The following is a 130648-nucleotide window of genomic DNA, read 5'->3' as shown; positions in this document are numbered from 1 at the left end:
TGCAGATTGAGAAAAATATGCATAATTAGAAGTTGTCAAAATAAATTCATTGCTCTTTGACAGACCCATGCTCGAAATGCTTGGTTGAATAGTCTGTATAGAACTGGAAATACTTGGCATGGGAACTTTTGTAATTTTCTCTTCGTTTATACATTTAGTACCAATGCTGTCTCCCCCCTCATGAAAGTTCTCCATTAAAAAACTTCTAGCGTACTTTGACGCTTCGAGTATTGATGCCATTATAGGATTCAGATTGCCTCCTATTTCAGGTATCAGCGTGGGATATACTTCAGCAGAAGGATCGCGAATCTGCACATTTTCCACTCCCACGTAGCTGTTTGTAGAATTGAGAGAGCTAAAACGTTCAAATCCTGAATACCCATCCATCCTTGCTGCACTTGTTTGTATGATTCAACGAATTCTGTTTTTTTAATTCTGAATAGGCTTTTCACTGGAAGTTGGCTAGAAAGGTCAGAATGAGCAGGTATCTAAAATATACTTACCAATTTATAGACAGGTTAAGTGACTACGCTTGACGAGACTAAGCCAAAAATGAAGTGAGTATTGCCAACAAAAATTTATTTTTGACAAGTTAATTTGGTACAAGATTCATTAAATCTATTCGACAGTCCTTCGCAAACAGACCAATACCAATCAGCGAAATAAAAAAAGGTTTCACGTACTGAATGTATACAAAAAAATTGATAATACTGCAAGAGAGGGATGTTTTTAGCGTAGCTCGCAATCACGATCAAAAATATTGATCTGTGAAAAAGCGCATGTTTTTGGTATTATTTGTGCTACAACATAAACTATTCAACTATTGAATACGATAAATTCAAAAAAAGAATCTCTCACATATATAGAAAATTCAAAGGTCTAATAGTGCACACTCAATTCCTGTTAAAGCATATTTTTCGTTGTGATAAATCTGAAAAACACCTACGAGTTTGGTCTGGGAATCTCTCATTAAACTAAATGGAGAATACAATAAAGTTAGCATTGGGAAGCGCAAAATCGGATTTGATGCAGTATAGAGATGACGTGTCAGTTAAGTGTTATATAACGCAAATGAGAATTAATAGATTTATCATATTACTAAAAGAGCGATTCTAAGGTTTCATTTCCGGAAAGTTATTGGGCATCCTTGTTGTTGCGAATGATTATATTGAAATACCTTCTAACTTTTACGGTCGGTCACAATTCATAGTTTAATTCCTTCTATATCAATTCGACCAGAGTATAAGTTTTTTCTGCTAGTTTGGTCTGGATAGCACCTCCGATTCCATATGCTTGGACAAAAAAGCACACTGGGTGTTGAGTTGTTCCTGCTTCGGCGACGAGAGGAGCGTCGCCTGTTGTTCAAAAATACAGAATTTTTATATTTTTCTGGGATGAAAAAGGGGATGAAAAACCAGGAATATACCCGTTGTGTTGATATTCAAGGGAATTATTTCTGGACGGCCGGTGGTAAACCGTCAGAAGCGATAGAACTAGATGAAGCTGTCGAGCTCGGATCCACTTAAATTATACAGAGCATGTTATTCGTTTATGCTTGAATTTTGTCGCTATTTGAAATTTTTTTAAAGACGTACAATCCACTATAGGCAAATTTAAGGCTTTTTTAATTCTAGCCGCCGAATTTTTTGCTAGATCAACAGGTGTATCCCCATAGACATCCGGCTCATGCATGTTTGCGCCTACAGATAACAAATATCTTCAGATGTATGAGGCAGAGTTGAAGAGCATATACTCTGTTTTCGCGACATACTCTACAACATCACTATATCCCCCCTTGACGGCCCAATGAAGTGCTGCACGAGCTCAACGCCGGATTTCAATTCAGCAAACGATAAGTTGTTTTTGGTGCCAAGAAATGCCCAAACCGGACACAATAAGAATATGTTAAATGAGTTCAGTTGTAGGACTGCATCGTTCTAGTTAACACACCTGTTCGATGATTTATTTTGTGTTTTTCATTAACATCGACTCCAATACTTATCAATGTTTTGACGTCGTAGAGCCTACCGTTGTAGGCAGCTTCGCGTATGTCCTGCATAGCTGTGTAAAAAAGTAAAATGCTGGCCAACTGGAAAAAAAAACTTGCTAAATTTTTGAGAAATCTTGTACAGATTCACGGCGTAATATATTTTACGACCGACGATCGAGATCCTTGCGTTACAGCCATAGATGTGACATACAAATGTTAATGCGCATTCCTCTTTCTAGGAGGCGAGCAGTCGCATGGGTATCTTCGCACAGCAGAATATGTGTTCGTGAGCAGAGGACTGCCGCACCAGACGGTTTTTGAGGATCAAACCGTCTCAGAGGAGCAAAAGACTTGTCAATTGGCGGATTTTGGGCAATTTGTGTTATAGGGGCATTTTTTGCAGTTCTTGGGGTTAGAGGCTGCCTCGTATACAGCTTTAGAAAGTTTTTGCGTTATACGGGTTATCGCGTTGGCTACTTCAGGGATCGAGTTTTGATCCGGTACGTGCCTTAACGTTCTCAACTGATACCTCGAAGAAATGTATTCAATCGTGACAGAAGTCGGCAAAACTTTGTCGTGGCTTACGTAATAGGAGTAACACAGCAAGTTCGCCAGAAGCAACAGCTGACCCTGCTCAGGAGGAGAACTTTCGCTGTATTTGATAAATTGTCTGATGCTTCCATCGTTATAAATACGTTGGAAGTAGCCGTTAAATTGGACTGGTGACGAGTTTTCTAGGTTTATATCCAGTTTCCAGGGCTCATTAACGCGAACTAGTTCAACGTCGCCTTCAGCTTCATAGAGCGTGTCTATAATGTACATGCCGCTTTCGTAAATATGTGGGTCTTCCGTTGGGTCCACGCTGTGACGGGTCCAGCAGTCGTTGAAAATTTTACGAAGTTTGTTGACAGAGCTGAGGCAGTTTTGGTCAACCTCGCCGGAAATGAAGGCAGTGTAGACGTTAGAAACAGCTTCTTGAAAAATTGAAAGCTGCATTGTCCTGTAGGGTAGGCTGATGACAAACTGGTGATAGAACTGCAATGGACACCGCAGAAAGACTTGAAGCTGATGTAGATTGGCGATGATGTCTGAGTCTGGTTTTCTACTGACCGCGAAATTTCCGCCTCCAAATATTTTGCTTGCACATTCTGCCCCCGTCCATCCTGCGACGTTTTGCTCGCTATCGTCTTCGACGCCTTTTTCCACGGTTCTGAAGGCCTGAATTGTGCTTGGAATTCCCAGCGCTTCGGGAATGAACCTGGATTGTCGCAGCGGTCGGCCGTGATGAGCGGATACCCTGTGATGCGTGAATATGACGCCCCGTTTGGCACGAGTCATACCCGTATAAAAGACCCTGCGCATTTGCTCCACATGGCTCTTGTTTGTCACGAGTAGATCCGCGGACTGACGAGCCAGCTCTTGCAATTCATGATATTTTAAAGTGCCAGGATAGCGATCATCACTGCAATGCAAAAAGATGACGTAGTCGTATTCGTGGCTCTTGCAACCCCAAACTGTTCCAACGGATATCGGTCCGACGCTTTTTCCAGCGCTTTCCTGGTCGCCATGCTTGGCCGCGCAGTATTGAAGGCATTGCTTTTTGATGATCGGCCAGATGTACGCCGGCCTCGTATCCTTGAGCTTAAACTCATAATCTTCAATTACCGAAATGAAATTGGCGATGTTCTCGCTCTGCTTTTCTTCCACAATGGAACCTGGATTTTTATAGGCAGCCAAAATTTTTGTCTCCTTCAGAATTTGCCAGACAAGCTGTCTGAGTGTGTACGTGCCCAATTTGGACTCCAAGACGCATAGCAGCTTGAAAAGTTTCTTCGCCCTTCTCTTCGGCGCCTCGGTCGCCAAAGAGTCATCTTCGCACTTCAGATACTCTTCAACGACGACCCTGAGGGGATTCTGCGTTTTTTGGTGAATCTCCATGACTTTCGCGAGAGCGCTTCCAGAGATGCTAAACGCTCCAGAACTGAGCAGGTCGTACAAGGGCGCAGAGCTTAGATTGGGCTCTAACAGGACTTCGAGGATGTTCATCAAAAACCTGATTTCCCTGTAATCTGCCAAAGGCACTTGAACGGGCATGCCCACCGTGTGCAAAAATTTGGTGACTCGTATCGCTTCAGAACGGAAACGAGTGATGACGGCAACGGTGGGCAAGCCAACGTCCGATGTGCTTTCAGAGTTACTTTCAGTTGACAAGAGCGCCCGAATCAGTTCGGCGACGTTTTGGTATTCTTCGACGTCCGTTTCATAAGCGAAGCTCCAGGCAGAAAGAGAGGAGTTGAATGGCGCATATTTGTGGCGAAAAGCGGAATCGTGAGGATAATGTACAAGACTTTTCATATGTTTGGAAATTCCAAGCCTCTGCTCCAAGCGGCCAGAATTTCTAGAAATCAAATTTCGAGACATATCTATAAGACCTTGATTTTGTCTGTAGTTGTCCGTAAGAACCAAAGTTTCTGCATCAGGAAACACCAAGGCTATTTTTTCAAAAACGTCCCGCGGTGCGCCAGCCCATTCCATAATAGCTTGATCGTCATCCCCAAAAAAGGTAAAGCACCTGGTCATGAGGCTCTCTGGATAAAACGCCAGAGACTCCAAAAGCGTATATTCAGGACGATTCCAATCTTCGAGTTGATCGACTACAATACACCTAAATCTATCCAGAAAATGCGCTCTGACGGTGCTCTTTTCCAATAAATCTATGGCCATAGGAATTCTGTCAGCTACGGAGGCGACCCTGTGCCTTTCTTTCAAAAGAACGAAAGACCGGTAGGCCTCGCAGAGCTCGGCATGAGACGCCAAATATTCGCTATATGACTCTTGCTCCAGTCTGTGTTTCTTGCTCGGAGAGATTTCGGCGGCATTTTCTTCACCAAGCGACTTCGGCTGCAGGGCCCTCACTTTTTCCAAATAGTCGTCCGGAGTTATTCGCAGCGACTGGAGCCTGTTGAAGAAGTCCAGCAAATCTAGGTAAGTCAAGCCATTTCGCCTGCGGGGATCGTACTTAAACAGGCTCAGTTCGCTCTGATTTTGTTCAAGAAAATTGGCCAGTTGTGTCTCGTTAAGCCATTGGTACGAAGCACTCTCAGCCGGCCGACAATGATCAAACACAAATCCAGAAAATGAAGATGCCGATAAAATGACGGGAAAATCTGTCATAATATCAGCGTTTACGTCGACCGTATGCTGAATAAATTGTGCGTTCTTATCTGAATGACAAAGGACCAGAATCTCGGAGGGTCGAAAGGTTAAAAATTTCATGGCATAAATGACCCTGCCAGCTGCAGCTAAAGTTTTTCCAGTTCCAGGACCACCTATGGCGATCGCCTGAGCTGTTTTATGACTCGCAATTCTCCTCTGTGCATAGCCCAACGAATCAATAAAAGAGACCGTCCTGCCTGCTTCGGTGGTTGACTAGTCGCAGCAACTCATGTTCCGATGAGTGTTTGAATGGAGAACGTCGGAAACAAAGCAAGAAAGTTAATCAAACCTTGCGCTTCGATCATACTGTACTTTATGATTCAATGTCCCCCTCAAACGCCTCGCTATTCATAATCTCGGGCTGTGAAAAGATGTCAGTCCAAATCTTTTTACCACGAGCAAATACATTCAAACGACTGCTGCGCAAGTGTGAGAAACTTTCGCCTCAAAAATATGCGTTTTCCATTCATGCGAGATCCACCATGCCAACTCAATACCAACGAACCAGACACACGAAAGACGTACTGCCGTAGTGCCAAATGCACAGGAAAAAATGCGGGATTTCGAACCGCGATTCACAGCAAAACGCCAAACGTCCTCGATGACAACCCTCCTAGAACGTGCTAGCATGTCTATAGGAGTCCTTTAACTAATCAAGAAAGACATGATAAAATAAACTATAACAAAAATTAGGTCTGCCCACCTGAACACAAAATTGCTTTTATAAATGCGTGTACGATATTTTTCATAGCCTAAAATATGGCAAGAGAGCTCTGTATGTTGGCCCCCTTCAGAAACACCGCCTTATAGTAAATAAAATATACAAGTGTACATACGCCCGCATCGGACCCATTTCGACCTATTATGAACAATGCCAGCTACCCACCGTCTCGGCCGCCTTCGAATCAAACTATTTCATCCAATAGCATTGCATGCAGCACCTTCATCTGTTAATGAATATTCTATGTGCGGCAATTTGTCCACTTCAACTTTACATTATGTAAATGCATCCTTCAATCAAATCAAAAGTGTCAAATGGCCTGAACCCTAAGACCAGGTTTCTCACCACACCAAGTTTATTGGTTTAAGACTACAGCCTCTTTGTTTGCCTTGGTACACTACTTTTTGAACAATGAAAGACTAGGCAATCGCCCGTTTTATCTCATAGGGCCAATTCAAGACTCCACTTTAAGCGTGAAGCGTGTGCAAAAAGTGAATTTTACTCAATTCGAAGGCCTGACAAAAGTATGACAAAAAATAAGTAGTAAAGAGGTGACGGTGATATGCAAAGAAACGCGAAATTTTTGGAGCTATCTTCAGCTAGTTAAAACTAGCCCTTTCTGGCGCTCTATTTATTTGGTGTTGACCGAAATAATGTAATTTGCTTTATCTTTTATTACACGTATATTGTATCGTATTGAACTTTTTGAATGACACAAGCACCGAGCTAAGTGAGGTCGTTTGGCAGACATACCTCAAACTTTTGTATTACTTTTTGTATGTTGTAATTCATTTTTCAATAGTCAGTAAAATTTATCTATTTATACGAAGACGTGTAGGAGGGCTAAATACAATGATACAACAAAAGTCATATTTTTGTCACAGCGACTGAACAATGGGATTGAATGAACAGAAAAGTTTCAAATCTGTATTAGTTTTTTCCGTTAAAATATTTTTGTATCGTTTTTAATTATTATACTTATCAATGTCAGTTGGTTACAAGCGTATGGCCCTCTTTCACTATCTAGTCTCTTACATAACGTTGCTAACTTTTTTTCAGAGATACAGAATAGCCCAGTTTGCCAGAACTTAACGCCACTGAGGAAACCTGTAAATCCTTGTAGTTCTCCTATTGCATTTTATTCTGGGGACGAATTCAATTCGAAAACGCAAAAATTTTCATTCAAACCGCCCTCTCGAAATTCTATTTGGTCTATCTATGAATGGGCTGGCTATGAGTTCTGTCTCAAGAAGAATTGTCTTAACGAAAAGACGTGTTACGAATTGAAAAAAAAATATAAACAAGTGAAAAATTTACCCCCGGATGTAGATTACAACGCCATTCATTCGGTCATCTCTTTAAGCCCGGATTTATTCGATGAAATGTTGAGCCAGTTCAGATCTTTCTTAGAAGAAACGCAGATTGTTCCTCCTGCGAGGACAGAATCCTTATTTAGCTATTTGGAAAGGGTTCAGAAATATAACGATAAATTAGAAAAACCTCGCATAAAAATGTAAAGTCTTCATATCAAAGCGGTTAATTTGTTTGTTATACTACAATCTTTAAACGATGGAATTATTGACTACCATAGTGCAGCATACGCGCCAGTCAATCCGAAAATTAGAGGTCCGCCTGCCGTGAACAGCCGAGTACCAGAAGGGCTGTATTCGTGTGTATATATGGCTTGTGGGATGTCAAATCCAGAAAAGTATCTTTCATAAAACATATCTCGTTTCAAATACGCTTTTGTCCCTTGGAGAAATAGTGGTGTAGGCTGCTGCTCCCTTGTTTTTTCAAAGCACATTTTTCGGAGATCATAAAAGTAAAGTTTTCCTATTCCTGTTCCTATTGTTACGCGGTTTTGATTTGATGAGAGTGAACGTATTCCCCAGTCACTCCCCATCGAATTCAGATTTAATACCAATTTGTTGCTCGACGGATCTATCATTTGAATGCCTGATTGAGAGCCGATCAAAATGCAGTTGGTTTCAAAATTCCATTCTAGACAAACTAGTTCTTGAGTTTCTGGTAGAAATGATGTTGACAGACAATGAAGTCTAGGTGCATCCCAAATTTTCATAGTTGCATCGGCGCTCAGAGTGGCCAGTTTGCACCTCGTAAGATTAGTTTTGACTTTACGGACTTTTCGACTATGAGCTTTAATAGAATGGCTTGGAGTTAAAATCGAGAGAGATGGAGAATCGGCCGAAATGTTCGAGGTGTTCCACATGCATAGACCTTTGTCCCTAGATACAGATACGATGTCATTCTCGCTGAGCCAACAACAGTCAAACGTCCAGTCTTTGTGGCCCTAAATATAGAAAAAATTAGGATTTTTCATGATCAAATTGATCATCACTCTGTATGTAACGTACTGTCAGTAGAGCCCTTGGTTTCATATCTGGAATAGAGAAAATGGCCAGTTCCGATGGATTTTGTGCCCCGGTTGCTAAAAGTAATCGCTTTTTGTAAATCTCGTGTTCTTTAGTAGAGGAGAATGTTTTTTACCGTTTTATACGTACCTAAATAATTATTCATAGGACTGGCGGTGATCGAATGAATACCGCAGTTATCGAGTGGCATTTCTGAGATGCCCGATGGAAGCTTGATCTCCCTGGAAGTTATTAAAGGCTCGCTCAAATCCCAGATTATCAACTGAAAGGCGTAAGTTGTCAGCAAAAAAACCGATTACACGTTTCTGTATTAATGTTTTTACTTACCTTGTTGTCCTTTCCTCCAGTAATGATAGTATCCTCGTCGATCCAATGGCTTGTAAATATCTTGTCCAGCGAAGAAAGCATATTCTCTGGAATAGGTTTTTCTTTGAGGTGGTGAATTTTCGAAAGGAGAATCGAGCGCACTACTTCGTCTTGTATTTTTTTGTATCTTCTCCCTATCCTAGATTTTTTTAAACTTCTACATGCATTGAAGTTTTTTTGTATTTTTGCAAGGTGCAAACACAAGGGTGAGAAACAGGCGACGTAGTCGACAAACCTCGCATAGAATTTCCTACAGCTCATACCCATGGAATTCCCCCACGGCCATTGCATGCATCAAAGATGTATACATGTTGAATTCAAGTTTCGATGTACCCGACTTAAGATTTATGGGCATTGAGTTGTTCATTGAATTAACAGATGAAAAACTGATATCTTTGAGAAGAATTAAAAGATTAGTTCCTTAATTCGGAGAGGTTTATTATTAAAAGATCAAATCCAGTATTCCCCCTGATTAGTCGTAATATCCATTCAATGAGTACACACTAATTGCATGCACGCAAGTACTAGATCGAGTGTTACGCGCACCAAATTCATTGTAGCCTGATTTATTGTTAAAGTAATAATTATTTACAATTAATACAATGATTGTGCAAAAGATGTCCAGATTTGTAGGACTGGGTCTTTTTAATACAAAAATCCCTCTGCGTATTCTGATTAACTTTCCTAGGTGTTTGGTGTATATCAAAGCATAGGGTAAATGCAATCAGAATCGACGTGTCCTCTAGATGAGAATCAACACCTAGCTGAATCCATTTTATATACGTTAGCCTCGCCAAAAGAAATTGTCGAAAATGAGAAAGAGCAGTTTTAAATTGTGTATTGTTTAATCTAACGAATAGATCTATATTCTCTAGTGAAAAAAATGAGTAGCCCATATGTAGGTTGTAATCTTGAACTGATTGTTTAGGTTTACTAGTGAACACAGACCCTAAATCTAGGCTTCTAAGTTTACAAAAAAGTACACAAACCAGCTCATTCTTAGATATAAATAACACAATTTTACATCCAATTATCTATATTCGAACAAGGTAAAATAAAATATCGCTTAAGGTAACAGAACAAATTACTCATACAACCAATGTGAATAATATATTTAAAAAAAAATTGAACTTCAACCATTTTTGTTGTACTTGAAAATGTGGGGTACTGTAACTACAAAGGATTCACATGGCAGCTCTAGAGATTATATATTCATACCTGGTGTAAACAATCCTACCTTCCATATTTTCACCTCATCGTTTTAGCTTTACTGATTAAAGGGTTTTTTACTTCATTGATGGATTTACCTTAATACTAATAGTTATTTAGACGAAATTAGTGATGATAGCTACGATGATTTTTACTCCGATGTGGGCTATGAACCTTCTCATCTTAGCAACAACTACAATCAAAAATTTTATGACACCAGTTTGAACACTAAGAAAAAATCAACCCCGAAAACAAATCCTCCTGCTCCAGCTAAAACAGCTGCAAGTACGAAGAGTTCTGAATCCGGAAAAAGCAAATCTAGGAAATCAGCATCACGTCATAATACTGCTACATGCGCTAGCTCTGCCAAAAATGAACCAATTTCAGATCAAATGAGGAAGAAATGGGACAGAGAAGCTGAGGGGGCTGACTACGAATCAACACAAGAGTTGTTTTCAGGTCTAAACATAGAAACAAAAACTGTTAGTTCATCGCTAAATGGACATAATTTTGAGAGCTTCAAGCCGTCATCCGAAGACGATTTTATAGATTTGGCGAAATATTTGTTAGACCATCTTACTGTTTACAAGGTACGGGAACGAGCGTATTTGTCTATTGATATAGGATAGCTGGTAGGGAAAGAGGAGATATGTAGCTATTATTCGTATGCTGACACATTTATCCAGTCTTCCTACCATTACAGAGCCTTTGTTAAAAGTCTTCTAGATGGGCTAGTTTCGAATATGGTGTATAACGATTCTGTGGAGGTCCTAAAAGATTTGTCTCACAAAGTTTCTGAAAAAAGATCGAAACTTGAAGCCCAAGGACAAGAATTTACGCAGAAGCCTATTGACTCATTAAACAGGATAGATGATGATGACTCTTTTATTTGAAAATGGCCGCAGCCCCACCATTTGACTTTTACTGCAACAGCACTTAGCATTCGTAAAGCATAAGCACCCTTGATTCTTTGAAAGAAGTAATGAATCATTCTGCTGATTTTGATGCAGATATATTATTGATAAATCGAATCTACCAACATTGAAATTTCTCTCTCCTTGCAATGCTGAAAAAAACTGAAATCAAGCTAAACCTTTTTATAACAATTTGTAAGCTTTACAAAACATTTTCAAAAGATAGGCTTTTTCATATGAAAATAACAAACTTTTGGCACAAGCTTCGGATATTGTTTATATTATTTTCAGTATACTCTTCGTTACTGTCAGTCGAAATCACTTCAACAGAGTTCGCTACGCATACGTTGACTTTACAATAAATGCTAAACTTGAGGACGACATTTTGTGTTATCAAAAACATTTTCTAAAGAACAAATTGTAAATGCGTTTGCGCAGCACGGTCAAGATAGGTTGAAACCTCGTTTAAGTTTGTGTATAACAAGCACAGACCAGATGCAGTTGTACATTGGTCCGTATTTTAAAAGGTCGAATCGAGCGTGTTCAGATGGACTTTAGCTGATCGTGCTGATATCGAAAGAATACCTTAAATGCTGGCTTGATAATGTGCCCAGTTAACGACTTTTGGGCCGTTATTGTAGAAGGTTAATTTCCCGACAGATAAACGACCTTGTTTATCTATTTTCTTTTTTACACGTTGAATTCGACGGTTTCCAAATTTGACGATTGCCTATTGACGATGTTTGTCTGTATGTCACTCTGTACCTTAGAAGCTGAGGAAATAGGTGTTCTTCAACAAGCGCTACAAATTCAAAAATGCGCCAGCTGTCGAAAACAGCATTGGAACCTAGAAAGGCCAAATCCTTCAGAGGTAGGTTATTCAATTCGAAATAGCTGACTTCCACAAACTCGCTGTAGGTCGATTATCTCTTTTTTCCGCCTCTTGAATTTCCTCTGCAGTCATCTCTACAAATGTGTTTTCTGAACTGTTGTATTTGTACGCAACTTTTCCTAAGTCCCCAGAAAATCTATTTTTAGTAACTTCTAAATATCTATAAAATTTACCATGCTGAATCATGATAACATTGTCTGCTTCTTGAGTCGCCTTCGCGGAGCCGAACACGCTGTTGGTAGACAGGGCATGTCCGGAGTCTTCTTTCCTTGGATGGATAATCAAGGAAATATGGACGTTTTTTGACGTTGAAAAATTGCGTAGTTTAGATATTGCAAAGTCCAATTGTTCAAACTTGTCAAATCCTCTTCCTGTTACCATTGGCGTCATGAATTGTAGGTTATCGATGACCACGTGTTCTACGTCATAGACATATAATGCATACTCCATAGCATCTAGGACTTGATCCAGTTCTGTCGAGCCGTGAAATCTCATGAAATAGATAGGAAGTTCTTGAAATTTGTCTGCAATCAATTCAAATTCTTGGATGTTTTTTTCTAGACTTTTTTTTGCAAATTGGTTTAAAAGTTTTTTAGCAAGTCGGACGTTATGGAGCTCAAAGGACCCCCATAATGTTGGTATCCCTTGCATAACATAGTCCAGGGATAATTGTGCTAAGAGCGTTGTTTTGCCTATCCCGGTTGGCCCTGAAAAAATAGTCAGCTCGCCTTTACGATGCCCTTTTAGAAGTTTGCTGAGATTTGGAAAACTTGTCGATTTAATTCCAGCTACCTGGTCTGGGTTTGCGATCTCTCTGTAAACCTGTTCTCGGAGCTCAGAGAATGACACGATTTCTTTATGAGGGAGTGGTTTCGCCTGACTTAGCAAAATTTTAAGGTCTAATCCTTGTCGAAGTGCGTCGTTTGCATCTTTGGGACCATCTTTTAACCCGAGTCGGGTTTGTACAATCGAACAGCGTTCAACGCCTAGTTTTTTGGCACATTTTTGTGCGCCTTGTTGTCCAACGACGTCGTCGTCCATCCATATCCAAATCTTCTCAAAGCGCTCCAGTTGTTCTAATAGCTCAATCGGAAGGCAGTTTGCGCCAGCTGGTAAGGAGATGGCTGGTAGGCCAGTTGCTTGGTACACAGCCATCGCATCGAACTCACCTTCTGTGATAATAATGCTTTTGGCATCCTCGGGAACAAGATGCATTCCGAACCAACCCCATCGTCCACCGGCTGGTTCGAGGCGCTGTAGAGACTTTTCCGTAATGCTTCTGATTTTTACGCGATGAAAAACTTCTTTTCCGGCGGCATTGTACTCGATCCATGGGAATGTGATGCATATGTGATCTTCTGTTCTATCTGACAACGTATTTGCTTCGTCAGGGTCCTTTAGAGATTTGTATGTCCTCAGCACGCAAGAACCTATTTTGTAAGCCTGGTAGACCCTCGCATCAAGCTTTCTGACGTTCTTTAGATAGTCGATCGCCTGAGGAAGTTTTTCGAGATTCGATATATACTTGGCGAGTTTATCTTGATCTAATGTCTTAGGTTGGTTACTCATCAAATTTAGTTGGGGATGCTGGTTGGTCGCAGTCAGCTTGTGACCATGATTTTTGCTGTGGGAAATAGAATAAGGATCACCGAGCCTTTTTTGAAAGTCAAACCTAGAAAAAAGAGTGGTTCATATAATTAGTTTTAACACAAGTCGGTAAGGGGAAAATAGACAGAGAGCGCATTGTAGCAGTGCGATAAAAAAAATTCGATTCAGTCTTTCACGCCGCACCGCGTTGAGCGGCAATTGGTCTCAGTAAATTGAGACAATCGAGACTTATCCGCATGACGGTAGACTTGCGACGTGCAAGATACGGCATGGATGTTTTGCACTGATTGTTTCCTGCCTATACGAACATAACAAATGCTATTTTAGCCTACCATGAACCTTGGGCATCACATCTAAAGCAAAAATATCTCCCGTTGTCCGTGTAAATATACAGCTTCCATAAATTTGTTGGCTTTGATTTTGTGTCGTGGCAGAATGGGCACTCCTTGAGCATTATTTGGTTTTTTTCATTTCGCTTAAAAACAAGGTTTTTGCGCATTAGATATGAAGTTATAACAGATTGTTCGATGCGATAATAGCTAGAAACGAAGGTTGTATCCTGATTTGTTGTGTCTCTGTCATTTAGACTGCTTTTTTTTTTTGAGAATGGTAGGTTTTTACGGTCCAAAGATAGGGGTTCGAGTTGCTTTGGATTGTCATCAGATTGAAAAACGGGCACTTCGCTCAAAGTCGATACCTGTTCGTCAGAAGCGCAAGCTGACAACGTAGAAAAATATCGACATGGCCAAGCAAAACATCTGAAGTGTTCTGGACTGTTCAGCAAATTTGAATATTTGGAAACAAAGCTGTAAGCTTGTAGCGAACGACCATCGCTAATTTTCTTGATCCAGCGTTGTAGATTTATCTCTGACTTCGCACGAATCCTTTTTAGTAAAATCGGGTAACCTGCAGAGAGCATTCTAAGCTCCTTAATGAGGATGAATAAATTTGCAAAAAAAAAAACATAATAATTCTCCGCTGGTCGAATGCATTTAGTATGCGAGGTTTGTGACTAGACCCTTTGATCTTAGACCTTTCCGTTATTTGAAACTCTGGTGTAAGGAAATCTTCAGCTCTAGGGTTCGAAAATTTTCCGTACACCTAAATGAATTAGCACGGTGTAATCATGGCCGGCCAGAATGTTTGTTTTTAGCATAGCAAGAACCATTCCCCGCAACGCTGAGAACGCGGATTTTGTTCTTCGTGCTAATAGATATTACTTTTTACTCTTTGTTACATTTTCAAGGTAATTCTAATTACCTGCAAGAACAATCAAAACGAACCAATTATCTTCTTCACGAAGCTATTGACGACGGATCGACTACTAGCTGTTTAACCTGGACACCCAAATATCTTGGCGACTGCGCGCCTCCGGAAATGACTTAGATTTTCTGTTGCAAAGACGAAGTTTACCTTAGATTACCTACAGTTCGCCCTGTTAAATAACTAAGAGCTAACCCCAAAACCAGAGCCGCCAGTTCTATGGTGCTGCGGAGTGTCAGCTTAAACGATGTTGTTTAAATCTGAACTATTTGGTATGTAAGAAGTTATTTACAAAAATGGTCATCTTTTGGCACTCTGGACTCTCTGGCATAAACTTATTCCAAATCCTGAATACACCAAGGCACCAAATGGTTGCACTGCTAAACGTATCATTTGACTCTCGTTTTGGCGCAAAAATTGTGACCTCTGAACCAGTGTTTTTTATTTACTTTTGCTGAAAACTGCTTTGAACTGATAACAGATTCTGATTTCACAAATTCATTTGATTATTATTTTCAAACGATTGCAATCAGAGTGTTATAGAGTAACGCTTTTAAAATCTCTGATCAAGCCGTATCAACTGGCATATCTTCAGCTGGCTTTCTAAAATTTTCAGATCTTCTTTGCTCTGCAGCAAAAGCAGTTATCTTATAAAAAACCACCTATACTGCTTGTAGAAAGATGGTCGGCTACAGATTAAATTTAACTATTGATTGATATGGTTTCCGTCAATTTTTTGCTATTACGCTGCTTTAGTCGAGTTGAATGAAGCCATTGCCTATTCACAATGTCAATCAGCTGATTAGATCAATCGAATGCCAAGACATCATGTTTTAATCTTTCAAAACTGTCAAAATATTTTCCAGATAGTGCTCGCTTCATTCACTCATCTTGACAAATCTCCGCGTAGAAGAATTAATACAAAACACTTTAGAAGTTTCACAGATATGAGCATTTTGTTGGTGAAGCAAATTTCACACTCCTTAAAAAAAGCGCCCCACAGAACCTCTTTTGAGCTATCTTTACCTAATTATTGAAGGATATGTATTGGTATCAATAAACGCAATTTCCCGTTAAATAATGGACAAAAGATGACCAAACTTTGATTGGTTTTCTCATATGTAAAAAAGTACATCAACTGCTGTGACTTCAATATGCTGTTCTAGGACTCGAACAGACATTATACGAGCAACATATTTTCTGTTTATTCTGTTTCGCTTGCCTATTTTATTTATATAGAAGTTCTATTCCTAAAGCGTTTTGGTATTAGGAAAAAGGGTAAAATTAATTTACTTTCCATTTGCGTAGTGTTGCTAGTTTTTTTCAACCCTACCTTTTCTGTGGCTGAGGTATATTTTACTGAATTTCGAGCGAGCTTGTATATAGGAAGTAACAGGAAATGCAACTGACAAAACGATGATGACTGCAAAAGTGACCCATTCAAAATTATAAGTTGTGTCGTCCGAAGCTTCATTTGGGCGGTATATGCGGAACTTTCCAAAATTTGGAGTATTGGAATAAACGAAAATTTCTGTTGGATCAGACTCTGTATGATAGCTAACTATGGCAGATGCTGCATTATATAACTTGGATTTGGTAGGGACAACTGTAGTGACATGTGTGAAATTTTGCCCAGGTTCTAGTTTATCTACTATAATCTCGGAGAACCTGATATTGGTGAAGTTGTTACTCTTCCAAAATGAGTCTAATATCTTGATGTTATAGGCCGTACTGATTCGGCCGCAGATAGAGTTAGTTACATATTGATGATTTGTTTAGAACGAAAAATTGACAGTTAGATAGCATTGCCAAAAGCCCTTGCTCTTCAGGTACACCTTTTTCATCATACCTATTTCCTGTATTGTATATTTGTGTAGTAACAAACATGTTCTTGTGGACAATGTTAGGGCCATGTATGAATCTTCCGACGACTAGGAAGGGCTCGCCGTCAGATACAGCAAAAGGAAGTGAACACAAGGTGATTATGAATAGAGTCGCTAGAAAAATCGGCCACCTCATGTTTTCGCGCCTTTGGATAGAGAGTATTGAAAGACCTGTATGTAAGAAGTGTGGTAATGAAGGATAAGTGCTTATGGCGAAAGACTTAGATATTCAAGAAGGTTTCACCTTCTTGATGAACCTAGGCTAAAAATCGAAATCTTAGCCTTGGCAATATAAGTACAAATTACACGAACACTCAAGAAAAGAAGTTCAGGTGAATAGACAAATGTGGTTTTTTGAATTAATCCAAACCTTCACAAAAAAATTCAAAATATTTAATTTTGAATCAGTTATTAATCTTCAAGAAGATTGTGTCATTTGTGTTTTCGCGCTGCTGATTTTGTGTAGAAGACGTGCATTTGTACCATGCCGAATACCAAACGTTACATAGTTTTGTCAATCCATAAGTGTTTGTGCTCTTGTCAGCTAATTGAACAAAATTTGTGGATATGTGTGACAAGATCACATTTTATATATATTTAATGTCTGTTGTAGACGCAAAATTTTCTCTTATGTTCTCTTTCCTTTGGAAGGACAATTTTTTCAGCCGGAGCTTGCGATATTATCATTCGCTGTCCGTATATTCCCAATCTTAGGCTCCGATCCCTTTTGTACATGCTGATAGTTCGAAAGAGAACTACTACAGCACAAAATGTATTCTTTCAAATTAAGTTTTTTTGTTTAGTACAAGTAATTTTTGCCTACAGTAGTCCTTATGTATATCAAAAATCTACAAAACATATACACATATACATTATTGACAATGAAACAATATTTTCAAAAAATTAGTAGTTAAGAAACAAACTGTGATTTTTTTGTTATTTGTAGAAAGAGTTATAGCAGATCTAGAAATTTTGGCATTATACTACTTACCCGTTCTTAAAAAATACGTATTGTATGGATAAGTCTTTTTTTATCCTGTGCTAAAGTACTTGAATAAGGTCCGCAGTCAAATACCTTTTGGTGTCATCGCTTAGTGAATGGCCTTTATTTAAAAATGCATAGATGGGCCTCTTACATAGGATTACTATTGTTGTAGTCTTAATAGTCTTTAGTCTCATTTGCTGATGTAATATATATTTTCAAGTGGTTTCAAAACACCTAAATCCTTTTATGTCTGGTAAATTTTTTTATTGTTGCGATACCACTCTAAAATATTGAAATTGTTCAGAAGACGTCAATGTTATCTATTTTTGCTGAATATTGATGGACAGTCTAAATTCGAGCAAATCTGAATTGATTCCGATAAACTCTGAACGTGACTATCGTAACTCTGGCTCAACAAAATGGACTTCCGCATTTAAAACAGAGGATTTGCCATCGAATAAACGTACTACACGACCAAGAGCGTACTCTCAAGATACCAGTATAGGGATTAATCGTCTTCTTGATAGATTGAGTACTCATTATCCTCTTGTAGCGAAAGTATGTGTTGGTGTGACTGCCGTTCTTGTGCGGAGCCAGGAATATTTCGCAAATGGTTATATTCCTGACAAGCATATTTATATGATGGCAAAGACTACCAGTTTGGCTATTTCTTTTGTATTCGCCTGTTTTAAACGTACTTTACTAACAGTTTTTACTTTTTTCAGTTAACGCCACTCCTCCCGGGAGGAAATCCTATTGATAGGACTAATAACCTAATAATCCGGAAAATCTCGTCTGCTTCAGAGTATGTTTCCGTCACTTTATCACGGTTTATTGTCGGGTTTGATGTGCGCAAAAATTATAAATTACATAGTATGTTTTTTTGATAAACGTTTATGAACCAAATTTCGTTTTACATATTATGTGCATATCTATTTATATCACGCAGAGAACTCATGCAAAAAAAGAACTGGTTTGGCATTCGAGTTGTTACAAACAGAGCGACGCTATGTCAAGCTCATTGGGGCGATATTGACGGTTATCGTCGAGCCGTTAAAAAAACGGAGTTCAGATCCAGAACCTCTAATGGTGCTACAGGACATAAAATCTATATTTGGTGACTTGGACATCATTTTTGGAATCAATTCTGAATTCCTTCGTACGCTTGAACCTAAAATAACAAATTGGGACCCTTTCAGCACAGTTTTAGGTGACATTTTTGTTTCACCTATTTTTGACCTTTTCAGGGTTTATGCCGACTATTTAAAATCTTATCAAAACAGCAACAATTACCTTAAAAACCTTATAAAGACCAATACCAGGTTATCGAAGTTTCTCTTACAAGCCGAGAAAAACCCTGCTTGTGAAATGCAGGATCTGATGATGCTGATGCTTCTTCCTATTCAAAGGGTACCTCGGTATTTGCTCTACGTTTCCCAAATTCTTAAGTATACTTGGCCTACGCACGTCGACTATGATAATTTATGCAAGGCAAAAAAAAATTTAGAAGACATGAATAAGTTTTTGAACGAAAAAATGAGCCAGAACCAGAATGTCCGGCGCCTCGTTGATATTCAGATCAACCTATCTGGTATAGAGAAGCCTAGCATTGCGATCGAAAGTCGCGTATTTATAACTGAAATATTACTCAGCGAGGTTGAGTCAAACGTCGACTATAATATTTATCTATTTAACGATTCCGTACTTATCACCATCGCAGAAGATAAAGAATACAGATTGCAGCAGTTTTGTAGCATTGATACATGCGATATTTTTATTAGGATGAAGGAAGAAAAGACGATTACCTTGATTACCCAAACCCTAATTTACCTTCTAAAAGGCGAAGATTTGGTAAAACTAGAGGAGTTCTTTAAACTGTTTGTAGAAACTAAAGGAAAATTTAAGAAGCAGATTGAATCTCGTCACCGAATTCATAAACCTTTTAATATTCATGCTTCGAGTGTCAAGCTCAAAGTGCCTGGCCGATTTCAGAAGATGTTTTCAGTCGGTAGTAGCGCTAAATTACCACGAAGCACTCGGTCATCTCGACTTTCAAAAATAGAAAAAGGTAATGGTTATAGCCAGGAAAAGTATCGATCGAAGTCGCCCTTTATCTGATAGGAACAGTCCACGGCGTGTCAGTGACTCATAAACTAAAAGGATTGAAAACGTCTTGTAGGTGGCTGGGCGCGAGGCTGGGGTAATTCGATTAAGGTGTATATGTATATATAATATTATTAGTATAAAAGAGACGAATGTGATCCTTCAAAAAGGGGCCGGACGAAATGCGTAATGCCCATGTACACATTTTTATTGTATACAAGGTAGGAGTTGACGAGGGTTTGGAGATTTGTAGAACTGTGTATACGTGCATTTTATTAATCATCTTTGGAAGTATCTTTTACAGGTATGATTACCAATTCGGTGAGGATGCCCTTGACAAACTCTAACATGGTATTGAGATCTTGTATTGGGGACTTTTGTGTAACCGCACTTAGCATAGACATGACGACTACGTCGAGTTCTTTAAGAACATAAATGTGTAGCTTTTTTTGTTTTTGTAGCGTGGTTTCGTGTAGGAACAGCTGGACTGAATGCAGTCTAGATTGGCTTGGGAAATAAAAGAAGAAGTCGTTGATTATATGGCCAATGCGCTCCAGAGGTGGTGACATCTGGGTTAAATCTTCTAAAGACTTTGCAAGCATAACGTCTTTTTTTATTTGTGCTAAGCGTTTTTTTATGACAGAGCAAAGTCGTTGTCCATAATGACACAATTGCTTCCAAGATTGGTTTTCGGTCGTATTTTTGGTCGATTCCTCGTTGAGTACAGCATCCTTGGCCCCATCTAAGTATTCCATGAATACGGTAGCCCACTTTGGGAAGTCTGCTACTATTTCGTCATTGGTGAGGTAATCCGAGCTATTTATGGCAGTTAGCTCTACAGTTGGTTTTCCTACGGTATTTTGCGAATCAGATTCAGTTTCTTTTAATGAGGCCTTTTGTGCATCGATTTGCTCTTTGTATCGTTTTCTAAGGTAGATTCTGATTTTATAAGGATCCGCGGCTACAGCGACAAGCTCGTCGTTTGTTAGTGGATTGGCGTCTAAAAGCAAGGTGTCAATAGGGCATATCCCTATTCCACAAGGTAGATCAGTTAATTTGTTGTGTGAGAGGTCGACCACGTTCAGATTAACTAAGTTAGATATGGATTCAGATAGTTGGGTTAGTTTGTTGAAGCTGAAGTTGACGTTTGTGAGTTTTCTTAGCTGATAAAACTCCTCTGGCAAAGATTCGAGTGAGCTGCCGGTCATATCGATGTGAATCAGCGAGGTGCACATGCCTATCTCAACCGGGAGTTTACATATAGGGTTGTAGCTTAGCTTCAGAATTTCAAGAGATTTTAGGCTGCCAATTTGTGGTGGAATACTTTGGAGCCCGTTATTATCTAAACTCAGCACGACTAGAGAGGTGAGACTCTCTATCTCTGGAGGAAGTGCTCGAATACAGTTTCCGTTGAGATAAATTGAATTCAGGTTGGTCAGTTTGCCTATACTGGCCCCAATTTCAGTAATCCCATTGCTGGAAATAAGTAATTCTCTGAGCGATTCGCGGAGCGTTGTCAACGAATTGGGCCAATCGTTGATATAATTGAAACTGATATCAAGATAGGTCCAGCGCGGTTTTTCTAGCGCGATCGCTGGTATGTCTTTTAGGTTGCATCCTGTCAAGTCTAGCTCTGTGGAGTGCTTTGAGTTAGCAGCAGAGATTCTAGATTTAACTTGCTTCTCGTCAGCCTTTTCAGGTTTTAGTTTGATTTTATTATCCCCCGGAACAATGCGACATGTAACCTTTCCTTGGGCGTAGTCGTTCCTTCCTGGACGAGAAGACAAATCTAATGTCAAAATAGAACTGTCCATACTTGGCTTGGACGGAAAGATACAGTAACCAGTGCACACTTCTCTGTTATCGTAGATATCCCAGACTGTGATGGATATGTTCACACGTTTTGTGCCTTTTTGAAGTCTTTCGATCAAAAAGTTGCAGAAACAAGAGTTGGCAGAGAGAAACAAAGTGTTGATTTTTTTTATACGCGTATGTATTGTTTTTAGGCAACACCTTCTCTCATTCTTCGCTTCGAATCAGAAAATTATCTCAAGACACGTACACGTCTAACGTTTCATTCCACATGCAATAGCCAGATTCCTTTTTTTTTACAGAGGTTTTTTCGGTTGTCAATCCTCCAGACAAAATGACAAGCGTGCCTAAGTACCCTAATAATATACACAGCGTAAGAGATTAGTAAAGCGCATCAGTTCTTTTCAGCAAGTCACTGGTCAAATAGCGGCCTTTTTGTCTAGTCCTTTCCGCACCCTCAGTACTGAATTGATAGAGGTTGTATCCTTCGCATACTTCGGGATTAAATGTCAGAGATTTCATATAGCGACACATGGATCGAGAATTAAAGTTTAAGCATACTTGTGATCTTTAGGGTCCTCATAGAAGCCTGTATACGAGCGCGTACAAAAAGAGAATATTTTTTAAAGCAGATAATCCATTATAGCTGAACAAATTCTAAAATTCACTGTTCTATTTTAAAGTACATTCATTTTGATTTCTCATAAAATATAGAAATTTTTGAATAAGACGTAAAGTTGCAATATTTTTTCCTTCTATGCACGTATGCGTAGCGCATGTATCGCGAATACAGATGCACATGCTCATTTTCAGGTTGAATGTGTTGGACCCCTTTTTTTCCTTTTTGTCGTTAGACAATGCGTGCTACAGGCGTATCCTTTTTGACGACAGTTGAGCCCCTGCTGGCAAACCCTGATCCTGGTGACTGCAGGGTTATGATATCCTCGGGTTCTTTGCATGGTTCATTGCAAACAGGACACGCTTTTGCAGATTTCAAAAATTCATCCTGGCACAGATAGCACAACGCATGTCCGCACGCCTTCAGCAAAACGACTTTAGAGATACTCGAAAGGTTCTTATAGCAAGTTGGGCAAATGTACTGGCTCACATCGGTATCAGCAACCTCTTCTCCTTTTGTTCCCGAAACCGTAAACTTGATATTAATTAGCTGACGAATGGTTAGCTCATGCCCGTTTGGACAGTGGGTTTTCAATTGTGGTTTCGGACTTGAGATCTTTGCACGCTTGGCGCTCGGTGCTTCAGTCGGAAGCCAAAAAGGTGTGGTAACATTTTTATCTCCTCGATGCTCTCTAATTTCATTTTCGGTATCACCGATACTTGGAGACAGCAGCGACTCTTGCTTTGTAAAAGAATCGATCTTCTTTTGCTGCTCTTTCATCAAGTCTTCTTCTAGTTGCTTTTTCAGCACTTTGATGTGCTGTTTCCACTGACTGACATTTTTTTTGTATTCCTCGGTTTCAGCCAAGAGCGATTCGTAAATGCAGTCCCTACAAAATATGTGGCCTCTGAGACTAACTAAATGAGAAACATATCTCTGAAAAAAAGCATACAGCACAAGAGATATTACCATGACACCGGGTTTTTAAATTGACTCATGCAAATGTTGCATTTTCCAAAACATTGCTGAGAGTCCCTTCCAAGACGAACGGACTGTGTTCCGTAACTAGAAAATGATTTTCGTTCATGTGCTGTGATGATAGTAGAACAGCTACTCTTAGACATGCGTTCCTAACTAAAGAAATGAGGAAAAATAACTCTTTTTAAGTCTTATCGAACTTCAGTCGCTTTAGCCCTTTCTTGTAGGGTTGATTTACTTTTTTTTGCTCTGATTATCCAAAAGACTTGTGTCTGCATCTAGTACATACGCGTAGAATGGAGATGGCACGACGCATGTGACAGAGGCCTCTTTATCTTCAGCTTTTTCTGTTCTTCACTCACTCATTTTTGGCAATTCGGCGTACAATAATGTCTGCAATGCCTGAGTCGAACCACAGGCTTAAATTATTTATTGCTTTTAAGTCTGTAAAGCGCTCACGAAAAATAAAGCTCAGTTATTGTGATTACCGTATTAGGTCAATTGACCCTGAATAAGATCGAAGAGGTCAATACGTTTCCCATGAAACTATACGGCCGGCAAACCGCACTATCATTTTTAGACTAGGAGATTTAAAACCTTTCTAAGTCTCTAATGGCAATGCGAATTCGTTTTGTACAGAACAGATTTGCAGACACTACTAGTAACTGGGAACTGTACTAGATGATGACACCTGATTCGCAATTTCTCAGAGAAGTCTGTCAGAGCATGAGCCACTTCGAAAGGTAAATTCGCCCGCTTCGTTCATGGCATCAATTAGAGTTTTGTCACATGACCAGTTTTTGCCACTGTCAATGCTTTGGCCGAATCACGTGCTCGGTGTTGACATCAGGATGTTTGAGTGTTCGAAGCGGGGTTTGCAGAGGAGTTCCCTTACATTAGGGACTGACCTTCACCAAACGAACAGTAATTCAAAAATCTCCTTGCCGCAGTATTTTGCGCCCGCGTTCCTCCATCACATTTATACACAAAAGCATCATTAACCAAAAACTTAACGGTTGCACAAAAAGGATCAAACCGGTCATCGAAAGACGATGCAGAAACACGTATGACCTTGAACTGGGTGATACCATTGCAGAGGCTGTGTGCGTTTAGGCGCATAGTTCTTTTAGAATGTTGAAATTAAGGGATTGCCATGCTCTCTCCATCCGCTAATAAAAAAATTGTTTTTGCAGCTTTTGCAATTAGTTGTCTCTGATTAAGCGTTACTGATAGTTCTTTTTTTTCAGGCTTTTAGCTATGTTGAATGGGTTAAGAGCTGTCCGTAAAAAGAGTTCACATTTATTAGAAAGGCTCCGAGAACGGCCGTATGGCTCATTTTCTCGAGTGTCTTTTTCGCCTCGCTCGAATGTGACCCTTTCACCTCTGTTGGGATTCGGGTCGCGCAGAGAGAGTGTGTCTATTTTTTCGAGGAATGGGCATTCCTATGCGACCAAGACCTCTTCGAGACCTGCAAGCGAAACCTTTTTAAGTGGGGCTAATACTTCATACATCGAAGAAATGTACGTGGCTTGGCATACAAAACCTAGTAGCGTTGATCCTTCATGGGTGAGGTTCTTTGAAAGTCTGGAAAAGGGCGTGGCGTTTGATGAGGCGATTAGTGGAGTGAGTTTTACACAAGCTACCTCTACCTCTGATCAGCGGCAGCCGGTTGGACAATTTCTGGCGACGACCGATCGTCAGTCATTTGAAAAACAGATGAAAGTGCAGCTTTTGATCAGAGCGTATCAGATGCGTGGGCACGAGATCGCAAATATTGATCCTCTGCAACTAGAAGAACGCAGACGGCCCTCAGAACTGGACCTCGCAACCTATGGATTTACCGAGGCGGATCTGGACGAGATGTTTATAGCGAGCACATTCAACATCCAGTCAGGCTATAAGGCACAAACAAGAGAGAGAAAGTTAAGGGACATTGTGAAAACGCTCGAGGAGAGCTACTGCAGGACTATCGGGATAGAATATATGCATATGAACGATCGCAATCAGGTGGATTGGATAAGGGAGCGAGTAGAATTGGAGAGGCCGCAGGAATTTACGAAGGCGGAGAGATTGATCATTTTGGACAGACTAATTTGGGCCACGAATTTCGAGCAGTTTTTGGCAAAAAAGTTCAGTACAGCTAAAAGGTATATTTTTGGGACGAGGACGTATTTTTTTTTTTTTTTGACGTCATTGTTTTTAGGAAAAACATTTCGGTCAAATGAGCTTTATAGCGTTTGGTGTCAAGGCCTTTGTGTTATAACTTAGACTGAATGGGAAGACATGATATGTACGATTGGTTACTAACAGTAAAGAGCTGATTCAGATTCGGACTGGAAGGAGGGGAGTCGCTCATTCCGGGGCTCAAGGCGCTTATTGATGCCAGCAGTGAGTATGGCGTGAACAACGTTGTGATCGGAATGGCGCACCGAGGGCGACTGAACGTGCTGGGGAATGTCGTGTTGAAGCCTTTTGCTCATATCTTCCATGAGTTCGAGCACGGCGTGAATGTTCCGGATGAGGATACCGAGCAATGGGGTGCATCTGGTGACGTCAAGTATCACCTGGGAACGAACTTGGATCGCAAGTTGCGGTCCGGGAAGATGGTAGGTGCAAATCTGTTTTTAGTTTTTTTTTTTTTTTTCTCGGTGATGATGACAAAAATTTGGTCCGTGTTACTGAGCGTGCATTCATGCTGAAGCAACATACATATTGTTTGAGACTGAATTCCGAGAAAGGGGTTAAGCGTGTTTGTGTGTGTGAAGAGGCGTTTGCTTTTAGAATTGCTGATTTTTTTTTTTAAGGTGCACATTTCGGTTTTGTCGAACCCGTCCCATTTGGAGGCGGTGAATCCGGTAGTGGAAGGGAAGACGCGCGCGAAGCAGTACTACAATGGAGACAGCAGTGGGTCGACGGTGATGCCCATTCAGATTCACGGAGATGCGTCATTTGTGGGTCAGGGTGTCGTGTATGAGACGATTAATGCGTCTCGATTGAAGGATTATACGACTGGTGGGACGGTTCATGTGGTGATAAACAACCAGATTGGGTTTACGACGGTGCCGCAGAAGTCGCGGGGTGGGATGTATTGTACGATGCCGGTGATGATGACGGGGACGCCGGTGTTTCACGTGAATGCGAATGATCCAGAGGCGGTGGTGAGAGTGATGAATCTGGCGGCGCAGTTCCGAGCCGAGTTCCACATGGACGTGTGCGTGGACTTGGTGTGTTATCGTCGTTTTGGGCACAACGAAATGGACGATCCGGCGTTCACGCAGCCGGCGATGTACAAGAAGATAAGATCGACTAAGACGGCGTTGGAGATTTACAAGAACGAGCTGATATCAAAGGGGATTATTGAGCAGAGTGAATACGACAGCATGAACCAAGCTTGCATAGAAATGCTGAACAAGGGGTTTGAACAGAGCAAAAATTATGTGGTACGAGCATCTGATTGGTTGGAATCGCGTTGGCATGGATTCAAAGGACCGGTACAAAGAGCTCGAATCAAGCCGACGTCGTTAAATATGGACACGCTGCAAACGATTGGTGCTGCGTTGACCCGCGTACCAGACGGGTTCACGCTTCACCGAAATCTAGGGCGTATGATGGAAGCGCGGAAGACGATGTTTAAGACTGGAAAGGGAATCGATTGGGCGACTGCTGAGGCATTGGCATTTGGCTCCTTGTTATTGGAGGGTAACCATGTTCGTTTGGCTGGCCAAGACATCGAGCGAGGCACTTTTTCTCAAAGACATGCCGTTTTGGTCGATCAAGAAACTAGCAAGGTTTACATTCCGCTGAACAATATCCCGAACGCCAATCAGCAGATTCACCTCGTGAATTCGTTCCTTTCCGAATTTGCCTGCCTTGGGTTCGAGCTTGGGTATTCATTGGAATCGCCCAATGCCTTGGTTTGCTGGGAAGGTCAATTCGGCGATTTTGCGAACGGCGCGCAGGTGATTATTGACCAGTTTATATCCTGTGGTGAGCACAAATGGTACCGCCAGACGGGGCTTACTCTCTTGCTACCTCATGGCTACGAAGGACAGGGTCCCGAACACAGCAGTGCTCGTGTAGAGCGGTTCCTGCAGCTTGCCGACACCAATTCCGAGGTGATCGTTGCAAACCAGGATCTTCTTCAGCGCTCCAACTGGGCCGTAGTCAACTGCAGCACTCCCGCAAACTACTTCCACGTGCTGCGCCGACAAATTCATCGCGAGTACCGCAAGCCGCTGATAATCGCGACTCCCAAGAGTCTTCTTCGTCACCCGCTCTGCAAAAGTAACCTGAGTGATTTTGACAGTGAGAACCAAAGTAGCTTCCAACCGGTCATTGGAGAAATCAGTCCAGATTTGTTGCCCGATGAACAGATTCGCCGCCTCATTTTCTGCACCGGTAAAGTTTTCTGGGATCTCTATCAAGAGCGCCATAATAAAGGCATTAAGGACATCGCTATCGTCCGTATCGAACAGCTCGCTCCGTTTCCCTTTCGAAATGTCGTTTCCCAGATTCAGAAGTACCCTAATGCAAGCATCGTCTGGGCTCAAGAAGAGCACAAAAATATGGGCGCCTGGAACTACATCTATTTTTACTTTTTGACTTGTATCCGAGAGGCCCGAAACACGAACGAGGCCCCTGTGTACGTGGGCCGTGGAACCTCCGCATCACCCGCAACAGGTTCTCCGCAGCTTCACAAACTGCAATACGAAAAACTCGTTCGTGATGCGTTTAACTAAACACATATGTAATACTCGCCCTTTTTTTTTGTCCTATATTTTGACAGCACCGTCCTATATAAAGCATGCATTATAGGAAAGACGGTACATTTTTTTTCTTTTTTTTTTTTTTTTTTTTTACAATGCTGAGTAGATGTTTTTTTCAGGCCAGAAGCATTTTTGAACGATTTCTTCAGGCACTGAAATGTTTTTTTTCGTATAGGCTCTATAAAATCGCTTGCTCAGGTAGTGGTGGTATTCTTCTTCCGAGGCTAATCTGACGCTTTCCGAGCTTTGATATTGTTTCGAACCATCGTATTTAGTTACGTCGGATAGGTTGAAGGGGCGATATGCTAGATATTTGACCGACACCGCGTTGTCTAGCAAGAGCAGTTTTAATAGTTCCATGACTACAGACGGCCTGAAAAGTTGAAGTTTTTCAATAACTCTTTCTTCATCGATACCTGGTGACTTGATGACGAACATGGCGACGGTGGCCTTGAGTAGATGCAAAAAGTCGTTGTCTGGAGAGCTGCAGTCAAATGCGGTCCAAGGATTGAGTGGAGTGACTGCTTGACATTCGTTGTCGGTTGGCTGGACGGTCCAGCGAGTCAAATGCGAGGCGGTGACCCATGCTTCGGAGAAGGGTCCCAGGACACGCTGGACGAAGTGAAAGCTCTCCAAACGGCAGAGTGCGGTATGGATTTTTTGAGTCATAGAAAACGGCCACAAAAACCAATTTTCTTGGTCTTTCGTTGTAGAATCGGAATGCAGAGTTTGGGCGGTTTTTTTTGATGAGGCCAGTTGCCATTCCAAGTGGTAGATGTCAATAGAATCTTGTTTAGATTGCTCGACCAGTTGCCAGATAGTGTGGTAAAACTTCGAGTCAAGGTCAGTGTCGAAAGCGTAATAACACAAAAAGGTGTTCCAGAGTGTAGGATTCAATAGCGAGGCGTCGACGGGTGAGCGCTGGTCGTCTGCGTCAATTTCCGTGTATTCGGATGGGCCGACCGGGGGTTCTTCTTTGTGCCGTTCGAAGTGCGAATTGCATGCACTTAAAGTCTGCGAAGACGCGTTGCTCGATAAGTGGTCCGAAGCATTGGTGTCGGCGCCCGAAAAAAGGAGGTTTTGGTGTTTGAAGCATTTGGGGTAAGAAGTGAGAGAGTAATCCACTTTGGACGGATCGTATCGGTTGTATATGTCATGCTCTCGCCACCAAAAATAGTTCACGGCAACGTCGTCCGCTCCGCTTTCTGAGCTAAAGATTTGGTCTCTTGCAGCGGAAGATTCTTGTGGATAGTTGCCGCGACTCGAATTGTGGTCGTTGGCGTTGTAACGAGCCGAAATTTTTTTAGAATTGCTGTTCAATTTTTGCCTTGAATTTCGTACTGGTTCCAAAACTAGACTCTGTTCTTCTGTGCATTCCAAAATGGAAGCAACATGTCCGCCGGGGCTAAACGGGTCGAACATCACTTTCCAGTTCTTCAACAGCAGCGGGTCGTCGACTGGTCGCGCCTCTGATCGATCATCGCCGCACTCGTCTGTTTCGGGCCTCTTCCGGGCGTCTGAGGTTAATTCGCTGTGCTCTTTTGGCTTGAGGCACGAGCTCGGTCCTAGTCTTTCTTGAGCAATTTTTTTCTTGTGGGCCTGAGATGTTTTCGCCAAATTCACCAAGTATTCGCCCTCTTTTAAATTCTGCATCAAGTGTTGTGCTACTCGAAACTTCCGCGTACCCAACGACTTGGTCATTGTGAGCACGTGGCCCCGACGCAGCGCGATGAAGCAATTCACGGCCTCTTCGTGCGAAAAGGCCTTGGAAATCAATTGAATCACTGTCTTCGGATCGGCGCCTCTAGCCTCCAGTATCAGCGCCATCTTGATATAGTCTGCGAGGACCATATCGTATTCCGCATCTTGCATCCAAGAAGACGCTGTGGGAGGGAGACACGATGCCGAATCGCACAAATAATTGAAAAAATAACAGCATGATAGCGTTTTCTCCTCTGCAATTGTACCCGCTTTAGCGGGGACAGCCTGATCGTGCCTCAGACCGTCACTCAGCCGTGCTTTGTCTCGAATTTTTTCTTCTTCTTTCAACGGAGAGTACGTGGAAAAAAAATCGTCGTCCCCATCCTCAGGCGAGGTCTGACTGTCGACCGTCGACGCCAGTGTCCCAAGCTCCGATAACATGAAGCTGTGCGCCCCCTTCAGGCTCAGGTCATAGCTGACGTAGTAATTCTTCTGAATGTACTCTATAGACGCCGGCAGCCTGAATGTCGAGGTTGTGTCAGATTGACCCTCGTCTTGCTTTTTCTCGCTGTTTTCTTCCTTTTCTTCTAAATCTCTAATCGCCTGCGCAATCAAATTCGACAACTGATACAAATTCGCTTTGTCTGATACAATCTGACGCATCCGCTTCTCCAACAACTCCACCGAGCGGTTCGCATACCCAGCCAGCACCTCTTTGTCAATTCCGTCCCACAGCTTGTTTACATCGTCCAAATAGCACCGATTCTGGGCCTTCTTTTCAATAAACTGACGCAAAAATAACGCATTCTGCAATTGCGTCCAACGTCCCGACCGCTTCGTGGCCAATTGGTACGCCTCTTCGTCTTCTTCGTAATTGCCATTCATCCCGTCTTCGTCGTCCGTCTGCTCCTCAAGCTTCTGCTCCTCAAGCGCGAGCTGGTCCGCCCTGCGCCTAGCGTGCACATTCGCATGCCTAGACGGCAGCTTGATACAGATCGGCCTCAACGACTTGTCGGTGACCGCCGAAGCCACCTCGCCTTTTCGCGCCTTCCCGTCGCCGTGAGCACTCCTCTTGTACGTCCCTCGGCTCCCATCGCCAATAAGCGCCGCGATCTCCGGGCGCTGCCGCTTTCCATTCTTTCTGTTCTTGTACCTCTTGTAAAACCGGAGCACATTCTCCGGCGCCAATTGCAGGTCCTTCGCCAGCTTCAACATCGTCGGCGTCGGGTCCTCGCACGAATCCAGATCAGCTTCAGTCCGAACACTTTCCCATGCCTCCCTCAGAGTTTGCACGCACCCTTTCCTCGAGCTCACTCCTGACCACATGCTCTCTACCAGGCAAAACTTAGGCAAACCAGGTACCTTGGGAAACGCTCGAACTAGCAACGGCTCCTCTCGAACCTCCGAGACGCTCTCAGCCTCCGTTCGAGCGGCCATCTCTTGAATTTTTTTCCTCGACGCACATTCCAACACGTTCCAGTAAGTCTGTAACTCTTGCTGGTCATCCATCTGAAAAATCTGACACCTTTCACCCTCCGCAGAAGAAGAGTACCAAATCAGACCTACGGGATTCAGACTGAGCATAGACACCTGCGGCAGCTCGGGCTCCTCGATGTTCGCGAACTCTCGCTCATCCATCACAGGACGCTTCCAGACCGTGATCTTGGGCGAAACCAAGTTCAATGAACGCAAAATAGTGATTATTTTATTCAATCGACGTCGATAATGACTGCGCTTAAGTATCATCTTCTGACTTACTACATCTAAATCCCTAATAAGGGCGCCACTTTTGACGGCCGCCCCAATTCCAGGTACAATTTTCAAAACGCCAATTGCCTTGCAAAATATGTGGGCGGGCATATCTAAAAAAACAGACTCTAAGTTGAATTCAGGACCCTGATACCACTTCTCTTTCGCGAGTCCAAGAACGTCGTCGCTCTGGTCAGCTGTGTTCGCAAATTTGCTCTCACCTCGAAAAATTAATTTCTGCCACGCCTTGTCATTTGGCTGCTTCGTATCCATGACAGAATTCAAAAAAAGCTTCACCTCCTGCGGGTTATCTCCCTGGTGGCCAAGAGCCACTCCCGACCCCGGGATGTCCCCCATAACCAGTCCAACTGAACTATCTGCATCGACCTCCCCGGCGCTCCTAGCTGTATCTTTTGGCTTCGCAGAACGGTTTTCAAAAAAATACAAACACAGCCAAGTGTGCAAAGTCCTGGCTCTCCGCATCAGTGCCTTTTCTAAGCCCAGTTGAATGGCGACATGAACACCCGTCATGTCAAGCCCTGTTTCAGAGACGGTCTCCACTTCATTAGTGGCCTGTTCTTTCGGCTCTCCGCTATTCTTGTTGTCAACGCAAGGTGGGGCGCTCGACACCCGCATCTGGCTATCGCTCAAATGCTCAACGGAATCTAACTGTATCACCGGATCGTTCTTTGATGGTGGATGCGATGTCGGCCTAGAAATCAAGCTTTTCACAGGCATGTCACATAGCATAGATTGCCATTCGCTATCTGTTGTACCGTTCTTCACTAATACAGTCACTTTTTTTAGTACTCCAGCGTTGTACACGTTTGTTACCAGTAATTTCCCTAGACCACTTTCCACTATGTCCTGAATAATTTTCCTTACAGTTTTATGGTCAATAGAGTGCTCGGACTCGGAGCAGCCGTGTAGCTCGTTTTCAGAATCCTGTAGCAATTTTCGGACATTTGAGACCACAAGCAGCTTGAACTTTTCCAAACTGCTCAAAATAACACTTTTTCGACTATTGTACTGAACAGTGTACACTTTATTGCTATGCTTGCGCCGAGGGTTGCTGGGAAACACGTCCGATGTGTCTGTTGTATCATCAGCAGGTGCCTTCAAAGTGGGTTGTGAACAATCGAACTTTGGATCGCAATCTGCCGTTGTTGAGATATCTTCCGGACCTGACTGTACATAGTTCGCACTCTTAAGAATAAAAGACATATTTTTGCCACTATTGACATTACAGGCCAACGCCTTAACTAGTTTCCTAATATGAACTAATCCCTCAATCTTCTTGGTGATCATTCTGCGACTGAGGGCGTACGGCCTCAAATCAGACTGAATAACGCCCACAGACCCTGCTCCATCAATAATCCGCCATAGCTGATAATCCACTGGAAATTCCATTACCAATCGATGCGTGGGAACATTCGTTGAATACTTCGAGTGACTTTCGATCTCTTTCTGAGAGCTGGGATATTTTATGAGCTTCACGCATTTGAATATCTGATCTTTACCGTTCACGCCCGGTATTTTGGCAGAGAACACAGATACGAGTCCTTGATCTTCTAACATTTTTCTGACGACGCACCAGATTGCGTTGAGCTTCTGAGAACTCGATATTCCTGCTGATACACGTTTTAAATCGACTTCACGCAGCACACAATTTCTAGCTGATGCAAGAAGTGTACAAACGCGCATAGCGATGTCGCTGTACAAATATACTGTCTCTTGCTCTTCTTCTCTCTGCTGCTCTTCTTGTCCAAAGTCTTCCACTTGCTTTAGTGACAAATAACCTTCAAATCGAGGTAAGAGAACAATATTTGTCCGAGTGGAGGGTCCGTTGGATCGCTTGCAAAATATGCTTCGCCGTACAATTAAACGATAATTCTCAAGCTTTTTTAAGTGGTGAAAAACTGTCTTACTGTTCGTGCTGAGCTTGGTGGCAAGGTCTACTTGTACAACTCCAAGCCGTTTAGAGGCACCGACCGCTTCCAGTATCGCATAGGAGACCGATCCCAGAGAAATATCTGGGTCTAAGATTCCTAACGCACTAAATCTGGCGTACTCACTTGCTACAACACGAAGATGTCCGCATTCGGCACTTCCAAAGGACTGCGCATCTTCGAGCATTAAAGGTAGCTCGTCATCGGGAATTTCTCTTCGATGTGCATCCCGGAGTCCAATTCCTTCACTGTTGTTTTTGTAAAGAGTTAAACACCCCATTCGCTGATCCATGACATATAATGCTCTATTATCGAGCTAACTCTCAATAATTTGATAAAAAACGTACCCAGCAGGTGACGCAGTCAGCTTGGCGCCCTTCTTTGAATAAAAAAAGAACAGACGCTGTCGAGGATTCGTACTTGCATGGGCGCGTTTTCGAATTTCTTTCCAAATCCATAATCGGGTATATTTATCCAGCTCTTTTTTTAGGTCAGATGAGACAGACGCCCAAACCTCGTCCAGTGAACAGCCTTGAGAGGATCCAAGACAATGTTGAACTAAGTTAGCCGCTAGCTAGTTAAAGTCCTATAGAAGAGAGATGAGAAAAAAAGGAACAATACAGAAACACTTGCATAATATAGAAAAGGAAAATCACACAAAGGTCTTACATAAATCGAAGGTTTTTAGGTGTTGAAAGCAGTGTTTGCTATGCTGCATTTGATTTTTTTACTGGATTGACTGGATAATTGAAGGATGCCGCACCTGCTGCTCCAGATAAAGCAATGTTGTCGATACACGACTGCCATAGAATATCCATTATGAGGGAGATAGAAACATTGAAGACATGACTAGGGGAAAATGTAAGTGTTACGCGATCTAAACGCAACTCACTTGTATAGTCTTTTGGTAGATCTTTGCTTTTTTGCAAAAGCTTCTTGGTTCTAAGAATTTAGAGATTCGTGCGTACTTCTTCTTATAGAGTTATACCACGAAAGCGTCTCTCCTTTACCTCGAAGTGCTATTGAGAAGAGGAAGTGGCGCGGCGCCGGGTTATACCTAAGGATGATGCGGATAAGTGAAAAATGTGCAAGAACCCGCTTGATTATTCGTTGTATAGCGTTGCTATGGCTTTTATTATGCGAACACAAGACAAAAATTTTTCCTAGTTGGCAAGCATTTTCTAGCGCTGACAGAGATACGTCTGGCATCAACAAGGATGGGAAGATAAAATGTACGTCGGCGGTGCGGTCAGCTGTCTGTATGTATATACGTATATCAAAAAAGAGAACTGTACAAAACCTTTACAAGATGGCGTGAAACAGAACGGATGTCCCTGTGTTTCGTAAAAAAACTGACATGTGAAATTATGTGCTTTTTTTTTCAGTCATTCTTGGCAATTTGATTCCGACCAAACGAGTCGGGTCATTCGTGCATATTTCCTATACTTGTGTTGGTTTTTGGTCTAGTGGCTTTAAGAACAATTCCGATCTTAGCGGGATGTCGAACGAGTTTTTGCTTCCGGATTTTGAAGAAATGTCTCTTCGTGTTCGAAAAGGCAGAATTGAGGTAGGTTTTTTATTTTTTGGTTAACGGTAACCTGAGCAGGAAAAAAAAGAAAATCATTGACGAGAGGACATCGTTAGAGAGAGACTGTGATGTTGGCCAGCTGAGTGATAGAAGTTTAATAGCCATTGGAGGTTTTACCAACTGGGCTTTACTTTTATGCTCTGGACGTTAACATTTTCTCTCTTTTCTGCCAAAATTTTCATTTTTTGAAAATATTATCTTCTTTGCTTTTTGTAGATCCTGGACCAGCGCGCGCTTCCGCTGGAAGAAAAATGGCTTCCCGTCCAGAATCTCGACGAGATGTATCACTATATTAAAGTCTTGGCAGTTCGCGGTGCGCCAATGATTGGTTGTGCCGCAGCTTTATCCCTGGCTCAGTGGAGATGTCAAAATCCCTATGCAGATTTGGACACTGCCGTTGCCCGTATGCGAACGGCCCGTCCCACGGCCGTTAACCTCATGTATTGTTGCGATTATATCACTCAACAATGCAAAGCTTCCAACAACTATAGCGCAGCGCACATTACTCAGCTAGCCTTTGATTTGATCAAGCGGGAGCAACAAATGTGTCTTTCTATGGCTCGTCATGGCGCCTCCTTGGTTCTCGACGGAGAGAACATCCTCACTCATTGCAATACAGGGTCACTGGCAACTATTGGAATGGGCACGGCATTAGGCGTCATACGCCAAGCCCATCGAATGGGGAAAAAAATTCATGTTTACGTGGACGAGACTCGGCCATTACTCCAGGGAGGGCGCCTCACTTCTTATGAACTCTCCAAAGAGAACATACCTTACACTGTTATCTGCGACAATATGGCTGCACATTTGATGAGTCAGGAGAAGATCCAGAGAGTATTCGTAGGAGCCGATCGAATCGCAATGAACGGTGACTTCGCTAACAAAATTGGTACCTATTCGCTGGCCATCGTTTCCAAATACCATCAGGTACCTTTTCACACAGTGTCCCCTGTTTCCACAATCGACTTCGACTGTAATTCCGGACGTGATATTTGCATAGAAGAACGTGACATGAACGAAGTGCTGGGAGCCTTTGGAACGAAGTGGACACCCCATGGAGCCCTCGGCTATAACCCAGCGTTTGATGTAACACCCATAGGGCTTGTAACAAGCATGGTGCTGGACTCTGGCGTTTTCACGAGAGAAGAAATTCAAGAAGGAAGGCTATGGGATTTGAAAAAACCCGCTCACGTAGATGAGCGCACCAAAATTTAATTTCTTTTTAAAAAAAAAAAGGGTTCAGGCGGCACAGATTTTTCTGGCAAAATAAAAAAAAAAAGACAAGAGGGGACTGCCTTTTTTGTCAACCTTTGCTGGACAGAAAACCGGGGTGTTCAATCAATTTCTTTTATTTCTAAATTCAAAGGCGAGAGATTATTGCTGGGACGTAAAAATCTCCCCACACGTTGGTCTGCTATTAGGTGCTGCGCTTAGAGAGTAATTAGCTAAAATAGCACATAGAGCCTATCGGTAATGCCTCGCGAAATCATTACTCTTCAAACTGGGCAATGCGGTAACCAAAGTAAGCATAAGTACATCATCCAAACGGTTTCTGTTTTCCCGAAGTTTTGTCTCGTTGTCAGAGGGAGGCGACCAAAATTCTTCCTCGTAACGTAGCACCTATTGTTCACAACCCTTAAATGCCCTTACCTTACCTGCTAATTCCGACTGGCAACTTTAAAGTTGGCTACGAGTTTTGGAAAAGGCTCTGCTTGGAACATGGAATCGACTCTTCTGGAAGGCCAGAAGAATTTGCGATGGAAACTGCTGGTGACCGGAAAGACGTGTTTTTTTATCAGGTTTGTCGAATTAACTATTTAATTTCTTTGTGTGTTTGAATACAAGAACTTAGCCTGGCGTTTGTTTCGTCCCCAATGTTATAGGCAGATGACGACCACTATATTCCCAGAGCGGTTTTACTTGATCTCGAGCCGAAGGTAGGTGTCTTCTTTTCCATTCACTCTTGAAAGTACAGAGGGTGCACGCGTCAGAACAGAAGCTTGATTTTCTGACACATATGTTCCACCTTTGTTTGTCGTTCGATAGGTCATTGACAGTATCAAAAACGGTGCCTACCGTAATCTGTACAATCCAGAGAATGTATTTATGCCCGGATCGGGTGGTGGCGCGGGCAACAACTGGGCATATGGCTATGCACACGCCGAGAAACATTACGATGACATTTTCGACTTGTTAGATCGTGAAGCTGATAACAGTGACTCCCTTGAGGGGTTCGTGCTTTGTCACAGCATCGCCGGTGGGACAGGGTCTGGTCTTGGGTCTTATATCCTCGAGCGCCTCAATGACCGTTATCCCAAAAAGCTGATTCAAACCTATAGTGTTTTCCCAAATTCCCAAGAAAGTAGTGACGTTGTTGTGCAGCCCTACAACTCTATCCTGACGTTGAAGCGTTTGATTTTGAATGTGGATTGCACAGTCGTTCTAGACAACACGGCCTTAAATCGCATTGCTGATTATTCTCTTCACTTACCCAATCCTACGCTTGCGGACACGAATTCTTTGGTTTCAACAGTGATGGCGGCATCCACTTCCACCTTGCGCTATCCTGGGTATATGAACAACGATTTAGTTGGCCTGATGGCCAGTTTGATTCCCACCCCTCGTTGTCACTTTCTCATAACTGGGTACACTCCTTTGACCATACTAGACTCTCAGCAGATACCGCAGGGCGTGATCAAGAAGACGAGCGTGATGGACGTCATGGCGCGTTTACTGCAGCCCAAAAATATGATGGTCAGCTGTCCCACTAATCGAGGAGCATATATTTCTATTCTAAACATTATTCAGGGAAACGTGGATCCCACACAAGTATATAAAAGCTTGCAACGTATCAGACAAAAACGGTTGATCAACTTTATATCTTGGGGTCCAGCTGGGATTCAGGTTGTCCTTTCTAAGAAATCACCATACATTCGTACTGGATATAGAGTTTCTGGTCTGATGTTAGCCAACCACACATCAATGCACGCGCTGATGCAACGATCAGTCGATCAATTCAACAAGCTCTACAAAGTGGGCGCCTTTATTGAAAATTACCGGACGAAAGGGTCGATTTTTTCTGAAAGTCTGGAAGAATTTGACGATTCAAAAGAAATCACGTTGTCTCTGATTGACGAATACAAGGCAAGTCAATCTCCAGACTATATCAACTATAGAGGATTGCATGAGCAAAAATAACTCAAATTCGAGAAAATGTAGCAAAGCGGATTTTTAAACCAATCAAAAGTAATTCTTGGTTCTGCATTTCTCTATATTTATTGCCCGTAGTTCTTTTGACTCTTCGATACTTGGAGTTCGTTCAATCCTCCTCTTCCGTCCTATTTTAAGATAGGGTAAATATCGATGTGCAGGCAGGTTCTATTGCCGCTCAGCCTTCCTCTATTTACAGCATCTCTGAGTTGACTGGCGTCAGTGGTAAGCAAATGTTATAGAAATGCTTATCCTGCCAAATTTTCCCGGTTTTCCACCTGCAATATCCCTTCAATATGATGTTTTCTGGATCCTCAGCCCCGATGTAGTGCGGGTCTAATATCAGATACAGGACATCTGCCTTTTCGCTATGATTTTGAGCATTCACTCTGTTAACAGCGATCCCCAATAAAGTGTACGCAAGAACGCCTCCTCCTATCATGATCGGGCTACCCCTCATACGAAAGTGATTCGATATCTCTTCAGTGTATTTTCCAACCTCTTTTCCCGAAGAAGCGTGGAGTATTTTGCATGTGGTGTTCCAATGAGTGGACAGACACATGCTAACTTCTACGGCACCTATCCACTTGTTAGATCCGACGAAAGAAGGCGGTTTGTCTCCCATTTGTACCAGCATTCGTTGAATTTCAGCGTGAGTCGGAACAGGCTTGATAGAAAGATTTTGCTTGGTAATCCAGGAAACCAGCGTTTGCATAGACCGGTACGCACATCCCCATCCACTATCTGATATGCGATCTTGCATGTAATGATAGTATTCATAGGATCCTTTGACTAAAAATAAATCGAAGTCTTTATTAGGAAGGTTTAGCAACAGATGGATGTCGCAGAGATGTCCTTGCTCTTTTGAAAGGTTAGCTTCTGCGCACATAACTAAAAATGTTTTAAACGAACTGCCAGTAAACACAATTTCGTGACACTGTTCAAGTGTTTTCAAAACTGGGTCTAATCCTAGTGCTGTTTTGTATTTATTTCTTAGTTGTTCTGTTTTTTGAACATTTGAAGACGGGTAAAGCAGAGTTACCAAATCTGGATATCCGGCTCTGTTGAGAAAGTCAGGGGCAACATGGCAAGAGCGATAAAATCGGGCATTCCATCTTCCGTTATCATCTTGTGCTAGTAGTTTGAGCTGGATAGACAAACTCAAACGAAGATTTTTTATATGTGTATCAACTGCATTCTGAAGACTTGACAGAGAGCATTTGTCAGTTTTCAAGACGTATGTCAAAACAGAACTATTCATCAAAACCATATAAATATTAGTGTTTTGTCTGTTTTCAGTATCAGCTGATTTGTTTTTGATCAGCAACTCCTCGTATCTGAAAGACAGGACTTCTTTTTTATGAGATCTATCTTGCATCAACTCTAGCCAAATGACTGGCGGTATTCCTTTCTGGACGTCAAATATGGTTTTTTTACCATTTGATTTAACCGCAGCTTTTTTATTGACACTCTTTGAGCTGTTAGAGCAAGCTTTCCTAATCAACATTTCCAACGTAGTTTGCTTCGTTTCTTGCGAAATGACACGAGCCCATTTTGAATTTTTGACTAAAAAACAAGAGCTTAAATTTAGATTGTCGTCCATCCACCGATTCACATTGCGTTCAAGCTCATCCGTCCATCGCTGATCGTATTCCTTATTTATGCAAGTAATACTCGGGAAAATCTCAGTATAGAAGATGACGTGGGATTCAATCAAAAGTCTACCCATTTCAGTGCCCTCTGCAAATTCAAAAGAAATCTGGTTGTTTTTGTAAAGAAACCTCATGTCACTCAATTCACTCGACATACTACCTCGATCCAGAGGCTGATAGAAAAGTAAAGTGAGAGTGTCGTAGCAAGCTTTGTACTCGGCCAGCGCCTGATTGCTGGTACTAGAGAAAAAGCACCCTACTCTGCTCAGATTATTTATCAAATATACGCCTTCAAGCTTCGGTAAATAGATTCGTCAATTCAAATTTAGGCTCAGCGTAACAAATTTCAATGCGTACATACCGGATATTCTGCACGTAGTACAAAAAAGCACAAGCCATCTCTCCACCCGCGTAAAATACCTGTCAAGGTGCTGATCCCTTTCTTGCTCGTACGTTTTAGTTGTTCTCCTAGTTCTGACTTTATGCTAGAAGTGCAAACTACCCTAGGCAAGGGGCACTCCTCAGGCATTTGAAACGAATAACTGCACCTGAGAACGAGAAATGCGTTAATTTATATATTGTGTAGACAAGAAACAGCGCTTTCTTTAATTTAAAAGGGACGCTGAAGTGCGGTCTTTAATCAAAAGATTCCCAAATAGAACACAGAAAGTATGAGTGAATTTTATTAAATGATAAATTCAAAAGCCATCATGGTAACATAGTAGACATTTCCTAAAGGAGCAGACGAAAGGAAATATGTGTTATGTATCAGGTTCCGGCCCATGTTCTTGAGCAAAAAACTACCCCTAACAGGCGCGACATTTGCGTCGTAAAAAAGTTCTCTAACAGAATGTATGATACAAATTAATGTACGATATAAATTAGCAAGTATTTAAATTTTTGTAGTACGTCGTACTCCAATCTGATATCCTCCTTCAAGTTATTTTGCAGCTAATTCTAGCATTTTTATTTTAGACTTTCTGACATAATAGGATTTTTTATGATTTAAAAAATTTTCTAAAAATTCTGAGACTTCGATTTGTCCATTCAAAAAACGGTCTGCCACATTCTCCGCCTCTTTTTCTTCTTCAACCGCCGATGTTTCGAGAATTTTTATCAATGCCTTGTATGAGTGCATAGCTTCCACCCTCCCTTTTCTTTCAATAAGTCCTTCGAGTTTTTTTTTATTTTGATCAAACTCCTGATCCAGTTGGACGATCTTCTGACTCAATATTTTGAGGGCTTCTTCCATATTGATATTTGTCTCTTGAACTTTCAAATTAGAGAGTTTGAGTTTTCTGAGATACTCTTCAAACTCTTTCACGTATTCTAATGAATTTACAAATGCATCAAACTTGGAACTATCATTTACGAGCAGCTCTAATTCTTGAATGGACATTCCCTCTAAATTGGTATTTGCAGTATTTAAAACTGATGCAAAGGTATCTCCATTGTTTAAAAGCCTTGAAAGCGTTTGATCAGGCGTTAAAGGAGAGACTGAACAGTCTGAGGAATCTATGAAGATTGACGCCACTTCATTTTCTGTGAGATTATCCAGATTAGCCCAAGGAGTATTAGAAACAGAAGACCAAACTGGTGAGAGTGGAGTTGGAGGAAACGCTTTAAAATAGAAAGAGACTTCAACAACTATTTTCCCTAAGTCATTACCATCACGCCAATTATCCAGTTCTTTGTGAATTGATGGATGGATCTTGAAGGTGTGTGAATCCACATATTCGTGCCGTTCATTGAAGAGCATGAGGATCGGAGCTACAATGGAGTGTGTAGATCGCAAATCTATCGAAATGACAAGTCTACGTTCGGCTTTTTCAGTGATGGTAGATGGAACATTGGTAGCAACTTGGAAAATGTGATTTTTAACATGTAGGACCAATTTAAACTGCTTTTGTAATGAACATATAAAGGGAATCCAACTGCCATGTAAAAAAGATGAAATATTAGAATTTTGATAAAATTATTACAGCTCTAAAGTAGTTTTTTAGTACGCGAAAGGATTGCGAATTGTATTTTTTCTTTAACATACTCTTTAGGCCATGAGGAGGTAAGCTGAGACTGCGTGACACTTACCATAGAGACCGCTACTCTGAAATTTTTAAAAGTTTTTTTTTTATTTTTATCTACATTCATACATTGAAACCTCTAGGTTCGCTGATAAATGAAAGTACTTCGGCTAATCAGTAGGGAAGGTCATATATTTATTTTGGACGAAAAAATCGCATCCTATAGCCGTTTTATCAGTTCTGCACTCAGTTCTAAAGGTACGTGGAATTGCCATGCATTCTTCCTCACAATGGCTATTTTTATATTATAGAAAAAAAGTCATTATATCAATACCGTGTACTCAAATATTGTGGTTTAATGTGAAAGTTGATATCCTGATACGCTACAGTGTGTGACCCTTTCATACATTTGAATGCTGTGTAGGTTTTGTCGAGGGTGAATCTAGGAAAATCACTTTAATGTGTATTTCGACAGAGACTTTAGAAAAGTGTATTCAGTACTTTTATTATAAGGAAAGATGGGAGGGGTCTTTATGTGATGTACCAGAGTTTCAGTTCAATATTGAAAGTAGCCTTGATCTGCTGGCTGCAGCCTCTTTTTTAGGTGCTTGAGCGTGACGAAGCGAGTTATTTTTTTCGCTTCCTATCTTCAGTTAGTACAATTGGCAATACCCGATATAATGGCATTCAGGGATACGAACTAGCGGGCTGAGATTGGCAAATATCCTGTGCACAGAAGACTAGAGTTTAATGTACATATTGCTGATAAAAACAGACATGCATCGAGAGATTATGCCGGAAAGCCTGAATAGATTTTTTTGTCATTTTTGGACCAAGGGTCTTGCAGTTTGACTTCGTCATGTCATGGTTCTCATATAAAAAGATAAAGTTAAAGGCCCATATAAGTCCTTCATTTTTAGGTAATATTACAGAAGGTTTTAAGCTGCAGCTGAGATCTAAATTGTTTAGGTACATATATTAGCCTATTTGAAAGTGTTTGTGTAGCTCAGCTGCTTTTACTGTCATTTAGGTCTTTCTAAACCCTCTCCGTCTCACCCTACCTTTTGAGGGAAATACAGAAAGGTGTCTAGTCTGTTTTCCGGGCTCTAAGTCATGAGATTTATCTTGTACCTTCTTTTTTTCTTTTTTGATAGTGCTCTGTAATAATTTTGATGCTTCTTCAATCAGATGGATTCCCGAAGTTTCTGGCATACTTTTAGGATGGAAAAAGCTCAGAATACTCGAATGTACTGGTACTGTTTTGGGTGATCTTGTTCCACTACTACAAATTCCTATTTCTATAAAAGCCCTTATTTGGTCTCCTAAGGAGGGTGGGATCGTTAGAGGGAATTTGGCACATATGGGCTACGATTATATGGCAATACATGTTTTGGGGATTTGGAATGCTGCTATCCCTAGTAAGAGGTTCGCCTCATCACTAGACTGTAGTGCCATTAAGGAGGGTGCTGTGATACAGTTTCGTATACATAGGTATGTTTCTGCACGTTGATATTATTTTGAATTGAAGTGCTATAATAACCTCTTTCAGACTTCAGATTGTGAATAATCTATTATCCATTGAAGGAACGTTACAAGGTGAAAACGTAGGTATTGTGAATGAAAACGATGAAGTTTACATACCTAAACTTTATCAAGCTTGCGATATCGATGCACTACCGTCCGTCAAAAATGAAAAACGAAAAAGAGGTGATGCTTTAAAAATGGATATTGGACTAGCAGATGACCTCCTTTCGGTTCCTCTTGACTCAAGTGTTAAGAAAAAAAAGAAAAAGACCAGCGAAGTTTCAAAAACGAAAAACCTTAGCAAGGTAAAGTGAAGCAAAAAAGCGTTAAAAAAAGAGTTTTGATATTATAAATTCAAACACACTATTCAAATGTATATCGAAATAATGTTTATAATTTAGTTCAATTCGTTCAATTTATCTTCCAAGTTGTTAGTGCGTAGTACTAAACCACTAGACCAACTGTCTCTATCTGCCTTACCTTTTATAATTTTACAGCATGGTATTGTTGTTTGAAAAGCTAAATACACTTTTTTTGTCTACTTAATGCCACCAAGACTACTTCAACGAATAACAAATAAGGTTTCATTCTGTGTAGCACGCTATCTGTCTACATTCATAAAGGGACTGCCACATTTTAGGATTAGAACACTAAATGCCAGTTTTTGATATTCCTCCAGAAAAGGCTAAACACGATTCTAAACTTCTGAGGTTTGTTTGAATGGTAGATGTTTTGCATCATTGGCACAAAATTTACCATACCAATTTACTTTTTGCTCTCGTAAAACTACCTTCAAGACAAATTGTCAGGGCAAGAAAGTGATGTTGTCTCATTGACTGGTTCCATTAGGCTTGAACAAAGCACTATCAGTTGTTATTCTCATAAGCCTTTTATGGTATATTCAAAATTTACTTCCAACTTTCAGAAATGGTTTTGAGCTGTAATAACCAAGCTTTAGTTCTACGCTCTCCAAGTTTTTGACAGTCACTCGAATAAAAGGTTGGAGTGCATAAGCAGAAAACTGTAAGAGGAAAATGCAAACAAAATAACACAAGGCATAGCATGTCATCGTGAAACCGATCGTTTATACATTGACTATTCACAATTAATGGTTATATTAGTTGGGTACTTTGATGAAACGAGGTCCTTCCGGTATTGATGATATTAATTAATTCTTCTAAATTTCAGTCAGTTTTCAATGGATTTTCTTCATTATATTCCGTATCTATATGAGAACTAAAGCCATAAATTGAAAAGTTTTAACCATTTGATTTTGTGTAGTTCCGGAACGTACTAGGTATATTCTGTTTTTTAATATTGTCGCAACAAGTCTGTTTTATCTGTTCATCGTTAAGTAGAGCTCCTAGAAAATGCTGCTTCGTATCGCTACTCATCACAATAAAACGTCATCTCTTAAACCCTCTAATCAAAGAGCTGTATGTCGGGCCCCAATAACACAAATAGTTATTTGTAGTAATTACCTCGGATTTTATGATCAAACTGATCGCCTTATGACTGATCAATATTTTAAAACATTAAGAATACAATCAGGCATTCGAGGAATTATGCTACTGGGAAGGATGTGCGTTTTGGTTCAGACGCAAGGACTTTGATGCTTCAGGGCGTCCAAAAACTATCCGATGCAGTCGCTGTGACTTTAGGGCCGAAGGTATGTGAGCCGGTTTCTATTTTTTTCAATTCTCGTCCTCTTGACTATTAGCCGACAGGCCAAAACAAAATCCATCTTGAGTGATCTTGTATATTTTTTTCTGTTCTTTATTTGTACTAATCGTGTACCGAATTGCCTTTGCATTGTACAATGGTCGCAACGTTATCAATTTTATCAGGGTCGTAATGTGGTGTTAGATCAATCTTACGGGCCTCCAAAAATCACCAAGGACGGTGTGACTGTGGCGAAGCACATTGAATTTAGTAACCGTTATGTCAATTTGGGCGCGAGTCTGGTCAGAAGTGTTGCGTCGAGGACAAACGACACTGCCGGAGACGGGACGACTACTGCAACTGTGTTGACTCGAGCCATGTTCGAAGAAGGCTGTAAGGCTGTGGCGTCTGGCTGTAATCCGATGGATATTCGACGCGGTATGCTTCGTGCTACCGACCTCGTAGTTGATCAATTACGCAAGATGACCAAGGCCATCGACAGCAAAGAGGAAATAGAGCAAGTTGCTACTATATCTGCCAACAGCGATGAAGAGATCGGTGCTTTACTTGCGGATGCAATGACGCGTGTTGGAAAAGAAGGCGTTATTACTGTTCAAGATGGAAAGGGTATTGAAAACGAAATTGAAATTGTTGAGGGGATGCGCATTGATCAGGGATTCCTGTCTCATCACTTCATTACTGATAAGAGAACTCAGAAGGTTGAGATGGAAGACGTCCATGTTCTCCTGACCGATTCGAAGATTAATAATATTCAGTCAATACTTCCTCTTTTGGAGCAAATTGCAGCTTCTCGCAAGCGTCTTCTTATTATTTCTAGTGATGGTATGGATAGTGAGGTTTTGACCACATTAGCTATTAACCGTATGCGCGGATTGCAGGTTGCTGCTGTGCGCGCGCCGAGCTTTGGGGATACCCGCAAAGCTATTCTGGAGGACATTGCTATTCTCACAGGTGGTGTTCTCGTCAGCGAGGAAATGGGATCGCACTTGGAAGAGGTAGGCATACAACAGCTAGGTCATGTCAAGAAGGTTACTATCTCTTCTGAAGACACCATCATACTCGGTGGCTCTGGTTCTAAAAAGGACATTGAATCAAGATGCGAAACGATTCGTACAATCATGAGTAACGCCACATCGAAGTATGAAATCGAGAAAGCGAGGGAGAGACTTGCCAAACTTGGTAGTGGCGTCGCTGTGGTCAGAGTTGGCGGAACTTCGGAAGTTGAGGTTGGAGAGAAGAAGGACCGTATTATCGATGCGCTGAGTGCTACTCGAGCAGCTGTAGAAGAGGGCATTGTCGCCGGTGGAGGTGTCGCTCTTTTGTATGCTTCTCTGGCTCTCAAGGACTTGAAACTTGACAACTTTGATCAGCAAATAGGAGTTGATGTGATTCGAAAAGCCTGCCAAGTTCCTTGCCGTATGATATGTAATAACGCCGGGTCCGAAGGCTCACTCGTTGTACAAAATTTGATCAGCGGCAACATCGACACAAGGCGCGGATTTAATGCACAAACTGGTCAATACGTTGATATGATCGATGCAGGTATCATCGATCCTACCAAGGTTGTTCGAACTGCCCTCATTGACTCTAGTGGTGTCGCGTCCTTGATGACCACGACAGAGTGCATGATTGTAGAAGAGAAAGATGATAAGGCAGCTGCTAACAACATGGGCGGTGGCATGGGTATGGGCGGTGGCATGGGTGACATGTTCTAATTCTATATTCATATTGTATGTCAGGCCGATAATACCTTGAAGATTTCTTCCTGACCTCGTCATCAAGTCTGAACTTTTAGTAAAAAAATTCTCTCAATTTTGTCGATTTGATAATCTATTTATTTCGAAATATCGGCGGCATGCTTATAAACAATTTGATTTATCACCCTGCAATTTGTTTTTCCTTTTCTTATACCGCATTAGCTGGTTTTTTACATTAAACGCTCTCTCGTGGCTTGAGTTTTATCGCTGTCACTCTTTTAACGGATTGTAGTCTTGAATTCTAAAATAGGTCTTCTGCAACCGAGACGATACATACTGGCTATCTTGTTCGTCGACGCTATTTATGTTCAGATAGTACAAAGGCAGCATCAACGCGAGGATGATTTTGTCAACCGTCATTGTAGGCGAAGACCACATAACCAAAATTAGGCCGATTACAGATGGATGTCTATAGTGATCATAAAGTCTTTGTGTTTTTTTTGATCTTGAAGTATTTAGAGAAATTTTTTTGTAGCTGCTATATATGTGGTTTATTCCCGTTAACTCGAGGGGATTCATACTAAAAAACATGAAGATAATAAAACCAATGCCCAACGTAAGTGCGGTCAAGCAGAGTTTGTAAGGAATCAGATGGGTGAATTTCCAAACAACCAGATTTGGATGTTCGATCCATAGAAATGTCAATGCCTAGGTTTAGATCAATTAATCGGGTAGTAAGTAGCCAAAAAATGCGAAGTATTGAACAAAAACCTGCGCGCTGTTCAATCATCTAAAAATATTGATTATCCTTTTTTTATTTACCTCTAAAGAGATTGCCGTTATGAAAATGTACAATTCACAAAAAACATGAGAAATTTTGGTGCGAATTGACTGCAAAGCTATGAATATCAGTATAAGCAAAATATTCCACAGCATAGACAGCGGTGTATAATCACCAGTAATTCTAGCCTTGCGCTCAGTATGGTCAAACCAAAACTCTTTTAGGAAATGACAGCAACTAGCAATTAAACAAGAGATAGCCAAAAGAGTTAAGGTTAATCGGAAGGCAAATATATAGAAGGGAGACATAAATATATATTGCCTGAAGTTTTAAAAAAAGTGCTCCTTACATACAAAGAATTTTTGCAATATACAAGAATTTCTACAGATAAAAATCCAATTTTGAAGAATTAACTGCTTTGTACATTTCAAGTACTTTCATTACGTAAGACCAAAAACTGCTCATTCATGTGAGTCTTGTATAAAAATGTTATTCAAGAAATTACCATTTAGCTGAGTGGACTCCTAGCTATTAAACTATGCAAAAAAATTTTTCCTAAGACCACATAATAAGGATCTATTGTAAATTGATATACGATGATACCAATTTTATACCAAGAGAACATTATAGTTTGAACGATTTGTTTGTCCTTAATCGCGGCTACCTTTTTTGCCCTGTTTTCCTCTAGTGATGATCAAGTTAAAGTTGATAATAAGCGAGACACTGCAACCCTTTGCAAGAGATACATGAAATATATGTTATATTAAAAATAATAATTTTATTATTTTCAGTTCTGCAAACAGCCTAAAGATAATCTGGTAAGAGTTTTTTAGCAATAGCTTATGGGGCCACTTGGACATTTCAACGGGTGGTGATATAATTTACTTATTTCTTTTTTTGATTTATTTTCAGTAGGTCTATATAACTGATTGTAAATTTTCAAGCTGGTAGCATTCTTTCAGGAAATTCGCATTTCTGTATTTCTAAACATAGAGAATCATAGCATTTTTTAACGTCGGGAAAGTTAGAAGAAAGTTGTCAAAATTATTATTGATCTGTCGACTTATCGATTTTATAGTTCAAGGAATTGGTAGTTATAATTGTTACAGATGTTCATGAATATAAAGTTGTAACTTAAATATTGATAATGTAGTATATAAGGCCAGCACATATAAGCATATATTAAGCCAATATCTGCTTTGAGCGGATGAATATTGAGATCAAAGAATGGCCATTTTGTTGTAATAGAGAAGATATCTCAGCGCGGAAGAATAGAACAAATAATGATAAAACTGCTGCACCATATCTGAATGCTTATGTTATATTATTTCACGTATGATACTTAGGTATAGGGCAATAAATTTATTAGGGTAGCCTTGCAAAATAGAAAACTATTCTTATTGTTCTTGTTCAAGACAGATTCTAACAAGATCAACTTTGTCGGCAACAGCAACCAATGTTTCGTTGTTGCATCTATAATCGGAACAGGGATCAATGAAGTGAGCTATGTGAATAGCATAAAATTAGCTGATGCCCAGGAGGGAATATAAAAATCAGCTTGGCGAATTTCAGGATCAGCAATTATCAAATATAGAAGATAAGATCTGATCATATTATCACCAGATCCGGACAATGAGATCGATGAGATCATAAAATATATATTAATCTTATAGAGGCAAGGTAAAGCGCTAAGATTGCTAATCACGAATAAATATATCCAATTAAAAAATATCCAGAGTTATTATACCCAATATTTCAAAACATTGAAACCAATACAAAAACGTGTTGAATATCCCTGGAGAAATCTACCAACCGTCAAATCTTTAGAAGTTGAGACACAAAAAATAGAAACCTATACTTAGCGATTTGAATTTCTTTTCAATACTTTGTTCAAACAAATGCATCCTCACCAAGTATGGATCGTCTATTGTATCTATCTATTTACAGAGCCTAAAGAGTTCCCATATAGAAACTAAAGCATTGCCAGTTTACAAATTACCCATTTTCAAAATACCTGAAAAAGCCTATTGTGATTTTTCGGACATTGTTACAATATCACCCCGTACGATACCCACCATAATATATATCTTAAATGAGGAAGGTAAAGTCTCGTGTGCTAGTTATCTTTGTTCTTCTAATACGTATGTCAAAGGCCTTAAACGAAAAATGGAGATAAATCCCTAAATAGTGAGTAGCATTCATCGAGCGTGTCAGTTGCAGCCTAAAATCAAGACCATTTTACAGGTCTCGTGAGGCTATACGAAATCTTGTATAAAATATGTATTCAAATACAGGCATGATATAGCTATGATGGTAGAGCATTTCACGAACTAAAATAACAAATTTATGACATTTGAGAGACTCGATGTAATTATGACCTAAGGAATCATTTGAAGTGGGACGGTCTGCATTATCTGGATCACTTGGACGTGAAAGGTCAATTAGCTTTGGGGGGGTCCTTATTGTGTCAAAAAAAGTCTAGTTTATATCGAATAGGCAGGTTATGCCGATCCTGTGTTTTACCAACTATGCAGAAAGAAACAGCAAAAGAATTAGTCTGCTTTTCGCAGATTGTTAATTCGAAAACATTGTGCGATCGTAACAGTAGATTTCTGTCTACTCTTGCATTTAAATATCAAATTTGCGAAGCCATAGAGTTACACATACACAATGAAATTAAAGCAAGGTAAACTATTTGCTATAGTTCAGTGCCATCAATAACGTCAGAATATATTTTTGATGCACATCAGTTCAATGTACATGTAAACAGAATCAGAGCATATATCAAGGGTTACACGAGGCGCTTTGATTGCATTTTTTTAATTTTGGTTGAATGTCTTATATGTGCTGCATGTGTAACTAAGGTAGCTTTAACAGCAATGTGTGCATGTATTAAGCTGGTGAGTATTATGCTTCTAGCAACAGTGATGCATATGTATCGCGGTAAATTAAGGAGGAAGCCTGAGCGTATGAAGAGAGAATACTAGACATGCTTATATGATGTCTCTTCTATGTACACTTTAGTACTCTTCATACACAGTATCACACAATGTTTGTTCCGATGTATGAAACGACCACCAAAGTGCATGCTGGAATTTTTTTTTGATATAATAAAATTGCTTTGTTGAGACAGGCCCGCTGAGTAAAATGAAATGCATGATATTGTGATATATGGCAATTATGGAATATTTTTGCGGCCTGGTTCTACACTTTGAAATGCCATGATCGTGCACTACCTATCTCTCAGTTTTGTATTTTAAGCTAATTCAAAACCAACATTGAATAGCACCTCTGATCTTGTATTCTCAGTAAAACGCCTACCCATTTAAATTCAATCTATACGACTAAGTTCGATTCTGTACAGATTTTACATCTGATAAAATTTGTATTCTTTCATACCATGCACTAACGATAACACATTATGGGATAATTGCAGTCAAAATGAGAAGCGATTGCTATGTTTTTTTAATTATATTTAATTTAGACGTGTGTATCCTGACGCTAACTCTACCTTGGCCAGAGCCATATTTGCGTCTTTCTCTTAAAAAATTTCATTGATGTTTTCTTAGTTGCTCTAGCGTTATGAGTGAGCAGAGCATTCTATCTGATCCCAGTAGCACTTTTCCTGTCGACCCCAAAACCCTTCGAGCTTGTCGAGTTTGTTGTCTCGTAAAGAGCCAGGATCAATTTTCCGAGTTTGGCTGTCAAAATTGCTATGATGTCTGGAGTGCTGCTTCTGCTCTAGAGTTGACCACCCCCCAGTTTTATGGGTATGTATCAACTCATAAACTCATTGAACGTTCTCGAATCTAGCTATCTAAGTCTTCAAATCAACACTTTAAGTCATAATAAAGCATATACCTAAGACTTTCAGTTCGATTTATGCGTATATGTTTGCATATGTACTGCATATGTATCATACATACACATGTCTTACATTTTACGTTATTCACTATTATTTTCTCTTACACTTCTTGAGACTTGTGACAATGCTGGATCCTGCCCATTCATGGGTATCAAAAAGACAGAGAATGAAAGGTAGGAGAAAACAAAATGTACAGTTTTTGAGTCGTGTAATTGACAGTTGTTATTATTAGTATACACGTTTTCTAAGAGATTTTCCTCCTCAGCAAATTATGTTCCAGGTATTTATGCATTAGAGGTAATAGGCAAACTTACTGTAAAGGAAGCTAAGCAAAGAGAAAATGCAGATGCAAATTGAATATAGCACGTCTTACAAGACTCGGCTACACGACATAATAAATAAGTGCTCTGGTTATTTTTTACTTTCGAATGCACAACCAACCTATTTTTTTGTCGGCGTGTCTGAAATCGAGATATAGTCATCGCCGATATTCGATTTTTTTTTGAACAGATTTTTTTTCCAATAGCATGAAAATGTTTAGTTTTTTATCTAGTTGTTTCAATCGTTGTAATATTTGAATTTGCTAAATTTAATAATGGGCATTCGTGCAAGACCATAAAATAGTGTGTGATATCAATGGCTATTAAGACAGACAGTTAGTACAGAAAAAATTATTATTTTCCTCTAGATGCACAATGCCACACATACTTGGTCTACTGTTTTTTGTTTGCTCGGCTTCTATCTTAGAGTGGAGTGCATCAGCTGCATAAACTTCCGGTCCAGTGGTTCCACCCTATTTCGTCTTCTGGTTTCAGCAATACGTAGACCACTTCGACTTCAGTAATGATGCACATTGGGAGCAGAGACGTCTCTTCTGCAATACTATATCAATTTTGGATATGTAAGGTTTATAGATGGCATACAAATAGATGATGCTGCTGCAAGATTTCGTTTGAATAATCAACTAGCCGTGTAAAAATTAGATAAATATTATTTACCTGATTCCCCGATATCGTTCTACACGGGGAGTGAAGGAGATGCTGAGGGATTTTATACAATATTGGATTTACTTTCGAATTGGGCAAGAAATGTAAATCACTAGTCATTTTTGGCAAACATCGTTATTGTGGCAAATCTTTACCATTTACAAACGACTTCTTCAAACTGGAGAATTCTCGATATTTGACAGTTGAACAGACACTAGCTGGCTATACGTTATTTTCTTAAGCTAGATGAGTTGCATATCTTAGAACTGTGTTCGGCTGAAGTGACTGAGCTCTAACAAAAAAGGTATTAGTACCTTACATTTCATGTCACATAACAAATCTAAAAATATTTTTGATAAAAATTCTCCAGTTCTGCTGTCTGAAGGAAGCTATGGCGCCATGCGAGCAGGTAGATTTAGAGATTCCTTTTAAAGGCAGTCACTCTTTTTTCCTTTTCTTTAAAAAAATCATATTAACACCAAGCACTTTAAAGCTTGGATTCGCGTGAAACATCCCAATCTGGTTCTTGGCATCTTGGCCTCGTCTGCACCGATCTTCTATTTACCCGAATCGACCGGCTCGTGTTCGCTCAACACCTGTGCGACCGAGGTTTGTGCCTCACAAACTCGCGGTGAAGCGAATTGCGCGGATATCATTAAAAAGACTCTCAACTATATGGCTAATTCCAAAAACTATAAAGAATTTTGTTATGGTCCATACCTTCCTCATCCGCCTACTGGTTCCTCTGATGTTAACAATCTCATTGATCGACTGTCTGGTGCATTCGTGAACATGGCTATGGCGAACTATCCGGATTCTAACAGTTTACTGACTCCTCTTCCGGCCTGGCCTGCTAATGCATCATGCAAACCCTTTTGTATTAGAGTATGGGCGAACCGATTCGTTGAGAACTATGGCAGATGCCACAGAAATTTATTATAATTTAAGTGAAGTTTCACGTTACGATTACGAGGCTGATGCTGCAGCTGCCTCCGGAGGCTTTGTCTGGAACTATCAGCCTTGCACTGAGCTTGCTTCGCCTACGGGGTCCGATTCTTCCTGTGTGTTCCATCCAGAACAATTTAGCTGGTTCAATTATATTTTAGGTTGTCAAAGTATGACGAAAGTCTCTCTTAGACCACAATATGGATAAAAGAACAATTTGGAGGAAAGAATATTGCCCTCTTTTCCAATATCATCTATTTCAAACGGTTACAAGAGCTCATGGAGAGTAGGCGGCGTAAACAAAGAAGTGAATCCTGAGCTCCCGGCAATCGCCAATAGAGCATATCATCAAGATCTTCGCTTCCCTGGTCCCGATGATCCCCCGCATCTGTGGATTTTAGTACGCCAGAAAGAAGAAAAAAGTATGCTCGGCTGGCTTAAAAGCCACTATTCTGATCGTATGGATCAGTTCTCCGCTGACACGAAAGCAGAGATTGAAAATAATGTTAGCACTTTGAAGCGTGCAAACAAAAAAAAAAAAGGCGCCCTAAAATTTGTTATATCTTCTATTTTTTAACAAAGGGGGGTATTTTTATGAAGATATATTTTTGGCCTCGCTCAGCCGGTACGGCATAGTAATGCCTTCAATATTTTTAATTTTGCTCAAATCGAGAGGCCATGGATTTGAGTTTGTTTCTACTAGCTTCTTGTTTTTGCTTAAGTTCTTCTTCTTCTTTTTGACGTTTTGCTTTCAAAGCCTCATCACCGCTGTTCTTTGCAGTTTTTTTACGCGCAGCATTAAGAGTGAGTTCTTCTCGATTAATCCAAGTTGTGTCTTCTGCTAGCAATTGAGCTAGTTCATTCTTTGCCCTAAGACTCTTTACACCCTCCTCTGCCTGGGAAGCTTCCTCGAGCTGGCCAATCTTGTCTTCACGTGATTTTTTGCGTTGCATGAAATCAGAGATTGCTTTTTCTAGCTCCGGATCAAGGCCAATAGGCAAGGTAAATAGTTCATCTAGCAACTCGTTGCCAATGCATGTGATTTCTGTTGGATTTCCAGATAAGTCGTGCTTGGGTGTTTCGCCGGTGCGTTTGTAATATGCTTTGAGAATGAGGATTTTGTAGAGGAGCAGAAAAATTTCTGTTATAGAGAGAACGTTATTGGCATCGATATCAATGTCAACGAGTTCGGCCTTGCGTTGGTAGCTGGTACGAGCCTGCCCCTCTTTTTGCAAAAAATCAGATACTTGAGTATAGTTAAGCATATTTCCGCCGGTCCCGAGGGTCTTGATATAGTTTTTAAAGTTGGTAGCTAGCCGGGGAATTTCGACCCAGTTATCTCCAAGTTCAAAAATCTACAGATACAAATTTCAGGCCCAGTGAGAATACAGTTCTTCTGATGTAAATTCAGCAGGCGCGTACGTACAAAAGACCTTAAAAAAAATTCAGTCTAAAGCAAACGTCGTCAGTAAGGATGGATTCTCTCAAGTAGCTGACCTTCACATGGCTGATTCATTGAGTGGTAAAGTCTGGTGCATTCCTCAATTGTTGATCCAAAAATCGTTTGAGAAATTTGTATGAATTTGAAAATCTTAGACTGTACCTGCTCATCGACGCTTTTGTTGATGAGTTCTGCAAACTTGTCCGCATATTGATTGGCCATATTCGATGAATAGTTTAGAATAGGCAAAGATCACTCCGCTTACTCGGTATGAGATAAAATAATTAATATGCAACGCAAGAAAACCTAATCTGTACACAAGAGAAAAATACACCTATTTTCCAGTTTAGGACAGTACCAAAATTCTAGAATTCTAGCTGATGTGTGATAATTCAAATTGCTCTTGTACGAGAAGTGCTCCCTTACACCTGAAAAAATGAAGGTAGACGTGGTGACAGTAACTTTACTTAGACATTCTGTATTTACTTTTTTAGAAAAAATATACATTCAGAGATTCTAACTCATATCTGTTTTAAGTCTCTTAAAGTGCTGCTATAGTAAAATATTTGCGTTACTCTAGCAATCCCGCAGGTACAGAAATCTTTATTTGGACATGATTATTATGTGACAGCAGTTACGCTTGATTTAGTACATTCAATGCCTGCTTTTTATCTACCATCGTGAATCTGCTCACCCTTTCTGCCCAAATCTAAACTGGGCTCGAGTTTGACACACTCACTCTACGTCTATGTACCTGGTCTAATGTCAATAACCTGCGTTTTCTTGCGTCTTTGTCCTTCCAAGGAAAATTCTCAAACAACAGTAACGATGTAAAAGTCGAAGTCTCACAAATGCACAGCGATTCAGTGTAAAAATTAGGATTCCAAAAGTGTAAAATAGGGTCACATAGACACAAAAATGCAAGCATTTTTCGGTTTGCTTTTTCTGCCTAGAGAGATTCTACGCCGAAAATATACACGGTGTAAGTGTTTTCGATATGGATGAAAGTCAATGTGGGCCTCTGTGTCATCGGCTGCATCACTGAAATTATTGAAATAAAATCTATATTCTTTTCTATGGCACAGCGTATTTGTTTGCATTTTTCGTATCAAACCAAGGTTGGGCCTTAAAAGTTTGCATCTCTGAATTCATTGGTAGGGATTGGTAGACAATGGAAATTGAGAGGAAATCGTGATTTTCGGTGCTATCGTAAATAATTTCTGCTTCTCTCAATCTACGAGTAGTCCCTGTTACTGGCATCGTAGATCGCAGGCGTTGCCTTTAATTCTCATCTCCAAGCCTCTGTAATGCGTAACACCAATATAGACAACGTGAAGTCAAGAAAATACTTGGATTTTGGACATCTTATAGCAATTTAAGCGTTTCGGACACGTCTCGGCTCTCTCGTGTAAACAACGCTCATAACATTCTTGGTCAATTGTCAGCATACAGACTTTATATGCTGAAATTTACATGGTTCGTATTCAAGTACTATATTTTCTGAGGAACAGTAACTACAACAAAAAGTATATCTCAATGGCATGCGCATGCATATGATTCTAATATACTCTATGTGATAACAAAGTGTTAACACAATATTAACGTTAAATAATTTTTACTCCAAAACTGTTACATTAATCAGGCATCAGTTGAGCATCCTTTTGTAATTATTTACAATCACATATGTGTATATTTATATGTTGCTTATAGTACATTGATTAATAGGCTTCATAACCTTACCATTCTAACGAAGAACGCACAGTATTGGATAAGTAATGTCCAACACAACAGAAGGAGAAAGTGTAAGTATGAGAGAACGCACTCGAGATATGCCCATTTTTCTCTGTAAAGCTCCAATTTCAAATCTATTTTATAATGTTGTTCGATATCTGTTATTTTATGTGCACTTTGAAAGGGCTTTCCAAAAAACGTGGGTATATTTAAGCCAGGAACAAAACTTTTCAGTAAATTGTTTAGTGAGCAAATCTCCCTGCTCCTTTTTGTTAGCATATAAAATTGATAGGACGACCCGTTCTTGAATATGTGTCAGGTAGTAAGTGATTTGTACCAGACTGTCATAGTAATATAATGTATGGACACCATTTGAGACATTGCCAGCAGAGTTATTGTCTGTTTCAGGTGAATAACTGTCATATATATAATGACACTGATCCTGAAGGAGCGAAATGATATTTGGCCAGTGTTGCACAGGTGCTTGCATCTGGGGATATGTGTATATAGCCGGCCAGCTATGCATACCCTGCGCGGTCTCATTTAAAGGAGGTTCCAAGATTAAAGAGACGTTTAGGCATTGAGAGCTTTCAATGAAGGCGATAATTTGCGAGTCAAATGACACAGAGCAATCAAAATCGTTTCCCGATAGTTTTTTAACCCATTTATACCCAGTTTTGCTGAATTCAAGTTGTTGAAAAAATATCCTGGCTTTCGAATATAGGTAGTCCTTTAACAGCAAAAACAAGCGATACATAGTCACATGAAAGAACGGTTGCAACTTTTGTTTGTCTATAAAAAAAGTAAATTTGCATTTCCAAGTCTTCAATTCAGTTTCTAATAAGCACAGGTAAAAAATCGTTTTTTCATAGTTGTGCTCCAAAATACCTGTCTCGATCTGCAAAATTCTTAGAAGAGCTATGGCAGTTCCAATTGTATAGTGCTTAATTTGTAGCAAAAGTGGATGAGAGACTTTAACTGTAATCAGTTGTAGCGCTGATTCGAGTATTCGGCAAATTTGTTTAATTTGAGATAGGTGGATGTGGTCCTCATCGAATAGAGTGTAGAAACAAGAAATAAATTTGGTTTTAATCTCGATGACGTAGGTCAATTCCTTGAACAATTTTGAAAAGTAGCTGATTGTTATACATGTATATGTTTGGATAGACGCTTCTAAATCAGTATTTCCCCTTGAAGTTGTGTCTGTCCGAAGAAGGTTCATTTGTTCGTCTGTATTCAATAAGGCATGCGAAACTTCTGCGTACAGACGTGCTAAATACTGAAATTTTTGTGTTAGAGAAGAGATAATACGAGTCAAAGCTAGTCATGACGTACATTTTTATCTGTAAAAGTAAGATACATCATAGAGTAGTAGATAGAATCGCATACTGCCAGCAGTTGTAGATGTGTAAACAGCTTCCAATTGTATTCAGAGTCATTCTATAAAGTTTCATCCTCTTAGATTTATGTTTTTTTGAATCATTGTGTGATTTTTATCAATGTACATACGATTGCGTTGGACAAGATTTCGATCGCCTGATCAAATTGCAGGCTCTCCACGTAGTTAAAATACAACGGTATTATTTCTTTAGACGGAGACAGCCATTTTTTCAGTTGTAGGTCGTTTGACTCCTCAGCTGCAATATCATCTGGCCTAGCTAGGAAATTAGGGATGTTAGAGAATTTGCTATCGTATATGTATATAGTCTACGCTGTGAACCAAGTTTTGGATGTATGTGGGATTGTTCTATAGAATTATTATCGCATCAATAAGTCCTTACGTGATGAACAACCTGTTAGGTTGTCTTGAGAAACACAGCTGTTTGATTCGTTCATTTATCCTTTTAAAATAAACGAGTGGCCTAAGCTGCTTTTATAGACTACACAGCCTGTGCACGTGCGATCATATTCTGGTAAATGGCGGTTTTTCAATTCTGAGATAAAATAATTCTCGCGATATTGTGTTTTATACAAGTACAGAACTCATGTATACTAGGATATTCTCAGCGAACATACGTCAATTGTAAAATTTGAAAAGTCCAATTCAAAAAGAGGTACTTTATCTAGCTAGTTATGTTAGAATAGAAAACAAGAAGTCTTACTGTCTTTGTGTGAAAGTAGAATACAAGATCTTGTCTGATCAAATTATAAATCATTTTATACCAGAAAATTTTTATACGCCAATTTTGGTTTATCCAAAATCTGATATCTCTCTCTCTCTCAAATAATACCGTTTTTGTCTTTAAAGTGTTTTTTTATTGTGTAACTCAACGCGGATCATCTGCGTCCATGGAATCTGCATCAGTGTGAATGGCAAACAGTAGCCTTTCTCTCAATATTTCAGATCTTGAATATTCAGGCAGCATCAAATTGAAGAAACAGGTATCGGCCTTTGGAAATGTCTTGTCTGGATTTCCGGCCCCCAAAAATGGCTTGATGAGCATTCGAGTTTGAGTACGTTCAAACTCTTGGTCGTCTGAAGGTAATCGTTCTTGGGCCCAGGCAAATCTCACAAACGCTCTTCGATCTTCCTGCGAAAATGATCGTAACACCTGCCAAAAATACCTGATGTGAGGCGCCTTGGGTGAAACAATTGAATATTCTGTATGACGTTTCAAGAGTTCCACATCGATTAATGGCCTTCCGCACACTCGCCATTCTAAATCCTCCCAATTACAAAACCGAAGTAATGGAAGAGGTATAAGATCTGCTAATCCAGATCGAATAGCCTGTATCTGCAAGCGAGACTCATTTATTCTTGCTTGACTCGCTAACTGAATATATTCTTTACGGTTTTCATATACGACGTCTATTTGATCTCCACAAGGTTTTAGCAGCATTACTGATTTGTCTGACAAGGTAACTTGAAATTTTTCAAAAACTTGTCTAGTTTCTCCTTTCAAATCCTTTGGATCACAAAATTCGAGATATTTTAGAAAACCATGAAAAGAGTGATCAATATCTCGAATGTCTTTCAGAGTTATTTCTTGACCTACTAAGGACTTCCAAAAAATAGGCGCAAAGTCTATGGTCAGCATAACTCCCGTTCTGATTGCAATACCCATAAGCTGGCCCAGAAAATGAAACATTCTCAGAAATAAAGGAGAATTGCAAGCTGGGGCAACAATGAATTTTTCGCGGTTCTTACCAACTTTGGCTTGTGCGTTGGGACACGGAATCAATAGCGGTAAGACTTTGGTCAGCTCTTTGCTTACATCCGTGAAGAACTGGCGGTATGGACCACTTTCACCTTCTACATTCTCGCCTTCAAAATCAATTTTAATGGAAAAATGTGGTTCAGTTCCAGAGGGTTTCTTCTGACAGAAGTCTTTTGGATTCACATACTGTAGCTGATTAAACGCAATTCCAAACGCAGTATTCTTCAATAAGTAATCACCTGTCATGTCGACGGGAGATAACCGATTCGATACCTCTTTTCTTGCAGCAAGCTTGAGTCGGTCTATACAGACGGTCGGCTGAGAAACTACAGAAGTTGCTGTCTGATCAAGAACGTCATAAAAAAAGATCATCTTCAGTGTATGGAACAATATGTTTCGACACTCAATAATTCTCTGAGCAAGGATGCCTTCAGAAAAATTAATCAATGGTAGCACTGGTAGAATATTCAAGTTTAACTGACGTAGCATAACAAATCTTAAACGTAGAAGCGGCAACGAAAGTTTAACGAGATGTGGACACGATTGCGCCAAATAAGAGTCGCTAGAAATTGGGCTTATATGAGAGAAACTAAGCTGAAGAGGAGATGTAATATCAAAATTGCTGTATGATTGCTCAACGTATTTAACAATATCTTCGTCAGTTTGAATTAAATCAGAAAAATGCATCAACGTTGCTTTTTGTGCATCTTCGAGTGAAGTAAATACGCTCATATTAAGATTCAAGTCATAGCCCAAAGACGTAATCTCTTCCCAAGTAGCTATCGGCTCTCGACTGGCTTGCACTAGATAGCAATCTAAAAAGCCTTGGAGAGTTATGCCCCTTGCTTTCATGCGATTAGTTGTATCTGAATTGTCAGAAACAGCTGACAAAAATGATCTAGTAGGAGAAGCTGGTGATGAGATGTTTGATGCACCTGTTTTTTCGGAAGTATCAGCTGCAGATGCTGCGTCAAACATATTAGGCATATCGCTTGTAGGAACAGAGGAAGGCGAATAGGTATAATCTTCGACAGCAAAGTTACGAAATAAATACGCCTTGGCTTCTGGAGACATAGGATGTCCTGTCATAGATAGTTGAAGTTCGTTCATTTGTGCCTCTTCTAATACGCCATAGATAGTGTGATCACACGAAAACTTGACAAATATCTCGGTGAGTACGTTCCTGAATTTTTCAGTGAGTTGACCTGACTTGCTGCAATATAACTTGGACCTTAGATACTCCACAACGCGCTGATCTATAGCAGTGGTATCCAGGGCATTTGAAAAAAATGAGAAAAATTGATTTGAGCTGCGTGACTTGCTCTTTTTGTTTTCTGGCGAGTCCTTTGCACTCGTGATCTTCATAAACTTTTTTAGCTCTGTCACTCCAAGAATAGTATTACATTCTCCATTAATAGAACAACTATGGCTAAAATTCACACCGTTGACCTTAGACAGTGCGATACCAACCTTTTCATAATTTTGTACCTCCGCAAATGTCCACGTATTCGTAAACTGAGTACCCGGCTGTTCTGAGATATAAAATGAGCCTTCATAGAAGACTATGCCATACTCTTCGAATAGCTCAATAAGAGATACGATGAGTTCAGAGCTTTCATCACTTGGTACAGAGGGTAGATTTTCAATAAGCAAAATTCTTTCTCCAATTTCATAGGTGCTTACAGTCTCTAACCAAGCAGACTTTACAAACTCTTTCAACATGGAATTTTGATTGATATTTGACTGGTCGCGCATACATAGAATTTCGAGCTTCTGTGCAATCTCAGTCACCTGAGAAAACCAGGTCGGATTGACATTATCAATTAATTGTTGATTCTGACCAGTGCTTTCAGTTAATTTCAAATCGCCTTTTTCTGAGTCTATAATTTGAAATTTCTCATTCAAAATGTCAATTTCATTTTGTTCCGCTTTTGAAAAGAGCTCGGTAATTTCTTTGACTCCAGTTAATGAACCTTCATTGATACCTCTCTGGAAAATTTCTTGAATGGATTGCTGGGCACTACATTGAGTCAATGAATCTGGACTGGTTTCGTTCATGGAATTATGATGAATTATAGATGAAGTTGAGCGATCAGGATCAGGCTCTTTCTGTGCGTCTGATTCTTGATTTTGAACTAGCTTTTTTAAAAACTTAGTTAACATGACAGCTACTTTAGTGGTTTCGTCAACTACGTCGTCCCTGCTGTCCAAAGAGGGCACCACACTTGAAGATGCATAATCAGTATGTTTGCTCAGATTAAATACTTGAACTAAAACCATGAATTCAATCAATGCTTGTAGATATGAGGAAAAAAGTTGTTTTGAGCTCTTCTCTGACTTGTATAGTGTTATCATTTCATGCTTCAAGGGAGCGAGACGCTTTGAGTTTAGACAGAAAGTATTCACATTACCTTTATCCTTTATACGTTGAATGAATTCAGCTAAAAAGTAAAAACAGCTCTCTTTAAACGGAGAGGGTATTTTTGAGTGATAGAGATAGTCGATTATCGCGTTGAACAGAAGTGTCAAATTTGGTTGGAAGTCTAGAGTGTATTTTAGTATGAATTCGGTGATCCAACGAGCCAAATAAAGGTCTGTTGATAAGGGAATTATGAAGAATTCATAGTGTTGGGACGCTGAGTCACTTGATGGATTTTTCTGCATATTAACCCAAAACTCATTTCCAGATATAATCAAAGGATAGAACAGTGTCTGGGAACAATAGGACTTGACTATCTCAGTACAGTCCTCATCTGAGTAAAAGTTCAGCTTGAATCCAGATTTAAATTGCACGTTTTTGCGAAATATGACGGCCAGTAATCTAGCATTTGTCACTTTGAAATGGCGAGTATTATTGGCCATCAAGCTAGTCTTAATTTTAGTATTTGAAAGTGAGGAATTATTCTTCGAGGTAATTTTAGCGGACTGAGTAGATACAGACTTACTGCACTCGTTCAATAATGAAACGGCCTCAGTCAAAAGTAAGTTTGTAAAGTCTGAAGCATATCCCGGTACATTACTGTTGTTTTTGAGAATCTCCAATAATTTTTCTCTTAACATTATCATTCCCTTGGGTGGATCACTAATATTAGCATAGGGATTCAAACGGGTAGAAGCTTTCTCATAGTTTTCTGGGATTAGAGAATAGAATGAAATTAGTGTACTTGTATCGGATAGATATTCAGTAGTGGCAAGCTTCAAGGCGTCGTGTACATCAATCGATACTCCATTGTGTAGGCCAAGTGATCTAGTTTTCCTGTTTAGGACTGGTAAAGATTTACAAGAAAGAGGTTGGTAATCGATAATATGCAAAAAAATGCGACGAGCGTAAATGTTAGCCAACGCCTTTAGTATGTTTGTTATCCTAGCCTGTAATATAGACCTGTTCTGGAAATGATAGCGAGGGCGCTGGAAATTCCATGAGAACCGTTTCAAGTAGCGAATAGGGAGCCACCATTTTTCAAGAGTGGTTTTTTCATTGTCTTGAAACTGGACTAATGCTATACCTAGTTTTGAGTTTATGCGCTTCACATTCCCGATCTTCGAAATGCAGTGATCCATTTCTGGAGATATCCAACATAAATCCGGATTAAATTTTTCGCTAACAGACGGACCATTTACAACAGATACTAACGAATTGATAGATCTTTGATCGATTTTTAAATTTAAGGCATGGCGATTCATGGATGAATATTTAGGTAATTGAGTAATATGAACATTTTCCCCTAAAATGTGAGACATCATTCTACGGGCAGATGTCTCATTTCCGTTGTAGAGCTCATTTTTAATCTGCTGTAGATATTCATTGATTTCAAAGGCTAAAAATCCATCGTTTTCCATAAAGCTTTTTAGTTGAGGCTGAATAAAATGCTCCCATTCATCAATAATAGTAGTTTGTTTTTCTTCAAATTGAATGTCTCTTTCGGTCTTCATACTTTTTATACCAGAAATTTGAACGTAACTATTTGCAAGCAGAAGTTGTGAAGATCGTTTGACATCATATCTATCTTCTAAGTCAGCAGATGAGATGGCAGCTTCTTCAATCAAATCATCTCTCTCTCCATCTTTGCTTCTTTTGCCATACGTATCAGTTTCATTAGAATGGGTCTCATCTTTAGATTTAAAATTTTCCGGCAATTGGGGCTCAGGCAAGTTATCAAAACAGTATTTTGGATTCTCAACTAGCCAGTGAACTGCAGATTCTGCACTGATCCATCCCGTAACTTCCATGGCCTTCCAAGCTTGTTTAAGGGAATATCCCATACCAAGTATAAGATCTATGGACTCCTTTCTTACCGCGTATTCTTTCTCTTTTTCTCTAATTCTACGGTTCTCTTCTTCTTTAATTTTTTTTCTTAGTTTTTCTTCTTGTTTTCTACGGAGTCTTTGTCTAGTCTCATCATTTACATCCGAAGAAGTACATAGGGTGTATTTAAAAGGCTCCTGCCCGAAATTGACAGACACCTTGACACCCTTACTGAGACCTATAGCTGGAATCATCCCCTCTTCAGATGAGGCCACTTCAACAAATGCTGGACCTAAATCCACACCGTCTTTTGTAAAATAGATCGCCTTCTCATTCAGATTCCAACCGCATCCGATGACGTTTCCAGTTCCAAAGAAGCTACCGTATGTTTCTTGCTTGCGACTTCCGTTGACAAAGTGAGCCTTGTTCCTGTCTGCCTGATACAGATAGGAATTACGAGGCCAAGAAGATAGGTAAGAACCACCATTTCCGCCCGTTAACTTGAAAGAAAATGAATTAGTTGTTATGTTATTTACAGGAATTAGTCCAATGCTGATACCGCTATTATTAGATCCTGCGGCTAAAACAGTCATTTCAAAGTAATATTCTCCAAGCTCCTTAATAGGAATGACGCTATTGGCTATTAATATTATTTCCTTCGAGTTGCTGTTGGTGCCATTGTCCCTACAAATGTCCCGTATTGACATAATAGATCTAGATTGTGAGAGTGTGCCTATTGAGCTATTATTCGCCTGTCTGTATTCAGCAACGCGCATGCTTGTTCCCAAAAACAAGACGGAAGGGGCATGTTGCTTATCAAATGCTGTAGGCGCTACTTGAACACTGTGGCTATTAAAAAGATACGGCAATTCTGCGTTCATTGATCTGATCAAAGAGAGTGCATTGTCATCGAATTCAGGTGGCAACGTTTGTATATCATGAAGACGGTTATTCAGTCTGAGTAGTTCTTTTTCTAATCTAGACATATCAATGGTGATATCGCAAGATTTGGCCATGTCTAAAAGACAATTAATAATCTTTGGGTTGGATTGTAAATGAATTAGTTGATCATCGCGGTCTTGCCATTTCAGCATCATGTTTATACATTCTAATGAGCCTGTTTTGAGTTCTTGTAGCAGCCAGTTAGTCTGAATATGTGCTGAATCATCATTGGAGATAGTAGTGCCCTGGTCATCGATATCTCTAGTTGAATATGTACTGGAACCATCGTTAGTACAAATAGGAACTAGAGGTGCTTCAACAACAGATAATAAAGAATTGAGGATTTCATTTGTCGAAAAAGAAGAGAGAGATGCTTCGATTTGGACCTTGTAATCCTTATGCAAGTCTTTGCTATCAATGCTATAACTGGTCTGGATTTTTTGTAGATCAGAACTGAGTAAAATATCTATTTTACTATCTGAATCAGACGAATGGCTCAAGATTGATGTGTTTGGCCATTCGCTTCCATCTGCATTGTTTAATTTAGAGGCCATTTCATCACTAAGAATAACAGACTCGTGCAATCCGGCTATGATGCGTAATGCGGCTTGTGTATTCCATATTTTCTTCTCTGTTTCAGGATTAATTGAGGTGGTGCTGGCACATAGAGCTTCGATAAGTCCAGGTAGGCCAAGAAAATTGCTTCTTAGTACGTCAAAAATGATTAAACGCCATTTAGAATCGGAATTTAATAAAAACCTGATCAATGACATGTACTCAATTGCCAACGTATAGGCAGTGTGTCCGCTAATCCAAAATGTAGGATTGACTCTTTTCAAGGATTGATTGATATTTTTTATCCCTGTGCTGTGGTTTTCTTTATGGGCCTCTGTATCAACACGTTCAGAAGCAGCAGTAATTTGAATGGTCGCTCCTAAACGAACCAAGTTGGTAGCCAGCTGTAAAATCTTCTCTCCACAATCGGTTTTGAGAAACACACGTCCATTTAAATTCATTTCTTCCAGAATTTGACCTAGCCGAGCCTCTTTGGTCAACAACAAAGAATAGCTATTTGTATCCGTAGAAGCGCTGATATTTGTGGGAGGCATCATCGCATGAAGTGCAGGAACGTAAGAGAATTCAAACATGTCTGATCCAAAACTAGTACAGACTTCTAGTAACCGCTTCAAGCCACGTTGCCAAGACAAAAGGTATAGCGAATATTTTTTTTGGATATTGTTGAGATCTATATTTTCAATATGGACTTGTTCAAATTTGAGACAGTTCTCACTTGTAGATATAGGATTCGTATTATGCATTTCCACGTCTTGGTCCTCTCCATTAAATTCGCATATGTACTTACCTTGAAGTAACCACTTCCCAAGCATTTCAAACAAAATATTTATAATCTTTTTTCTGTCAACATCTGCTTTCCAGCTTGATAGCAGACGACGCAAAAGTCGGAGTATAAGACGTTGTGATCGAAAAGATGTACCGCTACCTATAATAGTAATCAAGTCCTCAACAATTCCGACTCTAAGTAATATTGGGTTGTTTCGTAGTAAATAGAGTAAAGATAAAAGCTCAAAATATTTATCTCCAGTACCCTGATTGAAATGCTCTAGGCGTCCAGAAGCAAGACAAAGAATATTGATATGCTCCGGATGTTTAGATAAGTTGATTAGCTGGAGTTCAAGTGGTTTGGCCAGTTGACGCTTGATTGCCATAAAGATATTTTTTTGAATATCTATAATGTAAGTTCTAGTAGTTATGTTGTTATTTGGAGACCAAAGGCAGCATTGTGTAGAGATCAGGCAAAAAGCTATCCAAGCAGCGGATGTGAACAGATGTTTCTGAGCCAGTAAATTTCCATTTTGTTGATTCATAGATGATTCCGTTGAGAAATAATCAGAAACGCTAGAATCAAAAAAGGGGATAATATTTTCACTGTCGAAAAGGGGGGCATCAGAAGCTCCGTAGATTGACTTGAATATGTTAAGTGTTAATAAACGGGATGTATAATCTGAATTATTATTGATAATGATACTAGTTATATAATTGAAGACTTGAGTAAACCTGGCTACAATACGATGAGTAACTGCTTCGCCACATGTTTGAATTCCGCACAGATAATACCCTCCAATTAAAGATGAAGATCTTATTTCATCAAGGATCTGATGTAAAACAGAAGAAAAGTGACTGTGGTCTAGCAAAACACGTAGATACTTTAAGCCTTCTTCACGAATACACGCACGAATAGCTTGGTTATGAATTAAGTTTTTGAGCTCTCTTACGTTGATAAAATGTTCTTTCATGAAGGCAATTATAGACTGTAAAATTGAGCTTGGAGGCTCATTACTTTTTGTAGGCGATTGATAACTTTGTAAAAGGTTTGTTTCTTGCCATTTTTTCCATAGCATATATGCAGACAGCCAGTCTCTTAATTCAGCCACGCGTTGATCAAATGAGGTATTCCTTTTTTCATCTGTCAATTTAAGCTGCCTAACGTGAGCCAATTCTGATGAGGGTAAATGAGATAATGAGCTCGTGAATGCATTTTTGTTAGACCATTTGGGCAGAAGTGAGAAGGAAGTGCGAACAGTTTCATTGTCTCTGCCGGATATCGAGAATGGATTCACTTTATCAGCAGTAGGATATTGTACTGCTGGATTTGCTGGTAGCACATTAAACAAAAATTTTGCTCGGTTGATTACAGGTTGACAAACGACTTCGTAGGGATCAGGCAATACAAACATCTCATTATCAGCTCGACATTTTTCATACTCCAAAATCTCTTCTTGTAACCTATTAAATAAGCATTTAATTGTTTCATTCGTATCGACGAGATCGAATTCGACATTTTGCATTTCGCATAATTCCATCAATCTTTCTGATTCTTGCCGAAAAGAATCAAAAACGTCAAAATCGGTATTTTTGTCTTGAATAGCAAGCTGCCATTCCTTTTGTATTTCACTACGACGAGCAAGAAGAGACACCATATACAGAACGTTTTTACTTAGCAAAGAAAATTTAGCAACTAAGTCAGTAGGAATAGACTTGATGTTGGATGCACTTAACATTTCAGAAACTCTTTTGGCATCTTCAATTAAGCCTAAATGATTGAAAGCTGCTGCCATAATATACCTTTCAGCAGATTCAATATGGCTTTTCGCACTTGAGCGAAGAATAGGACGAACTCCGCTATGCAATTTGAGCCATTCATATAATAGAGTAGATTCCTTGGTCGAGCTCTGTGCAAACGATTCGAGCCATTTAATATCATCTGTGCGAATAGCATTGGGATCAAGGCCGCCGTGGAACAATGGCATATTCAACCAGAATTGATATTGCTTTTCCTTTTCAGATATGCGGTCCCCTGAGACTAAATTTAAAACATACATAGCTCCAAGCTTAGCAACTATACTTTGAAGATCTAGTAAATAATAATCGATTCCAGGGTCATTGTAAAAGAGGTCTAATTCTGATACGACGCAACGAAACCCCCAGTAGTGCTCATTGTCAAGGGGATCAGTTCTAGAGTTCGAGCTAAAGGAAAACGTAACACAATTTCCAGGAATAATAATAGACATATGGGGCCAGTTGTTTTGAGAATAGCTAAGTAGAGAATTCTTGTCAAATTTAGAGGTGATAGGTTTATCCATAGCTGGAGATGCAAAAAGTTGAAGTACATCCAAAGAGCTACCGGTACGCGATCGAGGATCAAACCTGAGCGATAGGGCAAGCGCGCCAGGAAAGAACACTGTTTCCTTAAACTGGTTTTTAGAGTGGGAGTATGGATGTTTAGTCTGGACAATCTGTTGCCTCAATTTTCTTCCAGAAAATCTTGATAAATAATTCTTATCCGCCTCCGAAACAGCTGGTATAAGTTGGTTAAATTGATCCAATGTCTCTAAAAGTAAAAGTAGACGGTCCAAAATTTTTGAGGCGAATGGTAAGTTTTCGGCATGCGTCTTTCGGAAAAGTCCTGTGAGAAGAGATGAGAGCACAATTTTGATAAAAGAGTGTTGCATCAACGCGTCTGCAACGGCATAGCGCAATTTATCAAATTCAGAGTCTGTTTTAGCTGTAAAAAAATGCGAAAAATGTTTCTTTATGTCGGAAATGAACCTAGTTGTATAAGTAACAAGATTTTGGAAGTATTCAATCAAAACTGAACGATTATATACTAAAGCTAAAATGTACTGTTGTAGTGAGAGCATAAGACAATTGCTGGGTAGCAAAATGATCAGATTCTGTATTGATCGAAGCTCTTCAAGTGTTTGAGATGAGTCGATTTTTTGCAAAATGCTGTATGTTTCCTTGATACTGAATTCAATTAAGACGTTTAAAAATTTGATAGCATTGGATCCTATCGGTAGCTCTAGTGAGCAAAAGTTGCCATCTGATTTGTCTGCTTGAACTTGATTTTTATCAGGAGCCAGAAATTTTTTATAGTTTCGGCCGCTTTTGTTGTTAGACATAGAGGTAGATTGTTTGTTTTCGTTTAGTATATTGGATTCTTCGTTTGTACGGAAATCTCTGTTCAATCTCAGAGATTTGATATGCTGAATATCTTCTAAAAGAATTTCGCCAACATGAGTCCATGAGGATAGGCCAAATAATAACTTTTGAAGTAATTGAAAACTTGGTTTGGATTCACTTTTATGAAAGAGTGAGAATAGGAACTCTAGCTGTTGCGACGGTTCAAAAAAAATTTCAAAGCCGATCACAATCACATCAGCTGCTTCCTCTATAACGAGTTGTTCAGAAACAGGATTATTCATAGCTGGAACCCTGTCTATAAAATGAAGTAGCATATCTTTTAATCTTAGCATGCACTGAAGATCATTGTTTTTCTGAATATCTGAGCAACGTTGAGCAAGTAAAATATCATGTAAATTTATCTTCATCAACCGAAATGTAGACAAAATAACGTAAGCAATCAAGTCCTTATCAGTGGATTGATTTTCAAGTAAATATAAGCAATGTTCGATTATAGACTGCATATGTGTGAATATGGATGTATCGAGCTCAGAAATAAGTTCATTGATAGGAGATTGAGAGGTATTCATGAAATTTTCGTCCGGCATTTTCTCTATAACACTGGCATAGTGGTAGCGAGAGAACTTGTGTAAATAAGCCAGTATAACAATGATAGATTCAAATGCAGTAAAAGTCTTAGTTACAAATTTGGTATTAAATGATTTGCTCATCTTTCCTCTGTCCAAATCCAGATTAAATTTCGTTAAAATATACTCTGGACTAAAAGGGGGGTAATTGGGTTCAGAGAACGGATCTGAATTACAAACCATTTCGTCACTAATACTTGTATTGGACTTGTAGAATATAGATACACCTGTATTACAAAAACGGGAGCAACGATTGTAGGAGCTTTGGTAACCCCAGATAGTATCACTAGTAAGATCATAAGTAAACGTAGGCGCCCCGTAATTCATCATTTCAAGTCTGATAATGCCAGTATTATTAATGTTAAAAGATAAAGGTCCGGCAGTATTGCTTTGTTCTTCTTGTAACGAAATATTGGACAGATGTTTTCCTTCGACCACAGAAAATACCTGAGCAGACTGAAAAACGTAGTTAGAGCTATTTTTTTTGACAGTTTGACAATCTGGTATCAAAGCTACAATGTGATGTCCATTCGTATAAAAAGCGATTTTACCAAAATGATTATCAATAAATTGGCTTATGTCATTCGACCTAGTCCTGGAATTTACATGTTCATCTTCTTTATCTTTTGTATGCTGGCCATGCATAGTTAAAGCTGAATCCTTAGGTAACGTTAACGAGTCTGGTTTGAGTAATTCAACTCTACTAATTGCAGATATGTTTGTGAACATAGTTGATGGTTTGAGTGATATATCAAGTACTTTATATGTCTCCATACTATACTGAGAATGTGTTAAATGAACACCTTTTTCGTCTTCGACAGACTCAGTATTGTTTACTGTTAATAAGTTTGAATTAATTCTCTCTGAATTTTGGCCATTGTTTGATGATCTATTGCCAAAATTAATGTTTGATTCATTATTTAAATCTTCAAGCATATATCCAATTCCTAGATACATTCCTCTCCTATCTTCTTGTTCGTGCTCTTCTTTTTCATCGTTATCATCCGACATCGCACCAGAATCAGTATCCATTAAATTATATGAAGGTTCCAGTGTTTGCTCATCTGGATCATCTAAGTTATCAGAAGTATGACTTGAATACGTGTCGAATTCAGTGTTATTTTGAAATGTGGTTAAAGTGTTGGTAGTTAGAAGTTTACTTAAATCATTGCATGGATCAACGATATGATTCACACCCTTACGCTTCCCGATCAAATAAATAAATTGACCGTCAGTTATGAGACGAGACTCTTGTGAAACAACAGAATTTTCTAGTCGAACCAAGCCTTCTATTTGTAGCATATCATCAGATAAGACGACAAGAATATGAAGAACAGAATCATGGTCGAAAGAGGAACTTTCAGAACTGGGCTGAATTAAAAGTTGTTGGTAAGTAGACTCGTTATTTTGTTGGGTTGTAAAATCAGTAACAATGTTCGTTTGCGTCCTGCTACCAATAATTTCATTGGTATTTTTACAGACTGAGAATGATAACTGAGGAGACCAGAAATATAGCTTGTTTCCAACATGCACAAGTGACGACCAGTTTGAGTTACTCGGATAGAATTTTGGATTAGATACATAGACATGACCACGTATAGAGCCATTAACACCTGTTCCTATTTTTGAAAGCCCTTGTCCGGAGTGAACATAGAGATATCGGCCATCGCTAGCTATGGCTGAGGTAAGTCCACACTCTTTTAAGAAAGTGAAAGGTACAGAGACATCATCTTCTGGTGTCAATAAGCTAATATGTAGTAGCCTATTTGTAGCATCTGTATCATTGTTGTTACTATCATTTTTATGAAGATTGTTATTAAGCTCAGTGACATCACAATGTAGCGATTCGTGAGGTAGTTCTAAAGGTTCTACAATCCAGAAATCTTCAATTAGGTTAATAGGTAGAGAATATCCTATATTTTTGTTGTACTTAGAAAGTTGCTCTAAAATGTGGCCTATAGAGAGTTGGTATTGTGGGTATCCTGATTCAACTTGACTAATGTGTATTTTGAAGAGCACATCTACTAGATGAAATAGCTGTATAGATTTACCGCGGGATATAGCAAGACCAGCAAGTGCCACAACGGCCTGCGCTATATCTGGATTGTTTAACTGAAAATTCTGCTTTTCAATGCGTTGGCAAATGAAATTTTTAAAAGAGTCGAGACAATCGTCTGGTTCATTAAATAAGGATAACGTGGGAAGAGCCTCAAGAGTTTTCATAAAAATATTCAACGTTTTAGAATATAGACGCTCATGTTGTTGCTCGTTGACTGAAGCTAATGCCTCGATAAGGGGAAATAGCGTCAATATGCCCAACCTCACGATAACTGGTATATCTGTTTTGTGTTCTGGAGTTTTGATTTCAATCTTAAAGTGCGTCAATCATTTGGTCGTTCATGTTGTAGTAGCAGTAAAAATTCAAGACCGAATAGATAATTCTTTTATATTGAAAATAAGCAGTATATCACATAGTCGTACATGCTCGTATAGATTACTTACCTTTTTTTGTTTACCCAAAATGGCTTTTGTATGAAGGCTTAATTGGACCATAGTTTTTTTGTGTACGAATTGTCTAAAAGCTGGCTCTCCTTGATCTATAAGCTTGTCCAATTCTTCAATCCATTGCTGTATCGCTCTGGAATGTAGACTCAGATTTTGGACATCCCCCATCAGCCCTAAGAAACCCTTTGCTATTTGTTCACTCTTGAAATGCACAAAATCAAAATGGATGTTAGAGAAAAGTTTTATGCACAATCGAGGCACAGAAGCTAGCAGCTTTCAAATCTGAATGAGGAAGTCAGTCCAACAATCAAGCTATAGGTCCATAAATACCAGGGACAGCAAATTCTAGCGGTTTACCAAATTGAAAATTTTTTCAAACTGCAACATGAATGTACCTCTTTGCTCATGTCGCATTTCTTTTGTATTTCGGACGATGATGTTGCCCATAAAAAACCGAATCCTTCCTTTTCAAAGCGTGAGTGAATCAATTTTTTATTGAAAGCTAATGCGCTCTCATCTAATAGTATATCCGACGACGAAACATCGAGGTTTGTCATTCCGCCCATTCGCTATTTATCTTTCTTTATGTATTTGGTACTGGCAAAAGATGATAAATTTCACCTACTGTTTAGATGCTTGAAGTAATACAGCTTCAAATAGCTAAATTCGGATCAAGCCTGAGTCAAACTATGACAGAGATATTTTAAAATAATAAAAAAAATGTATTTGTGACCTACATATAATACTCAAGGTTTAGCGTTGTTTATTCTAGCAGTTTTGTGTTGAAAGCAGAATTTTGCTTTGCTGTTTCCTTCTTTAGGTAATTATTATTTGTAGTAGACATTTGCTCTATTCGTTGATAACGTTTAGTTTTATAGTAATCTGTTTTTTTACTTACCTGCCATCCTCTGCAAGAAGATGGGCTGCGACATCAAGGTAGTAGTTGTCGGAGACACGAGGTATGTGGGCCCTCTATCTACAATCTATAGCAATCTACTTGAGGGCTCTGTTTTGTCTCTATCCATTCTTTATTAACTGAATGTGTTGCAACCATTTCCAATGTTAATAAACATTAGCGTCGGTAAGTCTTGTTTACTGATCAGCTATACAACAAATTCATTTCCCGGCGAATACGTACCTACCGTGTATGTACTTTCATTTCAAATGCTTTAGAATACAAGCATTTTATCTATATGCATAACAAGCGAGGTTGACCGAGTAGTAAATCGCCTAGGTTCGATAATTATACAGCGTTTGCTGTTGTAGACAATGTTCCAGCCAACTTAGGACTTTGGGATACAGCAGGATCTAGTGAATATCGTACATTACGCCCCCTAAGTACGTTGGCTAGGATTTATATATTGTGTAGTGTATCATTACATGACGCAGTGTGAACCCTAATAACCCTCGATTATACTACAGGCTATCCAGGCACCGACGTGTTCATTATTTGCTTCTCTATATTCCAACCTGAGAGCTTTAGAAACGTATATGAAGTTGTACGTTTGCGGGATTTTTTAGTCATTCTGCACACGAGCTTGCTAGACCTAATCATGTTTTTCTAGTGGTACAAAGAAATAGAAGCCGCTTGTCCTAATGTGCCTATTTTGCTCGTTGGGACTAAGGCTGATCTACGTTCTGTAAAAAGCGTGATAGACGAACTAAAAACGAATGGCGAGGAACCGATCACGGTTGCTCAAGGCGAGCATATGGCACAAGAGATAGGTGCCGTGAAATACATCGAATGCTCTGCAAAAACTCAAATGAATTTATCTTCAGTTTTTGAAGAGGCAGTGAGGTACGTAGTTTCTGTACGGTAAAATAGAATAGAGCAAGACATTTGGTTGACCATTATTGTTTCTAATAATGGCATTCTCAGATGTGTCATCAACAAGCCTGCGAACAAAAAACAAGAAGAAAAAAAGAAAAAAAGCGAAAAAAAGAGTGGTAAAGACGATTGTGTAGTAAGCTAGTATTAGGCATGTGATAGATACAACAAACGCATCTTACTCCTCCCTATTATGTTGACATAGGGCAAATCAAACGTGTTGAATATCCACCGCTTGACCCAGCTTATGCACCCGATGTCAGACTGCATATAAATACTATATATAGACCGAAATCAATTTTAATATGGCCATTTTAACCTTGCGATAATGATATCGCATTTTAGCATGTTGACCTGCAAACGATATAAACTTGCCAAATTTTCATTAGTCGAATAAAAATTTCTATGCTACCTATTTACTTTGGTTATTGACTTAACGATCTTTTATTGAGCTAGACTAATGCAGTAAAGCCACAAAAAGCCAAGTTTGCTTTCAATGTTAAAATCGAAAATTTTAATACAGCTGAGAGATAGGATATAGAGAATTGAATGTAATGTAATTTCCCATTCATTGTGTGAGTGAGAGTATACATTCAGATTTGATTAATCTAATCAAAATGACTTAGCTATTAAAAAATCAGACATTGTCATAGTGTAATCTCTTTAAATTCGCATAAGCTAGATCTAAGAAGCTGTCTAACTGACTCATAGTTTCAATGAGAGTGTGTTACACATGCTGCAAGCTATAAGTGATGTTTTGCTTGCCAGTCAATATGAAAGGGTTGAACTAGCTGTCTAATTTTATAGCAATAATATCGAGAGAAGTTAAGGGTACTAAGTAAGAGTTAATAGTGTTTACAAATATTAAGATAGAATTATTTTTCATGATGTCATGTGAATAGCAACAAGGGCTAGTTTTAAAAGCAAGGTTATATTAAATAAGAGTGCACAGTGTTCAATCTGACTGGTTGGTTAATCCTGAAATATAATGCCAAAATTTTATTTGCAGATTGATGTTTGGCCCCACCATTCGAATATTATCTTCAAATTTTCATTCATTTTCTTCTATGATTAAGCAGTATTTCAATCCTCTAGCTGTAGCTGAGGTTATCAAGTTATTATTTAGTAAACCTTCATGTTTTTTACCCCATGCAAAAGTTGAGAGTATGACTCTTCATCTAACGCTTAATTCTTTCATATATGCATTCTATGAATCTAATTGATTTTTCTTTAGACATAGCTGTCATTGATTTCGATAAACTTAAACACTTTGGGTTTAAACGTGTTTTGTTTGATAAAGATAACACTTTAGCATCTCCTTACCAAAACACGGCTTTTTGCACAGAAATAAAGCGCTCTGTTGAGTTATGTTCCCAGGCATTTGGTAGGGAGAATGTCTGTATTTGTTCGAATACTGCAGGCTCTGAATACGATAAGAAAAAAAACTATGTAGCAGCTAAAGAATTGGAGCATATTTTCAAGGTTTCGGTTGTCCGTCATAGACATAATAAACCAAATGTTACTTTTCGAGAAGTAGCAAATTGTTTCATGATAATTGATACTGCAAAAAAAATAGATATACGCCCTCAGGAGATTATTGTAATTGGAGATCGAATCACAGGTGATGTGATGTTTGGAAACAAACTTGGAATGCTAACAATTCTCACCAAACCTCTAGCCATACAGAATGAAAATTATTTTATTAAAATTGTATGTTATTAAATTTTTAAATTAAAAATTATAGCTAATTTTCAAATTTTTGAAAAAACAGTCTAGATTTCTAGAACAAGGTATTTTAAACGTAATAGAAACGTTTGGTATAACTCCGCCAAAAAACCCTTTTGTTAGCAATCTCCCAGAGTTTCGTAATGTCATCATAAAAAAACATGAATAGAGATAATGGCCATAAATATATTTAGATTTCCAGACGGCGATCAGGGATAAAACTAAATAATACATAAAACTACCTAAAATCTCCTGTCACCCAAATTGGAAGTACTTGATTAAAAAAAGAGTTAAAAGTCTTTATATAAAGCTAGTCACACAGTTTTTGGTCTTAAAGTAGCTTATTAAAATAAATAGACTGGAACAAGGGGTAGCATTGAAGCCTTGAAGCCTACTTTGTTATGATATTGTGTTAGCTATCATACCAATATTGAAATTTTTTTAACTCACGAAAACCTAACTTGCTGACTAATTAAACCGCTCTAAGCTCGCCCTATTTTCTGCCTATGTCTTGCCCTCAATTAATATGCCCTTGAAATATTAGAATTGTATTTCAATATGCCCTTATGATTTTGAGCCTACAGTATAATCACGTCCTTTGATTATAATGCTGCCTATGCATAGTACTATCAGAAGACGAGCAATTCTATAACAAAATATCTAGTTTGAAATACATAGTTTCATTAATTTTTTTTATTTACAATTTTTTTGAAGAACTAACATTTTCCCTCTAATTGTGACATATTTGGAGGGCTAAGCAGGTGGCGAAAAAGTATATGCGCTTTGGGCATTTGGCTCCATTTTATTCCTGATCCATATAAATTAGTTACATGCGAAATATTTAATGCATAATGTCCGAGGACCGCACACTAGACAAACTTAAAAGCCACTTAAATGGAAAGGCAATTTTGAAGTCTTCTGATTTGAATTTGTTGGTTTCTAGTATCAATAAAAGCGAAGGTACCATTTTTCATCTGCTTATTGATTTATTTCGAAGCCATTCAAACATCTGAACTATTGTTCATCATCAAATAACGGAATGTTTACCTAGCTTGCCTTATTACTCTGTGCATTTTTAATTTACCTTAACTCCCTAGTCATATTTAGACATAACACTTATTCTGTATTAAATACCAGTATTTCTGTCGTAAAATTCTGATTATATGCGAAAGTGTAAGCTTTCGTATATAAACTTTAGTTGTCTTTGATTGCGGCTTTTCCGGTTAAAAATTTATACCCTTATCCGTAACTAATATATTTCCTTTTACTAACGAACCTCTTTTTAGAAATCCCTATTTTGTGTTATCTGGCTTGTTCAAAATCCACCTGTCCTAATGCTCTACAGAGTTTTTGGTCTATCTTGATTGACCATCCGCTTTCTGAAACCTTTATAGGTCAATGGATTAAAAACTGGAAACGTCTGGCCAGTTCTTCTAATTACCAATTACTGCGTTCTATAAGACTCTCTTATTCTATCATGTGCCATGAAGGCGCGCTTGGTAATTCCGCAGAAAACATTAAAAAACAAATCTTAAAATTTCTAGTTACATGGATAGATACAATCGAACATTCTCTTACTCGAACAAAAAAAAAATTCACTAAATTATGCATTAGAAAAATTCATAAAACTCTACGCATATCCAGAATTTTTAACTATTGTTCTCAATATATTACTCAAGACCAAGCCAACCTAAGAAAATATTCGTTATTCGCCAACATTCTAACTGCCTTTGGTGTCTATTCGTCATCCCCTCATCAACTGAAATTGCATGATAAATTTTCTGGTAGCTATCAGTATCAAAATTTCAGAGATAAACTTATCAACTTCTATGTAGAATACACTTTCCGAGCCAAGAACAATATCAAATCATCTCGAACTGTCTTGGAAACATTCTATGTTCTACTCCGAACTGTTGATTGTTCAGAATTTGAGAAGGTTATATTTCCTAGCATAGAAGATGCTGTGCGCCGTGATGTCAACTCTTTATGTATTATAAATCAGTCACTTCAGATTATCGTTGCAACATCATGCAGCCAGTTAACTACGTCGACGCTAAGTAACTATGTTCTTCTTGTTTCTAAAATTTTTGGATTACAAAGTTCTAGACCGAATTTTGACATATTTAAAGACAACTGCAGAATATTGAACACCTTATTGGAATACAGTATATGCAAGCAAGACACTGATCGTCAGAATGCTTTCAAAACAATAGAACTTTTACTAAATCTCACAAAAATTTCAGATTGCTTGGTCCAATTTATGAATCAAGAACTGATTTCTTTTTGTTCTAGGCCCTACTCTAATTGGTATGAACGACATGGCGTTTTTTCAACTTTGGCTGTAATTCCAGATGCCAGAATTTTTTCCGAACCTAGATTGAAGAATGAGACTATGATTTCAAAAATAATTGATACGTTAATATGCTTGTTAGAGAAAGAGAAAAACAAAGAGTCAATCTTTGCCGGTGTTTCTGCGCTCGTCTGTTGGATTCGTCTAGAGTGCTCTAACAAGATCTGTCATACATTCGACGAACGCACTCGTAAGCTTCTAGTGAGGCTTTTAACTAGTACAGATGTTGAAATAGTCCGATTTTGTCTCTATAAGCTTTGGGATTTATTTTATCGGCTACTAGACGAAAATTTTTCAGAGCTATCTATTGATATGGGAAATGCTATTACGAATTTACTTATTGAAATTATAGGTACTGGGAAAATAAAGCCTCTGTTTATTAAAGATGCTCTTTTGGCGTTATCCGTTCTGCAATTGGCTGCTTCTAGGCATGCTCCTACGAGAGAAGCTTTTCAAAGTTCTTACTCATCTATGCTTCTTTCCCCAAGTTCGATTTTATTTACTCCTGTATTTTTGCGGCGTTTCGAGGAACTTAAAAATGAAATCAAGCAACCGATGTACTCTGTTGTGGCATCTATTATTGAAATGGCAATAAAGTACCTTCTGACAAGCGAAGAGGTGACTTTCGATTATTCTGTAACTTCTTCAAGCATCTGGTGGCTTACCATCCAGATCTCCACGTCCGATTTATCTTCCTATCGTAGAGCTATGCTACACGTTTTGAAAAGACTAACAGATTGTCAAGCCATTTCTTCTATTATATCTGCTCAACTGTTGAAATACCTTATTGAGTACTTAAAACAATCCAGTACTGTATCAGAAAGTCCACCTTCTCGACCGGAACTATTGAATCTTTTTTTGAAGACAATTGTTACTCCTAGAGTAAACATTGAAGCCGATTACCCCAAAATACTGATGCTAGCTCACCACCCATTCGTGGTTCATAGTCCTATTAATTCTTCTATAAGAGGTCTTCAAAAAAAAATGAACTTGGAGGATAATGACTTAATTTCCATTAAAGATTGTGTTGTTGACTACTTGTTCGGTAAAGATGGACTCGAATCAAGCGTACGTCCGAAGTTAGCGATTCCGTTGCCTTTTTGAGGCTACTCTTTAGTTTTATTTTAATGATGAGCTATTAGTCAATTGATAATCGTCATAACGATTCTGTGATGTCTAATCTTTCGCACCTATCTGAACACATAGTATCTTAAATTTCTTATTTTTAACAACTCGCAGGCTTGACTAAACACCCCCTAGTTTTTTCATATCCAACTCGCTTCTAGATATGCTACGAGCTTTTTGCTCAATTACAAGCCCTATTTGGATGTAATTTTTAGAAAACTATGTTGTTATCTATCATTACCTCTCGTCAAAAAATGGCTTTCTTTCCCCATTACCTACATCGGAATATTTCATACCCCGGAGGGTCATTTGTACAGGCCCCCTGATTTTAAGGAACAAATTCCAGAGTTCTATACTTTAAAGCATTCTAATCCGAAGAATGTTTCAACAAAAAAAGGTGACGGTTCTATCAACAAACAACAAAATTCAATACAGACAAGAATGAAAATTCTTGAGGAAGAGCAACTAGCTTCAGAATCCTCGATTCGTAAAGAGGTGGCAAGCGTTTATCACTCTATTGCTAGCGGACTAGATATTGCTGAGCTTGCATTTCGAAATCACTACTCTACTTTTATAAATGAAGATACTGCCATGACGAACTTCTTGTTTCCAATACTTGATCCTGTTATTCTTCTTGCCAGGCATCAAAACGAATTGCAGGAGAAGGCTTGTTCTATTCTATCTTGGAGTTGCAAAGCTTGTCTACAACCCCCTTTAGCTCAATACCGAAATACTCTCGTTTACTCTATCATTCATCCAGGTAATCAGGATACACAATCCACTTGTATTGAGTCACTCAAAACTTTTGGCCTGTCTTTGAATTTGGCTGCTTGGGCGTTTTTCCAACCAGTTGTTATAAATTGTCTTGTCCCATTCAAACCTATCTCAAACTCAGATTCTGGAAATCCGACTTATTTCCGCGGATCTATTCCGTTGCAGCAATTGTCTATGGAATGCTTAAAGGAGAACAGTAGACATGTTAATTCGATGATGGTGGATTGTCTGCTGCAGATTATCTATTCTGTCCCCTCCCTTCAGGATAAATCTCGAACAATTTTGACAGAAGCAGTACAATCCTTGTCACCGATCTTTTTCTCTCACTCTCTTACGCTGTCTTCTGTACTCCTTGACTATATTTTTCATCCAAATAATCAGGCTCGGTTAGCTGTTCTAGACTCTATGCTACTTATTTCTCACTTGACTGAGTTTGGTCAAAAAGACCAAATTGCTACAGCACTTTGGATATCTCGGTTTGATTCTTGTATCGACAACTCAGAGCTTTCTGTATCGCTCTACAAAGCCTATTCATCCGTCGCGACAATACCTGAAAACTACTTTGATAGAATTTGGTCTGTCATTATGTCTAATCATCAAGAAGTTTACGAAATGGCGGCCAAATCTATGGTCGGTGCTATGAACCTATATCCTGCATCAATTGAAGAAACTATCCAAAAATTACTTCAACTTCACAAAGACCATTACTACTACGAAGATGATTCTAAATCAAGAGCGAGAGGCAGTCTCTCTCGAGTTGGGACCAAGGAAAAAGAAGATTGGACTATGGTGCGCTTTCGCACTTCGCTCGTTTTCAAAAATTTTGGTGAACTATCTACATTGAGTCCTGAATTATGTATATTATTGCTGAAATACTTTGAAACGGCTCTTTTGGAAAATGATGCGTCAACATTTGATCAATTTTTGAAAGCGGGTATAGAAATTATTCGAAGACAATCCAATCAAGAAATTGCGTACACTTTGATTGAACTTTTTGAGTCAAAACTTACAGGATCTGCACCATCCGCATTTATTGAGCATCGACTCTGGGAAGTTAACGTCATTTTTTTAGGAATCGCTGTTCAACACTTGCAGCACGAAGATGCACGAATTCAAAAAGTTGTTTCTCATTTATTCAAGGTCCTTGAAACGCCTTCGGAACCAGTACAGCGCGTTGTTTCAGACTGCCTGTCTCAAATAGTTTCCAGAGATCACAGTCGGTTTATGCCTCTTGTTGAAGACTGCCTACAACTAATTTTGAAAAGTAACACTTTGTACGGTCATCGTAGGGGAGGCGCTTGGGGACTCGCTGGACTTGTTCATGGTTACAAACCGATCTGTTTAAAAGAATATCCTTCGATTATGTCTAGGCTTGAAAAGGCTTGCCGAAGTCGGAGTGACACGGGATCCCATCAAGGTGCTTTGATTGCATTTGAATGCTTGTCTCTAAAGCTTAAAACCGGATTTGAGCCTTGGATCATTCATCTTTGGAATTATTTTTTAAATGCTCTTAGTGATCCTTCCCAGGATGTTCGTAATACAGCGTTCGAAGCCTCTTACTCTGTTTTGCTCCAACTTTCTCCAACTGGTCTACAGCTTGTTCTTCCGGCCCTGCTAAAATTACTTGATGCCAACCAACACGATAGATACTTTGCAAAATGGAATGCTATTCAACTGATTAGTGCTTTAACACAACACATTTTCCGCAAATTGATTCTCTTTTTACCTACTATTATTACCCGCCTGTCTTCCCTTCTTATCGATCCGGACTATGATATTCAAACTGCTGCCAAAAAAAACGATGAGCAGTCTTTGTAATATGATTCAAAACTCTCAAATCCGTGCTATTGCGACCAAGCTTATTATGGCAATAGATGACCCAGATAACCATTTGGTAGGCGCTATCAATGCATTAGCTGAGAACAATTACACTGAGATGGTTGATGCTGCTTCATTGGCGCTTATTGTCCTTGTTGTTGATCGATCCATAAAAAATGGGAAAGGAGACACCAAGAAAATGGCCATAAAAATGGTCGATAGCATCTGCCACTTAACTGACCCCAAAGACTTTTATCTTTATTACCCTAAGCTTTGCGCCCAGCTGATAGATACACTGAACGACACGATTCCTCTAAATCGAATGATCGCAGCACATACTATAGGAGAACTATCTCTAAAGATGAATACTTGTCATAGCTTATCACAACAACTAATAGAAATGATGAACCAGTCTAACACTGCTATATCAATTGGTCTGTCGCAGGGGCTTGCACATGTCATGAGTCATCTGGATCAAGAGTACGTAGAAATGGAAATACTACCTCGCGTTGAAGTTGCATGTAGATCCGAAATTGTAAATATACGTGGAAGTTTCATGTCCTTGTTTCAATTTCTCCCGACTGCGTTTGGCGCCAAGTTCGAAAAGTTTTTGCCTTTCGCGTTACCCGTTGTTATCCAGGGTCTATCTGACCATCAATTATCTGTTCGAGATGCTGCTCTAAAATCTGGTCAAGCTATTATGTCCCGGTTTAACGACAACATAGATCTTATTCTTCCGCATTTAGAGAAGGCTATGCTCGATCCTAATTGGCAGACTCGCGCGAATAGCCTGCAGCTTTTAGAAGGGTTGTTTCATGAATTTTTAACTGCAACTTCTAAAAATGGTGATATCAAAGACTATTCGAAACTTCTTTCTTCTCCTGTCCGTTGCAGAATTCTCGCTTGTCTCTATGTGCTCCGATTCGACCCTCTTTCCACGGTCTCGAAAAACGCTGTTTCCGCGTGGAAAACTGCCGTCCTTAATACCGGCAAAACTTTACGGGCATTGGTGCCGACGTTTATATCCATTATCGTTAATCGTACGAGCTATAATGAAATATGGGATCTTGTTTTACATACTGTCGGTGAACTAGTTCAAAAGATGGGTGACCATGTTTTGGTCGGTATCATTTCTGAATTCGAAAAGAAAATGAATAGTCGTCTCCCTGAAGGGACTCAAGATTCGGTTTGCATCGACGTCTCCGAAATTTTGCAAGCTGCTGCAACAAAAGCAGCTATTCACGAATCTAAGAAACTGCTTTTCCAGATAGTTTTGAAGGGACTTTGCAATTCAGAGCCTCAGGTTCGAAAATCTGCCGTGAAGATTTTAGACTGCTTACGCAAGTACCTTGGTGAATCTGCTATTGATGAAATTTTTCCAAAGCTAATAGCTCAAGTAGATAACCCGGACACTCAGGTGAGGCAGGTCGCTCTTCAAGGTATTCAGCAAATACTCTCCTTCCATTCACAACATGTCCTTCCAGCACTTATATCGAAGCTTCTTCAACAGCCAATCTCCGACTTTAATGCCCGTGCTCTGGCATCGACTGCCAAGGCTGCTGGAGCTCACCTAACACCCTTTTTGCATACGATTTTACCCACATTGATACAAGCTAGTGTCTCTTCTGATATGAATTCGAACCCGGTAAATTGCCATTTAGTTAAGGAGGCTCTCCATTCTGTCCTTCTTGTCATCAATACGTCCGAAACTCTTGGTATCCTCTTCACTGAGTTGGCCAAATTCGTCTCCGATAAATCACCCGAGCTACGTCACGCCTCGCTTGAGCTCATCTGCTTTTATGCCACAAACAACCAAGCCGGCCAAGCTTGGTTAGAGAACATCAGTTTTGCCATTCATACAACATTGAAGTCGTATCAAGATGCGGACCCACGAATTGTTCTTTCTGCCATTGATTCTTTGGCCACTGTTCTGTCGACTATTAACGTCGAAGCCATTGCTGCTGAATCTGTCAACGTTGTCAAAGTTATCAATGATACCATAGAACACTTACGTTTTTCAGAAACTACGGAATATCTAGTCTACACCAAGGGCTTCGAACCTATACTTAAAATCTACGTAGCAGCAATGCGTAATGGCTCTTCACTTATGCGTGAACAAGCCTCTCTAGGCATTCGCTTTCTCTTTTCTAAATCAAAGGGCGCTTCTCTAACGCCCCCTATGATTCAAACTGTAACTGGAACACTGATTCGTATTTTGAGCGAGCGCCAATTGGAATCTCACATTCGTTCTGACATTTTACAAACATTAAATTTGGTGGTTGATTATGGTGGTTCTAGTCTGAAGCATTTTTCTACTACACTTCAAATCACTTATTTAAAATTTATTTCAATGCCCTACAAGCCAATTCGCGAGCAATCTGCTATTGGAATTTTGAAACTTGTATCTCTCAATCCCAACATTCCGTTTCTTGTAAAAGCATTGATTACTGTCACGAAGGATCCGATGAACTCTAATCCAGACGCATGCTTGGAGACTGTCTCCAATATTTTTCAGAGCATTGGCAAAAATGTCGATGGCTCACTTTGCGAATCCATGCGCGAGGCGCTGAACCCATTTCTCGACCATGAGGATTTCACTACCCGACAACGTGCTGCTGAAGCCTTTGCATCGACTCTTCTCTGTCTACCCTTAACTGAAATAATGAAAAAAGTAGAACAGCTATTACTAGATCAAACCCAGAATGATAAACGAATTGAAACTGGACTACTAACTCTCTATCATATTATGAAACGTAACCCTGAGTTCACTTCTACTATCATTTGCGATTCTCAATCGATTGTTGATTATATCATTCTAAACCTAAGTTCTCCTATAGAGCTTATCCGAGGGATTACATCTCAAATTCTCGCACTAATCCTAGCTTACGTAAAAAATCGCCGACAATCCGCCTATTATGCTAAAATTCTAGTTAAAGTGCTTGATGACGAAAGTATCGACGTCAAGATTATGGCCCTCAATGCCATTCGCTCGTATGCCAAGGCTGCACCCGAAGAATCCGCTTATCTACTCAAAATTTTAGTCCCACCTACTCTGTCAAATGTGAAAAAAAACACGTTACCATTAAAATGCGCAGCCGAGAGAGCACTTTATTGCTTGTTCCAAGTCAATAAGGGCGACGCGTTGTATCGTCAATTCATAGAAAATTTGAACGAAGCTCAGCGCAAACAGTTTACCCTGTTCTATCGAACTCTAGAGAAGCTTACAGACGCAGATGAGACTGCCGGCTGCGTAGAAAGTCAAATGTTTTTGTAACATACTATAGTGTTTTTATAGAGAAATGCAGGTCATATATTCGTGTCCCAGATTGGTTGAATAGGTCGAAATTCTATTTGCTTCTAGAAACAATCGAATAAAACCGAAAAGGTCGCCCTAGATATTACACATATACACACTCGATAACAGCTGTGTAATTCAAGCAGGGGTTTTTATTTCAGCAAAAAAATCTTTATCTGCTGCTCACCATATAGATATTGCTATGCTTTCGTGGAAGCTTTATTGCCTTTCGAGGGCATTTAAATTTGCCTTTCGTCTTTGATACTACATGCCTTAATCTTTTTTTCGTATCTGCTGGCGAGACCGCCTTTAGCATGCAATCTTTTTTGTTGCTGAAATTACATTTAACCTACCCTTTTCTATTTATATTACACTTGAAACACATATTCTCGCTGCAGTAAAATTCATTCAGTTCAAATTCTTGTATCAAACATTCATCTTTTCCTCAACGGCAACACTGTAAGCGGAGCAGGTTTATTCCCATAACAGTATTTCCATTTACTCCTGAATTCATTTTCGTGCACAACACTATTGGAATTCGTTCTACATTTTGCGATACAAAAGTCGAACACGTCTTTCGGAAGTCCACCTTGAATAAATAAAAATTTATCTAACAAAAATTTATTTTTTTGAAATTTCAAAAACAGCGTGCTCCAAGTCGCCTCCAAGCAACAGGAAATACAAAATTCATATAAAGCGCAACACTCATATCTTTTATCGCATTTAGGACTAGAAGATGAATCGTTTGTCTCGATGTATCCATCGGTGAGACAACAGTTTGTGCTTTCATGAATATTCCCATACCGACAGACATTTCCATTTGAATCAACAATCCATTCCCAATTCAAACTAAATTAAAATTCGCAACAAAGACGATAAAATAAGCGAAAACTTTAGCTGAAGTATTTGAATATTTAAGACAATCTTCAAAAAGCTTGACTTTTCATCACCATATTAAAGCGAGTTCTATTCAATACGAACCTAGTATACTTGCAGACGTCCTTTTTGTAAATCGAACGAGAAAATGTCGAGTTTGAGGTTTTGATAGAGTTTAAGGTTTCTCGAATGTTGTTCAACAGTTTTATGTTGTATTCAATGACATCGGCTTCAACTCTTACATAAGAAAAAAAGAAAAATAAGCAAAGCCCGAGCAGTCCTGTTGAAAGAGCCAAAATTAGTAGCTTTTGAATCTGGCGCTGATAAGTGTCTTGTAATTTTAATTTGAACATCGAAAATTGCAATAGACTCAAAGCATTCTAAAATTTTGATATAAATGTTGTTTGTATGGATATGCTATGTTATCATAAATAGATCTTTAAATCGTTGATTTAAATTTTTTGTCATTGTTCTCTGATTCTTTAAATAAAAGTAGGAGCTGTAATCATTATGTTTTTCACTCATCATATTCTCTACATAAATACTGTACCAGAAGGTGAACCTGTTCTTATATTAAAGAGTAAAAGCTAAGCCTTAATGACCGTGAATTAATTTCAATTCACTTTTAATCATATTTATTCCTTGAATACTTCCTATAAAATAACTTGACAAGGAATAGCATATGTGTACATTTGCATTGATACTTAAGCCAAAGGCCGTGCTTACAAGAAAATTTGATTTTTTTTTGCTGATATTACATAAATCAATATCTATTGTCTTCAAATTCGACTGCTATCAATAATGAGGTCAACATCTTAGAAAAAATCGAGGCTAAATTACTCTTAGCGGTTTTTGAAATAAAAACGTTACAATTTGATGACTATACCGGCTAGCTACCCTATGTGCTTATATATATTATATAGCAATATTTCATTGTTCTAATTAGAAGATCTTTAATTAATTAATTGTAGCATTGTTTTTACAGATACTGTAACTTTTTTTGGACTTAGTCAATATACATAATTTTGGGCTTCTAGAGTGTACAAATCACAAAACTTTATATCTCACATAAATATTTTATACTTAAATTGCTTCTGGATTGATTCTATTCAGTTTTTCTTAGATAAAATACTATCTTTCTTCTCTTTGAGCTGATCTATTACGGAGTATTGTGTTATTAAGAAAAGAGTATTTTCATCGACATAATTTTCTCACTATGCTAGAGATATCAAATGGGCTGTTTATAGTTATATTCAAAGAATTTCTAGGCACCTCGTTGACCCTTTGGGCGTATTTGTAGTAAGAAGTGCGAAGAAATAGTCTTGAATTATTAAATCAGGCAGTGCAGAAAAAGAAAAATTATTGGACAACCTATTGCACAAAAATTTATCTAGAAAATTGGAAAAGGATCAATGTACCAACCATACTAAGGATGCCATTAAATATTACATAACAGTGACTACTGGTCATTCAACGGATTCTTTAGAATAGAACATATTATCACCGAATGTGCAGTTTTAGAGAATAAACTGAAAAACTGTCTCGATTATATTGAAAACATCTTACTATAGGTATTAACTCTGATATTGATTTACATTCAAGAATTATTGAAATACATACAATAAAAGGGTCAGACAGCAGACTTAAGTTGTGAATGCCTTAGAAAAGATACTAAAAAATGTGTTCGATATAATTCGATGATCTTGTTTTACCAACATAAGTGTATAACCAACAAAAAATTAAATTTGAGATATAAAATTCAAAAATTTTTTCGAAAAAAGAAGCAACAATACATAAAAGAGTGTATTGACCAATTATTAAACGGTTACAATCCATACAGAACGAAGCTTAGTCAGTTAGCTCCCATTTCTTCTAATCGATATACAGACAAGACAACATTGAATGTAATGACGGATGCTGACGAAGTGTTGAAAACATCAATCCAGATTTAGAATGGATTAAAGGATGATTTAAAGAATGAAATTAATCAAGTTAAAAAGAAATTATTGAAGATTCCAAATTCGAATGATTCGCCCTTGGCCTCTATTCTTGAGCATCAAAAAAATAGAAGTAGATCAAATTTTGCATGAGTTAATGCTGTAATTGGCAATTGTAGCAGTCAGTTGTATCATTATCAACTGCTCAAATTTCCAATAATGAATAAGCTATTTGAGAGAAGATTTAAGTAAGTCTTAATTTTTCCCTCATTGACGAAGCTTTTTCAAAATTGAGTTCATTTTTTGCAGTCTATCTTCAATATTTTATTATTTCAGATGTGCTCCTCGACACTTCAAGAAGAATTTTAGACATCATTGAAAAATATGTTCGCTGGGAAATCAGTAAATTTATCGACTCAAGTAGGTCTGACCTAAAGGTGGATTCTGGTAACCGTGAAAGAAATGAGAACAACTCTGGTATACTCGAAGTACGTCTGCTTTTGATTCACGGTAAACAAGCTCCTGCAAGAGAAAAATCAAATATCAAAAATATGCCATTTGTTGATGATCCAAACATTTCTATGTATGAACTCGACAAATTTTATTCCAACTACTGAAATTATTTTTCCCTGTGCAAAGTCTGCGATCCTTCTATGACAGTCAAACCGACCTATCGTATAACTAGAAAAAACTCTTCTTGAAACCATACCCTGATTTTTCTCATATACTTCCTCTCGCTCGTGATCACAGTGTACCAGTGTTTAGCAAAAATTGGCACCGATCTCCTTTTATTTTATATAGAATAGGTCACAATGACTTCAAATCGTAATTGTTTCACAAGAATTGCTATGTCGACGGTGCTCTTTTGTGTGGTACATGGACATGGATACGAAAACCCGATCTTTTAAGGCGTGAATATATGGATTAGAAACAGGTCTTATTTTGCACTTTTAACCTTTTGTCGCACAGTCAGCTTTTCAGTGCTTAAAAAACCGACGCTTACGTAAATTTTTACAATCTTGAATTAAAAAAAGTCATAGAACCATTTTATTGTAAACACTTGTATTTATAAACAGCTGAAATAGTTGGTATTTATATTGAATATCAGAAATGAATTTTGAGCTGGAAATTCGGAAGATACTTTACAGATACCTAAATTTTTATAAAGATCAGTAGCGCAATGGCATGTACACTTTGCTCATGCTTTTGATACCTTTAAACACGCGACTTCCATATTATCAGGTTATTCATCGCTCTATCTTTCATAGCCAAAGCTCTCTTGTCGTTTAATAAAAAAATTCGATGCTCCAATACTAATGCTCCAAAAGTATTTATACCATCCTGGACTATTTTGAGGCCAGACAGAGACGTGTGATAGAAAAGTAAAGCAAAGCAGGTTCTGTTTTTTATTAACAATATCTAAAATTAACATTTCACTTCACAGCTAGAATATAACGAATTTGGGTATTAACATGCTAAATGTACTCCCTATTTATTTGAAGTATTGGGACAACGAACTGAAACCCACGATCCATTCTTGAGTACCAATTGTGGAGGTGCAACATGGGCTACATTTGCAACAAAGTTTATGCACTGCTGAAGCTGTGTTTGTTGAATTTGTGTCTGATGTAGTTGCAACTGAATTGGATTTTGCAAATTCATGCTGGATCTAGGAAAACGAAATGCAGTGCAATCGGCTATGCCCATTTGGCCGGAATTACAATTATTCATGACGTTACTTGAAGCGTTCATAATGAAAGAACCATTGAATAAAGGTTGCTCTTTTAACAAATTTTGTTGCAATGAGGCAGTTGGTTGTCCACGATTCATCAGGTTTAAGGTTGACAGAGAATTACTAGGAACTGTCATTATTACACCAGGGACAATTGAATTATGTGGCATTAATAAGTGTTGTTGATAAGCCTGTATATTTGATATTAGAAGAGGGTCATTTTGCTCCTGTTCCATGCAATGTTGAATTCGCAAATTGTTAATGTATGCTGAGTCATCAGAAGGAGGAGGGAAGCATTTCATTTCTGGAAGCATCGCTGTTTGAAAGCGTGACATTTCCTCGATTGGTAGCAAATTCAACGCTTCTGGATGGGGTTTGTCGTGGTTTAGCATATCTGGTAAGGAGGCCTCATTAGTGTTATCGCTAACGCTTGTATTCTCTGTTTTAAAAGATATAGATTCTTTTTGTTGAAGACTAGCAATGTTTCTATTGTCGCCATCGTTTACGTGCATTGAGTTTGGGTCCTCTAAATGTAGAGTGCTATTTTGTGACTGGGTGGATATAAAACTGTGGTCTGTCTTGTATTTAGAACTATTGTCTGAAGGCAGATTTCTAAATAATTTTTGATCTCTATGGTAGCAGATAGCATAAGCAATTTTGATATGATTGGCACAGCGTTTATAATAATCTCGTCCTAACTTCTCAGAGTTTATAGACAATGCCATCTGACCGGTAGGAGGAGGCATATATGAATCAAAATTTATAGATTTATCGACAGGTTGACTCGAATGACCTTCTGGAACACCTGGTTTAACTAAAGTTGAAATATACGGATCAAACTTTCGATCTTTGGTATATGACTTTTTAGAAGAATTATCTGAGCAATTAAGTAAGGTTTTGGAGGTTGCTGTCTCATCCGAGTTATTTTCGGTGTCATCTTCTCGCTGTGTGTGTTTTGTTTCAGTCGAAGGTATATCTGCAAGCGACTCTGGATTAGAGTTAAGGTTGCTATACTGAGATACAGATGAAGTGACTGAATCAACAAAATCTAGTAATAGTACCGCATCTTCATTTTCAATAGTGTTTTGATACACCATTTGATTAGACGGCAGTTTTATCGATGAATTGCGAACATCTGACATCTGGCTTCGTTTTTTTGTTGGCGAAGTAGGCAAATCGGTATCTACATAGCTGGAAGCATGGTCATTACATATTTGCTGAAGAAACAAAACACTTGAAGAAACAATAGAAGAGTCTGCAGTTAATGGCCATTAAAAAAAATTTTAAGTGGTTAGTTTAATCACAACGCGTTGGTAATACCTTTTTATGTATATCTGCATAAAAAATAGAGTGCTATGTGTACTATTTATCTAACAACTATTTGGTTGATGGCATTTATAATAAACTGATATAAAGGACAGACTGATATGTTGAAGATTGAGGTTTTCCTACCTTTTAGATGTCGTTTCTTGTTTTTTGAAATCGCTTGTTTATTTGTCAATAAGGGCTATTAATATCGAAAAAAAATTAATCATTTCTGTTTTTAGAAATTTTCAGATTCAGCTCAGCTATTTAATAACTGCTAAAATTAAAAAGTTTCCTGCAAATAGAAACAACTGTATTGAGCTAAATTTTAGCAAAAAAAATCTACGAACCTTTGCTTTTGCTCTTTCAGCATCTGTTTTAGGCAACTTAGGCTTGTTATACAAGTCAAAATTTTCTAATTCTCTAGAATCGGCTTCTAAGTTTTTTTTTCTCTTCGTCCCATTTTTATCAGAGCTACGTAAGGCCATGTATGCCAATTCATTGAATTTACGTGCTGTGATATCAGTAGGTTGTTTATCAATGCAATTTTCACTGTTGTCTTTAGATGACTTCATAGAATTTCCAACCTCAATCATTCGCAATTTTGGAACAATAGACTGTTTGACCTTTCTAGCAGAGCTTATATAATTCTTTGATTTAGTGGAATCTAAATTACTTAAATTCACTTGCCCATTATTAGGTGAATGCAAGTTTATCGCTCTTTCTTTATCGAAAGATTGAATTCTATTGCAAATTTTTTCGTTTGTTCGACTTCGGTTAAATTTGTTCTCTACGAGGTGTTTTTCATTTATTTTCTTTGTAGAATCATAAGTGATAACGGAATTTTTGTCAATGTTAGTACTTGACAAACAGTTTTTTTTTACGCTTTTCCTATTAGTGTTCATATATGGACGATTGCAGTCGATATTCCAAGAATCTGATAAGTTTACTACACCAGTTGATCCAGAATCGTCAGATTGTGGATATAGCCGCTCTTGTTTCGGATGATAGAAATTCAGAAGTTCCTTTCCTTCATTTGGACAAGGTAAATTTTTTGAATGGCTTGGAATTTTATCGTGATTTTGAGCTTCTTGGCTCTTAGATCTCATTTATGGGATTGTTTTAAGGTGATATAAATTAGCTATTTTTTTCAAAATTTCATAGATTGATTATAATTAAGCTATATTCTCTGTCCCATATTATATCTTGTATCTTGCTTCTATGTTCAGACTATAAAAAATAGAATGATGATGTGAATTCACCGAAATTAGATTCAACTCGTCGAGATGAATGTCTTGTTTATATAATAAAAAAATTTTGTTTGATAAATCTAATAATAAATATGTAATGACTAATTTTAATGCAGCAAGGGACAAGATGATTGAAAAGGAATGTAAAAGAAAACAAATTGTAAATATGAAGTCTGCTCTAAAAAAACTAGTATATCAAAAAATCAGTACTTGAAAAATACCAAACTAGTGTATGGAGCAGCACGCTTATGTAGTATAACTAGCTAAACTAAAAAAATATAATATTCAAACACAATTCAAGTATGCCAAACAATAAATTATATTAGTGTCTCTTGGCATAGTTAACTGCTTCGATTGAATCTTTCACTATTAAAAAAGCACGAATGTAAAGGAATGAGCAGTAGAAAATCAGAACAAATACAAGTACAATACACACACAACGGATTGCAAGGATTTAAAGATCATAATTGTGGTCTATTAACTTAAAATTGCTAGTTTTTATCAGCCCTTTACAATAAATGATAGTTTTAGCCCTGATCCAGTTAGAAATATCCGTTTTTGGTTTTTCTGTCAACAAACGAATATACATAGGAATCCTCATACGATTTCAATGTTTTACTGGAAATTCTACAAACAATTTACATATGCATATAGTATACAACACACCCGCATTTGAATCAGACTGCATATATTCTTTGGTTTGTATTTGTATTAAAAACATTATCTCAAAAAACACTCATATATACATATATGCCGTAATTCAATTTTTGACAAGTAGATAATATTTGATGCAAACACTCATTTATGATCTATGTCGGTTTCACATACCTGAAGGAATCAACCTGGGTGTCTCACTTCGATTAAAAAAGTCGATAAAATATAACAGTGTTTAACCTCTTGTAGCCGTAAATGAACGTATTAAAGATTAGAGTTGATGTTTTCCCAGTAGTTTTAATAGTTGGACTAAAAGCAGAAATAGTGTATAATACTGTTGAGATATGTCATGAATTAGAGTGGTTATATTTATAATAGTGTTTTTGTAAGGGATGAACATACATAATCTTTTATTTTTACAACTTGCTGACAGTTAGATTAAAACTGTTTTTAAATTATCTACTAAAAAAATATTTTAACGCTTTTTTTCATCCTCGTATCTATAATAAGATTTCCAATATTAAAATATTGAAGATATTTTAGCTTGATTATGAGATTCATAGTCTTCAATCTAAATGTACTTAGATCCTTAAATCAATATTAAAGTGAGTTTGACAAACTGTCTTTATCATCATCATTCTCTTTAACGGAGTTTGCAAATTTGATGCTATTAATAGTAACTAAGCACTGAGCCATTATTTATTTAGCAAGAATATGCAAAAAAGGTTTCGCGTTGCATTCAATGTCTATTTTTATATACCATATTTTTACCTAATTTAAATTATGCTGAATAATAAATCGGTGCCCGATTGTAAATAGCGTTTTTTGAGGCCCTTGAAAAGTTACGAGACAACAAGTTTCAAACACATCTCCAGTTGTTATTAAGCCTATAAAGGGGTGCAAGTTTTTTATCAACGTAAACTCACTAAAAATAATAAATAAGTGTTTATTAATAATGAATGATATAGTTGTTGATTTTCATATTAACTGTGTACTTCTCGTCAGCATGTATTCAGAAACTATGTTTCAGTAATAATCAAAAAATACATTGGTTCATTGCTGGTTTCTTTCTACACATCTCTATAAGATCAAAGGGGAGAGGCTATGAGATTCAGTTCAGATATTTGAAAATTATACTTTGCCTAAGCTTTGTAGCGATTTTTTGTTACGTGGCTATTGAATGATAAATCGATTAAGTCACTTTAATTTTGTCGGCCCACGAAACATTAGTGCTTACGATTTCGCCTGTATGGACTGTTTGTTTAAGGCAATCTGTCTACTAGCATTAATCAATATCATAATTTTGAAAAATAAGATTTGCAGATTATTTTAAGTGCTCAATACCTTTTTTACCAAAATGGTCCAATTTTACTGTTGTCTAAAATGCGGCAAAATTTAATATGGCCTCAAGTATAGTTTATGTGAATCAATCATATCTTTTCGATCGACTTTTCGAATTGAGGTTTTAATATTTACAAATAAATAAGTTCAGACAGGGATGAAACGAACTAAACCTATGAAATCTACTGGCAAGCATAACGCATGATTGTTTTAAATGACATAAATATGGTTTCGTTCAGTGACTTTCTGTATTAAAATAAGTAGAACTGACGCAATAAGCGATGAAGAATTTTCATTGTTTGAAACCGAGACACACAAAATCATGTCACTGATAAGGTCGTCATAATTTTAGTGTCTATTATGTGATCAACATGCATAACAAAATTGATGGCATAAATACTCTTAATTAAATATCTCTACAAAAATAAATGCTACATTTCAACTATCGTCAACTTTCACGGATACAACGATTTGGGTATGCTCCCTTTGATTTCAAAAAACAAGCATGGGTACTGCCTGATTTTGCAAAATATATTGCAGCCCTGAACTAAAATCAGGGAATAGACAGTAAGTAATCGGTTATATACATTCTTGGTAAATTACGTATTATAGACTGCTAAAAAACAATGCATGGTAGTGAATATTTACTGCGTTCGATAACTGCGATGATCACCGATCTTAGAACGAATTGGAAGAAGTCGGTTTTACAGATTTATTGAAGAATATAGATATGCAATTAAATTTGTAGTGTCGTTCTGATGTGTATGGATGATATAGAGTTTTTGCTAAGAGAAATATACACTCTGCATATGTTACGCACTGAACAACATAATGTCGAAGTGATATACGATAGTATAGCCAATTTTGACCTCTTTTTGTATCAAACCAACCTGGTACCCAAACTTACCAGACAGCATAGTAATTGAACTTCAGGCAAAAGCTCGCCGACTGCAATACTGAAGTTATAGATATTTTAGATATCTATGTATTCTAATAATATGGCGAGTATTACATTAACTGTTCATAGAAGCATAAACCATGTTGCAACAATCGGTTCCTTCCTGTATAGTCTTATCTGACATTATTTGTTTCATCTTAGTTCAAATATACATTCATATATGCCCATATAATACAACCATACGATGAGTATAACGTTTTTCGTTCATATAGGTATATTCAATGGTAACCGGAGTACCTATGTAATACGAAAAGATATAAGGTAGCTCTGGATACTTATAAGTGTCTAATATGTAGACTGGACCAAAACTTATTATAGTAACTATTATGTACAGCGTTCTCCGACTGAGCCGATATGCATGAATGTGCCTTAATGAACCTAGGATGTCGAGACCAACATCAACCTAAATGATATTGACAACAATTGCATGACGCCTGATTCACTAAGTTGCCTGTACATTACTTGCTTCTTCATCTGAATACAAGAGAACCTATTTCCAAAAATGACCATTCGAATAGGTAAACTAATAAAACACCTTATCCTATTGAGTCACAGGTCTATCGGCCATTTGAGAAATATCGGTTGATGATGATTAAAATTTCAAGTATGTTGTAGGTATGGCTACAAGAAACGTAAATATTACATAATTAAAATAACAGTAACGAATACTTTTATTTAAGCAACATCTCATTTGAAATGATTCCAGTACTAGCATCTATAATATCAGATGCATTGATAAGCGCTGAGAATTAAAATGCAATAAAGAGTGACATTGAGCTATAATCAAATGATCAACATTTCATTCAAAATTTTCTCTGATAGATTGACTCAATATTGCCAAACGTCTAATTAAAACTTTGAACAGCATATTGATTATTTTATTAAGGGACAGCGCATGTTAAATTTCTAGTCAAATCTAATCGATGGATGTATTTTATAGTTCACAAACTTAGGTTTAAACCCATTTGCGGCTGTCATTGAGTCTGTCTATCTATTTTTTACCGCTTACCAGGTATTTTGATTTAGAAATATATCTAGGGATTTATGAGTTATTTCTCAAATAGATTGCTTTAATAATCTAAAAGCCGAATATGTAAATTAAGCTTATGACAATTAGATATTTAGAAGTTCACCAATATGCGAATTAAAGAACAAAGCTGAAATCTTCAAGAACGAAGTACTCATTGTTGTAGTCCATATATTGGATTGGAGAAACTAGAATCTTGGATGTTACATAAGCAGTAGTAATTTTAAAAATTTACCATAAAACCATACTGTTTAAACAAAAAAAGCAGATTATGACTGTTTTCCCCTGTTCAACAATCTTGCTAATATTCCTTTCCGTCGCAGTAATAGAAATGTTCTTCTATTTTTTTAATGCAAGCATGGAACTAAAAAACATTATTCGAATAAACATGATATAATCGATATGATATCAAACTATGCTCATGAAATATTAATAAAACAGTCGAATCTTAAAAATCCAGACATTGGTGACAATTTTATAAATTTACCGTGCTGCTCTACTGTGCTATTACAAAAATTTTACTTCTGCTTTGTCTTATGAACCGCTACTATCAGACTGTTTTTTGTAATTCAGCATTAGAATTTATAGCAGACAATCGCAACTAAAAACTGCTTAGATGATTTATTTTAAATTAGTATAAAAATAGCAAAATTTTATTTTTATACTACAGATTTGGTTGTTCTAGACAGATTTTGATAGTGTGACTTTTCATATAACATAAATTACAGTAAATGTATATGTAATCCAAAAATTCGTATATTGTTGTCAAAATTAGTTTCTATATTTATAGTCCGTTTTTTAGCCGTTTTGCGCGAACTTTATCAAATTAACAGCATTTTTTAGATCCGCTATGACACGCGTTGATCACGTGAGCTAATATTAAGAGATAGCGTAAGATTATTTGTTTTAATAAAGCTTTGATCGAGTGTGAGGGCTATTATTTCTAACAAATTTCAGGATTAATGATGCAATACTCATGAAGGCATATTAGAAAAGATAAATATATCTTTGATAAAAATCCAAAATAATTTAAGCTAAACAGATCAGTATTAAACATTTTATTAAAATAAGTTAATGTTTTCATTAAATGTGTTCATCTTTTTTGGATTCAATTGTCATCTTTGGCGTTTGGAAACAATAAGGTTTTGAAAATATTTTTATACAATGTAATTATAAAATTTAATTAAAGATAGCCTTTACTGTATTAAGACGGTGTGTCCGAGTGGTTTAAGGAGATTGACTAGAAATCAATTAGGCTTGCCTGCGTAGGTTCGAATCCTATCACCGTCGGTCTTTTTTTTTTGATTAAATCAAAAATATTTTAAATCTAATATACAGTCTTTTTGCTAATTTAGCATACCTAGACGGTGTGTCCGAGTGGTTTAAGGAGATTGACTAGAAATCAATTAGGCTTGCCTGCGTAGGTTCGAATCCTATCACCGTCGGTCTTTTTTTTTTATTAAATCAAAAATCTTTTAAATATAATATACATTCTTTTTTGCACTAATAGACGTCGATGCATTTTTTGGAATAACCTTGGTATACCAGTTGGGCTTTCTGGACTTTCTTCTTTACAAATTAATTTATTTTCTTTAATGTAAGGTATTTTTTTTTTATGATTTAATCCTATTCTATATAACAGCGGTAGTGAGTTAATTCCCCAACCTTCATTTGACGATGACATTGAGTCGTTTTTTAGTTTGGTTTGGAACAGAAGCGTAGGCTGAAAATCAAAGTAGCCTTGCGGCAGCTTATTCATGGTTTGACTCAAACACTTGTCTTTGCTAGCCGCTCTTTTCAAATGCTCTAAGAGTGTCGGAGTATTTACTCTAAAATGAATTTTTAGGTCGTTTGAAACGTCATAATTTACGGTTTGCTTTTTATAGCTTACAACTGGGTTAAACAAAGCGTCGGGGACTAAAGTCGCTGTTTTTTCATCTAATTTGACTAAGCCAGAGAAAAAATCTAGAGGCTTTAATGCTGTTTCAGATGCTAATGATGCAACAAGGGGCTCACAACTTGTCTGTACTTCAGGTGGTTTTGTAGAACTGCTGGTGTTATTTTGAATGTGGAAATTGAGTTCGTAGACGCCACTTGTAGCGCACCGACTTATGTAATCCTGCATATTTTTAACGGTCGGTGTACCATAAAAAGGGTAAAAATAATCATAGTTTATACATTGCACGGTCATCAAGGATACGGTCCATATTAATGCCTGTAGATAATGCGGGCAAAATTCGATCCCCATTTTTTCTGCCTCTTGTCTCTTTCCTAATTTTCTTTTTTCACAATCTGGAATTTCTGCACCAAAGTTGTGAGCTTGATTTCCCTGACTTACTGTTTCACTTTCGTCTAAACTGCGCGTCGTAACATCTTCCTGAGTGCATTGATCCGTCATATAATCGCATATTATGTCATATCCCTCTTTCAGCCCATTTCTGACGAATGTTTTCATAAAATAACTGTCTGGATTTAATGCTTGAATACTTGCTTGCCTCTCAGCTGATTTTTTTGTAGGTCCAGTACCTACCCCTACGATAACGTCGCTTTCCCCTTCTGTGCCACGAACCAATATTTTCGATTGAAATTGACCTTGAATATCACTATCACCAGTCAGGTACTCAATTTTTATATCATTCTTGCAGAAAATTTGTTGGAGATTATTTAAGTTACTTTTCCAGTCCGTAGTAGACAAGCTAATAAATCGTTCTACATCATTACTCAATTTGACTCTAATTTTATTCAAGCTCACAACGACAACATTAGCTGCTTTCAAAATTTCATCTAAGAATATAAGGTCTAATTTCCAACTGTTCCCGTTGTAACACACGATATTACGGCTTTGATTTTGTGGCTGAGATTTCAGATATTTCCAATGAGAGTAAACTCGAATGTAATCAAATCCAGATAACCTGGGTACATAATCGGTACCATTTAGAATTGAGATAAAGGTAAAATCTAGAATATTTGACGCTGGGCATCCTAGAGCATTAAAAAGAATGCTATTTTTAATTTTGTCTAAATACCAGATAGTTGCCTGTGTCTTAAAATTACGACGGAGGACATCTACTTTAACCAATTCATGAGAATTTAATCCAAACACTATCAAATCAGAGTCGCTACATGATATTGTACGTTAGTTGATCTTTGAATATGAAAGTAGAGGTAGGACAAAAAATAAGTTGCCTTCAGCCAATATTATAAATGCTGTATTGCGCTGCCTAGCATTAAGTGGGCAAACTGTCTACGAAAAGGCTGAAATATAACGTACTTTCCTACAACTAGGCAAGACTCTCTTAGTTTTTCATCTATTGTAAGCCCTTGCAGTTCAGTCAAATATTTAATATGTTCGTATATTTTATACTCTCCTTCTCCTTCTCTATCAGATCCAGATATGTAAAATTTGACCTTACTAAATTGGGGCTTACCTAATTCTGAAATGACATATAAACACAGATGATCCTTTAACTTTTGCATAAATTCTGTTCCGGGCGTGAACCTCAGTTGTGCAAGAGATGCCTAATGTCGCACAGAATAAATTAATTATAACGACCAATGTTGAATATTTTTATGAAGTGCCAATAGTAAAAAAGCCAGTTGTTCAATCAAAACGATTTTCGTACATTCACTCTTCTCAAGGATTGTGTAATGAATTTCGCCTTTGGACCTAGTAATTAAAATTTAGTTTCACTGAAACAGCTTGGTTTAAATGAGAGTTACACGTACCTGGTCCATCCATTGCTATATATACGGACTTTCTAGGCGGAAATTTCTTTAGAATTCTCCTTATATGGGCTATAACAACGTTTATTACAACATGATCTTTCAGGCTGTTTTTAGTAGATATATATAACATATAATTGACATCTATTAGCACATGGTTGTATGGAATTACACTCATGTCTTTCATATCGAATGTTTTTTGGGCCTCAGGAAATAGAATTGAGATGGCCGGAAAAAACTGCTCAATACCCATAGTGTCTTGGAGAAAATAGACTAGGTAAATTTGAAAATTATTATTTTATCCATAGAGTGCCATTTATTGTTGTCTAATGACCAAACCACAAGCAGGAGCTTAACAAACGTAAGGTGGGAACCTTGTCAACATCAAGGTGTCTTTATACAACTTGTCAGCCATAAAGGCTAATGATGTTTTCGAATACACAATATGTGATAGTAACACAATCTTAACCGAGCATGACTACACATCTACTCTCTACAAACTTGCGACTCTTCTAGGGCTAAGACAACAAACCGAAGGAAACTAATTAACACTCTTCTTGTCACGTTATTCCGCATTCCGTTAGTCATTTTGGAATTACATAATACATACTAATAGCCCACATGTTTTGCTAATTCCTCCTCGACAAACGCTTCTTCTAATATCATTTTGTATTGTTATTAACTTTACTGTGGCTGTTAAGATTATTTACAAAGCCATATAAACAGAAGTAGCAACGAGCATAAAGTTCATTTTCTCATGTTTCAAATTCATAAGTACTTATTCTGTGTCTTTTTGTTAGTGATACCAAGACCAGTTCAATAGACAGCTACTTGCTATAAATTAGTTCAATATGTAACCACCGTCACGGAATTCACAAATACTTTATCAAATAAAGCAAATTTCGAATATTTGCCATTTACCTAAGCAGTTGTTGGTTGAGCTGATTACACACTTACTGCCTTGTATGCAAAATCTGGTAGGGTGTAACCACTCGCATATCTCTTGATTTTACCTATTTTTGAGACTATATAAAGCAGTTTTCGTGGGTAACTTATTCTTTTACTCGCATCTGTTTGAATACAATTTTGTAGACACCTTTCATCTGACTAATTTTAGATCAGCTGTGATTACACATTAATTTATGCTTGCTATTTTTTGTAAGACATCAAATTTATTACTCGAGCTTTTCTCTCTCACCCTATTTTATCAGCAGAATAGCGTTCTAGTTTTGATTTGTGTAGAATTACTTCATAAAGTGTGATGACTCTTATTTTGTATAAATAACCGTTTTAAGATTTTGAGTGACCATTTAGGCTCGAACCTGCTGTTTGAACACTATAAAGGCATAATTCACAGTACAATTCTTTCATCATCTTTATCTATAATAATATTGATAATTTTCGTCAATCTGCTTGCCAAAATATCTAGCACAGACATGTCGAACTGTGGATTGTTCCTACTATAAAGTCGAATTTACCTCTATTGTAAATGTTTAGCGTTCCTATTTTGGTCAATATCGTTGATATAAAAAGAACAGCACCACTTGAGAGCATGACAATATGAACCTTTGAACTCGAATTGTGGTACTTTACTGATTGCACCTCGTTATACTTTAAATATTGGTACAACTTTTTTTCCTAGTTATCGTTAGAATGCATTTTTTCCCTATCATCTGTGATGACTTTTTTCAAGTTAAGGAAAAGCAAGCATAAGGGTAAAAAAGAGAAATCTAGTGCCGATATTATATGCAAATTTTGTGAACAAAAAGACCCTGCTGGCCTAATAAACTACCTAAATAAAACTAAGGCGAGTGTCAATGTTTGTGATAAATATGGCCGCTACCCTATCCATATAGCAGCAAAAAGTGCCATGATAGAACTTGTAGATATACTGCTTAAGGCAGGATCTTGGAAAAATGTTGCAGAAGAAAACACTAGGCGCTGGAATGTACTTCACTATGCTATAGCGAGCCGGTCATTAGAAATGGTTTACAAGGTTGTATGTTTTTCGGATTTGATATGTACGTACCTGTCAGGCTGGATGCTCTGATACTTAGTAACCTCAATGAAAGCAAATCTTGAATTTATCATCCTTACCACTTATCTAAATTTTACTTTAGCCAATTACAGAGGGTTGATAACTCATCAAGATGCAGTAATGGCGGATCAAAATACCCCTCTTCATTATTATTGTAGTTCATTTCGTGATAATTACAAGAATTGCGTTGGTTTGATTATTAATGTATGAATACTTCTTGCTTTTTCATGCTTTTTATATATTAGACTAATGTTTACCCTTCAATTTAACATTTTAACTGTTACTCTTTTTGCGATCTCAGTCTGGTACCGATGTAAACAGTCAAAATATCTGTCTCGCGTGTGTACTCAATGCCGCCAGTCGATTGGGTTCTTTAGAAATTGTTCAATTACTTTTAGATAACAATGCAAAGCCTAACATATCTAACAAACAAGGTGAAACAGCCATTCACTTTGCTGCGCGGAGTGATTCTTTGGAGATTATAAAGTTGTTATTGAACTATGGCGCTAAGAAGATGGTGAGGGGTCAATATGGATACCCTGTTGATGTAGCTGTTTCTCCATCGGCTAAAAAAATGTTATCAATCGACTTCACACCTAGCGAGTCACTGGCTACTACTAATTCATGCCAACTTCCATTATCTAGTGGAGTTCACGTTATAAAAAAGGAAGAGATATGTATGGGACCTAAGGTTTCCATGGGTGGATTCAGCGACCTGTATAAATGTGTCTGGCGGGGTATTGATGTAGCTGTTAAAAAGAGTAGGCTTTCATCTGATGGAGATCCAGTTCAATTCTTTGCAGAAGTTGAAATTATGAGCAAACTTCGGCACAATAATATTCTCCTTATCTTCGGTGCATATTTTAATCCTCCAGATATTTGTCTCGTTACTGAGTTTATGAAAGGCGGCTCTCTATATGACTATTTAAGAAAAAAAAAAACATCCATTTGAAGTGAAGATAAATATAGCTATTGAGGCAGCTAAAGGTCTGGCTTATTTGCATAGTCAGAATCCGCCTATTATTCATCGCGATCTGAAGACCAGAAATGTGTTAGTTGATGAAAATAATCACGTTAAGCTGGCTGATTTTGGTCTTTCCGTTATAGATAAAGGAGAGCGTACAAGTGCATTTGGAACGTTGGCATCTATGCCACCAGAGACGCTAGAACACCAAGTTTATGATGAGAAATCTGATGTATATGCATTTGGACTTATACTTTGGGAAATTGCTACTGATCGGGGACCATTTGAGGGACTAAGTAGTATAGAAGTTATAAAGGCGATTGAAGAAAAAAATATTTCAGTTCTCAAGGGTTTTAACCCAGATTTCGAATCTCTAACTTACAGCTGCGTATCTATAGACCCATCTAGTCGTCCTGTATGTTGATCAAATATCGATTTTTTTGATTATTATATAGAAATCGACAGTATTGTAGATTCCTTACCAAAAAACGATTTTATGTATAAGTTGTTGACTTTATACTGTCTTTGATGTCCCGCTTTTAATGAGTATCTTTAAGTGTTTTTCGGTTATTTGTCATTTGCTATATACAAGCAAAATAACCCTTTGTTAAGACCTCCTGTCAAATTGTTAAATCTCTTAAAAGTATCAAGGATTCACTACCTTGAAGTCCCAAATATGCGAGGACTTTGGTCATTGATTTTCTGTCTGGTGTTTTTGACAACAGCCTTTGAAGAAAGATAAAATCAATGGCATCGCAAGGCAATTGTATAATGTTATATAAAAAGCTACTAAGTAATGTATGTTATGAATAAGTATGATTATAGAAACGAATAGACGTGTCAATATTATCAAATAATGTTATATGTAAAAGCTGGCAGTCAATAAAAAATTTAAGGCAGTTTATTTTATATATATTAGATAGCCTATTAAGCTGAAAAAAAAATATTTTTTGTGGTGCTGGTTCTGAAATATAGACCAGCAATTTGTTCTGAACCCGGCTATTCTTTGTTTTTTTTTCCCATTGTGCATGAACATTTCTTTTTATACTGAGGATCATACTTTTTGTGATATCATGTGACAGCATTCGGTAAAAGTCAATTTCATTTAATGAGGTATTTTTGCTGAACTGTTATTCAATAGGTTATATGATACAAGTGCTGCTTTATGAAAATCTACATTATCTGAAGTCAAAAAATTTCATACACTCCTTTGCGAAAACACATTCATTTTTACTACCAGACCAACCAGGTTCTGGCTCTATGAGTTTTGTTTATTAGTTTTTTTAGATAACTTAAATGACCAAATAGTATGAGGGGACACAAGAAAAGATTACAGTATTGTACAAGACATCTTTTTTATTAGTAGTCCCCTTTAAGGTATGTCTTTTTTTAAAAATATCTTGAGCATTTTTAAGTGACGAGCGTCATATAACGGTGCAGGCTTTTTAAGAGTTAGTCTGTTACTTGATATCCAAATTTTCATTTGAATTATTTTATCATATATTTAACTCATTGCGGCAATGTTAAACTGGATAATGTCGACAATACTGGGGTCAAGAATCAGAACAAGACTGACGGTCTATTCCTCTAAAGAATCTCTTTTTTGTTGTCCTGCTCTAAATCTTTGTTGAGAGAATGCACAATTTATAATTTGAATTGTTCTGAAAACCACTGTTTTGATTAATGTTAAATGGAACCAAAGGGGCTTTTATTGTATGAAACCTCTCTCTTTGTTGGTGTTGGTATAGATATATAAAAAAGCTACTTACCCAAATTAATCAGCTGATATTTGCATATCTGCTTTCATTTTTCAACCTTAACTCTGATTTAGCAATTTATTAAAGCCTTAGAAAAAATCTTAATTATTGTTGGAAAGCATATGTACCTAATCGAAACTATCGTAACTAACTTTGTAATACAAAACTATTTAGATATGAAAATTGACGTATGGAACACATAAGCCTAGAAAGTCAAATATAAAGCACCAACGAAAAGAAGTCCAACTCTATGTTTTTAGGTAATTTTCCCCTTGTCTTTTGTTGTAACAAGTATGGCGTTGTCTTTTATTAAAGTTTTATTGATCGGTTATGTAATTGCGTATTTTGATCACTTAGTGGAAATACAGCAATTTTAATCCTTGCATATATTTTTTCGAACTATGTTTTATACATTCACCAAATGGTCCTGTCTATTGATCTTTAGAAAATTCATATAGAGAATTCTATCTAGTATTTAAATTCAGATAAAATTTCATTGATGATGCATGTCAAACATAGCTTCTACCTGTCAAATTGTGAACTGACGAGTGACATTAATTAAACGTCTATTCTTCAAAGAATCTTAGTTTAAATAACTTTCACTTCTGCACTAAGGTATTAATCAGCATAACAGTAGACAAATATTTGTGTTCTAAAATAGAACCCAAAACATAGAGTCTCGTTCAATTAATCAAGTTTATAGCTATCAGTGCCAGTAATTTTACGCCTGCATATTAGCTATAGTATCATTCTTGGTAACAATGCCGCATATCCTTGGTTCAAATAAAATATATTTTTTGTTGTCTGTTCTATTATTAATATCTTCTGGACTAGCAAATGATAACTCTGATAATGTCCTGGATGAACGAAACTGTCCGAAAAACCGTATGTTAAAATAAAACTAATCCTAAACTTGTCAATACTAGGTACACGTAATAATTCAATAGAGACTAACATGACACTCCTTAGAGTTTATTAGTTTACCATTCTGGGTTGAAAAACTTGATCCGACAATTTTTGACATCATTACAGAACTCCTTCCAGAAGGTCAAGCCTGTGCTAGTAACTTGTTAACTAAGAGTCAACATTTTACATTTAATGAGGATGTATGTCTAAATCTAATATATTTTTCATGATATCTTGGATCACACGTAATAACCTTATTTTTTTAAGAACACTTATATGAATGTAACTTATATTTTTAGCAATACTTCTTCAAGAAACCTTTTTGGATATTTTATTTACAATCGCTCCGGAGATAGAACACTGCAGAAACATGTAATATGGCCTTATCTTCCCAACCAAAAAGATGAAAATTTAAACTGTGTTTCTCTGGGTGATTCTGTAACTATTGGTCCATTTAACAAAACTGACAGTGTTGGATTTTGGTTTCAGCATATCTATCAGACAATTAATAACTCTTATTATTCTTTTTTGGATCCACCATACATCACTAATCCTGATGATTCCGTACATTTGGTGTGGGCCCGTTTAGAACACGTGAATTTAACACTCTTTGGATTTGAGGATGCACATTTATTGGGTGATCACGACTATAATGATATTATATGGACGGTGGAGACCACGCCTTCCACTGAGATGATTGGCATTAATATCTGTGGCAGAGATTGTCTAGCTGTCTGTAGAGATATTGGTCAAATTCTTTATTCGAGTTATGTTACATATAAAAATTACGTATGGGGGCTTTTAGATTATGGCAAATCAGAAATCTCGAGCTATATCTTAATACCTAATGGTTGGAAAATTGCTTCAAAATCTGATATGACAGATGAGCTCATAAAAAATTATGGTCATTTATGGACCTACTTTCATCCGGATCCTTGCATTGCTATAGCAGATTCTGGCACTCTACGTGGTTATACCATAAATAATACCCTGTGCGATTCTGATTCCTTTGAAGCTATTAACAAGTACCATCCAGATTGTTATACAACAAATTATCAAACACGTATATTACTTTATAAGCCGGCATCCGGTTTAGAGTTCGTATTGAACGTACCTTGTGAAAAAAACACCACGAAATTTGTTCAAAAGATTCCAGAGCTATTTGCAGATCGTCTGCTTAACCCAGTATATTATGATGTTAAGATATTCTCGTTTGACAATGTCATTTTGAAGAGTAGCTTCCTCCCTTATAATTTTGGATCATTAGTTGCAGATATCATTTTCTTAGTCGACACCGTAAATATCGACTACAAAGATAAATTAGAAATCAAAAAATCTGCATCTTTCGTTATTGATTTATTCGAGTCAAATGGATTTCTTCGTAGTGACATAGTATCTGGTATTAAAATAAGTTTTGCTTATTACACTGGTGAATCGAACGGCGATAGAGCGTGCGATATTAAATCAGAATATAAAATGCATTTAACTCAAGATAACGTTGATAAGCAATTAGAAGTATTAGATCATATTAATCCTATCAAACAGGAAGAACCTACGGATATCATTTGTGCCGTTGTAAACACACTTCAAAATGTCTACTCAGCTGGATATGGTTTCAAAATTGTTGTTATTTTAACCAGCAACAGCTTTAGATCCGATGTCAATCTTGTTGAGGTACAACGTAATTCCAATTACGCTATTCTGATATTTAATCCTTCAGCAGAACCCAATTCTTCATGGATAGAACTTGCAGCTACCATTGTTAAACCTCTTTACCTAGGCGCAGTTGCCTTCAGAAAAGAAAAAGACTATACAGAATCGATTTGGGAGAATGTATTTCTACATACTATTGATCCAGTAATAGCCGTGATGACGAGGATTGTTCCTTTTTCTACATCCGAACATATCCAAATATTAAGTGAAGTATCACATGTCGATCTGAAAAACCCAGCTCCCTACGATCTTGAATACTCGGTTTCTATACCATCTGATATTGAATACTACAATGCTGAAGTAATGGTTGCAGGATATGGTAAGACTAGTGTTCACATCTCTAAAATTCCACTACCTGTTGCTGAGTCATTTTCCCTTAGGGGCTATATTTTCAGTTCTATTGAATTTGCTATTCGAAACCCCGAGCCACTAGCTGATGCCAGTATCTATAAAATTTTTACTCTTCCTGATCCTGAGTGCTGTACGCTTAACTTCAACAATGAGCCTATTGAAAGAGGAGCCGAATTCGAACTCAATACAACACTTTCTATCATCTCTAAAGGCACCGTCTGTAAAACATATTTCAACTATAGTTTTTTTAACAACTGCACTTTTGGAAATATAGCTATGGTCAATATTGAATACTACAAACCTGATTTAACTATTAAAGCCCATGATCTCATACAAAAAATAAGACTAAGTTCATTCAATCCTGAAAATAACACAATCTATCTTAAGTTAGAAGATTATCTTGATATAGATTTTCATGATGTAAACCAAGAAATTAGTCCTATCAGGATTAATATTACTGTACCTCCTAATTTTTCAGAATGTGGGGAGTTGTTCGATTCATCATCATTAAAGACACATTTCACTGGTGGCATTGTTCAAGACAGAATTCTATTCATACCGAATAAACAATTCGGAAAGCACGAATGCAGTTTCGAATATCAAGCCTTGCATCTATTTAATGAATCCAATAAGGCTAGCGTCACATTTGAAGTTAGTTGTGCTGCGTTTCCTCCGGTTATTGAAATCGCTAATACTCATCTCCACAAGATATCAACAGACTCTGTTGAAATTCCAATATCTATAACTGATGATGATGGGTTATATATGGACGAATACGTCGATCTTTTCGCTTCAAGTGAAAATGCAATGTCCCAGCTCATATATTACAAACAGGAGACTGACACATTCCCGAGTGGTAAATTGATTAGTGGTATACAAATTCCTGAAAATGGTATTAAATTGAATCTTACCTGGGCAAGTAAAGAAGAAGAATATGAAGAAGTGGAGTTTACTATTTATGCTGTCGATACTGATAGATTAAAGTCCAATACAATAACTTTACACCTGATCGCACATCCTAGGTCTGATCCTGTTATTGATTTCTACCCTAAATATAATCAAATTACTAGCATAGGAACGCCGTATTTATTAACATTTGGTGCTACTAGTGTATATGACTTAGAAAGCTTGGAATTTAAATTGCCCCAACTGCCTGATACCGGAGAGGTAAGATTTTATGAGACTGGTGTTGAGATCGAGGCTAATAAGTATTATGGGAAAGAAACAAGTTTATCGTATATCTCAGGTTCGAATCCACCCCGTTTGATGATTGATATCTCGTACACTCCAACCGTATGTTGCAAAGAAGAGAGCATTTCTTTAGTGGCCCGTGATATACATGGTTTTGAATCTGCTCAAATTAACTCGACTCTTAAATATATAGAACCGATGCAAGCTGTATTTACTGCTGAATCAACGTCTCGTATTTTCAGTCTTGCTAATGATCATTCTTCCACGATTGATATTCCTATAAAAATAAATAATCAATTAGATTGTGACAACATAGTAATGAGGCTTATCGATATTAAAACAAATTGTTTCGTTTATGCAAATAATGGATCCATGTACCTTAAAAATTATACTCATAATAATGAACTTGGCCCATTGGAATTAACTTGCAATCCGAATACGAAAGCTGTCACGTTAGACATATTATGCCATGTTCCATTGGACGTTACATTTGGCACTACTGGACACATCATATATACCTTATGCTCTGAGGATGGGACATGCACAAAGGATATTGTAACGAGCGTTGAAGTCTCGAGTTTTGTGGGCTACGAAAACATAAGTGCTACAGTTATGCAGAATGAAGTAGCAGAAATATATCTCCCTATATATGGAAAATGTGAGGGTATTCCAGCTAATCAAAAAGAGACAGTCTACGTTGTATCTGCAAGCGATAATTTATTTTTTACTGACACAACCTTGACTCAACCGATAACCAATACTGATCACCAAATCATCAAATATCCGTTCGTTGTTTATTTTTCAAGTTTGAAGAGCAATACAGAAAACGCAAGCATATCAACTGCTGAGTTGATTTACACTTATACCTATACAACAATCACTGAATCTTTTATTTCTCCCAATTTTCATTTCAAAATGCCTATAAAAGAAAAAGAAGACCCAAATTTTGAAGTAAAAGATGGTATTAGAATATTTACGCCTAAACTAGACAAATATGAAACGAAAAACATTAGCCTAAATATTTCAGCTATTAATTACTTTGACTTGAGCAATATATTGGGCATCAATTCTTATTCAGACCAAGTTTACATAAAAATTGTATCTCTACCATTCTTCGGTAGGCTATGTACCTGTGTTTACAAACTTACCTGCAATGATCCGTTGAAACCCAAAGAAATCCCATATATTATAATAGGCACTCCAACTTATTTAAGATATGATTTTATCCCTTACTCAACTACAGACTCAGACTCTTTCGAACTGGTAACCTATACATACGATGGCGAAATAGACGCCTTTATTAATGTGAGTTTTAATTTAGATTTCATGTATGTAGTACCTAAAATCTCAAGCATAATTTCTTCTATAAAAGAGACTCCATTCAATCGATACACTGTCCCTGTAGGGTCGAATATCACATTTGATTGGACCGTCATCAATCCAACTTCTCAGATCTTCGACTGTACTACTCAGATTTCGTTGCGCGTTTATTCTATGGGCGCTTGGAAGCTCTACCACTGCTACTACGACTCTAATCTCAGAGAAGACTGCAATTTTAAAGAAATATCTAATGAAAAACAATTAAGTTTGAGTTCAGAAATTCTGGTTAAACCCAGCTATGGTTTTGAGGACCACCGAGCTTCTGACGTGAAATTAAATTGGTGGGAAGCTCAGAATAATATGAGTCAACAAAGAATTCATATTCCTGGGTTCCGTATCAGATTGTTTAATCAAGCTAGTAATAAGAATGGGATATTCATGAAAATATCCTTGCAAGCTAAGAACACATATAACCAGTCCAAAAAAACAGATCTATTCATTCTGTCCACAGATATAGATAGTTCAATCACTACCTAGCCCCTTAGTTATTGAAAGAAAATAGATAGCTTTCTTTAATTTAAGTTTTAATAAATAGCCTATTAAATGGTTTTTTGTACAAATACAATCATTTATATTTGTTTCTTGGTGCTCTCAAGAATTAAAAAAATTTCAAATATTTTTCTCATAATTACTTTACTATTTTACCAGTTAAAACAAATATAGCATCATATTTATCAATTATTTAGGGTTATTTGAATTTGTTTGTATGTGCTAGACTGCTTAAAACATGATCTTTAAATTCTTCGTCATTGTCTTATATAGATTGATTTAGAATTATTTACCCCGGAATTGAAATTATCTAAGGTTTTGTAAATTTTTGATATAGTCTGTTATCACAGTCAATATAATTACCGTCAGTATTGACAACATACTAGACTATTCAGCCAAATATTTAGTCCTTGCTCTCGATGAACTCTTTGCAATTTCTGAAAAATGTACTAAATATCATTTTTAGTACAAATAGAGGCAGAATACTGCAAAGCGAAAAATTCTTGTTAGCTGATTATTTCAAATGAACCAGGATAGCCTTAAAATTTATTTTTTGTTCGAACTTGCAACTTAAGTCAAAAACAAGCTCAATTTTTTTCTAGTATTTTTCATATATATTTGAACAGGCTTTATACCACTTGAATTCTGTGCTTTTCAAAGTTTCCAACAATGGCTTATTAATGTACTAATAAAAATGTTTTCAGTTTTGATATGTTACCAGATATATGGTATCAGGGTCTTTCTGTTCTTTAGATAGCTTGTAATTTCTGGGTCGCCAAAAAATTTTTTTTTATACCAGCAGTGAGTTTCCGAGCTCAGGCTTACCATCGTTATCGTAATAAAGATGAACATCAGACTTGCTGAAGGTGCCCATCCTGCAATAAGTAAGAAGGAAAAATAAATTATTATTTCAAACAAGTAGTGAGGGCACAATACCAAATTAAACATAGCCCCTTTGGGTATGGAAAAAAATGATTCAGGGTATCCTCGGCAATCCACGTTGTTTGGTTCGGTTGATAGTTCAATTTTGTTTTCGAACAACTGTTTCGAAACACTTGCATCAATTCTTGCCTGCTCTTCTAATTCTTGTATATTTCTCCTATCAAGTTTCTCATCATGGGATTTGGAACGAAGATGGCTTAATATTCTGTGCGCTTTATTTTGCTCATAACTGCTCCACATCCACAAAGCGACTGAAAAAATAATTTTCCAGTTTAGAAAAAACGATGTTGTATTATTTCCCATTAATTCACCGTCCTTCAGCAATTCGTCTTTGACCCTATCATCTAAGCATTTTATCACTAAATCTATCAATAGTGTGATAGGCATAACTATGTAGAATACCCACATCAACATAGTGTTTCCTAGGCTCAAGTGTCTTAGAGAAAACCGATGGACATAAATGCATTCTAAACTACGGCGTCCAAGGTGTGCCAAGACCAAAAATGTTTGCAGGGTTGCTCTTTTGATAAACGCAGAGGAATTTATCACCAAAGCGATTTTTCCTAAGGTTTGAATCGAAAATAATTTCAAAGTTACAAGTTGATTACTTTTTCCAAATTCTTTAACTGGTATTTTCTGTTTTTTTATTAATCCATTGCTTGTATGCTGAAAGTCCAAACCCATGATTCGGTATCGCAGCAATATGCATAGAATTGCAAAAAAAATCAGCAATGCCCAAAAAAAAGAAAATGTATAAATAAACGTGAATACGCGCTTTTGGGTAAGAAATTTATATCTAGGATACATCAGGGTTTGAAAGTAATGCCTGTTTGGCAAGATGTTCGATACAGGGTACGAAGCAAGTTTGCCGTAGGAAGTAAGTTTGTTAAAAGAAGGACTAAAAAGCCTGCATGCCAATAAACATAGAGCAAAAATCCAAGCAATGTTTATGTTGCACTTTATACAAGTGAATATGCTGAAGGCATTCAGTTTAGATCCTAATAATGCTTTACAATGGAAGAAGCAAAACAAAGTTACTGGCATGGTATGTCATAGTCAAATAAAAAATAACTTATTTATTCAGCTAAAACTATCACCATAGTTAATCTTTAATTATTTTCTCGTAGTTTTCATTACAAGTCTATGCCTAAATGTGCGGAGAACTAAGTTTGTATTATAGTACTGCGATTTTTTACTAAGAAGTAGCTCGGGTTAGAAAAAAGTTTACAAAATCTTAAGCACAACACCATGATAGGAATGCTTCATTCCCACTTCATTAATTACTCGCAAAAAATTAGTTGATAAATACAAGCATCTCCCATAAACAAATTTCCTTTAAAAAACAATTACAAAGCGGTTATTCTTGGCGGGTTATTAAGATGAAAAATGATAGTGTGTGGGACAGTCTTGATAGTTAGAAATGTTTCAATTGATGATACAAAATATAGAATGATAGTTTCTAGGTCAATAACCATAGCGAAATGTTATATGTTTTAAACTAAGAGTTTTTATGTTACAGAGTGTCTCTGAAGTTTGATCTTTGTTTACAAACGCTTGAAGCTTAACGATATTCTAGAATAGAAGCTGCTGATATCTGCATGTGGGTACTGCTTTTAAAGTACCCAAACATCATTTATATATTATAAATAATTATCAACTACTCATAGATCGAGATGTATGCTATTTAAAGTAAAAAATAGTTGTTTGTCATTGTGAAATACATATATAAGCTGAAAGATAGGACTTAATAAAACTTATTGTAATTTTCTCAGCACATAATTCATAGTCTATTCATCAAAAAAAAAAGCCTTAAACTAATAGTCTAATGAAAATTGTCTTTACTCTCTTTATGATATTTGAGCAAGCCTATGATTTCATTGAATAGCTTCATTGTAATTAAAATTTATCATGTAATTTCTGTATTTACATTGATGCCAACGCGAAATTAAAAATAACCTGAAAATATTTTGTTTTTATATTGGTGATTCGTCACAATATTTTTTTACTTCGGCTGCTTTGGCTGTTCTTCGACTTGAAACATATTTTGTTTTACATTTGTTAAAGGTTCATTCTTTTTAAACTTTATTAATAAGTTGAGTAGGTGCTAATTGCTGTTAAATTTGATTATTGATTGAAAATAAAAAATTCCTTAATAGTAATTGTTTTATCCTTCATAGATAAGAACAGCAAAATGAATTGTAACCTATGTACGTGTTTTTATTAGATAGATCTATGCTTAAATTGATATATCTCACTATTTATACCCGTCTATCCTAAAATTTTATGTTTTGCGATTATATGCTAACATTCTAATTTTTGATCTATAGTACTAGGTGTATTCGTTATTTTAACAGTAACATTCGCATCTTGGGCATCCGAAGAAAGTATGAAAACATCACGGCTTATTTTTTTGCGTTTGAATATAAACCTGACAATATATTTTGTTGCAATTAATATATATTAGAAATTAATGGGCCGGTTATCGGTACGTTCTACATTTTGTTTTACTGTTGACCATTCGGTCATTTATTTCTCTAATAGCTTATTTTCTTTAGGTATCGACTTGGGGACCACATATTCGTGTGTAGGAATTTTTACAAATGGTCATGTTGAAATTATTACAAACGAACAAGGTAACCGTATCACTCCATCATGGGTTGCTTGGACAGATGAAGAACGTCTTGTGGGTGAAGCAGCTAAAAATCAGGGTTCTCTAAATCCAAAAAATACAGTATTTAACGTCAAACGCTTTATTGGTCGTAAGTTTAACGATAGTACTGTTAAGGAGGACATAGCCAATTTGCCTTATAAAATTTTCAACAAAGACAATACTCCCCATATTGAAATTTCCTATAAGGGGGAGAAAAAGCACTATAAACCGGAAGAAATCTCAGCAATTATTCTTCAGAAAATGAAGTCAATTGCAGAAGATTATCTTGGTAGGCCTGTTAATCATGCAGTAATAACCGTACCTGCTTACTTTAATGATGCTCAGCGTCAAGCTACCAAAGATGCCGGAGTTATTGCCGGTCTTACCGTTCTTCGTATTATCAACGAGCCTACAGCTGCAGCCATCGCATTTGGTCTTAGTGAAACAAAAGAGAAAAATATTCTTGTGTTTGACTTGGGTGGTGGTACCTTTGATGTATCTATACTTACAATAGATAATGGTATATTCGAGGTTCTTGCAACAAATGGTGATACTCATCTAGGTGGTGAAGATTTTGATCAACGTGTGATAAATTATCTCTTAGATAGGTTTAAGCAAGCAACTAAACTCGATGCATCTAAAGATGCACGTGCTATTCAACGTCTTCGACGAGAAGTTGAACATGCCAAAAAGACACTTTCTAACCTTCACAAGGTTCACATCGAAATTGAATCGTTTTTCAACGGGCATAATTTCAAAGAAACACTTACTCGTGCCAAATTTGAAGAGTTAAATATGCATCTATTCAAACGCACTCTGGAACCAGTTAAACGTGTTTTAGAGGATGCCAAACTTCAAAAGAATCAAATCGATGAAATTGTGTTAGTTGGCGGCTCTACTCGTATTCCTAAAATTCAATCAATGATTAAGGATTTTTTTGGAAAAGAGCCTAACAAAAGGATTAACCCTGATGAAGCAGTAGCTTATGGTGCGGCTACACAGGGTGCTGTTCTATCTGGAATGGATGAAGCGGACAAGGTGTTACTGTTGGATGTTGCCCCTCTATCCCTCGGTATTGAAACCGTTGGTGGTGTTATGGCAGTTTTGATTCCTCGAAATTCTCATATTCCTATTCGTAAAAGCTCAACTTTTTCCACGTATCAAGACAACCAAGATAGAGTTTTGATTCAAGTGTACGAAGGTGAACGCACGATGACCAAAGACAATCACCTATTGGGTAATTTTGATTTAAGTGGTATTCAACCAGCCCCTCGTGGTGTACCTCAAATTGAGGTTACATTTGATGTTGACGTTAGCGGTATTCTTACCGTTAGTGCTGAAGATAAAGCAAGCGGGAACACTGAAAAGATTACTATTACAAGTGATAAGGGACGCCTAAGTGAGGAAGAGATTCAAAGAATGATTCAGGAAGCCGAGGAGAGTTACGAGCAGGACAAAGAAGCAAAGGAACGCGCTGAAGCTCGTAACTCATTAGAAAACTATGCATATACAGTGCGAAATATTATAAATGATGAAGAGAAATCTTCTAAACTATCAGAAGAAGAAAAGAAAACAGTTGAAAAGGCTGTTAAGGATGCTATTAAATGGCTCGATTTGAATCCTTCTGCAAAAAAAGAAGAACTAAATGAACAATTAAGTTCTCTACGAGATGTTACTGCACCGATCATGTCGAAGACGAGTACCATGGAAAATTCTTTTGATGACTCTAACATGTCAGAACATGATGAACTTTAGTTTTTCAATATAAGCCTTATAAGTGTAGATTAGCCGGATTATTAATAGTTTTATAGTTTTTCAATTCATTATATGCCAATTGCACGTGGTCTATTTTTATGTTGTTTTAGATCAATACAATAATAGTGTTCATGCCACTCCAACTATTAATTGATAAGAGACTGCCAATATTGCTGAAAAATAAGCCGGAATTACACATTTTATAATAAAGATATTTTTTAGTTTTTCATTTTATTGCATACCACAAAAATGTCTACCACGGTTAAACCTTATGCTCAACCAGCTGGTAAAGTGTTTGCTGACAGCAACACAAGACAAAAGGAGGTCCGGTCTAATAATATAGCTGCAGCAAAATGTATGGGGTGATATCAAATCTTATAGCTATTCAAGTTCATCTCCTATCTTCTAGCTACACCTTACTAAAATGATACTCACACATTTTAAAAGCTGTTGCAGAAGCAATAAGAACAAGTTTAGGGCCGAAAGGAATGGACAAAATGGTACGAGGTTGCTATATACTTTATGTCGATATTAAAATATTTTTTATCAGCAATCTGTCCTTGCTCTTATTTTTTTGATGCTTCGGTTTGAGATTTAGTGCTGTCGTTGTTTTGTTCTGCTTTCTAAATATTTTACCCAATAGATTATAAACTCCAACAATGAAGTTATCATTAGTAATGATGGTGCTACGATTTTAAAACAAATGGAGGTCGTCCATCCTATTGCTAAAATGGTACGATAATTCGTTTTAAGATTAATCTTTTTTACCCGATTTCAACTGTATCTGTGACAGTTTTCGTTTCATGTCCATTTACCTTTCTAATCTTCAATACTTGACCTGCAGTTAGTAGAGCTTTCTCTTTCTCAGGATATTGAAGCAGGTGATGGAACCACCACAGTTACCGTTTTAGCCGGCTCTATCCTCAATCAATGCCAATGTCTTCTGAATAGAAACTTTCATCCTCAAATTATTGCGGATGGCATTGAGAAAGCCGCATCTCTAGCTATCGATTGCTTGAAGTCTATTTCTAAGCCTGTTTTGCTCTTGGACCGCGAGGCCCTTATTAAAAATGCAAAAACCTCTCTTAGCTCAAAGATCGTGTCACAATATTCCTCTTTACTTGCCCCTCTTGCTGTAGATGCCATTTATAAGGTAATTGACCCAAATACTGCAACTAATGTCGATCTTAATGACATTAGAATTGTTAAGAAGCCTGGGGGCACTATTGATGACACTGAACTTGTAGATGGTTTTGTTTTTGATCATGCCTGTTCCCATGCAGCTGGAGGTCCAACCCACGTAGAAAATGCAAAAATTGGTCTCATTCAATTTCAATTGTCAGCTCCTAAAACCAATATTGAAAATCAAATTGTTATCAACCAATATGCTCAAATAGATAGAGTATTACGTGAAGAAAGAAAATATATACTAGACATGTGTAAGCGAATCAAAAGCACCGGCTGCAATGTTCTTCTTATTCAGAAGAGTATTTTAAGAGATGCCGTTAGTGATTTATCTTTACAATATTTAGCCAAGATGAATATTTTGGTCGTTAAAGATGTTGAGAGAAGTGATATTGAATTCATATCAAAAACAGTTGGTGCAATTCCTATAGCTTCAAGCAAGGCTTTTGTTGCTGCTAAGTTAGGCACAGCTGATTTAGTTGAAGAGGTATGCTTAAATATCGTATATTCGTCTTTGATGGCTTGGCGTTATGTGTGATGATATTTTGGAAGAGCCGCCTGAGTATTCTATACTTGATATAGCGATGCTGATTTCTTCATAATCTGATCCTTTTTTTATTGATCCTAAAATTGTTTGCTTTACGCATATATTAATATTTTTTTTGACATTGTAAATTCTAGGTTCATACTTCTGATGGAAATGTTGTTAAGATCACGGGAGTCCCAAATGCTGGTAAAACTGTATCTATTTTAGTCCGTGGTGGCAATAAACTAGTTATTGATGAGGTAGAACGTTCTCTTCATGATGCTCTTTGTGTCGTTCGATCTGTTGTCAAATCTAAGCACCTAATCGTAGGAGGTGGTGCACCAGAGATAGAAATGGCAATTCAACTCGAGAAGCGTGCAGAAATTTCAACTGGTGTTGAACCTTATTGTTTCCGAGCATTTGCTGAAGCGTTAGAAACAATCCCTTATACACTAGCGGAAAATGCAGGCTTGAATCCAATTGCTATTGTTACGGAACTACGTAATCGTCATGCACTTGGTGAAACAAATACCGGAATCAATATTCGAAAAGGTGCCATTACAGATATGGAAAGTGAAAACGTTGTTCAGCCCCTCATTGTGACTACGAGTGCAATTAAATTAGCCACAGAGACTGCATGCATGATATTGAGATTAGATGATATGATCGAATGCAGATAACAACAATGCAGCCAGCAGAGGTTTTATAGTTTCAATTTGGATCTATAATAAAACGAGTATTTTAAATTTTATCTAAAACAAAGTATTTGTATTACCTAAATGTTTGGTTTTTAGCCTCACTTTTTTACTCATTTCGATTGTACTATTTAGTTTTTTGGGGCTCAAAACATTACCTTTGATATATTGATGAAAGTCTTATCAAATAGAGTTAGTTTTCAATCAAGTAAAGTTATATTTACTGATTTCAATAAACTAGGTAATAGTGGCTTATACCATACTGATATTTATGATTCGATATCAATATGCTATAACATGCACCATATTTCTGTTCATAAAGCAAGATAAAGGAGGAAAAATTACAGCATTTTTTTTTAACGTTTATATTATTTAATGTTTGAGTACCATCTAACCTATATTTATACTACGGTTATTCAACCAAATCAAATTACACCCGTAATTTACATTAACTCTAATCCTTTACCACATTTTTTTATTTTTAGTTTAAAAAAGCGACACTTTGCATGATTTGTCAATCTTAAAGCAACTATTTTGCTTATACTGTAGTCATTCATTTGAACGTTCAACATGCAGCACGGTGTAAGATTTTGTATCTGTTATTCAATATATAACAATTGGAATAGAGCATTTGTATGATTTCAATGACACAACTAGATCATCTGAGCGTCGATAAACTGGTAACAAATTGTGGTGATTATTGAATTCTAAAACATCGTTTTAGCCAATCATTTTATATTAAATATATTGAACAATCTTGCCAAGTAATAATAATGTATCACTTATAGTTAATTTACAACTAAACTCTGAACATTTCATAATTATAAACAAGTTTTTGCACTAGTAAAGGTATCCCTGGTTTATGCTCTGTAGTACAAAAAATTTTTCTAATAAAGCCCAAATTTCTCTTTTTATTAATATATGCTATAATTGCATTGGTGGTGATTCTTTAAACATTCAAAGGTATCTAAGATCTGTCTCTGTCTGTTTTAGGTTTATTGATAAATAACCGTAAAGAATCGCTTACAGGTCTAAATATTAAAAATTAATGGCTTCAATTTATTCTCAAAAATTCATTAAATACCAGCTGCTACGGCCCTCATTTTTTATGCTTTACCAACTTTTAGAATATTTTTGGCAAAGGCAAGGACAACACAAAATAAAAATTTGCTAAATTTGATACTTGAGATAGCACACAATTTCTAATACCGAGTTTACATACGTTTATGCCGTATGGCTGATTCCAATGAACTTCGAGCGTTAGAGAGTCGTCAAGAGTTTTTCATTAGTGAGCTTGAGGATCACATGAATATGTGCATTGAATTGACACCTTATTTTATTCAATTTAAGGAAAAAGATAAGGTTCGCTTAATTTATAGTGTTGCAATCACCAACACAAAATTTTTAAGGCCACCCTTCATAGTCGTAGTTTATAACTAGGTCAGCAATCTTTCTACAGGTAGAGCTATATCTAAATTTTTTTATTACGTGCAAGCATATAAGCCTTTTTTAATATATAAGCCTGCTGTTTTCTGTTGGTTTTTAGCTCTATGACTACTTCAGTATTAGCTAGCTTTAATCTTATCTAATAAATTGAATTAAGGTCAAACAACTCAGAAATTATATTGTTCAGGACATCAAGCATGAACATGTTCTCAAGACCAATATTGGTGCCATCGATTTTCTTTTAAAGAATAATATGTTAGATGACCCAGACCGCCTAGTAAATAACTTTGAGAAATTTATTTCGGAACAGCCAAAACAACGCATTTCTGAACATGAAGCGTATAAGGAATTCAACAGTATTGTCTTATCTGAAAATGGTCCTGATGAGTCCATGATGATAGAAGATGGTGAGGACGGCATTTGCATGCTTTCTGCCACTGATAACTTGATTTGCCCGTTGTCACGCCAACAACTTCGAATACCTATGAAAAATCAAGAATGCGGCCATGTTTATTCTCGAGATTCAATTGAGGAGTATCTAAGAAAAAATGGTAAACAGTGCCCTGTCGCAGGTTGTAATGCTCGCATTTCAAGCAGAACCTTATGTTTTGATGAATTTACAGCAAAGAAGCTAACAAAAAAAAGGAAAAAAGAGCAAATAGATGAAAATGTTAAGGATATATAAATTAATTTTAGAAATGGTTCGTGTACACTCTGACTCATCTACAGATTTCATCATCTCATAAATTACCTTTTCTAGGTAAAGGAATGAGTGAAACTAACTATCGCTTTTTGAGAACGATGCGATAAGATGATGTTGTATTACAGCGTGTAATTCACTATATCATAGCTTTATATAACTGTTAATACAAATAATAAATGTCCAACTCAAATACAGCTCGAAGTTAAAATTTCAATTACTATTTTTCGATAGTTTTTCAAATCGCATCTTCTTCCACCTGCTGGACTTGATAATTTTCTATCTATGTTTCCGAGATAGAAAAAACTTTATGATTTGGCAGATTTTTTTGACATTGGCTCTGAGAGTTTTTCAAGTTTTCTTTTTTTTGAATTTAATATACTATCTCGTTCATCTGGAGGTGAACACTGACATATATGCTCTTTTTCTGTTTTATAATCCTTAAATGTGAATTCATTTTGATCTTCTAATAATTTGACATCGCTATTTTTTTCAGTTATGTCCTGATAAGTACCAATTTTAGGTTTTTCTTCAGTTTTTTTAACGTCCAATTTTTCATTATTCATTTTCAAAAAAAAAGAAGTTATACGTTCTTGAGTATTAAGTGTTCTGAATTTTTTAAGTTTTTCTATTCCACGTCTTACACGATCCTCGAAAAATCCTTTCTTTTTGACAAGATAATCAATTAATCCTTGCTCATCAGGAGGATTCCATTCCAATCGATATGTATTAGGATCAATAACATTAGGGTTGCTGAACAATTGACGAATTTCATTGAAACAAAAGTTGTCTGGAACTGTATATTTTTTAGTATCCAAATTTTCAAGAATTTTCTCAATAGTGCCATATTTCTTCATCATGCTTACAGCTTTTTTAGGTCCAATGCCCTTAATAGATTGACAGTAGTCACTACCTAAAAGAATGGACAAATCAATAAGTTGATTCATGTTCATTTCAAGATTCTGAATTACTTTACTTAAATGAATTTCAAGCAATGGTTCTTTTTGAGATCCGGAATAACTGAGGTGTCTAATTAATATATTGGTTCCATAAGTAAGTGCATCCATATCTTCACTTGCAACAGCATAACATACTCCAGATTTCACAAAAGCAGCACATTGTGCTTCGGCTTCTGCAGGTGCTTTTACACATGGAACCCCCATAAGCTTAAGCAAAGTAATGGAGTCTTCTGTGTGCTTAGACGTAGCAAAAATAATGCGCTTGTTAGCTTTGGCTATAGTTTCTAAATCACCTTCCTCTTTTGCTTTGGCTAATGAATATTCGGCTTCTTTTCGCTTCTCTGCTCTTCTACTTAGCTATTGAAACAGTATAGAGTAATTAAACGTTAGTTTGAAATGCTGCTTTGTACAAACATATATACATAGATCTATATACTGAAATTTTTAATTTAGAGTATGGTATATAACATTCCGAATATGAGGCATCTGAACCTATAAGATATGAAAAAGACTTGCACTCTAGATACTTTTGTGCACATATGTTGCTTCCTATGGCTTAAGATCACGATGGTTTTTGCAGAATAAATAAGTACATGTACAAGCAAATGTATCCATTCATTTTATATTCAAATGTGTTAATAACAATATTCATACTTCCTTATTCTTCAGTTCAGGTGGTTTTCCATCAAAGACATAAACGGGTTTAATTCCACATTCCATCATTTTAATGGTTCTATAGAATAAACCACTTAAATGACTGATGTTATACGTTGTGTGGTAAGAAATAAAGCAGTTAATTTATCCAATTCATAGAGACACCAATATTGGACTTCATTTTTTGAGGCGCTAAGTTCAACACAGCAAAAAATTCGAAAATGCTTGTATAAATGTATACTTGATTTTTGTATATACCTTGTCGCTTCCCCGGTATCATCTGTCAGGGTAACGCTATTTAAATCGTCAGGCCTTATTGCAATTAAAAATTGATAAATAAACATGCTTGCATCCACTGCAATCTTTCTCCCGAATAGATCCTTAAAAGATAGCTTTTTTATTGCATTCGGTGCATGCAGATATATCACCTTCATAAAATCTTTTATTCCCATATTCCTCTATCTTTGAACAAGAAAGGTTGGCAATTTTGAAAACAGTGGTATAATGCTTTTGTAGGTTGTAGATAGAAAATGCAAATATGCATAGTAAAAAGTGCCTCAGTTTGTGTGTAAAAAGTCTTATATTTTAATGTTGTAAAAAAATTCATTTCTATCTGTCCCGATGATTTATGCTATCACTTCGCCCGTATATAGAAGTTTTTTGAAACCGGGAGGAAGGTATATCCATAAACTAAATAGGCTTATAGATTGGCCATATTATTAACTTTTATAGTCATGTGCTAATTCGCAACTTCTAATCTTTTCATTTTCAATTATTTATTGGTTCAATGCGTTCAAATTAAAAAATTTTAGTAATTCGAGAAACTTGGAATTTAGTAGCAGACATAGAAGCAATCTGCATAATCCAGATAAGCCACTCATAGAATAATTTCTGTTGCTATACAGGAAAATTAATACATGTCTGTCTAATCCTCAGCATAATAAGAAACAAAGGAATTATTAATAAGTTTAGATTTGATAAGCGATAGTAAATTTTTATGTATTCTTAAATCATGCTACTATCTATAGTATAAAATTCATGCATTTATGAATAAACTAATAAGCTGTCGACTATGTTCTAAATAAAGGTGCTTTTATACAATTGAATACGCTTGTGCTTAATATTTAAGCTTCATATTACATATTTAATCTGATCAAGCATTATGCACTACAGTAAAATTTTTAATTTTATTTTTTGCACAAGGATGATCTTATATTTTGCAATATTTTTTGCTTTAAGCGATTAATGTTAATGTGAATCTACTTCGCCTTTTTCTTGATAATGATTCCTTCGTAGGTTCGAACAAACCAATCCTCTGCCTCTTTTTTAGTGATACGATGCTTCTTTCCTACAGGAGAGCGCCTTCTTCTTCGATATTTAACACGAGATCCGTGACGTCCTAAGACAACGTAGACATCCATTCCATAGATACCGATATTAGGATCATATTTGATTCCGAGATCGATGTGTTCTTTTATTCCAAACCCAAAATTTCCCTCTTTCGAGAAATTGCCCTCGTTCAGTTCGTATTCTTTCACTTTTAAGGCTTTCTCAAATATTTCAAGGGCTTTCGAACCACGGACTGTCACATGTACTGCAATTTGCTCATTGCGACGAATCCCAAAGCTACGGATTGTATATCTAGCTTTAGAGTAAACAGGTGTTTGGCCGGTAAGCTGGTCAAGCACTAGATATTTTATAAAGGAATAGATATTTTTGTTAGACACGGATAAGCATCTCATATAGATAATTTTTCTCACTTGTCTGTAGTACAGTGCCAGAAAAATTTAGGAATGTAAAAAAAACTGCGAGACGTACCTTTACTGGCACGAGTAAGCCTGTCACCAGATTCGCCCACGCAGATATTGAGAACGAGCTTCTCAATAAAAATTTCTCTCATTTTATTGTCCTTTGCCTCCTTTGCCTTGTCCTTAGATAAAAAATTCATTTTTAAAAGGAACTTGTTAGTACAAAAGACGAAGGGGTGCTACTGATCGATTTAGGTAAAAAATTGATTTTCAATTAATTCCGTAAAATAACACTCAAGAAACCCACCGATGTGACCCTTTGAATCCAGTGATACATGAAAAATGCCTCAAAGCATCGTATGGCTCTAAAAAACCAGATATCACTATTTGGTCGCAGAGAGGGGTTTTTGCCTAGAACGCATATGTAAAAAGCGTTTATTGTATGTAATATCTATTTTCAAATCATTGGTTCTAAGACCAAGAAAGATATAACAATATAAACAAATATGTACCATCTTGTGTACAGCTGAAGAAGACAAGTGCAGATAAACATATGCAGACGGCGATGCTACGGAAAAAATTATTTAGTTAAATATTTTTCTACAAAATGTTTTTAAATTTCATGTATTGATTCCCTTGTGTTGATTCTTTTTAGCCGGCTAGTAATTCAGTATTAATTTTGTTCTACTCTTTGAACCTTGACACTTTATAAAATTTTAATATCATTTTCTAGTTTCCTTTCAGTCAATACAGCCCATATATATTTTATAAACATTAAACAATATGACTTTAGTTTGTACAGCTTGTTTATAGGTTTTTTGTTAGGAATTTTTTTTTTGAGACTAATAACTGCATCCAGCGGCATAATGCCAAGTTTGAAATTTTATTTATATTGTCAAAAAATAAAAGAACAATATCTTCAATACGAATCAATATGAAATTCCAACATTTAAAACACTTTCAAAAATTAGTTATTATTTCCATACACCGGCTCTGACATTTTGTTCATAAAACTGAGGTTTAAGTCTCATTCTGTTAGGACCTTCAACATCTTTATTTAATTTTAACCCTAACTTAAAATTTGAGCAGGGCTTTTGTTATTGAGATTTTCAGTTTTGTAGCTGCTTTATGTGCTTAGGTAATATTGCCGACGTTTCAGTACTCATAATTGCGGTTTATTCATGGCTTCGCCTAAACCGGTTACCTGATACGTTTTAACAACAATGTAAATATTTTACACGGCTACATACTTTAAAGCGTTAACTATGGGATTAATGTAACTATATTTTTCAGCTAAGAATATGACCTATTTGATAAATCTTATCCGTGCAACTTGTCTCCTTTCATAGATTATTTTAAATCGGCTGTCTCTACAAAAAAACTGATTGCAAAAGAAGGCGTACATATTTGATACTGGTTAAAATTAACTATTTTTAATTTTATGCAAATATATGAATTATAATGATTTAAGCGTTTTTTTCGGTATTGAAATTTTCATCTGTAAAAAATTTACTCAATGTGCTATCTTCACTATTTGGAAACTCCTATCAGTAATAGTAGATGATTGACGGTTGATTTAAGTCAAAAATTCAATAAATACGATTATATTAAGATATTGCTTCGTAAATTATAGAATTCCAAATTCTTGCTATACGGGGGTTACGGTCGAATTTTTAGAACCCAAAATCTAAGACTATCTATCAGATTCGTGTCATGATATATATATGTCTGAATCTGAGCTAAGTAGTTTTTATTACTCGTTAAGCTGTTGACTATAATTATCCTGTAGCCTAAGGTCATAGTCTGCTTTATGAGTATATTAAATAAACAACATTATTTATTTTTCACCAAAAAACTAGTCTTTGATAGTTTTTTGTCATAATATAAATATAAAAGTAATCATGGTATTAAATTTGATAATTACCGAGCTAGAAAAATTTTACTGTTACATTTTTTTAACAGCTACCTTATTTTTTTTAGATAATGTGATATTTATTCGAACCTATTAAATTAAGTAGCTTTCATAAATACTAAATACATAAGCCAGCAACAAACATCTACCAGTATTGAACAAAAAAATATAACGTTTAGCATTAGTTTTCAAACTGTGTGTGCTAAAATTCGTACGAATTAAAATATTGCGGCAAACATCAAAGTAGTAGAAGATTCAATCTACATTTTAAAGATAGTTATATATAAAAATTATTGTTGAATGCGAGGTGGTATCACGATAATAATACTACATAATATTTCTGTTTCAGCACCAATTCTAATATTGTCAAGAATTTGAAAGGTTTAATTTATATGATCTAAAAAATGAATATAATAATTAAATTTCAAAGTTATAAAAAAATATGTTTATAGATTCCCAAAGCCAAATAGTGCAATTAACTAACTCAAATCAATATCTGTAGCACATATATTTTTAGCTGCGTATTTTCTATATACTGAATTCAAATAAAAATGCCATAAAAATTGGCAATAATTAAATATACGAAACAACCAGAAGCGAAGTGTTAATATTTAATTTCAGAACATTTTTTATATTTTTAGATAAATCTATCAGTTACAATTAAAGATCTAGTCAGAAGAAAATATATAAAAATTGATCACATCCTCAAATAAATTACCATAGATATATTTAAATTGAAATATAATTTCCTATGCACTTTGGCCTGTAGAATAAGCTATTGTTTCTAGTTTTTCTTAAATAATTTCACATATTCTCTCTATTTTGAATAAAAACGTTTAGAATTAAGAAGATTCTGCATTTATGGACTTATGATGTTCATAGACTATTTATTAGTTTATTATTTTCTTTTGAATATCTATAAACTTTGAATTTTAATTCTATTAGATTTAACAGATTGATCGAAAACCATTAGGAAATTTAAAAGTTTCGTATAAAACATAAACTAAGACTTGTAAATCAATAATTATAATTTTAAGTTTTTAATTTATGCTTATTTGATCAAATCTCTATAACATTAAATTATATTAATGATTTAGACCTATATAATGTGTATCGGATAAAATGCTAACTATGAAAAAATTGAACTGTATTTTGATCTTGCTAATTTTTTTTACTTTAAAGTATGAGCTCTTTTAAATTGGGAAAATTGCATAAATTATGGCTTTTCACACCTTGATTTATGTCAAAAAAAAAAAACTTGAACATATAGGTTTTAGCTGTTAAACTAAAAACTACATTTCAAAAAAGTGATGTTAGCAAGTGATTAATTTTAGTTGTTGATCTGCGTCTGACTACATTCAAAATTTAAAAACTATAAAAAATTAAATTTAATTAAAAAGTTCTAACAACGCAAGATTTTTTTTATTGCAAAAAATTTGAACAAAGCACTAAAATTAAACATTAAAAATTGCGCCAAAAAATTGCGCGTAATTTTTTTGTTTGAGCGCTATTATTTTCGCGCCTAAATTCACCGCTCTATTTTCGCGCCTTAATATCTGCCCCAAAAAATCACTTTATCAACCCAACCTTTGCTCTTCGCCTCTCCTAACCTTCCCCCCCCCGCTTCGCTTAATTCTTTATCTACATCTCTCTCTTCCCTCCTTACCTTTAGCTTCTCTTCTCATCACATCTTAACCATACATCCATAATTCACTCTTCTCCTGTTCTCTCCACACTTCTACACCAAACCCAAATTCACACTCCATTCTATTTTTCTTCCAACTCACCCCCACCACCCCTTTAGCTCTTCCTCATCATCCTTCCTCTATTTATCTCTTTACCAATATAACCCATATAAACAAATCAATTCCCTAATCACTCCACAACTCCTCCTTACTTCCCACAACTCACTCCGCATATACTCTAAATCCAATAAAACAAACACTATTCACCACACAACACTCCTAAATCACCCACACTCAACCACCACCTAATATCACACCCCATTTCCCTCATTCCACCTACACTCCACCAAACCACACTATCCATTCACTTTCTACCAAAATTTTCCAAATCACTCTTTTCGCGGTTACAACTTTTTTTATTCTTTTATTATCCCGCCACTTTCTCCACAATACTACAATAGCTCTCCATCACACTTCTATTCAATTCTATCAAATATATCCCTCTCAATCCATCATGACGATCCCAAATCCAAACAATCCCATATCCCACAAAAAAAAGTGGAAACCCCTCGCATTATCCAATCACCATACCAATGCAAACGATCCCGATAAAAATCGCCAACATTTACCTAACTGCATTGATTCTTCATCAAAACCTTCTCCTATTACATATAATCAATCTAATACTACCTATACATCTCCTACAATCATGCCTTCATCTTCCCTAAAATTGTCGCTTTTAGATATGAAAAATAACATTATTCTAGAAGAAAATAAAGAGAAACTCGATGTTGGTTTTAATCCATTGACAGAAGATGATAGAGCTATAGAATCGGTGGTTCAATCTAGATTTTATTCAGCTAATATAAATCCAGAAAGTTCAACTCTAATTCAAGACAGGATTACAAACCAAATTAATACATATGACCAGTCTGATAGGAGAAACAATACATATAACTTCAAATTAGAATACATCTATTCCTTCTACATTAAAAAACGAGATGAAATCCTAGCTATAGAACAAAGATTCAACCAATATTGCCAACAGATAAAAATGGGTAGATATCTATCACCCGAAGAACAAGAGGCTTTAAAAAAGAAGATGGAGGAATTCCACTACAGAACTTTGGTAGCATTAAAAATTGCCAACCAAACCTTCATAAAAGATATTAAAGAACTGTCTATATTCAATTGCAAGAAACAGACAAATTATCATAATTATCTCACCAAATGTACGTCTTAAAATAACATTATATAGACTATATGCTGATACTAATATCTTTAAAAAGGGAAAGAGCAAAACCCAGAAAGGCCGAATACTGAAAAAATTAATGCGCTAGCATTTCATCTTAACATGACTCCTGCACAAGTTAAGACATGGTTTAATAATCACTCGAGAAACCATAAAGAAAAACGATAGCCAACTGTAAACAAAGCAATTTATGCTCTATTTTATAATTAGATAATTAAAAAATATTTTGCCCGCCATATTACTATTTTGAATCAATTATTTTTTTCGATCGATTATTAGTAAAGTTTGTCTATCAATTATCTTATTTACCACTGCCTATGGCTTAACTATTTCTACATGCAATCGTCGAAACAGTATTTCCTGTATTTATTTGTTGCGATATTCCTACTTCTCCCGATTGAGAGCATGTTTCTTCCTGGAACCAACTGCGTTTCTTTCGAAACATCACCAAAACATGATTCCTACATAACTCCACTAGAAGAATTAGACATAGAGATAAAATTTAACCAACCAGTAAAGTCTGTACAAAAATAAAATAGCTTCTATTAGTATATGTAACATCCTAATATTTTTATAGTCTTTTATGGAAAGGTAATTGGCACAATGTATCTTTTTTCTCTAATTCTGATATATCATTAAAAAAATGGAATGAAGATACTAATGCAATAGTATGTATACCAATATGGTTATTATCGATATGCATGTATAATTTATATAACCAATTTTAGTTTTTGTCGAGATACTATAACAACGAAACGAAAAATATTTATGCTAAATCGATAACTGGATCATCTACCTGCTTCAAAGTTAAGTTTGATTCTACTGATATTTTAAATTTCTCTCATTTTATTCTCAACATTATGGATTATTTTTCTACAGCTGATTCTATAAACTACATAATGCCTGTATGAGACATTTTATGAAATAACTTAGTAACTTCACGTTTATAACTGACATTATTAACATTTATTTAGGCACAGTCTTGGATAACATATACTACTGAAAATACCGCTAGTTTAAATCCTGTTCCTCCTGAAATTCAGTTTTGCTCTCAATTAAAGCTAACGCAACACGATAAAGAAGAAAATTCTGAAAATGTGAACCAGAAAATATCAATCCGGCACTTATTATCTAAACCTAATAAGTCATATAACTTGAACATCAATATCAGTAACTCAAATAACATAAAACTTAATTATTCTCTATCTACAGTTGAGGATTTAAATGGATATATATATAAACTGTCTGAGCCTTTAAATATCTACATAGATGTTTCTACGGTAGAAATTACTGCTCAAATAAAACCTGAATTTCCCATATATCCAGTTTACGAGTCTACGGTCCAAACATTAGACCGCATCTCTGATAATATGTGGAAGCATGTTTCACAAGATAAGATAGAAGAATATTTTAATTTAGTGAAAAAAGGCCATGCTAATATTTCTTTGTGGAATAGACCATTTGACGTACGTAATAGCTTAATCATTTCATATATATAATGTGTGCTAATTTTATCAAAGCCAAGAAGAGATTCTTTAAATACAGATATAATAATTCAAAAATTAGCTTGGGAGAATTCCGGGTTTTATCAAGCTTCGATCAAAATGAAGGGTGTGTATTGAATTTCGAACGCAAATAGTGCTATTGCCTTCTCTAACATATATTATAAAAGACGCTACATTAATGATATTTTATGGTCAGAAAGAGCATTTTCGTAAGCAGTGGTATATATTATGGGTACCAGAATATCAAGGTGTAAGCTGCTTTCAGAATTCTAAGCGCAACGTTTATAACATCTGTCTCGCGTGTGT

At 37.1% G+C, this 130648-nt stretch overlaps 33 protein-coding genes, 1 long non-coding RNA gene, 2 other non-coding genes and 1 pseudogene across 48 annotated transcripts; 21 read left to right on the top strand and 16 right to left on the bottom strand.

Moving 5' to 3' along the window:
- Positions 1-1172: 1172 nt before the first annotated feature.
- Positions 1173-3579, bottom strand: LOC126315305 (uncharacterized). The gene is made up of 4 exons (XM_049992545.1): positions 1951-3579; positions 1772-1814; positions 1596-1717; positions 1173-1521 (listed from the first exon to the last, which is right to left on the bottom strand). Exon 1 carries the CDS (start codon positions 3350-3352, stop codon positions 2345-2347), a length of 1008 nt encoding a protein of 335 aa, XP_049848502.1. The 5' UTR covers positions 3353-3579; the 3' UTR covers positions 1173-1521; positions 1596-1717; positions 1772-1814; positions 1951-2344.
- Positions 3580-6992: 3413 nt separating this feature from the next.
- On the bottom strand, positions 6993-9068 carry LOC126315351 (DDB1- and CUL4-associated factor 12-like). The gene is made up of 5 exons (XM_049992602.1): positions 8950-9068; positions 8648-8843; positions 8450-8582; positions 8303-8376; positions 6993-8238 (listed from the first exon to the last, which is right to left on the bottom strand). Exons 1-5 carry the CDS (start codon positions 9051-9053, stop codon positions 7510-7512), a joined length of 1236 nt encoding a protein of 411 aa, XP_049848559.1. The 5' UTR covers positions 9054-9068; the 3' UTR covers positions 6993-7509.
- An 868-nt stretch (positions 9069-9936) lies between these two features.
- LOC126315254 (eukaryotic translation initiation factor 3 subunit J-B-like) lies at positions 9937-11042 on the top strand. Its single transcript, XM_049992496.1, has 2 exons — positions 9937-10485; positions 10582-11042. Exons 1-2 carry the CDS (start codon positions 10288-10290, stop codon positions 10786-10788), a joined length of 405 nt encoding a protein of 134 aa, XP_049848453.1. The 5' UTR covers positions 9937-10287; the 3' UTR covers positions 10789-11042.
- Positions 11043-11060: 18 nt separating this feature from the next.
- Positions 11061-14464, bottom strand: LOC126315253 (twinkle mtDNA helicase-like). Its single transcript, XM_049992495.1, has 3 exons — positions 14409-14464; positions 13642-14180; positions 11061-13373 (listed from the first exon to the last, which is right to left on the bottom strand). Exons 2-3 carry the CDS (start codon positions 13806-13808, stop codon positions 11690-11692), a joined length of 1851 nt encoding a protein of 616 aa, XP_049848452.1. The 5' UTR covers positions 13809-14180; positions 14409-14464; the 3' UTR covers positions 11061-11689.
- Positions 14465-15711: 1247 nt separating this feature from the next.
- LOC126315332 (uncharacterized) lies at positions 15712-16803 on the bottom strand. Of its 3 annotated transcripts, none has more exons than XM_049992585.1 (3): positions 16768-16803; positions 16422-16626; positions 15712-16303 (listed from the first exon to the last, which is right to left on the bottom strand). In XM_049992585.1, the coding sequence occupies exons 2-3, from the start codon at positions 16589-16591 to the stop codon at positions 15886-15888; spliced, it is 588 nt and encodes a 195-aa protein (XP_049848542.1). In that variant the 5' UTR covers positions 16592-16626; positions 16768-16803; the 3' UTR covers positions 15712-15885. The 3 variants fall into 3 exon arrangements, with proteins under 3 accessions (XP_049848542.1, XP_049848541.1, XP_049848540.1); XM_049992584.1 differs by having other exon boundaries at positions 16422-16601; positions 16768-16788; XM_049992583.1 differs by lacking the exon at positions 16768-16803 and having other exon boundaries at positions 16422-16747.
- A 590-nt stretch (positions 16804-17393) lies between these two features.
- LOC126315304 (ras-specific guanine nucleotide-releasing factor 1-like) lies at positions 17394-19726 on the top strand. 2 transcript variants are annotated; one of them, XM_049992544.1, is made up of 4 exons: positions 17394-17514; positions 17661-17998; positions 18166-18313; positions 18390-19726. In XM_049992544.1, exons 2-4 carry the CDS (start codon positions 17780-17782, stop codon positions 19556-19558), a joined length of 1536 nt encoding a protein of 511 aa, XP_049848501.1. In that variant the 5' UTR covers positions 17394-17514; positions 17661-17779; the 3' UTR covers positions 19559-19726. The 2 variants fall into 2 exon arrangements, with proteins under 2 accessions (XP_049848501.1, XP_049848500.1); XM_049992543.1 differs by having other exon boundaries at positions 17407-17468; positions 17745-17998; positions 18390-19682.
- A 55-nt stretch (positions 19727-19781) lies between these two features.
- LOC126315278 (leucine-rich repeat-containing protein 40-like) lies at positions 19782-21967 on the bottom strand. Its single transcript, XM_049992519.1, has 4 exons — positions 21917-21967; positions 21811-21849; positions 21606-21711; positions 19782-21463 (listed from the first exon to the last, which is right to left on the bottom strand). The coding sequence occupies exons 1-4, from the start codon at positions 21936-21938 to the stop codon at positions 19819-19821; spliced, it is 1812 nt and encodes a 603-aa protein (XP_049848476.1). The 5' UTR covers positions 21939-21967; the 3' UTR covers positions 19782-19818.
- Positions 21968-22059: 92 nt separating this feature from the next.
- On the bottom strand, positions 22060-23098 carry LOC126315407 (uncharacterized). The gene is made up of 2 exons (XM_049992660.1): positions 22944-23098; positions 22060-22887 (listed from the first exon to the last, which is right to left on the bottom strand). The coding sequence occupies exons 1-2, from the start codon at positions 23096-23098 to the stop codon at positions 22206-22208; spliced, it is 837 nt and encodes a 278-aa protein (XP_049848617.1). The 3' UTR covers positions 22060-22205.
- Positions 23099-23984: 886 nt separating this feature from the next.
- LOC126315271 (2-oxoglutarate dehydrogenase, mitochondrial-like) lies at positions 23985-27712 on the top strand. Its single transcript, XM_049992512.1, has 3 exons — positions 23985-25099; positions 25279-25558; positions 25757-27712. Exons 1-3 carry the CDS (start codon positions 24210-24212, stop codon positions 27689-27691), a joined length of 3105 nt encoding a protein of 1034 aa, XP_049848469.1. The 5' UTR covers positions 23985-24209; the 3' UTR covers positions 27692-27712.
- A 6922-nt stretch (positions 27713-34634) lies between these two features.
- LOC126315268 (methylthioribose-1-phosphate isomerase-like) lies at positions 34635-36001 on the top strand. Its single transcript, XM_049992508.1, has 2 exons — positions 34635-34684; positions 34922-36001. Exons 1-2 carry the CDS (start codon positions 34652-34654, stop codon positions 35918-35920), a joined length of 1032 nt encoding a protein of 343 aa, XP_049848465.1. The 5' UTR covers positions 34635-34651; the 3' UTR covers positions 35921-36001.
- A 147-nt stretch (positions 36002-36148) lies between these two features.
- Positions 36149-37903, top strand: LOC126315267 (uncharacterized). The gene is made up of 4 exons (XM_049992507.1): positions 36149-36227; positions 36389-36504; positions 36589-36642; positions 36752-37903. The coding sequence occupies exons 1-4, from the start codon at positions 36179-36181 to the stop codon at positions 37901-37903; spliced, it is 1371 nt and encodes a 456-aa protein (XP_049848464.1). The 5' UTR covers positions 36149-36178.
- Positions 37470-40526, bottom strand: LOC126315264 (uncharacterized). Of its 4 annotated transcripts, none has more exons than XM_049992503.1 (3): positions 40484-40524; positions 39929-40299; positions 37470-39863 (listed from the first exon to the last, which is right to left on the bottom strand). In XM_049992503.1, exons 2-3 carry the CDS (start codon positions 40094-40096, stop codon positions 38109-38111), a joined length of 1923 nt encoding a protein of 640 aa, XP_049848460.1. In that variant the 5' UTR covers positions 40097-40299; positions 40484-40524; the 3' UTR covers positions 37470-38108. The 4 variants fall into 4 exon arrangements, with proteins under 4 accessions (XP_049848460.1, XP_049848462.1, XP_049848459.1 ...); XM_049992505.1 differs by having other exon boundaries at positions 37476-39863; positions 39925-40299; positions 40484-40526; XM_049992502.1 differs by having other exon boundaries at positions 37724-39863; positions 39929-40409; positions 40484-40526.
- On the bottom strand, positions 40508-41326 carry LOC126315406 (vacuolar protein sorting-associated protein 37C-like). Its single transcript, XM_049992659.1, has one exon. It carries the CDS (start codon positions 41324-41326, stop codon positions 40508-40510), a length of 819 nt encoding a protein of 272 aa, XP_049848616.1.
- Positions 41327-41732: 406 nt separating this feature from the next.
- Positions 41733-43221, top strand: LOC126315270 (elongin-C-like). 2 transcript variants are annotated; one of them, XM_049992510.1, is made up of 3 exons: positions 41733-41846; positions 41956-42557; positions 42777-43221. In XM_049992510.1, exons 2-3 carry the CDS (start codon positions 42448-42450, stop codon positions 43096-43098), a joined length of 432 nt encoding a protein of 143 aa, XP_049848467.1. In that variant the 5' UTR covers positions 41733-41846; positions 41956-42447; the 3' UTR covers positions 43099-43221. The 2 variants fall into 2 exon arrangements, with proteins under 2 accessions (XP_049848467.1, XP_049848468.1); XM_049992511.1 differs by lacking the exon at positions 42777-43221 and having other exon boundaries at positions 42013-42441.
- Positions 43222-43483: 262 nt separating this feature from the next.
- LOC126315266 (60 kDa heat shock protein, mitochondrial-like) lies at positions 43484-46616 on the top strand. The gene is made up of 5 exons (XM_049992506.1): positions 43484-43822; positions 43910-44007; positions 44071-44548; positions 44653-44781; positions 44960-46616. The coding sequence occupies exons 3-5, from the start codon at positions 44483-44485 to the stop codon at positions 46508-46510; spliced, it is 1746 nt and encodes a 581-aa protein (XP_049848463.1). The 5' UTR covers positions 43484-43822; positions 43910-44007; positions 44071-44482; the 3' UTR covers positions 46511-46616.
- Position 46617: 1 nt separating this feature from the next.
- LOC126315269 (nurim-like) lies at positions 46618-47579 on the bottom strand. Its single transcript, XM_049992509.1, has 2 exons — positions 47315-47579; positions 46618-47200 (listed from the first exon to the last, which is right to left on the bottom strand). Exons 1-2 carry the CDS (start codon positions 47426-47428, stop codon positions 46763-46765), a joined length of 552 nt encoding a protein of 183 aa, XP_049848466.1. The 5' UTR covers positions 47429-47579; the 3' UTR covers positions 46618-46762.
- Positions 47580-50762: 3183 nt separating this feature from the next.
- Positions 50763-51543, top strand: LOC126315381 (uncharacterized). Of its 2 annotated transcripts, none has more exons than XM_049992635.1 (3): positions 50763-51043; positions 51253-51311; positions 51404-51543. In XM_049992635.1, exons 1-3 carry the CDS (start codon positions 50856-50858, stop codon positions 51493-51495), a joined length of 339 nt encoding a protein of 112 aa, XP_049848592.1. In that variant the 5' UTR covers positions 50763-50855; the 3' UTR covers positions 51496-51543. The 2 variants fall into 2 exon arrangements, with proteins under 2 accessions (XP_049848592.1, XP_049848593.1); XM_049992636.1 differs by having other exon boundaries at positions 51253-51328.
- Positions 51544-51774: 231 nt separating this feature from the next.
- LOC126315404 (lysosomal Pro-X carboxypeptidase-like) lies at positions 51775-53066 on the top strand (annotated as a pseudogene).
- Positions 53067-53625: 559 nt separating this feature from the next.
- Positions 53626-55279, bottom strand: LOC126315242 (uncharacterized). 2 transcript variants are annotated; one of them, XM_049992486.1, is made up of 5 exons: positions 55265-55279; positions 54869-54938; positions 54673-54770; positions 54496-54519; positions 53639-54424 (listed from the first exon to the last, which is right to left on the bottom strand). In XM_049992486.1, the coding sequence occupies exons 3-5, from the start codon at positions 54730-54732 to the stop codon at positions 53723-53725; spliced, it is 786 nt and encodes a 261-aa protein (XP_049848443.1). In that variant the 5' UTR covers positions 54733-54770; positions 54869-54938; positions 55265-55279; the 3' UTR covers positions 53639-53722. The 2 variants fall into 2 exon arrangements, with proteins under 2 accessions (XP_049848444.1, XP_049848443.1); XM_049992487.1 differs by lacking the exon at positions 55265-55279 and having other exon boundaries at positions 53626-54424; positions 54673-54774; positions 54869-54931.
- An 84-nt stretch (positions 55280-55363) lies between these two features.
- On the bottom strand, positions 55364-57434 carry LOC126315244 (KICSTOR subunit 2-like). Its single transcript, XM_049992488.1, has 2 exons — positions 56333-57434; positions 55364-56254 (listed from the first exon to the last, which is right to left on the bottom strand). The coding sequence occupies exon 1, from the start codon at positions 56996-56998 to the stop codon at positions 56408-56410; it is 591 nt and encodes a 196-aa protein (XP_049848445.1). The 5' UTR covers positions 56999-57434; the 3' UTR covers positions 55364-56254; positions 56333-56407.
- Positions 57435-72993: 15559 nt separating this feature from the next.
- Positions 72994-74449, top strand: LOC126315223 (ras-related C3 botulinum toxin substrate 1-like). Of its 2 annotated transcripts, XM_049992462.1 has the most exons (7): positions 72994-73041; positions 73140-73180; positions 73298-73366; positions 73456-73559; positions 73644-73720; positions 73787-74019; positions 74101-74449. In XM_049992462.1, exons 2-7 carry the CDS (start codon positions 73140-73142, stop codon positions 74192-74194), a joined length of 618 nt encoding a protein of 205 aa, XP_049848419.1. In that variant the 5' UTR covers positions 72994-73041; the 3' UTR covers positions 74195-74449. The 2 variants fall into 2 exon arrangements, with proteins under 2 accessions (XP_049848419.1, XP_049848418.1); XM_049992461.1 differs by lacking the exon at positions 72994-73041 and having other exon boundaries at positions 73063-73180; positions 74101-74421.
- Positions 74450-75022: 573 nt separating this feature from the next.
- On the top strand, positions 75023-75965 carry LOC126315397 (uncharacterized). Its single transcript, XM_049992652.1, has 3 exons — positions 75023-75213; positions 75284-75759; positions 75821-75965. The coding sequence occupies exons 1-3, from the start codon at positions 75063-75065 to the stop codon at positions 75941-75943; spliced, it is 750 nt and encodes a 249-aa protein (XP_049848609.1). The 5' UTR covers positions 75023-75062; the 3' UTR covers positions 75944-75965.
- A 5877-nt stretch (positions 75966-81842) lies between these two features.
- On the top strand, positions 81843-85115 carry LOC126315403 (uncharacterized). Its single transcript, XM_049992658.1, has one exon. The coding sequence runs from the start codon at positions 81843-81845 to the stop codon at positions 85113-85115; it is 3273 nt and encodes a 1090-aa protein (XP_049848615.1).
- Positions 85116-85302: 187 nt separating this feature from the next.
- Positions 85303-86365, bottom strand: LOC126315402 (SREBP regulating gene protein-like). Its single transcript, XM_049992657.1, has 2 exons — positions 86118-86365; positions 85303-85985 (listed from the first exon to the last, which is right to left on the bottom strand). The coding sequence occupies exons 1-2, from the start codon at positions 86363-86365 to the stop codon at positions 85571-85573; spliced, it is 663 nt and encodes a 220-aa protein (XP_049848614.1). The 3' UTR covers positions 85303-85570.
- Positions 86366-89224: 2859 nt separating this feature from the next.
- Positions 89225-94192, bottom strand: LOC126315245 (uncharacterized). The gene is made up of 6 exons (XM_049992489.1): positions 93651-94192; positions 93293-93478; positions 93065-93224; positions 91337-92216; positions 91134-91188; positions 89225-90936 (listed from the first exon to the last, which is right to left on the bottom strand). The coding sequence occupies exons 4-6, from the start codon at positions 92093-92095 to the stop codon at positions 89438-89440; spliced, it is 2313 nt and encodes a 770-aa protein (XP_049848446.1). The 5' UTR covers positions 92096-92216; positions 93065-93224; positions 93293-93478; positions 93651-94192; the 3' UTR covers positions 89225-89437.
- A 3232-nt stretch (positions 94193-97424) lies between these two features.
- Trnas-aga (transfer RNA serine (anticodon AGA)) lies at positions 97425-97506 on the top strand. The gene has a single exon. It is a non-coding gene; the product is annotated as a tRNA-Ser (tRNA).
- Positions 97507-97579: 73 nt separating this feature from the next.
- Trnas-aga (transfer RNA serine (anticodon AGA)) lies at positions 97580-97661 on the top strand. The gene has a single exon. It is a non-coding gene; the product is annotated as a tRNA-Ser (tRNA).
- A 2598-nt stretch (positions 97662-100259) lies between these two features.
- Positions 100260-101089, bottom strand: LOC126315260 (uncharacterized). The gene is made up of 3 exons (XR_007555931.1): positions 101036-101089; positions 100550-100964; positions 100260-100457 (listed from the first exon to the last, which is right to left on the bottom strand). It is a non-coding gene; the product is annotated as an uncharacterized LOC126315260 (long non-coding RNA).
- A 164-nt stretch (positions 101090-101253) lies between these two features.
- On the top strand, positions 101254-103356 carry LOC126315257 (putative ankyrin repeat protein RF_0381). The gene is made up of 3 exons (XM_049992498.1): positions 101254-101960; positions 102060-102181; positions 102279-103356. The coding sequence occupies exons 1-3, from the start codon at positions 101618-101620 to the stop codon at positions 102927-102929; spliced, it is 1116 nt and encodes a 371-aa protein (XP_049848455.1). The 5' UTR covers positions 101254-101617; the 3' UTR covers positions 102930-103356.
- Positions 103357-104161: 805 nt separating this feature from the next.
- LOC126315280 (uncharacterized) lies at positions 104162-110804 on the top strand. Its single transcript, XM_049992520.1, has 6 exons — positions 104162-104318; positions 104500-104654; positions 104724-104958; positions 105278-105583; positions 105668-105804; positions 105872-110804. Exons 4-6 carry the CDS (start codon positions 105460-105462, stop codon positions 110714-110716), a joined length of 5106 nt encoding a protein of 1701 aa, XP_049848477.1. The 5' UTR covers positions 104162-104318; positions 104500-104654; positions 104724-104958; positions 105278-105459; the 3' UTR covers positions 110717-110804.
- Positions 110805-113632: 2828 nt separating this feature from the next.
- LOC126315281 (luminal-binding protein 2-like) lies at positions 113633-116107 on the top strand. The gene is made up of 5 exons (XM_049992521.1): positions 113633-113767; positions 113848-113877; positions 113998-114054; positions 114135-114155; positions 114226-116107. The coding sequence occupies exons 2-5, from the start codon at positions 113862-113864 to the stop codon at positions 116073-116075; spliced, it is 1944 nt and encodes a 647-aa protein (XP_049848478.1). The 5' UTR covers positions 113633-113767; positions 113848-113861; the 3' UTR covers positions 116076-116107.
- Positions 116108-116303: 196 nt separating this feature from the next.
- On the top strand, positions 116304-118548 carry LOC126315282 (T-complex protein 1 subunit delta-like). Its single transcript, XM_049992522.1, has 5 exons — positions 116304-116430; positions 116523-116575; positions 116719-116808; positions 116920-117747; positions 117942-118548. The coding sequence occupies exons 1-5, from the start codon at positions 116325-116327 to the stop codon at positions 118464-118466; spliced, it is 1602 nt and encodes a 533-aa protein (XP_049848479.1). The 5' UTR covers positions 116304-116324; the 3' UTR covers positions 118467-118548.
- Positions 118549-119641: 1093 nt separating this feature from the next.
- LOC126315277 (E3 SUMO-protein ligase NSE2-like) lies at positions 119642-120612 on the top strand. The gene is made up of 2 exons (XM_049992518.1): positions 119642-119843; positions 120085-120612. Exons 1-2 carry the CDS (start codon positions 119715-119717, stop codon positions 120610-120612), a joined length of 657 nt encoding a protein of 218 aa, XP_049848475.1. The 5' UTR covers positions 119642-119714.
- On the bottom strand, positions 120612-122794 carry LOC126315276 (flap endonuclease 1-like). Of its 2 annotated transcripts, XM_049992517.1 has the most exons (4): positions 122669-122714; positions 122499-122534; positions 122241-122343; positions 120925-121943 (listed from the first exon to the last, which is right to left on the bottom strand). In XM_049992517.1, the coding sequence occupies exons 3-4, from the start codon at positions 122307-122309 to the stop codon at positions 120936-120938; spliced, it is 1077 nt and encodes a 358-aa protein (XP_049848474.1). In that variant the 5' UTR covers positions 122310-122343; positions 122499-122534; positions 122669-122714; the 3' UTR covers positions 120925-120935. The 2 variants fall into 2 exon arrangements, with proteins under 2 accessions (XP_049848473.1, XP_049848474.1); XM_049992516.1 differs by having other exon boundaries at positions 120612-121943; positions 122499-122794.
- Positions 122795-123400: 606 nt separating this feature from the next.
- On the bottom strand, positions 123401-124555 carry LOC126315227 (60S ribosomal protein L11-like). Of its 2 annotated transcripts, none has more exons than XM_049992466.1 (3): positions 124501-124555; positions 124059-124170; positions 123401-123927 (listed from the first exon to the last, which is right to left on the bottom strand). In XM_049992466.1, exons 1-3 carry the CDS (start codon positions 124501-124503, stop codon positions 123500-123502), a joined length of 543 nt encoding a protein of 180 aa, XP_049848423.1. In that variant the 5' UTR covers positions 124504-124555; the 3' UTR covers positions 123401-123499. The 2 variants fall into 2 exon arrangements, with proteins under 2 accessions (XP_049848423.1, XP_049848422.1); XM_049992465.1 differs by lacking the exon at positions 124501-124555 and adding an exon at positions 124296-124345.
- A 3499-nt stretch (positions 124556-128054) lies between these two features.
- LOC126315401 (uncharacterized) lies at positions 128055-129005 on the top strand. Its single transcript, XM_049992656.1, has 2 exons — positions 128055-128817; positions 128875-129005. The coding sequence occupies exons 1-2, from the start codon at positions 128100-128102 to the stop codon at positions 129003-129005; spliced, it is 849 nt and encodes a 282-aa protein (XP_049848613.1). The 5' UTR covers positions 128055-128099.
- Positions 129006-129090: 85 nt separating this feature from the next.
- On the top strand, positions 129091-130642 carry LOC126315222 (uncharacterized; the record flags this gene model as incomplete). The annotated part of the gene is made up of 6 exons (XM_049992460.1): positions 129091-129355; positions 129415-129505; positions 129566-129742; positions 129812-130303; positions 130358-130448; positions 130510-130642. Coding segments are annotated over exons 1-6 (1166 nt in total), but the record flags the coding sequence as incomplete, so codon positions are not given.
- Positions 130643-130648: the final 6 nt, after the last annotated feature.

This window comes from Schistocerca gregaria, unplaced genomic scaffold (genome assembly GCF_023897955.1).
Source record: "Schistocerca gregaria isolate iqSchGreg1 unplaced genomic scaffold, iqSchGreg1.2 ptg000569l, whole genome shotgun sequence".
In the NCBI taxonomy this organism is placed as follows: domain Eukaryota; kingdom Metazoa; phylum Arthropoda; class Insecta; order Orthoptera; family Acrididae; genus Schistocerca; species Schistocerca gregaria.
This window is presented reverse-complemented; position numbering and strand designations above follow the sequence as displayed.

Bases quoted from the DNA above. Each gene is read 5' to 3' on its own strand.
- LOC126315305 (XM_049992545.1), bottom strand. From the start codon at position 3,352: ATGCGCAGGGTCTTTTATACGGGTATGACTCGTGCCAAACGGGGCGTC.
- LOC126315351 (XM_049992602.1), bottom strand. From the start codon at position 9,053: ATGAACAACTCAATGCCCATAAATCTTAAGTCGGGTACATCGAAACTT. The intron at 8,844-8,949 runs GTATGAGCTGTA...CAATGCATGTAG, and splicing joins GCCGTGGGGGAATTCCATGG to AAGTTTAAAAAAATCTAGGA. The intron at 8,377-8,449 runs GTACGTATAAAA...GATTACTTTTAG, and splicing joins TCCTATGAATAATTATTTAG to CAACCGGGGCACAAAATCCA.
- LOC126315254 (XM_049992496.1), top strand. From the start codon at position 10,288: ATGAGGAAGAAATGGGACAGAGAAGCTGAGGGGGCTGACTACGAATCA. The intron at 10,486-10,581 runs GTACGGGAACGA...ACATTTATCCAG, and splicing joins ACCATCTTACTGTTTACAAG to TCTTCCTACCATTACAGAGC.
- LOC126315253 (XM_049992495.1), bottom strand. From the start codon at position 13,808: ATGCGCAAAAACCTTGTTTTTAAGCGAAATGAAAAAAACCAAATAATG. The intron at 13,374-13,641 runs GTAGGCTAAAAT...TCTTTTTTCTAG, and splicing joins TGTGATGCCCAAGGTTCATG to GTTTGACTTTCAAAAAAGGC.
- LOC126315332 (XM_049992585.1), bottom strand. From the start codon at position 16,591: ATGAGGTGGCCGATTTTTCTAGCGACTCTATTCATAATCACCTTGTGT. The intron at 16,304-16,421 runs GTATGATGAAAA...CGGCCGAATCAG, and splicing joins ATATACAATACAGGAAATAG to TACGGCCTATAACATCAAGA.
- LOC126315304 (XM_049992544.1), top strand. From the start codon at position 17,780: ATGGACAGTCTAAATTCGAGCAAATCTGAATTGATTCCGATAAACTCT. The intron at 17,999-18,165 runs GTATGTGTTGGT...TACTTTTTTCAG, and splicing joins ATTATCCTCTTGTAGCGAAA to TTAACGCCACTCCTCCCGGG. The intron at 18,314-18,389 runs GTATGTTTTTTT...TATATCACGCAG, and splicing joins CAAAAATTATAAATTACATA to AGAACTCATGCAAAAAAAGA.
- LOC126315278 (XM_049992519.1), bottom strand. From the start codon at position 21,938: ATGAGGACCCTAAAGATCACAA. The intron at 21,850-21,916 runs GTATGCTTAAAC...TTAATCCCGAAG, and splicing joins GAGGACCCTAAAGATCACAA to TATGCGAAGGATACAACCTC. The intron at 21,712-21,810 runs GTGCGGAAAGGA...GTATATTATTAG, and splicing joins CTATCAATTCAGTACTGAGG to GGTACTTAGGCACGCTTGTC.
- LOC126315407 (XM_049992660.1), bottom strand. From the start codon at position 23,098: ATGTCTAAGAGTAGCTGTTCTACTATCATCACAGCACATGAACGAAAA. The intron at 22,888-22,943 runs GTAATATCTCTT...TCATTTAGTTAG, and splicing joins TTTAAAAACCCGGTGTCATG to TCTCAGAGGCCACATATTTT.
- LOC126315271 (XM_049992512.1), top strand. From the start codon at position 24,210: ATGTTGAATGGGTTAAGAGCTGTCCGTAAAAAGAGTTCACATTTATTA. The intron at 25,100-25,278 runs GTATATTTTTGG...GAGCTGATTCAG, and splicing joins AAGTTCAGTACAGCTAAAAG to ATTCGGACTGGAAGGAGGGG. The intron at 25,559-25,756 runs GTAGGTGCAAAT...TTTTTTTTTAAG, and splicing joins AGTTGCGGTCCGGGAAGATG to GTGCACATTTCGGTTTTGTC.
- LOC126315268 (XM_049992508.1), top strand. From the start codon at position 34,652: ATGTCTCTTCGTGTTCGAAAAGGCAGAATTGAG. The intron at 34,685-34,921 runs GTAGGTTTTTTA...TGCTTTTTGTAG, and splicing joins TTCGAAAAGGCAGAATTGAG to ATCCTGGACCAGCGCGCGCT.
- LOC126315267 (XM_049992507.1), top strand. From the start codon at position 36,179: ATGCCTCGCGAAATCATTACTCTTCAAACTGGGCAATGCGGTAACCAA. The intron at 36,505-36,588 runs GTTTGTCGAATT...CCAATGTTATAG, and splicing joins AAGACGTGTTTTTTTATCAG to GCAGATGACGACCACTATAT. The intron at 36,643-36,751 runs GTAGGTGTCTTC...GTCGTTCGATAG, and splicing joins TACTTGATCTCGAGCCGAAG to GTCATTGACAGTATCAAAAA.
- LOC126315264 (XM_049992502.1), bottom strand. From the start codon at position 40,096: ATGCCTGAGGAGTGCCCCTTGCCTAGGGTAGTTTGCACTTCTAGCATA. The intron at 39,864-39,928 runs GTATGTACGCAT...TATTTACCGAAG, and splicing joins TACTACGTGCAGAATATCCG to CTTGAAGGCGTATATTTGAT.
- LOC126315406 (XM_049992659.1), bottom strand. From the start codon at position 41,326: ATGCTCTTCAATGAACGGCACGAATATGTGGATTCACACACCTTCAAG.
- LOC126315270 (XM_049992510.1), top strand. From the start codon at position 42,448: ATGTCATGGTTCTCATATAAAAAGATAAAGTTAAAGGCCCATATAAGT. The intron at 42,558-42,776 runs GTACATATATTA...TTCTTCAATCAG, and splicing joins CTGAGATCTAAATTGTTTAG to ATGGATTCCCGAAGTTTCTG.
- LOC126315266 (XM_049992506.1), top strand. From the start codon at position 44,483: ATGCTGCTTCGTATCGCTACTCATCACAATAAAACGTCATCTCTTAAA. The intron at 44,549-44,652 runs GTATGTCGGGCC...TAAAACATTAAG, and splicing joins AACCCTCTAATCAAAGAGCT to AATACAATCAGGCATTCGAG. The intron at 44,782-44,959 runs GTATGTGAGCCG...CAATTTTATCAG, and splicing joins CTGTGACTTTAGGGCCGAAG to GGTCGTAATGTGGTGTTAGA.
- LOC126315269 (XM_049992509.1), bottom strand. From the start codon at position 47,428: ATGCTGTGGAATATTTTGCTTATACTGATATTCATAGCTTTGCAGTCA. The intron at 47,201-47,314 runs GTAAATAAAAAA...ATCTAAACCTAG, and splicing joins TAACGGCAATCTCTTTAGAG to GCATTGACATTTCTATGGAT.
- LOC126315381 (XM_049992635.1), top strand. From the start codon at position 50,856: ATGAGTGAGCAGAGCATTCTATCTGATCCCAGTAGCACTTTTCCTGTC. The intron at 51,044-51,252 runs GTATGTATCAAC...ACACTTCTTGAG, and splicing joins ACCACCCCCCAGTTTTATGG to ACTTGTGACAATGCTGGATC. The intron at 51,312-51,403 runs GTAGGAGAAAAC...TTTCCTCCTCAG, and splicing joins AAAAAGACAGAGAATGAAAG to CAAATTATGTTCCAGGTATT.
- LOC126315242 (XM_049992486.1), bottom strand. From the start codon at position 54,732: ATGGCCAATCAATATGCGGACAAGTTTGCAGAACTCATCAACAAAAGC. The intron at 54,520-54,672 runs GTACAGTCTAAG...CGTTTGCTTTAG, and splicing joins ACAAAAGCGTCGATGAGCAG to ACTGAATTTTTTTTAAGGTC. The intron at 54,425-54,495 runs GTACGTACGCGC...TTGTATCTGTAG, and splicing joins AATTTTTTTTAAGGTCTTTT to ATTTTTGAACTTGGAGATAA.
- LOC126315244 (XM_049992488.1), bottom strand. From the start codon at position 56,998: ATGTATCGCTTGTTTTTGCTGTTAAAGGACTACCTATATTCGAAAGCC.
- LOC126315223 (XM_049992462.1), top strand. From the start codon at position 73,140: ATGGGCTGCGACATCAAGGTAGTAGTTGTCGGAGACACGAG. The intron at 73,560-73,643 runs GTACGTTGGCTA...ATTATACTACAG, and splicing joins TCGTACATTACGCCCCCTAA to GCTATCCAGGCACCGACGTG. The intron at 74,020-74,100 runs GTACGTAGTTTC...TGGCATTCTCAG, and splicing joins GTTTTTGAAGAGGCAGTGAG to ATGTGTCATCAACAAGCCTG.
- LOC126315397 (XM_049992652.1), top strand. From the start codon at position 75,063: ATGTTTGGCCCCACCATTCGAATATTATCTTCAAATTTTCATTCATTT. The intron at 75,214-75,283 runs GTATGACTCTTC...ATTTTTCTTTAG, and splicing joins ACCCCATGCAAAAGTTGAGA to ACATAGCTGTCATTGATTTC. The intron at 75,760-75,820 runs GTATGTTATTAA...TTGAAAAAACAG, and splicing joins AAAATTATTTTATTAAAATT to TCTAGATTTCTAGAACAAGG.
- LOC126315403 (XM_049992658.1), top strand. From the start codon at position 81,843: ATGATTCAAAACTCTCAAATCCGTGCTATTGCGACCAAGCTTATTATG.
- LOC126315402 (XM_049992657.1), bottom strand. From the start codon at position 86,365: ATGTTCAAATTAAAATTACAAGACACTTATCAGCGCCAGATTCAAAAG. The intron at 85,986-86,117 runs GTTCGTATTGAA...ATTTTAATTTAG, and splicing joins GACGTCTGCAAGTATACTAG to TTTGAATTGGGAATGGATTG.
- LOC126315245 (XM_049992489.1), bottom strand. From the start codon at position 92,095: ATGAGATCTAAGAGCCAAGAAGCTCAAAATCACGATAAAATTCCAAGC. The intron at 91,189-91,336 runs GTTCGTAGATTT...CGATATTAATAG, and splicing joins CTGAAAGAGCAAAAGCAAAG to CCCTTATTGACAAATAAACA. The intron at 90,937-91,133 runs GTAGGAAAACCT...CATTAACTGCAG, and splicing joins CAAGAAACGACATCTAAAAG to ACTCTTCTATTGTTTCTTCA.
- LOC126315257 (XM_049992498.1), top strand. From the start codon at position 101,618: ATGACTTTTTTCAAGTTAAGGAAAAGCAAGCATAAGGGTAAAAAAGAG. The intron at 101,961-102,059 runs GTACGTACCTGT...ATTTTACTTTAG, and splicing joins ATGTTTTTCGGATTTGATAT to CCAATTACAGAGGGTTGATA. The intron at 102,182-102,278 runs GTATGAATACTT...TTGCGATCTCAG, and splicing joins GCGTTGGTTTGATTATTAAT to TCTGGTACCGATGTAAACAG.
- LOC126315280 (XM_049992520.1), top strand. From the start codon at position 105,460: ATGCCGCATATCCTTGGTTCAAATAAAATATATTTTTTGTTGTCTGTT. The intron at 105,584-105,667 runs GTATGTTAAAAT...GACACTCCTTAG, and splicing joins ACGAAACTGTCCGAAAAACC to AGTTTATTAGTTTACCATTC. The intron at 105,805-105,871 runs GTATGTCTAAAT...TATTTTTTTAAG, and splicing joins ATTTTACATTTAATGAGGAT to AACACTTATATGAATGTAAC.
- LOC126315281 (XM_049992521.1), top strand. The intron at 114,055-114,134 runs GTATGAAAACAT...AATATATATTAG, and splicing joins ATCTTGGGCATCCGAAGAAA to AAATTAATGGGCCGGTTATC. The intron at 114,156-114,225 runs GTACGTTCTACA...TATTTTCTTTAG, and splicing joins AATTAATGGGCCGGTTATCG to GTATCGACTTGGGGACCACA.
- LOC126315282 (XM_049992522.1), top strand. From the start codon at position 116,325: ATGTCTACCACGGTTAAACCTTATGCTCAACCAGCTGGTAAAGTGTTT. The intron at 116,576-116,718 runs GTACGAGGTTGC...TTTACCCAATAG, and splicing joins CGAAAGGAATGGACAAAATG to ATTATAAACTCCAACAATGA. The intron at 117,748-117,941 runs GTATGCTTAAAT...TGTAAATTCTAG, and splicing joins CAGCTGATTTAGTTGAAGAG to GTTCATACTTCTGATGGAAA.
- LOC126315277 (XM_049992518.1), top strand. From the start codon at position 119,715: ATGGCTGATTCCAATGAACTTCGAGCGTTAGAGAGTCGTCAAGAGTTT. The intron at 119,844-120,084 runs GTTCGCTTAATT...AATTGAATTAAG, and splicing joins AATTTAAGGAAAAAGATAAG to GTCAAACAACTCAGAAATTA.
- LOC126315276 (XM_049992516.1), bottom strand. From the start codon at position 122,692: ATGGGAATAAAAGATTTTATGAAGGTGATATATCTGCATGCACCGAAT. The intron at 122,344-122,498 runs GTATATACAAAA...GTATAACATCAG, and splicing joins GATACCGGGGAAGCGACAAG to TCATTTAAGTGGTTTATTCT. The intron at 121,944-122,240 runs GTATGAATATTG...CTGTTTCAATAG, and splicing joins CTGAACTGAAGAATAAGGAA to CTAAGTAGAAGAGCAGAGAA.
- LOC126315227 (XM_049992465.1), bottom strand. From the start codon at position 124,325: ATGTATCACTGGATTCAAAGGGTCACATCG. The intron at 124,171-124,295 runs GTGGGTTTCTTG...TTTTTATCTAAG, and splicing joins GGATTCAAAGGGTCACATCG to GACAAGGCAAAGGAGGCAAA. The intron at 123,928-124,058 runs GTACGTCTCGCA...TAAAATATCTAG, and splicing joins GCTTACTCGTGCCAGTAAAG to TGCTTGACCAGCTTACCGGC.
- LOC126315401 (XM_049992656.1), top strand. From the start codon at position 128,100: ATGACGATCCCAAATCCAAACAATCCCATATCCCACAAAAAAAAGTGG. The intron at 128,818-128,874 runs GTACGTCTTAAA...ATCTTTAAAAAG, and splicing joins TCATAATTATCTCACCAAAT to GGAAAGAGCAAAACCCAGAA.